This window comes from Vanessa atalanta, chromosome 14 (assembly GCF_905147765.1).
Source record: "Vanessa atalanta chromosome 14, ilVanAtal1.2, whole genome shotgun sequence".
NCBI lineage: Eukaryota > Metazoa > Arthropoda > Insecta > Lepidoptera > Nymphalidae > Vanessa > Vanessa atalanta.
In genome coordinates, this window is record NC_061884.1 from 12394794 (window position 1) to 12538972 (window position 144179).

The window sequence follows — 144179 nt, forward strand, 5'->3', positions numbered from 1 at the left end:
CTGCAAGTTTTAAAGATTCTCACATGTGTATCCACCAACTAGATTTTTTTAAATATCGGGCAGGTATTACGACAGAAGGATAAAATATTTTATAAATGTACGCTTCTCGACTTCACCGACCACGTTCTGAGGCGAGGTGCGATCTCATAGGAGACACTCTCAGGACGAACGTCACTCTCGTGCTCGAAAGGGCTTAAATTTCAAGGTTGAGTCTAGTACTCGCCCCTACGTCCGGAGACGCTGTAAAGGTCAATAGGGTCAACAGCACTGCTACATACACGATACAAAGAAAAACGCTTCTCGCGGCTTGCCTCGCTAATTTTATGTTTGTAGTAATGCGTGCTGAAGTGCTCCGAGCACCCACGGAGTCGCCTCCCCCGGTATAGATGTGCGCCCAGGTGACCCCCAGGGTGTCATTGACGGTCAACGTTTGCGAAGCCGCAGGGTAGTAAAACTCAGGTATAATTTTACACAGTTTGTTTATTCATCGAAATAATCTTATGTATAACGATGTTTCACATTACTTAATATCATTCGTTTCAATTTAATAAATATATTACAATACTATAGATACTGTAAGTACAAGTGAATACGTTGGTCTTATATCGGAAGCTACGTAATAAACAATAATATGGAGGAATTTATAACGTTAAGCACGTTTATTTCAAAATTAATATAAGAGTATCAACGATGCTGACGTCACGAGTCAATAACATTAATGTGGATGCGCGAGATTGAAATTAAATTCCGACGTGACCTCTAGGGTCATATGTTATCATCAATTTTGTTTAACAACGATTTATGAGACTTTACTTTTAATAGATAAAATAACGCAGTTTAAAATTTAGCAGTAATTCTATTGACGTCAATACTGCTTTCCTGTGTCGTTGCTATAACATTTTGTCAGGAGCAACCATTTGTTTAAAATAATACAAGAAATAATATATTTTTCATAATTTAAGTATGAATATTCATTTGAACTTTACTATTTAAAATAAGTAAGTATCTACTCAGTTAAATCTACAACAAAACAACGTCGTTTAAGTACTACGAATCCCGCAGATTATCTGTAATTTAAGATTTTTGGCGCATATAAGTTAATAAGTTTAATTTTGAACCGAAATATTTCGAATTAAACTACCGAAAATATTATATATATATATATATAATTTAAACCACACTAAGGCAAGAAACTCGTCGAATGTTGTTATAATTTCGTTGAATAAATTCGTTACTTTATATAATTCAATTAAATACAATTGAGAATCTACTTAAAATCTATATGTCACAAACATAATTATCATACGTAGCATTTACATATTTAGGTCAATTTATAATCGTTCGTTGAAAGGTCCAATGAGGCAAACAGTCAGACACAAATAATCAAAAGTCTAGTACATTCGTCCATTGTATTTTCTACAAAGCATTGATGCGCTTCGGTTTGTCGATTTATCGATAGTAATTTGCATCTCACTCACACTTACAGACATTCAAAATGCGAGTGGGACGCGGACGCCAGCTATTTAGAAACAGCGACAAAAAAAAAATAAACTTGTTTAATAATAAAAAAAAAAACTATTCGGAATGATTTAATCTGATAATTCAATTTAATATAAAAATATGATAAACAAATTTTAAATTATACAGTAAATAATAGCTAAAATATACAATAGATATTTTTTTAACTTGTTTGAAAATAAGTACATTTTTTCCCTTAAAAGTAATAGGCAAAGACTTAAAGTTTTGTTATATTATACATTACAATAATTCGTATTTTGTCGATTGTTAAGTAAACAGTTATTATAAGTGAATTTTGATTCGCTCCTCGAACCGTTAAGACACAATTAATTTTACAGATATTCAACATTTACAATATATTATTTAGTACCAATTCGATATTTATCTACTTCGATTTAAAAGTCTTCGCTTAACTCCTCAAGATTACTAACTAACAGGCTCTCATTAGTATTTCAGACGATTCACAGCTAGTGCCGGCCGAACTTTATACAACGCTAACACAACGGCTAATCGGATAAATACTTAACTAGGGGTATTGCACGAAAAACGGGGGATTTAGTTAAATACTTCTAGATCTACAATGTACATAATTACACTTAAGTACGAACAGTTCCGCGCAAGACGATCAATCGGCCACCGATCACGACGCCGTGTCGCGAGACGCGCATCCAACGAGAGACCTTCCAGGCACTCCCTCGACTCTCGTTGCGTTCACCGAAATCACCGATAAATTCATTGTCCCCATTTAGTTGTTTGGAATGGTCGCGACCACCGGGGGCGAGGCGGGATGGCGAGCTCACAGGGGCCGGTCGGGCGGCGGCGGCGCGGGCGGTCAGTAGAGCCGCGCGGCGTCGAGCGGCGGCGGCTCGGTGCCCACGTCGATGTCGGCGGGGCCGTCGTCCTCCGTCACGCTCGGCGCGCCGCTCGCTCGCTGCAAGCCGCGCACCTGCAGACACAGTCGCCGCTGTTTACATGTTGGGACAGAGACTCATAACGATAGCATATTCATTTAGTGTAAAGTCGAAAATCGTAGGCTAAGATTTAGACGAGCCGTACTGGGAGGTCACTTTTAAATTGAGAAAATTGGAGTATGCCGGAATTGATCAAGCCATTCGTATATTTTACCATCGAGCTCGCAGTGACCATCGTGTCGGTATAACTTTCGAGCTTCTCTGATTAATAAACCCTTTGCTAAGAAATGGGACGATCTTAGTTCAATGTTTGCTACAAACGACGATTTCCCATTTTTCATTTTCATCGTAATTTCTCATATACCTCTGTTGTTAAGTATTTCGTTTATACCTGAAGGAGAAGATTGTTGGAGAGTAGTCGCGCTTGGTGCTCCTGCGCCTTAGCTCGGAGACAAGCGATGCTGTTGTTGCGGAAAGCTTCAGGGTCCTCGTAGAGTTCGCGGCCGTCGGGTGACGCGCGCCCCTTCGCTGATGAGGAAGCTGTCGTGCTGCTGCCGGGTGAACTTTGTGCCTGGAAAAGATTGATATATATTTATAATACCTATTGAATACAAAAACATGTCAACTAGATTTCGAAGGGTGAGTGAGCTAGTGCAATTTCGAACCCAAGGGTGATAATATCTAGGATCCCACGGTCAGCCAGGTGTAGGGAGTGGTTTATATTCCTTGCATTGCTACAGTCTATGGGCGAAGTGGTCTATTTGTTAATCTGCCTTCATTAGGAATGAAAAACTATCTGAGTAACATTTAAGTGGATGATACTTAAACTGTTATCACTAATGAGTGACGCAGTATTATAATGTATTGCATTCTAACGAGACACATTTATCATTGCATATTAATTGCACGCATGCTCCGCGCGGGAATGTATGCGTGGACACGCGTCACATCTCTCCTTCAGGTTTTATTACAAATCTATTACCATAATATGACTATCGGAGCGATAAGTGTTTTGCATTCAAATAAATCTTTATTATAATAAACGATCGCTAATATTTGGAAGTTACTAAGAATCTGTTTAATAATTTTAGTATTGTAAATGTTACCTGGAGGTATACCTATATTTATTCATCTTAAAATCTTTGCTTTTGAATGCTTATAATATAACTATCATTTTATGTACACTGTTAAAAACTTAAAACACGCGATAGTTAGTTTTATGTTTGGGTGTTGTCAAAATCGAATAACTATTTGAAATTGAAGATACACCTTGAGATATTTATCATAATAGCTCGACGGCAGTAAATCATTGCATTGTATTCCGAATCACTTCTCGCAGAGTTCCCAATCGATACGACAATTAGAAGTAGCTTACAATCGGCTTCCTCGCATACTGACTTTGTTAGATACATACGAGTGAACTTAATACAAAGTGCAATAAATTACTTGAAGACGTGCTTACATTAGCAGGTTACGGAGTTACGAGTATATTAACACAAGTCAACAGAACTGATCATTCAGGAATCTGTGTAAAAATATTGTGATTTTGGTCTCGATTTTGTATCTTTATATGTAATTTTTAGATATCATTTGATATGTTACACGCTTTTAAAGTTTCATGATAGTGGTGGCTCGTTACCTGGGTGTCGTGCACGTCGTGTCGGTGTGGCGAGGCGGAGGGCGCGCGCTCCGCCTCCGCCTCGGAGCCTTCGCGCTCCGACCCCGACTCCTTGAGGTGCTGCGCCGCCTCCAACGACTTGCGGTGCATGCCTTAAACAATCATATGAATGACCTTTATTACAAGTTTCTACATGAAAACTATGAATGTATTGATCGACAAAAACTTGAAGAGGTATTCGCGAAAAATAATATTTTCAATGAATATTAAATCTGCCAAGACAAGGAAAAAAAAGAATAGGTACATGTTACATGACATGTAAAAATTAGGTATGTCACTTGATCGAATGCAAGGAAACTTGGATTGATCAAAAATAAAAATAAAATTTAAAGTACTCTGTATAAAAGCATATTTAAATCATTTTACAGGTTTTTTTTTTTAAAATTGAGCTATAACTGTTTAGTGATCACCGAGGGATTAAAGTTTAAGACTCACACTGTAGAATTAGCCTCTTAGAATTTTGAGCAGTATATGAATTAATGGTAGGATTGATATAATTGCTTTTAGAATGTATCAAAGTATCTCGGGACCCAGTCTCTTGTAGGAGCACCTATTATCAAAAAAGATCCTTTTGTGGCAACAACGTTTCAATTTCAAACCTAACGATCTAAAGTTACCTAGGAATAAAGTCTAGCTCAAGGTCAAAAAGTAATAAAATCGAAATTGCTGTGAAAGCATCAAGGAGCAAACAATAGAGAATATAATAATTAGGCACTGGGTAGTTCATTTTAGGTATGATAAAAAAATGAAAAGGAACATTTCGTTCCTAAAAATTCGATTGTGAATGAAGTCCACAGAGACAAGTGACAGTCGCCGCACCGTAATGAATGGCACACAGGTCGTCTCCATTGTATCGGTAATGAGAATAGATGAAAACAATAACGTCTATATTTTATAAACACATATTTTTTCGATCCCTTTGCTTTGAACGATAGAAATTTCATTTTAATAAAACAAATATTTCCATCAACGTCCTCTGATAATGCGATCGAGTAGAATTATTGATTTATTTTGTATAATATTGTTTAAAATTTGGTCAACTTGTATCTTAAAAGTTTTGCAAGCATATTATTCTTAGGTAATAAACACGAGAGAACTTTAAGCTTTGAATACTATGTAAGGTTATTATAATACGATAACGTAACAATGCTCTTCTAAAATAGAACATTAATGGGTTCTAATGTTAATTCTGGTGTTTAGAAAATTATTAAATGGACACCAATATTAGAAAGCATCCCCACTTAATGATACTGCTGAATTACATTCTATCACCATAGGTGCTAAGCTATTAAGGGCTCGTGTACTTTGGGTTAATGCATCCGATACAGTAGTGATATGCTTGTGTATATTCTTGGAAATTAAACGATCAAAGACAGACCGTTCAAAAAATAGATATAGGTACTAATAACTCTAAGCAACAAATTTATGGAATAAATCAGGACATTCTCAGGCTTGAGGTATTTCTTTGCAAAGTTAAAAACATCAACAATGAGCAGCAATGTACTAACAGTACACTGTTCCTTCAATGTAAGTAAGCATATCCCGTTGGCTATATATTTGTAATCAGTCTTGTTGAAGTTCAAATATGCAATGAACCCTTTGCCCCGAAGAACGCAGAGAAATAAAGTTTTATCAGCGAGCTCGTCACTTGCCTTGCCTTAATATCGTTTGACGGGATTTTACGAGATTTTTATAGCGTTGTCGCGCTCCTAGCTGAATGCCTAATCAGGATACGTGTTTATAGCTCAGGGATTAGACGGCGCCTTGGCTGCTTTGCATACAGCGACCTATTACGTGTTTTTGTTTATTAAATTATGCTCTTGAAGATATAACGATATTCCGTATACTGTCTTGTGTAATGAAAGATGGACCGAGCAGCTTAGTCGACATGGATACGGGAACGGCAGACACCTAGAGAGGGTCGAAGCCACGGAGGTGACAAGTACGATGACAACATATTATTTACAAAAAAAAGTATCGAATATAGAATTTTTACCGAAACATAGCAGCTATATTTTTTTTATTTATTTAGGTACGATCTTATGCGTAATCTTTATTAATCTTTTGACATATAAACTGCCATAAGTCAGTTTAAATGCCAGAGAATATTTATTTATTTATTTATTTATTTATGTACCAACAGAGTATACAGAAAATTATATAAATGAAAATTGTGTACAAAGGGATAACTTATCTCTAACAAGAGATCTCTTCCAGAAACCCTGAATTTAGTGGAGATTATTTGTAATACATATTTATGGTGTAGGTACAATATCAATTAGTTTTATATTATAGAATTCAAGTAGACTTAGCGATAAATGAATATATTACACACTAAATACAAATATATACATTAATATATACCATTATCTATAATATATATATACATTCAACTTACATAGATACAAAAAAATATATATACATACATATAAAATAAATTAAACTTAAGTGGCAAGAAAGTGTTGCTTAACTCTGATTTTAAAAGATTTTATCGTAACATTATTATGGAAAATATTATCTGGAAGAGAGTTCCATAGGCGAGCGGCAACAACGGAAAACGAGTTACCATAGGAAGTAGTATTAAAAAATGGTACCTCAAGAGTTTTCGACGCCACACATGCGCGTACTGGTCTTTCACGAGCAGGACAAAACAGAAAACGCTCATGTAGGTAATCAGGGCTACCATGGTTTAATATATTAAAAAGAAGCGATAATATGTGCAAGCTCCGGCGAAGTCGGATAGGAAGCCACTTTAACTGACGTCGAAATTGAGAAATGTGATCAAATTTGCGCAGACCGTAAATGAAACGAATGCACAAATTTTGAAGTCTATCTAGTTTGTCAAGTAGCTCTTCATTCGCATCAAGATAGCAGATATCAGCGTAGTCCAGAATGGGAAGAAGAAGGGATTGTGCAAGTAATATTTTTGTTTTAAAAGGAAGGAAATTCTGCAAACGTTTTAGAGAATGCAGAGAGAAATGGACACGTTTACTGACTTCGTTAACCTGAGCTCTCCATGATAAATTGCAATCTATGACTAACCCCAGATTAGTAGCTTGGTCGCTATATGCAATTTGAGTTCCATCATAGACAATTGATGGTACAATGTCCCAATTAATTTTGCTACATAACTGTCTGGTACCTATTACCATTGCCTTCGACTTCAAGGGATTAACAAGAAGCCCAAAGGATGTAGCCCAGTTCTTAATTTCAACAAGATCATGATTGATATCATGTATGGTCGAACACAGATTTGATAAGGTGGCGTGTCTATAAAGCTGTAAATCGTCTGCATAGAGATGGTAGTGAGAAGAAATAACTTTGGTAATTTCATTAATGAAGATTGAAAACAGAAGAGGAGAAAGTACGCCGCCTTGCGGAACGCCAGCAGAGAGATCAGCCCAGTCCGAGGAAGCCTCATCAGACTTTACCATCTGCCGACGACCACGAAGATAAGATTGGAACCAATCAATCACAGGCTGAGCAAAGTTAAGTGAGCGAAGGATACCAAGCAATACATCAAAGTCGACTGAATTAAAGGCATTGCTAAAATCGAGCAAAATGAGAATAGTAAACTCTCTTTTGTCCATAGCGAAGCGAATGTCTTCAGTGACTTTAAGCAGTGCGGTGGAAGTACTGTGACCGGAACGGAAACCGGATTGAAAAGGACTAAGGAGATGATTATGTGTTAGGAATTCTGACAGTTGCTTATGTACAACGTCTTCAAGGATTTTTGATAGGATAGGCAAAATAGAGATGGGACGAAATTGTGAAAATGAAGAGGGATTTGATAATTTGGGTAAAGGAATCACATGTGCTAACTTCCAAGCTGTTGGAAAGGTATTGGATTCAAAGGAAAAGTTTATAATGTGGGTAATAACAGGGTTTAAAGAGTCAAGAACAGGTAATAACATATCCCGACTAATGTTGTCATTACCAACCGCCTTGGAAGTGATAGATAGGATGCTTCTCTTGACTTCGCTCTCTGTGACTGTATGAAAATTAAAAGGAATACAATCAGGCGTGATGGCGTTCGCCATCTTTAACAATGTTTCAGCCTTCGTAGAGGCTGAAATTGTTAAAGGGGGAGTACAAAAATGTTTATTTAGAGAATTCAGATCAAATGAATGTTGAGAAGATTTTGAGGGATTACCCACGCCTAAAGATTTAAAAAATCTCCACATTTGTATAATATATAATATATAATCGTAGCGAGGTTCAGTTGTGTTTGGCAGACTTTACAAGATTAGTTGGACCGTTTTTAAAATAATTTAATGTTATGAAATAAGTATTCAATGGTATTAGTATACATATATTGAGTAATGTTTATAGTGTTAGTAATATTATTAAAACTATTATTGAAAGTAAATCAATCACGACAACACCAATTTTTCCTGTAAGTAGCCACGCAGTTGGCTATTAACCTTCCGGCTCTCATACGAGTGGAGCGCGGCAGGCGGTCATCAAGGTCCTAATCACCGGGAGGTGGGCATTACACTCCAACTTTCACCATTACGCGCCGCTGATAATAAATCTCCATGATTTACTTGCGGTTAGCGCGCACTCATCAGGCGAAATGTTTCACAACAATTTGTTTAGAAAAACCTATTTCAGACATTGGTAACTCGAATTTTATGAAAATATAATGTAACATGAAAATATTGCGTCGTATTGTTATGTAATTTAATTTAATTATTGTATAATAAAGTTGCCTTTGGGTGCAGTTTTTGTTCAAAGAAGTTGACTGTCCTGTATACAGGTCGAATCGTATAAATTGCATTACCCTCCTTTGATTATAATCTAGCCGACCCGGGGGACTTCGTACCGCCTAACAGGTAATTACATTGTAACTTCATCATTTGTATTAAATCTGCGTTCGTGTGTTCGACTTGGTCATTTATCCGCTCTGATAACAAATTTTTAGTCATCATTTGGCGTACGCTCCAAACCAGTCTGCCCAATGCAGGATGTTCTTGAAATAGCTGCTGCAAATTTTGATGCTTATGCCTTGACGCTGATCAATTTCTTTCTTCGTATTGCCCATGAAGTATATTAATTAGTAAGAATTTATTCGTTGTATCTTCAGGGGTTGAAGTGATCCAATTCATTCATGTGTTGGAGAGGCAGTAGTCGGGTACTAACGCGGAACCCTTTTCGTCCGATGTCTCGTAATTCTTCAGTGTATTGATTCGCAATGTTTCGAAGCCTAATTGCGTTACGGCTTTGTTGGGAAATATTAGATTTTCTGGATCACGGCATTGTTAATATAATACTCCCACAATAAGATCTATTAATAATACTCAGACACAGAAAACAAAGCACACTGAGCCCATTCAATTAAACAGGTTTTTGTAATTTGTTTTCGGTATTATTTTTGTTTACATTTCGATAAAATAAAATCTATATCCTTATTATGAAGTATGTTATTTTCCCACAACTTTTCGTTGAATTTCTTTTCTACCCTGTCTTGTAAGACACTGATATGCAGTGGGAATCAGTTATTACAAATAAGCTGTAATAGTGCGTGACGTGAGCGGTTAATTGACAAAGATGGCGTAGATCCAAACCTTATTTGTTTAAATATTAATTTTCCGTATATATGTATACTTTTTCCAATTTTTTAATAATTTTTCGAATATTCGGGGTAAAGACGAATCTAACAAATTAGATATCATTTAAATCGGTCCAGCCGTGTGCTGTGACTAATCCGTCTTTGTTTTTTTTTAATATAGATATAAAAATATTAAAGTATATGTATTATTGTAGAACGAAAACTGAATGACGTGGTCAAGGAAGTGACGTCACCTTTGAGACGAAGTCAAAGAAAGGGGCCTCCATCTTGGGTTGTCATGGTGCTAACGAGTTTGTAACTGTCAATTGCGGTCTTGATGAATTTCATAATATATTATTGATATATAACTGAAACTTAGATAATCAGTGTCCGTCGATATTTATTTTAAACGTTATAGTCTGTATTATTTCGATATTTATGCGCTGTAATAAAACACTTTTGCACGGATTGCCCTGTAACTGTACCGTGTTTAATTTATTTCCCCTGGTGTGTCAATCAAAACGGCTTCGGATTACAGCGCTCTTATTTCCCTGTCTACAACTTTGTTTTATTGTTGGTTGTTGTTGTTGGTACATAAACTGTCTCGTTAGTCTGGTCGTTGCTTGTAAAGCTGCAGATCCCGTGTTTTTGAATAATGTTCAAATCCTGAGTTATGATATAAAACAGTTTTGATTTTGTGTCAATAAATTAACAGCAACGTCTCGGAGCTACTGGTGATCCTGATGAACGCTCTCCGGTCGTATCGGATAGCCGGACTATAAGAGTGCACTGCAACTATGTCTGTATAGATACGAGTATATATTTGGTATAATATGTGCGCAGTCTTCATAGCGATTGGTCGTAGCAAAATTTGATCGTATTATCCTCAAAACTTTATTACACCGATTTATTTTCTCGACATCGTTTATCACCGATAGTATAAATCTTTTGTTAAATATTTCATTGTTTAATTGGGACTAAATTATTTATCAATCAAAATGATTGAATACCATTAAATCATTTAACAAAAATTAAATAAACGTCACATATGTTGGCTATTTTTAATTGCATTTTTAGAGATAAAGCCGACTACAGTAGCTTTTACCGAGACAAGACTTGAGTTTGTAAATACATTACTATATGATACTCCGTCCAAAATTACTTTAGATTCTATAGTACGTGTTATTAGAAGAAATTCTAATGTCGCTGTTTTTGTAAGTGATATTTGTTTATACTACGCATAGCATAAATATTGTTATATTAACTGCATTATTTGCACGAGCTACGAGCGTAGCAAATTTCGTAGCATGAATGTTATTTTAATAAAATGGTTGAACGTAACTCTAATATTTTCTTATGTTTCTGATAATTTTACCGCTTTAAAGAATAGTTTTTCGAGTTGAGATTTTAGTGCAATGTATACGCTTCTACAACAGGATCCCAGAAAGCGTTCAAAATGCTTCTGTTGCGAAATTAAAAAAAATTGTTAAGGAACGCTTGTGTGCGAAAGGTTACTATACAATTAGTGAGTTTATGTTTGATAGCACACCTTGGGAATGAAACGATCGCCTCTTGGCTGTTTCTACTCATATACAATTATGTATATAATTAATTTGACGTAAAAAAAAAAAAAAAATCCCGCTGAGTTTCTTTCGCCGGTTCTTCTCAGGTCAGGGTGTTTTCTTTTTCCGAACCGGTGGTAGTGTTTAACTTGACAATCAATAAGAAAGTGTAATACTTCTATATTGAATAAAGGAATTTGAGTTTGAGTTTGAGTGATCTCAAAAAATATTTTATGATTAGAATCAAACGGGTTCCATTGTTTCATATGCACATTCGTTTCGCTACTCAAATATTAGGTAATGGACAATTTATTAACGGTATATATTTTTTCAAATGTTAAGATGAAATAGTTTTTTTAGTCGATATTGTATGAATTTTTGTTAAAATTGATATTTTTAATTTTTTATCTGGACAAAGTGAAAATATTTTATTTTTTCTGTAGTTTTGCATCTTTGTCACCCCGGCTCTTCCTGTCGTCACTTCGCGAAACTAAAGCACTAAGACAATTTACCTACTCGAAGTCAAAGCAAGACAGTAATTTTATGCGGTGCCTTCAAACGCCTATCCTTTTAGAGAGAGTGGTGTTTGGAGAAATCTTGAGGACACGATTCGATTGAGTTTCCACTACTGAGAGCACTCCATAGAACTTTTCATTCCAGTAATGGTTATGCTGCATCCATACCCGCTGACTTATACAATTTTTATTTATTAAATTATATTTTTGACAGCGAGTGTATTATAAGTAAGATATTATTTTTGAGAGTACTGATTTAAGAAAGTCTAAAAAAAAATCCGCTCAAAATTAATTCGAAATATTTTTGTATCAACAAATGGTCTTATATATTAATATCGATTTTTTCATAAGCTTTAGAAACTATTAAATAAATATAAATAAGTAAGTAATAACTTTTAACTCAACTAATAAAGAATCTGCGTAAATAAGTTTTAAGATAAAATGTCTCGCGGCCAATAACCTCAGAGCGTACCGTGTCGTTCTAAAACAAATGATTAGCTGCAATTTATATTTTACAAAATTAAATTTAAATTTGTAAGATACAATCAAATTCGTGAAGAACAATCGACATGGAGTGTTTTATTCGCGCTAGCTCGCCTCGTGTGCCTCTAGCCTAAGAGTGGTGGTGTCATTTAGTAAGATAAAAGAGTGATGTACAAAGCAAGTGTATAATAGGCAGATAATTCAGTAAGGCGCACTTCGCGTGCATTACAATCCATTTGCCGGCTCTAGCACTTTGATGTCTGCGCGAACAGCCACTCTTGCTATACTAAGTCACAAAGTGAATACGATGATAGAATTTCATCAGTATTGTTTTCTGATATATTTTTTAATTTCACTTTTTTTAATTGTTCAATAGTTGTCGCGCGCACGACTCGTCGGTGTATGTTATTGTTGAGACGCGGTGTGCATTTAGCTTTAGGGTGACGTGTATAGCTGACTTTTATTAAAAAAGTAAATTTATTCCAATTTTTATGGATGGTCTCTATTGAGGCAGCTTTGTTATTAATCTACGTATTATTTTAGCATTAATTTCAGTTTCCTATAACAAAAACTTATAGGTATGTTGATTGGTTATATGAGTTACTTATTAAAAAATCTAAAATCAAACGAGTATTTATTTTTTTATATTGCTTACTTAAATTCTATATTCTCTAGTAGTAGGAATTTGTCCAAGCCTGAGTGGTACCCCCACTTATCTATTATTCCACCGCCCAACATTAATTCTTATTACAGTGTTCCGACTTGAAGGTTGAGCAAGTGTAATTATGATCGGTGGCGCATAGTTCGGTGAGGAATTAATATTTCTTACAGACCCGGAGTCTTTGAGCAAAAGAGACCACTTACCATCAGTTAGCCGATTTGCGCGTCTGCCATTCAGTTCTAAATACAAAAAATAAATAAGTAATTAACTAACTATCTTAAGTAAATATTTTGTCGCTGACATTACAATTACAAGTGATTAAATTAAAACTGTTTTAGCTTCCTTTTTCTATTATTAATTTAAATCCTATAATGAATATTAAACGAATAAACTACAGCTTATAAAAACTAAACAAGATACTTTCGTTAGGTTAATGTATGGGACTTTTGAAAACAAACCAAATAAGCCTTAACCGAGCGATTTACTTGCTCGTAGCCCTTGAAGAGTCCACTATCCCTCTCGAATCCATCATCAGATCAGCTCGATAATTCCAAAGTTTATATGACGAGTATATTTGAAATATTTTTTTGAATATAATACGAATAGGTATAATTCGAAGTATGTTAAATTTACAGTTGGGTTGGTTGAATACTGACATTGTTATTTAATAAACACGTGAAGCTGATACAATATATATGTATGTATGTGTGTGTGTGTAACTAAGTGTGAAAGTAAATAGAAAATAAACAAAAATTATATTTTTATAAGATAAACTTATTTTTAATTTTTCTTTTTATTGTCTCGACCGATAATAATAATCGAATTCATCGTAATGATGCGATCACTGAGGTTCAAGTAAAACTTTAATATATTATATGCAAACAATATTAACTCGGAACATACTTCAACGGTTCCATTACAAACTGACCGCTAGAATCAAAGTCGAATTGATAAAGATAACCTGTTCTACTTTTAAAAGTTTCACCTTTACTTATAGAAAAACTATAACGTGATAAAACTCAGTAGATAAAAATACTTACTACGTAATGACTAATTCGATCAATCAAGTATATCTTTATAATACTAATTCGGACAAGCACCTTATATCTAACTATTTATGTATAATGAATTGCTTAATTAATATAAACAAAATATAAGTTCATTAGTCTTTGGTCTCATGAATTATTAAGACATATAAGTGTATATACGATACACGTTACTCATATAGTAGACTTTTTTGAATTGAAGTTATTAAAGTTAATACTTTATCTATTTGAACAATAAATGTTAAAAATTATACATTATTATGAAAGTATTATATTTAAAAAAATAATGATTTTAAGAGACCAAGGCATGAGAGCCAAGACTGCAACTAGAGTCAACGTGTACAATCTTAAAGTACATCGATAAGTATGCATTAAGAATAATTTGCGTTTTTGTTTTACATTGAACGCCTATGATGGTAAAGAAATATTCCAGTTTTATTCACGCATTTATCAAGGAATTCCAGACATATTTAAGGAAGACTATAGTTATCTATATTAGTGAAATCACACCATAATAAGGCCATTCCGAAACAAGTAGATAAATAACATTTATAAATTGAATTATTTAATAATAATAACGCTGTGTAACACTCATGGCTCATTTAAATGTTAATATTGATTTTTATTGACGTATAGATTATTAATAGCTCGGTAAGTATTTATTAACAGCATAGCTCTGGTCAAATGGGTTTGATGTGTGAAAAAGCACTTGAAAATGAATTGGAGAAAGGAGATATAATTAGGTTTCGAGTAAAATCTAAAAACATTTTATAATTATAAAAAAACTCTAAGTCTGATACCACGGTTATTTATCATTGGGTAATTTTAATTTGAGCAGATAATATATTTGAGTATTTTAGGAAATTGTTAAATTGTACCTAATGGCAGACTAAGTACACAGAAACGCGGACGGAAAACTTACGATTAAAATATTGTATTTTCATAGAAATCAACAGTATTATTAGCAATAATTGTAATAGTAACAGCGAGAGATTGGTGTTATTTAATAAGAAATTCAATAACACCAATCTCTCGCTATTATAATCAAAAGCTTAATTACTCATTAAAATATTTAATCCGCTGATTCTACCTCTAGTCCTAAGCTCAAAGGTTATCTGGAAGAGATCGTAGTTCGCATTATTAGCGGTAAAACTGTACATCTTTTAATTTGTTTTTGAGTTTAAGCTTGATTTTACATGTGCTGTACAATAAAGAGTATTTGGTTGGATTTGTTTCGAACTCTGGTTCGAACACCTTATAAGTATTTGCTTGTTTCTGACGTATTCTTCATGTTTGCGTATCTTTTATCATTGAATTGATACTCTTAACAGTTGTTGTTGTGAAGGCTTCTGATATAGTGCCACCAATGTATAATACGAGAGGCGAGAGATCGAGTAACTTTTTACAAACAATTGAAAGAGGCATTGCAAAGTATAACCAGGAGCTAGCTAATAATTCACAAATGTCCAAATTGTTTTTAATAATGATAGCTTTTATCCATTTAAAGAAGATTTCTGTCCAATACAGCTACGATGGTAAACCCTGAAGTTTTTCTGGATAAAATAATCTTTAATAGGCACTCACAAACTAATAGCCACGTAATTTAATTTAACATTCAGTGATGTAGCAGCGACGACAAGAAAACGTTTGTCGTTTTTATTTAGGGCTCAGTCTAATATTCGACAACATCAGTTCGTAAGTGAAGATATGTTACACGAGCACTTCTCACACTGTCCCACGATCCACCGATTACCTAATTCGACAGCCGAGTACATAATGTAATAACGTTACATGAAAAAACACACTCGAAATCAAAATAAACAAACGTCTAGCTCACACTCAGGTTGAAAACGAGTATCGTTAAGTACATAATTAATATGTAAGCGAGGCAGCCGCCGACCCCCGTAATCAGGGCTTAGACAAAACGACGGCCATCTTGCCCCGCCTCGCCCCCCTCCTCCCCCGCGCGCCCCGCAACCCCCCGGGCGGTGAAGGCTGTATGCAGCCATGATATGATTGCGTTCTGATTTGCTAGATTCGTTTATGTATAGTCTCGGGACCGGCGGAGTTTTTGGAACGCAGGTGGTTTTATTTTCCATTTAATTACGTTATGTGCTTGTGGATTGGCCTTTGTTTTCGCTCGTGAATGTAATCTTTGTATGTAAAGGAAATGTTCCTGGTAGTTGTTTTTAAACTGTGCTCGACGTTTGTTCTGTGAACGTTTACTATTGTTATTTTACAAGCTTCGAATTATGTTTTAAGCGAAAAAATAATAATATCTTCGTACATACGAGCATCAATAAAATAAACTTGCGTTTATGATGTGATTACTTTCCTACTTCTAAAATTCAGCATAAAATGTTATGCCAAATATTTAAACGAATTTCGAATATTACACCTTAGTGTTACAACGATTTCATGACTAGTACCGTTTGATTGTACAAAAAGCCAAGTCTCCTCGAAGTGAACTTGTTTACATCAACACGTAGCGAGGCCGCACGTAGCCACTGGTACGAACACAACGCCACTCAACAGCCCTTCTCAAATTCTTACCCGCCGCAGAAAACAAATTCTAAATACCGTCGACATCACCCCTATCTCAATTGAATAAGGCTTACATTGCTTTTATAAAACTAGGCACGTCGTTGAGCGGAAAGCTGTGAAAAATGAACATCTCTTGTAGCCGAGATTAAAAATTACACATTGCTTTGTCTCGGCGATGTCTGACGCGAGTGTAGTTTTAAGCAAGATCTCTTTATAAGAGGATACTCTGTTTCGTGTCTGTTTAACTCTAAAAGGATTAATGAGATAATCGTATAATTAAAACAAATTAAGTTATCTTAATCTAAATGTTATAAGTATTATACATTTGCGCTCCTAAATTACTTACATAATGTCGTTTGAAGAATATGACCTCGATTTACTTAGTGTACGTATAATTAGTTGAAAAGTTACTAAACATTGGATTACCAAAAAATCAAATTCACAAAATAAAATTACAAATAAACAAATGACATTGAGAGTTAACAGAACCTTAGATTACGAAAATAAAAAAAAAAACAGATATGTAAAAGGGGAAACCTTATTAATATTAAATTAAATCGTTTGGTTTGATATGAGTACGTAGGTCTATTCCATTGTTGTACATAGTTATTTGACTCACTGTTAAAGGAATTTAAATAGTTATATTGCTGATGAGATCTTTGCCCTCGCTTTTTATTATATTATCAATTGCGTCTCAGTAAAATGTTTTAGTAAATAAGCGCTAAGCAGTTGAAATATATTAAAAGGTATGCGGTATTCATTCAAACGATGTGTGTAATTAGCAAAACGATAAAACTCAATCAATACCTAATTGGCAGTTAAATGGATTAATTAATATTTTCTGTTGTTAAAGTGTTGATTTTGTTCAAGCTAATTAATGCATAGTCGAGTGTCGTAGTAAGTATGTAAGGACTCACCGGTCGGCGGCGGTCCGGGCCGGCGCTACGGGCGCGCAGCCGATCTCCCACTCGACTCTTGAACAAAATCGACACTTTTAGTAGGAGAATACGATTGTCTACAGGCAGGCTGCGTAACGAGCGCTGTCTGCAGACGTTATTAAGGCACTGTATGTGCCGTCATTAGTAAGAATAATCTTTAGAAGAATTAAAACGCGGTCACAGAAGCAAGTTATAAGATAACTATGAGCTAGTTGACTTTGGCGTACACAGAGTATTGGAAGTGATTATTACCAAATCGCGATGACCAAAATTGAAATAAGGTTTCGAAAATCATACCTATTGTTTTTATAGGCGCTTGAATTCTTTCGCGTTCTCTAATTCGATATTTGTTGATTTATAACTTAAGAATTAAATTCACTACACATATATATTTTACTAAATACACACAGACATGCACATAGATATATTAAATTGTTCGTATTCATCCGTCTGAGTTGAAACATTGTAATTACTGATGTAAGAAGCACTCACAGTGTCAAATTTATCTACAGAGTTATATTTTTGAGTGACAGGTTTATTACGCAGTGTTTCAAATCTGTATTCAAACAATATTATGTGTACTGTTTGCAGATATAATTCTATTATTGATTTATTATTATTACAAGAAAAATTACTATTGTTCAATATAACTTTTTGTTTAGTCCAATTGTTATCATTATCAAAATATATTATTTTATAATTTAATCAAAAAGATTGGCCCTCGTAGCAAACACCTAACCTAACACTTAAATCTATTTTTTTATATATATTATTAAATAATTTTAGTAATTTGTTTAAGTAATAAAGTTAGTAAATTAAAACGAATTAATCGAAGTATTGCTTCGATATTGAATAAAAATATTTAATTTTGTCAACTGATAACTAAATTACAATTATTTAAGATATCCTTGTGTTATGTGTCCAAAGAGCTTGGGTTACTTTTTTCAAACGGAGAATCTAAATCACTATTTAATTTAGATTTTCGATCAAATTTTCATATTTGTAGAGTGCTAACGGAAAATGCTATCACATTTTTTATTTATATTTTATCACATTTTTATTTTATCACATTTTTTATATTTTTTATTTTTTTTTTATTTATGCTATCACATTTTTTATTTATACTTTATTGCAGAACAAAGCCATACGAAAGGTGGCTTTAACGCTACTGCATTTCTACCAGCCAACTTCCTGTTGATTTAAAAGCAGAGTAACTCATTTAAGTATTTAATAACATGCAAACGATCTGAAACACCGAAAAATAATTCTACCTTTGTTATTTGTATGTAGCCCAACATGAAGAGTACCTACTAATCAATCTATTTATTTGAAGAACATCAATAATAATAAATACGAAGAAAGTAGATGTGACATTATAACTAATCAGACGATTTAGCACATAGATGGTTTTCTTCTCAATGCAATCCGTGAATCTTTCGCGGATGAAGACTTCAAGTTAAATCATTCTCATTATCTTTATCGTACAGCAGATTTTAGAACAATTATAAACACAAGAACAAGATGTACAACGATGTCTAATTGCCAAGTAAGTTATCTATTCCAGACGATCTTTGGCCAAAGGTCTTCTGAATACGATTGAAGATGAACATTAATTTATTAACTGTGACAAATTAATTTGATAATGACTTATTTTAATGAAGCTATTAATTGGAAATGTATTACAAAGTTCCGCTCAAACCAATCAACGCTAAGCGTGAGTTCTAAATTTGCCACATAATCCGATTTAATTTCACATTAAAATACGAAGCAAATAAATAAACATTAAATATCGAAAAGCGTGCAGTGAAGGTGTGTCTGTGTCTGCATGTATGTGTGTGTGCTTGTTAATTATTATTTTTTTACGACTACATAATCTTTTATTAATTATATAGTAAACCTACGTCATGAGTTCAATATAAACAAATTATATCGTGAAGTATCATTTATATGTTTTGTTAAAGATGTACTACTAGTATTTAAAAACAAGTTCAAATATAACAACTATATTAAACAGTTTAAGGCGAAATATGAATAATAAATAAATCAAGGCAAAGAGTTGATTGAAGCTTATTTAAGGCGAAGGTAAAAACAGTAAAAAAACAACTTAAATTGCAATGTAACTAGAGTTTGACTTGACGCGCGCTGTAATGCTTTGAAATATATAAGAGATCAGCTACTAGACGTGATCGAACTACATAATTCAAAGTAATCTTACCGAGTAGCCAGGGCGCCACGTTGTCGTTTTCCTTGGCGCTCTTCAAGATGGTTTCTGGTAGTGGAAGCGAGTGGCGCACCATCGCTCCGTAGAGGCCGTACTCGGCCATGATAGTGGACCGACCCCAGCACTTCTCAGTCTTGCGCCACTTGGCTCGTCGGTTTTGGAACCACACCTGGAACAAAATAAAACTATTATTATAAAAGTCTGTGATTGTCCCATTTCCGAGCTAAATTCTCCTTTTGAGGAGAAAGTTTTGAGCTTATTTCATGATGCTCAAATGCGGGATGGACATACATCTAGCAGAGAGGTGTGATGGATCTAAATGGCACTCCCTCGGGTATGAACCTGCAATTTCCGGTTAAGATTCAAGTGTTCTGGACACTGGTCACCTCTCTATTTGCGTGCATATTAAACATTGTACCTATACATATTTTAAATGTGATGGAGAGTGAACGGGCAGAAATCTTATCTTATGGAAAGTGACTGCCTTCGCAACGGCGACTTGCAGGCGTGTTGCCGATTTTTATGTCCTGTACGCTTACGTTAATACATTTTATTGAAATTGGTCATCTTCCACCAGTGAATATCAACAGTGGTAGGGTTGTGTGTCCTTCCGTCTGGGTACTAGCCACTATTAGGATCAGTATTATTCTCCTACCAAACACTTTGATTTTCCAGATTTCTGAATTAAATAGTTAATGAGTCAGTAACGGTGACGGTCATCTCTAGAGATCATTGCCACTGGAGAAAATATTAACTATAGGAACTAAAAGTTTATGTCCCTTGTGTCTGCGGTGACACAAATAAAAAAAACACTACATGGTATGTCTTTTCGTTTAGGCCAATTCTTATCAAGTTGGTATTTAATGGATACAGAAAGTAGATTACAGTCACAGTTGACGCCGTTGGCGAAATGAAATGCGCCCTTTTTGATGATCATTTGTTTTAACGGTGTTACGTAGAAAACCTTGCGCGGGAATTGTACGTCTCGGAGGAAATTTTGTTGTATTTCCTAGCAGCCGCAGCCAGGCGGGTTAAAATCCAAATTCATTCTTTATACTTAGTATTCTTTGAGCGAAGTATTATAATTAGTACTCGTGAAAAAAAAGTATTAACATTTTTTTAATAACATTTTCTGAATAAACTTTACATATCTTTTGTTAGCCGTCTATTTCAATGTATAAATAAATAATCTGTTTAGGCGTGTGCGCAACGAATTAAAACACACAATTATTCATCATTATGTTATCAGTAAGATAGACGTATACATTATGTGTATGTCTGTAATAATGTTTTAAATTCGTAAGTAACTCTGTCATCTGTGTGTTGTCTGTTACGCTTTCACGGCTAAACTATTAAATCGATTTTAATGAGATTAAGTACAAAGCCAGCTTGAAATCCATGGACGAACTTCGGCTAGATTTTTTCATCCTATCGTTGGGAATGAAAGGTTGTAAGCAAGCTCTAGAATCATTTTATTACAAACTCAATTCCAAGCAGACGAAGCCGCGGGTACCTCTTGTTTAATTATAAATCGCTTTAAAATGTCCACTGTGCTTTACTTATAATAACATTATACCTTTCAGTTGACGCCATGTTAATGTTTTAATGGACAAAATAGAATTCACAAAATGCAGTGATTGGTCGTAATTGAAAACGAGCCAGCGCCGGTACGGCAGCAGTGCTCAGTCCGCAGTAACTAAGCATATAAAACAAACCAATTAGCGGCACACAGTGAGGCTAGATTAAATTTTCAAATATAGAACCGTACTGTGTGCTTACTTAGGGCTGGCACTAATAAATCATTTTTAAAATGAAAATATTCAATGTTTTAAAATATAAATATACAAATCTAGATTTTTCAATAGTTTAATTCTGTTATGATATTAATGTGTGAATAAAGTATTTTACTAAAATATATTTTTATTTAATTTAAATTAAAGACAAATTTATCGTCATAATTATTTCTTAAGATCAGCAATTCAGGTATCAAATTCATTACAAACAATAATAATAATGAATATTAATTTGTGGATTGTTGTACACATACAATAAAAAAGGAATCAGTCGCTAATACTTTTGTTTTATTCTCAGTGGGTAATAAAATTTTAAAACAATGACCGGTGTGTCTAACAAGACTAAATTTTGTGTTTTTGTAAATTCAACCCTAAAGGGGAAGGAAGGTTTTATATGGGGATGAAAATGAGTATGAAAGTTCTTCGTATTGAACTTGGAAATCGGAACACGTTTTTGATAATTCAACATGAAAAAAGTAAACAAACAATGATGACCTTAGGTCATTATAGGTCATATTAAGGTATATTGAGGAATTAAAGTTTGTATGAACGTTCATCGTTACACTATATAGAAAAACTTTAATACTTATGAAATTTTGAACAATGTTTCCACTGGGATATCAAGACGGGCACACGCCGAGTATATAAAAAAATAAAAGTTAGTAAATACTGCATTAAACTTAATAAATAAAATTGGATCGTTTTAAATAACGCGGTCTCTAAGGTTCTAATATATCAAATAATTCATTTCGTATATTACATAATTATGATACGACTTTAAATTCCCACGAGTGTGACAACCCTAACGTCGGGCGCTCGTCTCTGCGAAACAGTTAATTTCTAATTAAATTTGTTAATTAAACTCGATCCACGTTCTCGGCGCAAATTAATACTCCACTCTATTATATTCAGACTACCCGCTACCTACTGGCTCTGTTCTACCTCACTACCTGTGCCCGGGCTACTGCGTAGATAATGAAGGCATTTATTCGCATGCCGTGTTTTGGAGGACATTCGTGCTGTCTCAACTGCTGTCTAGTCTAGAAGATTTAAAATTGTTTTGCACGACATACAGACGTACATAAGTTAGCTTCCTGTGATCGAACTTCTCTATAACTTCTATGATATAAATCTAAATAGTTAGTTTGGTTAAAGTCACTAATCTTAGAATATATTGGCTAGCTACGTCCCAACCTAGATGGACTGCGTCATGGATGTGGTGGCTGAGTTAGGAGGTCCAAGTAGCCCCAGGTCGGGATAGTAAAACATTATTGGGGTTTTTTGTTGACAATTGTTGCAGTTGGAAGATTGGCAGTGATTGCACACTATTGTCTTGGAAAGCACTTGAAGTCGTCATGTGCCTGAACTCATTCGGTTCGTGGCGGAATGTTTATTTATATTCATACAAACTGAATCCGCAGTTTTAATTTTTATTTCACTGAAAGAAAGCTCACATTATTCCTGAGTACCATATAGTACTCAGGAATAATGTGAGCTTTCTTGTATATGATATGTTTAAATTATATTTATATCTTATCTTTTATTTATTAATAAATAGAACCCGTGAGAAGCCGGGGCGGGTCGCTAGTTTATTATCTTCGACTTGTTATATAAAAATTAAATGGATCACTCTTAATAAAATACAGGACGTCAAGTTTACAAAAATAGGAAAACTTATCATTTTTATCAATATCAATTGTTAATGCTTTACTGTATTCGCATCTTTACCATCCACTCTTGAGCAATACTTGCGCCAAAAAGCAATCATTTATAATTCTATATTGTGTTTAATGGTTGAGAATAAAAAAACATGTGTAATTAAAGTCAAAGGGGACCTATGTTTGGCGGTACAACATAATTGTCATTTTGTCTTCCTAAAACTCCACAAAAATATCTAACATTGAAATGTATTTTTTTTTCAAATCGCAGTGTGTCTGCACGTCTGTGCTTTAAAAATCTTCCTCTCAGACCATCAAATGTAAATTCTAACAAAATTTTTGTTCATAAATGTATATTTATTTTTCTAACCCTACCTGGTTTTATAAACAGCAGCGACGTCATAAAATGGCGAAAGAGAGTCCGTATTTTAGTCTTATTTAGTATAGTTCATATTATATCTAAGAAGAATGTAAGAGTTGCTTAATCGACCAATCTAATCCGATAATCGAATAGAAAAATTACCTTTGTTTGACCAAAAATAATAGCATTATATAATAGTAGGCGTTGAAACAAATGTAGGTATTACTGTTGTATGGTTTTTTTTCTACAGTTCTTCTGTAATCGAACGTAATTACACTGTTTACATTTTTTGCAGCCATTTTTTGTATTCAGTTGTAGGATACGAGACAATATTTTAGACACAGATCTATCGTAACTAAACCTGAATAGCTTCTTGGACAGTGTTACCTTATTTATTAATTCTCAACAGAATACGTAAAATACAAGTCGAGCAGAAATGAGGAATGACAATATATGAATGTGACACATACACACGATGAGTTGTACTCGTGAGTGTACACTGTACACGCACTCGTTCGTGTAAGCCGGGACGCCGGCGGGCGGGCCGCGATATTGATTGGACCGCGGTAGCCGGTGACAGTCTAATCGTGGCTCGAGATTAGGCCCGCGCCTAATTGTTCGTCGGCGTTACACTTGCTCCGGGCGCTCCACACTCGGGAAATCAAATTTCCCGGAACGCTGAACGTTACTTGATATGGGAACTGGAAATGCGATTAGGTGTCCGTTGCGTTCGATACATCCATATTTTCATGGGTTTTCTGTTTTTAAAATTCGCCGATAGCCTTGTCGAACATTGCGTTGTTTAATTTTGTGGTTGTAATTTGTAACACACGATTATGAGTTCTCATTTAAGACTCATAACGATACATATTTAATTGGTTAAGTACGCAAATGTATCACGTGATTATATTATTTCTATCTTGTAGACATCATAATACTTATCACGTTCGTAGATACATATTACAATGTACAAAACCACTAGAGCCCTACATCATGTCATCTTGGAAAGGTATCGTCGTAAAAACGCAATTTACTTCTACTTGTCATTCAATTGATGACTTTAAATGCTCTAAAAGAATTGAAATAATACAATAATGTTGTGATGAATAATGCAGTGCACTCATAGATTCGTCTAATTCGATGTTGGCTTCCCAAACAATGGTTGGTTCAGAAATAAACTAAAACTGCATTCGACACGTTACACTTACATACATACATACGTTACACATACACTTCTTGAGATCGTTTCAATATTCTTTGTTCTTTTATTGTTCAGAGATAAACGATTATCGATAATAATATTATAAATCTTCAATACCGTTACGTATACCGGTGTACCGTACAGCGGATACAGTACAGTATTGTTTATCTTCGGCGCGAGTATCGCTTTGAAAGCAATTAACCTTAGTATGATTTACCCCGTGTGCCAGTGTCAATCTGATTGTGGTGCGGAGCTGACTTGCACACGCTCGTGATTGTTTGCGGATCAGACCAGCCCCGGCACTCATACACGGAAATGCGATTATACGACTGATTACATCAGAAGCGATCGCACGCTAACGTCGATTGTAAAGATTTACTTCGGTAGCAATATTTGTAATCATTTTAAATCGTATTGATAATAAAAATAATTTCAATTATCACATTTTTTAAGTTTCAATATTTTTTAAATAAACAATGGACTAAATTATACAACTATAATATAAGGATATATATCTCAACTTTTTTTTTCGTTCGAGGTTCGAGCACATTTATAAGAAGTTCCAAATAACCAGCCATTCAGAAAACACATACCGAAACTAACATTAGACGCGGACAAGATTTTTTTTTTTCAAAATAGAGAGATACTTTTGTATATGTGTGCATGTGTGTGTGAGACTTGAACATTATGTCTTCATTAGCAATATGGATTCATAATAGTAAAAACAATAAAAATATGAACCCTCTAACCATACTTATAAACTCATTAAAATAAATATGCGATCTAGAATAAAACTTACCAAACTTAATAAATTTATAAAGTATAATTTTTTTTCTGAATTATTACGCGTTATTTTTGATTAGTGCAGTTGGGTATCGTCACTTAAAGTAATCCAATAAATATGTGAGTAATATCAATTAAAAGTATTTAGTATTTTCGATACATCACATAACAGACAATCCTTCACTGTGATGTTACATTCACACAAGCGTGTAATTGGGGCTTGTATATTCTGTGCGGCGCAGCTCGACTCGGCGGCGCTCTGAATTTCCTAATTAACATAGAGGCACAAAGGTTCGTGTAATTGTTAATTTGGCAGCACATTCGGGCCCGTTAATGATGCGTAGCGCCGTGCGAGGGAATTACTCCAACCCGACAATTTATTACTTGTATGTGACAGAGCCCAGCTCCGGAAGGCCCCCGACACGAGCGAAACAATGGTCGAATGGAGACCATCGCAACTGGACACATTAGTTTAAGGGTCGTATTTGTAATGCTTGCAAAACAATTTGTTGGGTACCCGTGCGATTCTATAGCTGTTGGATTTAAAGTTAGAAAGCTAACTCCAATAACAGAGGGTAATTTTAAAGCGAACCAAACAAGCTGCGAAATGTCTCTAACTTTGAAATGGTGATAGTTGCTCAAATGGACTATCTGTTTAAATTGTACGCTAAGGGCTTAATGACTAAACATTTAATAAAATCATAGGTAGCACTTTTGATATAGAGCATTTTTTACAAAATTTTGCGATATACATATGTTCCCAGGCACACAGGCAGTTTTGCCAATTATCTGGGCGGAAACCGGGCAACCAGCACTAGCGTACCATATTTTTACCACAAAAAAGGTTTCGGGTGTTAAGAATAGTCAAAAATTACTTCTACTAAATGATGACTAGGAACTTAAAAGTAGTTCCAGTCCGGTTCCCGTGCCTCGTGTAACCCTATTTCCCAGCTGTGCTGCCACTACACAATGCTTTATGTATTCCGATATTAAGGGTTGATTGATACAATAGATTGCAGACGTAGGAATATTTACGACTTATCTCCGCAGCGAGGTGTCACACACAAAGTTTCGTTCATCTATTACCACGTGACAAGTGCTGATAGACAGAACCGAGAATCTTTATTAAATATATGGAACGATAATAAATCAGCAGTGGCTTAGTTTTTATTAGTGTAGGAGTATGAACCGATACGTTTATTATAATGTTTTAGTCAACAACAACGCATTAGACAGTATGAACCCCCCTGTACTAATGTTATTGAGCGTGAATCGCAGCATTCAGCAAACAGGAACGAAAGTGTAGCACTCGGCTACAATATCTAATCTGTGGCACAAAAGGGATAAGCGTACAATCAAGGCGGCAAGTGTCCCTCAGGGCCGGCTCCCTCGGGGCCGCGTTCTGGGCCCGCTACTCTATTATTAGTATCTGTTAAACGTTACCGCTTTGTACGCTGTTAGTATTTTACTCATCGATAAGTCGAAATGGGTTAGTGTAATGGATTTCATATGATTTCATACAAATTGGTTTAATTTGGGTTTACATCATGATCTATAATGAAATGAAAAAAAAAATGGTCAATTTTTTTGGTCAAATGTTAAAACTTTTTCGTTTATATGCAGACATCGTCAATTCATATTATATCGATTGTAATGAATTTCGATGTTGGAGAAGAATCTTGATGGAATTAAAGAAAAAGATAATTTTTAAAAGTGGTTTAGAAATACCGAGCACCTGGTGCCTTTGGCCATAGGGTCAAAAATAGTACGTTCTCTGTGCCTGTAACTACCTTGGCTAATTCATCATGCAGAATTGAACTTGTACTTCTTGGTATTGCTGTTTGACTAAGTGGTTTGTGAGTGGTAGATTTGAGACCACTGAGACAGGTTTGCGCAAAGTCCTCTAGCACTGGTAGATGGAAGTATCATGAGTAATCGAAACATTAGCCACATAATTAGCATTCCTAGTGTTCTCTTGATTACTCATGAAACTTCTGATAATAACAAATACCTAATAAAATACAAGCAATGTTTCGGTGGAATAAAGTGCAAGTAAAACAATTAATAGATTAACCCGTTACAAATGAAACGAGCTCGGGGGCACAGCCTTAATTTATCAGCGCTGGAGCTCGCAATGACGCCGTCAGCCGTCACTCCGAGCGGACACTCAGCAATTTCATTAAGCCAAGGAGCCGTTCTGAAACCGGTGACAGTTTAAATAAGGCGAGTGAGTTCACAAAGGCGTTCTTATTTACGGAGTGCATAATTTCATTTCTTCGGTCGGCTTTGAATGGAGTTTTCGAACGGGGAGCGGGGCGTGTCGACCAATCAGGTGCAGGCGCGGGCTAAATGGAGTTGCGATTGCGTCTGTTCTCAATTTGGCGGCAATTTGCGGCACAATGACGCTGCGGACGGTTCCCGCGCCGCCCGCGTCGCCCGCGCCGCCCGCGCCGCCCGCGCTCGCCTTAACAGGTTATTATTCAATTTGGGGTGCGTCGGACACACTTTGATTAGTCAATAAGTTAATATGCGGTTAACGGTGACAGTTTAACAGCTTTCACTTTGAACTGTAATTGGGAGGTGTGTTGATAATCTAACCACTTATTTAAAGGCGCAGGTCTAGTGGTGGACTTTAATGGGAATTAAACTTATCAAGTTTTATGGAATGAGGTAATAACATAAGAAGGTGCACAACATCAGTTTGCAGCTCGGCGTTGAATTATATACTAAGTTTGTGTGGATACCGTCAAGACATGGGAAATAAATAAAGCGATGAGTAAACATATCAGTGTGCATTCATTTAAAATAACAACTGATATTTATATATTTCAATAGTCGAGTGTAATGCGCAGGAGTCATTATAGTGCGCGTACATGTGTAATCAGAGATTAACTCTTAATTTTCAATAAAACGCCGATCAACGTCTGACGCGCTAAAACATTACATGTTAAAAAGATTGTTTTATTTTTAGAAAAAAAAAATCATATTGTATAAATGAAGTATTACTTTATTGACAACTAAACCGTGAGTTAAGTTATAAAAGCAAGATAAAATAAACTACTTATACGCAATAACAGACAACCGATAATTACGCGTGATTGGCGGAAGCGGATATGTTAAAAAGGCTCCAATTTATATAGTTGATTGCGCAAGTCACACGGTAACAATGACGCGTACTATGTAATGAAAATATGGAGCTAACGAGACCGTGAGCTGACTTCCGACAGCGGCCGTAAAATAAACAAGACGAGGCATGTCGCGGGCAAATTATATGCTGGTGTGCTGTCGGGAGCGAGGCCGAAGCGACGAGCGTGAGCGTCGACACGTAAAACAATAAATGTAGATGTTAGAACAGATACCGAAACATGAATAGATTTAGAACTATTGCATCTTTTCGTCTGCATTCAGGTCTATGAAACGCGAACGAAAAAGAAAGTTTTAACTGAAATTAAGTATTATTATTTGGAAAAAATTGTAAATTTTGGGCCAAATAGCAAAATTTCACTTTTGCAATAGGTAATTGTAAGTAAAATCTTTCAAATAAATTATATATGTATAATTTAGTGTACAGCGTATCAGCTCTTGATAAACAATTAAAAAAATTAAATCGCTACCGCTTGTAGCGTACGCCTGTAGGGCAGCTGCGCTAACTAGGCAACTAGCGGCCGTGAATAAGCGATTTCGGGCAATCGCTCTGTCCAGTTTGCTCGATCAATCCGTAATTGCTACAATATCGATAATAATATCGATAATTTGCCACCGTCGTCCGCCTGACGTCTAATCAATGTATATTTGACGAATCAAAACGAGAGCGTGCCATTGGACTGTCTATTGAAATTAGTGTAGTGTTATTTCTTTCAGTAAAGAGGCGTTTAGGCGTTTACAAAAAAAAAAAAAAGATTAATGTAATTACGTTTACTAAGTTTTTTTAGAATTTTATAGTATTTGTACTAATAAAAACAAAGAGCTGACTCCTAAGTTCAACCTCTTAAATTTTGTAAAAATGAAAATTTCTCATAAAATATTCGTGACATTTATTTAGAATATCCAATTATTTGAATGACAAAAGATAAAGTATTTAGGTATAAATTATTTGCGAGTAAGTACTCACTTTTTTTTTATTGTAACAGCGTAAGCAATGGGATCGGAAACCTCTAAGACGGTTTAATTGTATTAAGATATTCACAAATATCCTAACAATATCCTTACTGGTCGATGAGTTCATATAGATATTACTTATCAATTACATAATATAAGCAAATGATAATAAAGTCATCGCTTAGATTCCGTTAACAAAACTTATTAATATTAACGTTCAAATTCTAGTACTTACTGGTAAATTTAGTAAAAATAAATTCATCATTGTAATAACATCATATGAGTACTCTATTGAAAACCGAAATCTGTTTCTTTCAAATTCTAAATACACATAATACATACGTCTATGTTTCTCGATTAATTTCTGCCGAGACAAATACATAGATTATTACATTTAAAAATGAAAATGTAATCTATGTATTTACGATTAAATTTAATTACATAAATCTAATGGATAATAACCGTTAAATTATTCAACCTTATTATAATCTACTTCTGCACGAGTCTTGTAACTCCAATCGATTTACGATTAAACACAATCCGCTTACACACTGAGGAGGGACTCGGGTCCTTGACAGTCCCAATATTTTTAATTGAAACAAGATTAGATCTTCCACATGCAGCATTCATACGTTCAATCATATTCGGAGGACGTATAACGAGTATCTACGTTCCGATTTAATACCGGTATTACAGATTATGTCGGTCGCTTTGTGATGCAAAATTGAAAATTTATTTGCCCATTTTAAATATTGAGTTCTGAGGAAAATTAATGCGTGAAGGCTCGTCGACGTGAAATTTCAGTTTTGTGTCATTATAATAATATGGACGGTAATTCGGTGTAATTAATAAAGTGTTAATTGAGTTTTAACGATTTAATGCGTCCTTTTGTATTAAGGTAAGGGTTTTCAGCTCGCGTAATTGTATGTTTAATTAAACATTAACTAAAATTACTTGTAGTATTATACTTATGATTTATTTTTAAATAATTTAATTATGAATGGCTGCCAGTTATACTTTTCTTCCGGACATTTTTCCACTGAAAAGAAGCTTATTACTGTCTGACCCGTAAACCTGCTCTGTGCAAAAAATCAACGTCACTGGAATGCTGCGTTGCTGCCTGTGAGTAAATTGAGAACATAAATTTTTGCAATTTTCTGCGGAATTTCTCGCATGGAATTTTTTCCTTGATAAAAAAGGCCGTGTTATTCTACGGCCTATAAACTATATTCTCTATGTAAATATCTCGTCCGACGCGTTGTTCTGTCGCTGCTTGAGCAAAGTAGTAACTAATGAGATTGAGTCTTTGAATTTTATCATAGTAGTAGGGACTTTAATTGTCATAATGAAGATGCCGGCGATGCTAGATTAGCCAACTGCGTAGACCATGTTATAGTGTACACTCGTCAACTTGTATAACCTCCAAACGCAACCAAATAATAGTGAATCATAATAAAAACGACAAAAACTAACGATAAGTAAACATGTAATTTGACAATAAGGCGGAGGCGGGCGCGGAGGGAATGCGGCGACCGCGGGAACACTTGCGCAAACATAATCAGCTTAGTTATTGTTCATATTAGACCAATTCCGTTGTTTGCTTAACTGTTTCTTAATGGTAATCTTTTTAGAGGAATTTCGTTTACGAAATTTTGTGGCGTTGTCAATTTTATTGCTATTATTTCATTTATTTAATACACGCAGGTCGAAGGGTTAATGGACCATTTCAATTGTAACTGCTGTAAACCGGAGCACAGCATAACCGGCCACAAGAATTATTGATCAGTGGATGGTCAGGTGGGATTGCACGGAGCGATACAATCAAGTTTTACATGTTATATTAAATTAAACTTAGTCTAGATATTAATTGTAGAGTTATGGGATACCCTGTTGAGCCGTCAAATTTCGCAGGTTAGATATGCTTACTAACGCGCAAATACGTTACAGGAAAATCGAATTAATTCATGGTAAAATATTAGTTTGTGTTACTCATGCAGAGTAACACCACAATCGATCTGGTGATTTCAAGATACGAAACTAATGGAGACTTATACTTAGTCTAAGTCTCGAAGTAGCCACATTTACCTACAACTAACGACCTGGTCGAAGATTTATTTTTGAAAGACGCTTATGTCATACACAACTTACATATATATACAAATAAAGTCTTCATTTTCAATCGATTTAAAAAAAGAAGGAGGTTATCGATACGTTTGTATTTCTTTTGTTCTTATCTCAAAACTGCGTCATATAAACAGATTTGGTAAATTGATTTTTGTGGGAGGGTATACTTTTTGTTTAGTCCCATTTAAATTTGAAGAATCATTTATAAGTCGTTTATTTTTTTGTTAAAATTTGTTATTATATGTCTCACCAGTAAGAACGAGATGGAAGTATTTTTATCATTTAGAGATCGTGGCAGCAGTGTCGTGATAATTTACTACATACATATAAGTATTGATTGTCTGTCAAGCAGTTAGTGTGCTGATATTAAATTCATAAATGGATAAAGAGTTGAGATCGTCGAGTCATGTCGATTAGTGGGCACGCAGCGAGTCCGTGCCGCCATCTTATTGTGTCCGCCATTTTATTGTCACACATGTCAAATGGTAAAATGCAGCGGAAACGGTGCATTAGTGCGTAATAGTTGTTATTTCTACCTGCATTTGTTATTAAAATAATATCGTAGACATGCTGGCCACATCCTTCGACCACATGGTGCGATGAAATTACTATTTTTTTTTAATTATCTCAGGTAATTATGCCTATACAAACAAAGGCCCAGACTGAAGATTTATTATGAATATTAAACTGAGAACTCAGAAGTTAAAATTGTTTTTTAGGAAAATTCATGAGTCATCTCGTTTTGGCTCGTTACGATTTGTGTCATACAGAATCAGGGCCTGAAAAGTCACATACTTTACTACTATAGTTTGGTGTTTTTAGTATGTCTATGTAGATATTTATATTCAATAATTGTTAGTCAGTTTCTCATCTTACGAGGATAATTAATTAGGTTGACTCAAAGTCATATGTAAGTATGAATAATTATTTTTGTTACATGCTCTAAAAACGTAAACTTGTACTAAGTTCGTATAGTGAAGTATTTAAAAATAAAGTCGCCCCATACATCGCTTCAAACAAATATATATTAGCAGGAATTCAATTGACAAAACTCTCGTTATAAAACAAACACATCCGTGCGAGTATATTCATCGCAGTCTATTCAAACATTCGTAATACCTGTACCTGTCCGTAGCACTCACATGAGTACATAATCGAACATCAATAAGCGCCTAATAAAACAACAAGCCCCCCCGCACTCTTCCCCGAACCTCTCTCCGCCGCACCACTAATAATTACGCATTTATTTTCTCTCCAAACCCCTCTTGACAGCCCGAGATGCATCCCGTGTCAATCCTTTGTATACTCTACAAACTTTTGAGACAACCAATAATCACACCATTAAGTCTTATTCATGAAGGGGTAAGGTTCAATTTTGAATTGAATATGATTTCGGAAATCTAAATGTATGTATGTTGTTGTATAAGGTGCCTACACGCTCATTAGTGTCTTATAAATAATATGGGGTCGCTTATTGTTGGAGTGTTGCAACAATATTAAAATAATAAGGCGATAATAAGGTTCTTTGTGTCGTTTGTGTTGAGAATATAATAATATGGAAAGCTGTCGTTTACGAATGTAAAGATGAGTTTAACACTAAAGTGGTGACGGGCGAGGTTTCAAGAATCCGCGACTGCTCCTTTGATATCGTTTAATCTGTGATTCGTGTCATTGGAATAAGTTTGCATTTCGTTTCTATGAGGGCATTCTCTTTACAAATATATTGTTAGAACCGAAAAGTTATTAAAAAAAATTGTTGCTTGAATATGTAGGGTTACATTTGCTTAGTCATTATTTTGTAGCAAAAGATATTTTTCCTTAACCGGCGAGTTCAAACACTATGATAATGGGATAGTGCTTTTACGATTAAAACATATTATATACTTAGTAGGAATACTATAATTTCTCAACAGACTTGACACGCATTCGAAAATATGACACATTTTTAATTAAACCCAAAAAATCATTACATCTTGCAATTAAGAACACACTGATTAATAACACCTTTTATATAACAATATAACTATTATCATTTATACAATAATATATATTTTTATGTATATTATGATACGAATGTATAAAATAAAAACAGAATATTATGTCTGAATACTTGAACTAACAATTTTCTCACCGACAACCAATCCCGAAACTCTTTTCGTAATTAACATTTTATTAATTACAAATATACTTAATGTCGTGTTAAACTTGAAAGTATAAACTATATTCAAATCGGGCTAGTATCTCGATTACAGTAGTGTTTGTGTGATAAAAACAAAATACTTTATGTTTGTAAACAAGGGTCAGCTTAAAATTTATTCTTAGAAATATGTATTTTTTTTATTTAAATGGCATACGAGTGGATCTAAACTTAACTATACTCTTCATGCCTTTAGTTAATTGTTTCTTTAGTAATTTAATATTTAATTTTGAACTCTATAAGTCTGGTCTTTACTGACTTGAAATATTTTTCGAATTTTAAAATATAAAATGTTTACAGATCTTCCTTAATTGATGCAGCAAACGTTGAATGCGGTATGGTGTTGCATCTCAGGTAAAGGCGACAGATTACACGCATTAAAAAAAATAACATAAGTGCAATGTTTCATTAATTCTTCGCTTCGAGTGCTTTCTCAACGAGTGGCTATACAAATAGTTTAGACGCGCTTGTAATTGGCCGAGAGCTCGAGTCGGGAGATGAACCTAAACAAACATTTGGTATCTCCTTGCTAACCGACTACACTTCAATGTGTTACTCTTTTAATGTTTTATTAATCATTTGAATAATTTAACACAATATATTTTTAGTTATAAAGTATATATTTCTAAAGTTCTAGATAGTTCTAAATAGTTCTAGAATCTGACGTTCTTTGAGGATTTTTATACTTAACCAGGACCAAGAAAACTGCAGACTGAAGGAGCAGTTGGTTTCCAAGATATGAGAAACATTTGATTCGTCTTTACACAAATGAAATTAAATATAAAGCTGTCAACAGTTCGGAAAGTAGACTCTACCGAGAACAGGCGAAAAAATTGGACCTATTTTACTTTGAAATGTTATTCACGAAAACTAGAAGAGCAAAAATAAAACTTGTAAGATATTGAGAAATTCCGGTGTATTCATTATTATAATTATTCTATGTAATGTCACAACGGCAGCACCTAATTCTTGTTGTTCGTTAAGTTTTTTAAATGTATATAAAATTTTACCTATTTTGTCTTTATACGTCCTCAGATGTATGAAATACAACGTCAGTCAATACTGTTATTACGAACGTACCGACGTTAATATTGAAAAGCATTAATTGTATTCACTTAAGGTCGTATATACCTACAATAGATTTTCAGAATTTACGGTACACATTTTATAAGATGTTGATACTGCGATAAACTTTTTATTACATGAGTCGACTGAATATCGCCACAAATCCTCCAACGCTTCCATAAATATGAAATTAGATGCGACCGAAGACGCCAGCCATTTTATCCTAGAATTCACTCGAAACGAATGTCCTTAGTTTGAAAGTAAGTTGTTTTCAAGAAAATGCAGACATTAGACGCCAGCGGTTGTACGGAATAAACAAAACGAGGCAAGATACAAATCTCCCAGCGGGAGATTATCGTGTAGAACTAACTCGGTTACCGGCGGCCTCGTTATTTACCGGAGCCGAGCGCAGCGCCCGGCGCTCTGCGGCTGAGCGCCTGAGCGCTTGTTTGCGGCCGAGTCGATATTTGCACGGTCTATTTGCGCGATATTATCCCGGATATTTATTGAGTGCCGATTTCCGCCAATGCGATTAAATGGCTGACCGTGGCTGTATTTCTTAGGACGTTTACGAATGTGTTAGTAGAAACGGAATAAATCGGACCGATTGAATGCATATTGTAGAGGGTCGTAAAGTTACTTGCATTGGAAATGAATTAGGAATATGTGTCCGCATTCGAATGATCTTTAATAAGCAGTTCAATAAAGCATGAACTAGTTTCATACAGAATTCAGATTTATTACAAGTTCTTTATTATTGAAAGCGTTGTTATTTTATAATCGAGCGTAACTACGAATCACTATCGCACGTAGCAAGTCTTGATGCATTGACACCAATTCTAACTAACTTTTGAGTCTGCCTGTGCCAGCCAAAGCAATTCCTAAGATTTCATGAGAAAGCTAATATGCTTCCACGAGTAAGTTATTTTTTATTATTATAAATGCTAAATTACGAAATTTCACCAGCTTACTCCCCAGGTGCCAATATGTTTAAATAATGCGAGACCGTTGGTTTAAGGTAACAAATCTAAGTTATTTACTTTAATTTGAAAATGCGTGTAATTTAATATCATTTAGAAATTCATGTTTTATGTTTTAAATATTACAGAAACAACCGATTTAAAACATGTGGAGCAATTATATACAAATGCAATGACTATTAATTTCTAAGAAACGTAAAATAGAGTTGATTTGTTGATACGATGAAGTTTGCTGCTATGCCAAATTCAAAAAAAAAAAAAGGAAAAATTCTTCGTTCATGGATGGAATGAAATGTATGCCCTGTAAATAATATGTATGTATGTAAACAATCATAATATGACAAATAAGGCTGATTATTTTTTCGCCGGTTTCCGAGCCCGGTGTAGTGTTTAATTTGAATCAATCAATAAGTAAAAGCAATACTTCTATATTTAATAAAGGAATTTGGTTTGATATTGATTGGATTGATATCGTCTCATTTAGGACAAAATTAATCCACCGCATTTATTTTTAATTGTTTCTTGATACAGTTGGATACCTATAAATTGTATTTTTCCATATTCATTGTCATTTCACACATTTTCCAAAGCAATGATTATTTTTAATATAAACCTCAACTAGCACGAATTATAACTTAAGTAGAACAGGTCCACGGCTCCACGTGTGCTAGTGAGTTACTACTACGACCTATTAAGTGTATGGTGTTACTTTCTAGTATGAAGTAAATGTATTGCAAGAAATAAAGCCACCGTCCCATCTTAAATAAACACAACCACAGTCACTCGTTCCTATACAAACAGCGAACGCGTAATAATAATTAATTAATATTGTGGTTACGTTTGTTGGCGCAGGTGTGGGCAGTGACATCAATTACATTGTTTTGGAGCTGACACGGAACAGCGGCTGGTCGTATTTGTCTGGAGTCTAGGTTCCTGTTTGCCAACGGTTCATTTCAACACGTTGTGCCCGCTACTCAGTATGTAGTAGGAATGTATCAGGTAGGTGCCAGTATTGTTATACGGGCGATATTGAGACGGATATATGAGCGAAGTTTTTGAATGAAATGTTGATTTTGAGGCACGTTATCCGCTTCTATAACAATATTCCACAGTTATATTTAACTTTGCCTATTAAATCATTTAAAGCTCATGTCAAAAATATTATCATAAATAAGGCATTTTACTCAATACAAGATTATATTAAGTATAAAAAAGCGTGGAATTAGTAACTTTTGATTTCTATGTATGATATTATTGTACTTTATTGTCATACCCTGTAATTAAAATATTGGAAAAGAGTAAAAACTGAGTATCTTCTCGGTTTGAGCTACTTTCCGAACCGGGGGCAGCTTTAAATTTAAGTCAACATGAACATGACTATTCAAATGTGAATAATTTGATATTGATATTATAATTAGCGCAGACCAAAAGTTTGAAAGATTAAGTTGCTTCCGTCAGGGCGATGACCTTAAATATAAACATTAAACACTGTTAGACAAAAATATTTTCGGTCCTCGTATCGAAAATAAATTTCAACATTATATTTAATTGATTTTTTTAAATAAAGGTCGCTTACAATTTGAAATTAGAGTTTATCGGAGCGCTTTATGCAGCCGCCAGTTTTGTGATTTCTGACTTAAAATAATTATGTTATAGTTCTCTAAAACTTAATTATTTTGCATGATGCATTACAGACAGAAAAAAATAACACAGATAGTAATCGTCTGTTTGTCTACCACCTATCAGACTGGCTTCGCCACGCGGCTCTACATCTGTAGACTTGCTTTAGACGTTTAACTTGTTAGATATAACCTTCTCGAGTCGTATCTATCTTATTCGTGTGATACAAAACGAATAGCGAGACTTTAATCATACTATAGACAAACTCGGTCACTATATCCAAAACTAAAGTGCTTTACATGTATGAGTATAATATGATAGCTTCTAGTGAACGAAATGTACAAACAAACAATGGAATCGCGGCATTATGAGAGTTACGCGATGTTTTTTAATAAAAACAATCGCGGGTCATTTAAGTCACAAACAACGAAGTGGTGTGACTATACATTGTAGCGGATCATTAATTCCGAACGATTGGACGACAATGGCGAGGCGACAGCCGAGGGCACGCTGTTGTGACGAATCAATTTGTTCCGTTCTCCGACGGTCCCACGATCGATACTGTTGTAAACATTACGAGATTATATGTCTAATTCACGCAAAACTAACACCGCCTTTACAAAATATTATCTATTTGCGTATTTATTGCGATTAATGCTACTTAAAAACGTATGTCACCGTATTTGTTGATCTCGGTTGGTGTCCATTGGATCATTGATACGTGAATTGATTGATGAAAAAGAGTAACTATTCGGTTTTTTAATGACTGACTTCTATTGCTGTATGTCCTATTTACCATGGAAAATTACAAGTTATTGGAAGAAAAAAAGATAAAAAAAATCTAGAATTGTTAGTAATGTGATCAAAATCTATGTAGTTTTAAAAAAATCATATACCTAAATATATATATCTAATATGATAAAAATACTATTGAAACAGACAAATGGAAGTCTTTATTTTGAATTCAGACTATATAACACAATTAACTAAAACTCTGAAACTAATGGAAATATGCACCAACCTGTATTATTTTAGCGTAGTGGAATAAGCTCCAAGCCTTATCTTTAAGAGAAAAGAAGAGAAGGAGGTCTCCTCTATGGCCAAATGGGGCATTAACAGGCTATGCTGTTAAATAATATACTCTATTACCATGGTGGGCAAACATTGCTTTAAAATATAAAAAGAAGCGTTTTATGTACGCATATATTATGTTCCTACAAGCTATTGACAGTTCTTATAATTAATTATCTTTGTATTGAATTAACTATAGCTAAGTTACATATAATTTCGCGCAAAATATAAAAGCTTATTTACCTAACACTTATTTACAACTGAAAGGTAAATAGAATATCTTTATTAAAAAGTTTACTCTAAAACGAATGATCATTGTATTAGTTTAAATGTTATTTCTGAGAGTTAGGTGTAAATATAATTTGTTAAAGACGATTATTACTATTTTATCAAAATTAATATGAATTAATATGTATCTCCTGGCATGAGTGACTTCTATACCAGGTTTAATTGGAATCAGTCGCTCGAACTGGATTGAGTAACAAACGTCCGAGCGCAGCACACAATAACACTATTTCTATAATCACCATAATTGATATAATAATTTAGCGCGAACTCGCGTGACAAATCGATTATCCGTCACCGCGGCCGTGTTTGTTTAGCTTCGATGTATCGATTTGTAATTAATTTGTTAATGCGTCCATTGTACTCGATGCTACTAATTTAATAGACCCGTTATTGAGTTGATGTTTGCCGTGATTTATTATCCTAATGTCCGTGGGGAGGTTTTTTGAATGATTTACGAATTAGAATATTTTTGTTGTTAACATTCATTTGTTCAATACGATATTTTTATTTAAATCTGTACATTTGTTTTGTACTCTTATAGAGAAACAGTTTATAAAATAGTTTTAGTGGTAAAGCTCGTCTGGGACACGACAATTTTTGTATATTGTATTTTTCTGTTCCAGTTTAAAATGTTTTAAAATGTGTAATCACAGACATAGCAGACAAAACATCTTAACTCCGTGATTGGCAAGGCATGTGGCATGGCAAGTGGTACTGTAAGTGACTATTGTCTATGAGCGATGATGACTTACCATACAGAAGACCTACAAATCAAAAGATTTACGACCGCAAAATAAATACCTACTGAAAGATCAATTTTCGGTACGAAGTTTTAAAATAAAACGCTTGACGCAAGATTTTATTTATCTGAAAGTTGCTCATGTCTTCGCAGGAAGTAAAGTTAATATAAGTATTCCCGTTACAGCAATGTTGTGAAATGCTTACCGTTATAGCCTATCTACAGTATATTCACATCGACACTCCACGACATTTGTCTAAGACGTGTCGCCAACTGTCGCGGTGCCAAATGCCACTCCCTCTCGGGCAGAACCATTGCATTATTCTCTTTTATATCTACGCTATAATATATTGAGATAATCCTATTATGCTGAGATTGCTTCTTGGATAGACAAGGACCAAAGATATCGAGTTCAAATACGGTCAAAAATTCAAGTGTTGTACTCTGATTAAGAATAAAAAAAAATCTCAATCTACTAAATCTTCATTCGAAGTAGTCTTTTACGAGCACTTTTAAATCGACTTTTTATAATATTGCAGTTGAAATTGATATTTTATTTTATTGAATAATGTCTTAGTAATTGTTGAAATTCAATTACACAGCTGTCTTCCATACTAAATACAAAATTCATAGTAATTTTGTTTAATAATATTATTAAATGAATTCACAGAATAGGTATAAAACCTGTTTTAGTGCAATATTTTTTCGTTGGTCTATTCGTTTGTTTGTTTATTGGCTTGGTATCTAGTTCAATTTAATTTTAAAAAGTTATCCCAGGAGAGTCGGGTATCTGCAGCGCCGAGTACTTAATCGCAAGAGAGAATTCGAGAGCACTCAATCTATTCTCAAATGAACGGAAAGTGCAGAAATATAGCTCGTTTTTTAAATCATTTCTTAAATAAAAATGTTAACTAATTCCACAAATAGGTCCCGAAAACTAGCGAACTTCAGAAAAGTCGTTCCGATTTAACTAAGTGAACGGAAAATAGACGTAAAGAAAGCGAGCCTGTTAAAAGTTCGACTCGGCTGCCCACTCGGCGCTGAACGCTATCCAAACTGGGAATTCTTGAATTCTTTAAATTGACGACTTCCAAAGACTTTTAACGTCTCCTCGATTTATCGCTCAGTTGAAATGTTTTGTCGACGCGGGCGCGGGATTTATGTTCTCGGTGACGTTATTTTTATTTTCCAATATTTCTATCTTATAGATTTCGAATTGTATAAATATTATATCTGTATCCTGTTTAATCTTCAATTTCGAAATTCACTTCATTCAATCACTTACAAGCGCTATTGGATCAATGTAGAAGTCATTTACAAGAATATATTAAATGAGAAGACACCATCAGTTCGCGAGCACATTCTACTTCACAAGAACCATCTAGAACCTCAGTGGTTATTATTTAGTTTACGTAAGGTTTGCGGAATCTTAATTTTGCTTTGTTTCATTTATTGAATTTAAGTTTTATGGGCGGTATAAAAGTATAATTTCAGGATCAAATTTGTATGCAATGTTACTATATGTTTTTTTTTTTAATGTTATAGATGGCAAATGAGCAGGAGGGCTTGCAGGTGGATTGCCGGCCTTTAAGAAACCTGTAGGCTCTTTTCTTGATGGTTCCCTAGTCGTTACGTATGTGACGTTACCATCGCGAAGTTCCACTTCTCTCAGGTGTTGTAAGCGATCTTTCGTTAATATAATATGATGTCAATTATGTAACCATAAACCTTAATAAAAATTATGATTATGTAATATGATAAATGTAATGAACAAATTCCAAATTTGATATTTATGAGGTCAAAATAAGTAACTCCCATGAATCTGAATGAAATAACAGCTTTATAATTAACTCAATTGTTTTAGTCACAGACACGAGAGAGTCTCACTAGTTGTGTTTTTAATTGTATTCTTGATAATTAGAAGACTCTCGAGACACAATAAGGCAATTATTACATAAGACCATCACGACACAACAACACTTCGTACTGGCTTTGCAACGAGCAATAAGCTTGTCGTTTGACGAAGTTCTACAATTGCATATCATGCACCAAAAAACATGCATTTGTCAGATTAAGTCAGAAATAAATAAATAATTAGACAATTACAAACAAGGCTTACATTATATATTGTATGTTTTAATCAATTCTGTAATAATAATATTTTAATTTAAGTTATTTTTGAATTGTATTGATAGCATTGATATTAAATAAGAGTGTACTTGGACTTTTCTGTTCAATATTGTGATTCGTAGTGAGGCTTATATAAGTGATGGAAACTCTGTACAGAATACACTTCGACTTTTACTTTTCACATTGATCCTGGACCACCAAGTTGCTGCTAACATTTAAGGTACGATATAATTTTGTGATATAGTATTATTGTGATTGCTTGTTAAATTATTGATGAATATATGAATTGTGTTTTTGCAATTATCAATATACAAAGTTAACTAACATGACTGTATTTTTGGATATTGAAAAAGAGTAACTACTGAGTTTCTTGCCGGTTCTTCTCGGTAGAATCTACATTCCGAACCGGTGGTAGCTTTACTTTAAATAGTTTAATGACGATTCAAAAGTGCTTGTAAAAGCCTACTCGAATAAAGTATATTTTGATTAAGGTTATTGTTTTATTGTAATTATTAATTTATAAAAAAATCTAACACATCCATAGTAATATTCTAAAACGTATAATTTGCATTTATTAAATTATGCATTTTAGAATATTTTGTCATTGACCATCAAAATTCATTCAATTTATTTATTAGCAAAGTTAATATAAATGTAGAAAGTTATTATTGATAAGTAGTTGTAGGGGGTTTAAAAAAGCGGAGTTCAAGTTACTATCATCGTTCCCTGTAATTTTTACTCCATCGGTGAACTATTATTTTATATTCAGTGATATATTTGGAGTACTCGACAGGAACGGAGGCGCCATTTAACCTGGTCAATTTAACCAGCACTTAAAATACATAGTACATACATAAATCGGTCTGTATGTGTCACAAAGATATATGATTATTTTTTGTGACACACAAATATAAATCATTCCAAAAGCACGTCTTATAAATTTCGATGTATAAATTATGTTATTGGATAAAGTATAAGTATGTACATAAGGTCACACTCAACGTAACACACACAAGTCAAAAGTAGTTATACTTGTGTCCAGAAAAAGAATTCTATGAGTTCCTATTCCATCAATATACTTTTATATCAATTGTACAAAATCAAATTCATCCTCGGACGTCTAAATCGTATTTACTCCATTCATTGCGACAATCTTATTAATTTAAGTGATAGCTGCCATTACTGAGCCTCAATCAACGGTAATGCTGTGGGCGGTCAGCGGCGTTAGTGGAGCAATAAATTCCCTAGCGAGTTCTCAATCGTTTCCAGCGAATTCGAACGAATGCTCTTTCCTATCACATTAGCGAACAATTGTAGATATTTAACTAAGCCGCAGGGCGTGGCGCGAGTTACGAGGTTACGTTGCTAGAAGATACATTTAATTATATTTAACTCGATGGAATAGCTTACACTAATATAGAAGTAAATTGTGTTTTATACTTACTTAATAAAAAATTTTAATAACAATTATGGCATAACCGATTTCAGCCACTACAACCAACAGAAATTATCAAAACGCGTAGCAGAAATCATACTGTTTATAAAAAAATGTTTAGGCAGTCAAATGTGCATTATATTTCTCCTAACTTGAAAGTTGGAAATCAGATACGTACAGCCAAAAATCAGACGCTAAACCAACGGACTTCATGCATTACGAGGCATCGGAGTGAAACACTGCCAACTTTTAGCTGTTACTACGAGTCCTACTTTTAAGTTACAAGTTAGCAAACTAATGTACCGATATAATACATATTTATTATTACAACGAGCTTTAAAATTAAGGTACGACATCTTTGCTCATATTCTCAGATAAACGAAGAACACAATCGCAATACCAATGTTGGCCACACATTGTTAAAGTAAGTAGCAAGTCTTTAATACTGCCGACATTACTATTATTAACAAATAACGCTTACCGTTGATCTATTTGTTTTTGTGCCTTTTTTCAATCTCATTATTTTATTAAATACACTAATTTATTATAAGGAATGATACTTAATTAATATTTTATAACTGTCATCTATCCATATTAGACGGTAGTAGGTTCTAAATATTAGTAGCGAATTGAGTCCTTTAAACGCTTTCAACTCAACAGTTGCGCCAAAAACACAGTCCATCGAAGCGAAGTGTATTTCTGTATCGCCACCAATACGGTTCCATTACGTCCGCTTCGAGTCGTTTAAAATCCGTGTTCTTGTGTGCAGGTCGTTGCTAAGAAAAATAATGTATAACTACATAAGACGAACAAATTAAATGTATTAATGTAGCTATGAAATCGACTCTACCTTTTATCCTTCAAAAAATTAATATATACGTAAGATTACCTAATACAATATATTTCATGATATTATAATCAATATTTGTAAACAATTTAATAAAAGAGAATAACTAAATAAGTAGGTAAATTAATCTACATTCTGATTCCGATTAAAATGCCACACATATCAACATTTTATAATATAACAGTTCAAAGAGAATTAATTGGCAAACTAAAACTTGACTTACGCCATGATTAATGTGTTTGTTAGTTTCTACGCTACACAATAATTGATTAAATTAGGCGTTTACAACAGACTACTTAGCTATTCTAATAATTTTATTTAACTATCTTTGAGCTCATGAAAGCAAAACGTTTCAATATTGATGAGTTTGCATCTTTCTCTCGTATAAGTACTTATTTCTTATTGTAAAGTTGGAGAATTTGTTTCGATGAACGCCATAATCTCAGTAAGAACAAAATGCTTATCTGAAGAATTAGCGTTAGATGGTCTAATTATAATAGACGTATTAGATAACACTACAAACTATCGAATAATAAACTAAGTATAAACTTTCGTAATTATTGTATTACTAAGATTTTTTTATTTCTATAGAGATAAGGCTCTAATTGGGTATTCATACATTATATTAAGCTTATATTCTAGCGCAGACACTTCAGTTTCTATTATAGTTATCATTCACACAACCCGAGAACACACATTAACACACTCACAAAACGTAATATTATTACAAATGACACACTTATCAATTCTCTGTTTTTATATAGATTGTAACAAAGAGCAATAACAGGCTTGATTCCATACAACAGTCGCCTCGCAGCGGGGGCCGGGAACATCACTCGTTACCGACTCACCGCTCGCCGCTCGCCGTTCGGCACGCGCGCGCAACAATTATTGCAAATGAGAGTTTTTTTATCTAAACTACTTAAAGCTATAAAACTTGTTGCCTTGGTTTAACTATTAGGAATTGATATATAACATACTAAGAATCGCTTAGTATGCTTAAGCCAAATTCACAATACAGAATTCACCTATGCTGGGTAATCTCAAAGATGCTCAGAGGCGCTTATACAGGTATTTACGTTATACTTATCTGCTATATAGATTTACGAGCTTTGCAAGGCAAAACCATGCCTCATGCCTCATCGTGATTTTTTCACCCAAAAAGTCTAAGACTCGGGTTCTGCAAATAGATTTAATTTTGTGGTAACTTTAACATCTAGTTAAACTGTCAATGATTGTGGGTTCAAGATTAACAAACTAGAATTTTGACCTTGTAATTATAAGGTATAATGGTTCATTACAATAACATTCGAAACTAAAAAATGGAGATGCCTACTACACAACAACGGTCATTATTCTACAAGCAAATTTTATTGTTACAATATTTTCCCGTAATTACACTGGCGCGGTCGTGTAAGTCACTGCGGGGTGCGCACGCGCACGGTAATCCCCCACTAATGATCACACTGTAATTATGTTACACCCATCATTATTATTGTTGTATTTTAAAATAATATGCAGGAACTATTGACACAAGTAGTTGAATAAATTATTTTAACGATGTTTTTGTAATTTTATTTTAATTTAATACTAAAATATCTTGATTTTTAATATAAATTTAACAGGATTATATTCGTGGGGACTTCTAAATTATAACTTTACGGTTATAACAGTATAATTCGTTGTTGTAGTTGTTTACATATTAATTATTATAAAAAAAATAATTAACTATTATGATATGAAAAATGTATATTTCTGTTTTACCTGCAAGTACCTGTCTACCCTCACTGCTTATTTATTCTACCACCAAACAGCAATACTTAGTATTGGTTTCCGGTTTGAACGATAAGGGTACCATCTTAGTTCAAAAGGGTAAGGAAGGTAACGCATTGGCTAAGTAGAGGATGGTTAATATTTCTTACAGTGTCTATGTCTAAGAGCAGTGGTGACCACTTTACAGCAGGTGGCCCATTTTTCACTTATTTGAAGCAATAAGCAAAGTGCTAACAATAGGCCACTGGTTCAGAATTGAATTTAAAGAATCTGCAACTCGTAGATGTTAAGTTATTGAGTCTTAAAAATACAAATCATCGGAGAAGATATGCATTATGTAAATAAATTACATTCGATGTAAAGAGATATCAGCCTCTCTCTTATTAGGTCCTCTGATTGTATTTACAGTTGTAGAGCAAACGACAAAACAATGATGATGCACCTTTAATCGAAATAGTCTTGGCGGCCATTTACAACGAAGAATAACAAAGTGCGCTGAAGAATTATTATAGTGTACTGGTGTATGTGCAAACGCTATCTCACCCTCATAAGCGAATGACATTTCCGTGCTTTCCGAGAGCGTTAACACTACCGACTTTTAAACTACTGTTTAAGTGCTAGTCAGAATGGCTTAACAGAAAACTCAATATTTTTATATTGGATCAGCTTTGTCAGCCACGGAACCAATCGATCACAAGACAAAAATAAACAGAAGAGTAATGTTATTCCATAATCTTATTATAATATAACTTCACAACATAAATCTAAATATTTTTAATGCGACGTCAACTTTTAAATCTAATTTAAGTATCAAAGTGTTTATAATTTAATTTGCCCGAGCTCTAGTTAGTAGTCCATAAGTGTTGCAAGCGAATATACTTCTTATGTTTTTAGCATAAGGTATGTTTTATTATAAATTCGTATTTTCGACGCACACATTCAATTTTGAGTATTGTGCGTTTTAAAAATGACACGATTTGTGAGTATGCGGACAGGGGACAGTTGTAGGGGAATGTTTTTGGTTGCGTTTATTAGATAATAGATAGTTTTATATTTGTTTTGTTGCCAAACGATTTGTTTTTTGATAAAGTTAGTTAATGTTTTATTTGATAAGTTCGTATTCTGTGTAAACTTTGTTGATACCATCACTTACGATAGATGGCGCGCAAGTCGCGTAGGTCAATTGTTTATTAAAGCAAATAAAACTAGAAATGCAATGTTTGCCTGCAAAGCGAGTACCTGGTGTCTAATAATATTCACATAAAAGATTCGTAATAATTTGAAAAATATGACATAGATTTAAAGGAAATATGACATAGATATATATTTCCTATTAATATAATATTAAAACTTTGTAGTAATTTATTCCTAAAATAGATAGATAAACTATTTGCATGTCCCGAGTTCGTGCGGCTACAATTCACAAAACGTTACCCCTCACAATTCTCCCTTTTGAAGTAAAAATTTCCAAAAATCCTTTAATGAGCTTCTTTACTGCGAGAGGAGTAATTATTCTCATTTTGTAAATGCCGTGTAACATATTTAAATGTTACTATTTATCTGAAAATAAAGCGATGCAATAAACAAACATACGATTTATTAATTCAACAAAACTATATTAAAAGAACAACAGCACAAAACCACCCGCACACGCTACCGCGCCCGCGCCCGCTCCCGCTTCACACGTGAATAATTAATCGAGACGTGTATCATCTCCCATTATAGCGTTTAATATAATTATATTTATTGTTGAGTGCTTATAAATGATGTCGAATAACTTATGCGAAGGGCCGGAGAGATCGGGGGGCGAGAGCGGGACGGGATGCGTTTCGCCCCTGTTTAACTGTTTTCAATTCCGAAAAAAAATGTCAAAAAGCTATATTTATCCTTGGAAAGAAAATGTATTAGATTGGTTTTATTTTTAGTAATAAACATTGAAGGCTAACATATTTCATATAAGTTTTAAAATGGGTTTAAAATATAATCCAAAAAGATTATTTCTTTATTAAAAACTATATTATCAAGGTAATATCTCAAATATTTTATCATAATAAATTTGTAATAATCGTTTTAAAAGTATTTATTGTATATAAGACTGACTGATGAACTGAAAAAAACAAGAAACATCGATATGACGCGAGTGTAGTCCCTGACCATCCACAATTTGCAACAAACAGTTTTTAAGTCACAAGACCTGTTCATTATGAGACACGAGGGTCCGAGTATTTGCTATAAAACGCATCCCTTTCGAGTCACCCTGCGACCCTCATTATTAACCTAAGTCCCTTGTAATAAGGGTGGAGGCTCGTAATATTTTATAGTTTATCTCATAAATTGATTATTACACATGGAGTGAGGGATAAATCACTCGAAATCGGATTAGAGGGCCGACACAAGACCGACACAACGTCGACATGCCGACATTGCCGACACGCGTTGCGGTGCTTATTAAATTGTTTTTGTAAATTCGGTTTAATGTGGCGATTATGACAGTAGGATAATATATCTTCATAATATTACCATCTCTATGTAAACTGTTCTGTTTTATTGTTCGCGTGATGGATGACGGCCGTCTGGCGCGGAGACTGTCAACCGGCTCTTAACGCACACACGGTTCGGTTCTTATTTGAATCTGCTTGAAGGAATGTTCCTTGAGATATACTTGTCGAAAGCATACTCCAATCGAAGAAGGAATGATAATCAATCCTTATATTAACTTATTCCATACGATTTGAGCTTCGTTATATTATGCAGTTCAACAGTTCTTATTTATTTTTCTTCATTAATGTATCTTTATTTATAACACAACCCTCTGTCAGTTCGCAACTTACCTATCTTATATGAAATTTAGTTTGACCTGCAAAGTCCTGATGACATTAAAATCGTCATTTATTCAAAATCTCGACCTAAATTTGATTGATTAATTCTTAAGTTGTTAATTGGTTCTTCTGCCTCTTGAGATTGAAACCGTTAATATATTTTAAATAGTTAGGCAGACCAGCAAATGGACCGTGTGATGGTAAGTGGTCACCATCGCCCATAGACATTGAGACTTTAAGAAATAAGTCATATCATCAGCATATATTAGAGTCTACTAAAGTACCTATAGATAAGTAGCCTCACTACTTATCTATACTTTAGATGTACTTTAGATGTATTAGGTATACGTTCTTTACTTTACTGTAGTCATACGCGACAAAGACCCAATAAGTGACTGGCTAAAGACAATAATAAATGTCTAATCACACTCGTTGCTTGGAGATTACAAATAATTTCAACAAGACGATATTAAGCTTAAAGTAAAAATCAAGTATGATTACATTTCAAATCAACATATAAATGAATAATATTTATTTAGAAGGTATTTGATTTTAGATTTCTACTTTGCCAATTTGAAAAAGCTAGCCTCAACCTAATCTAAACACGAATCACGAATAGTAGTCGTTGATGCATAGACAAGCACAATGGTGCCTGTTCAAGTATGAAGGATAGGTCAATGATCTCCCAACAAATGGATTCCGAATCCTAAGACAACTAAAACGAGAGAAGAGGAACAATCGAAATCAAAATCGTCGAATCGTCTTTATTTTGGCGATACTCGACTGACAATTGAATCACATCTGCCATCTGAAAATGCCCCGGATGCGACGGAGTATCATTTCCAGTGACTAGTATTTGTTTTATATCAAAGTGTTACTGTTAGAATGCAGTTTCAATCAATTATAAAAAACCTTACTAATAAATCTTAAAATGTTTCGTAATCATCGCTAGAAGCCGCGTACGGTGAATATAGTTCGACTGCTTGTCGAAGCTACGTAAGATGATATACATTGCAAGCTAGTGATTTAGCTGTACATGGGTCTATCCATTATAGTAATTTTAGTGAATTGTATTGGTACATCTTTTATGTCAGTGGGCAGAGGTAATTTGACTTCGCAACGTATAAATAATAAAAATAAACATGTGACTTAACAAAAGCACATATTTTCAGAGGAGAAGCGCCATACGGCATTTTAATCGAGTCACCCACTTGAGGACGGCCGACTGTTGTGCGCGGCTAAGAGGGGATTATGGCTTATAAACTATTTGTACTACGCTAACAGTTTTGAAAGTATTCGGTTCAAATGAATACAGGATTATATTAGCACCGTGTTTTTAATTAATTTCGCTGATTCGACGGTCATACATCTGAGTTCTTAACCTGTAAATTCTAGAGAATTCAATACATTTACAACTAAACCATCTGTCAGTGTTTAATTTAAATATTGTTATTATGAATATGATATATCATTTGAAATACTAATCTATAGCTATATATATCTACTCATACTATGTATAAATCTATTACCGTAGACTACAGTTCCATATTTTCCATGTTCCAGTTTTTATATCAGCTTAATAAATTACGATTATAAAATTATACATAATATTTGCAATATTTTTGTATGCTATAAAAGTGTTTTCTGAACGAAAATTTAAACCTTTAAAGTCAAAAATTAATTTAGAAATAACTCCCATGGTTCATCGAATAATCCGAGACACCAAGAGTTCGGAATTCTACCAGAAAGAACACTAAAAAAGTACATACTTAGGTAGTACCTATATTTACAACTCTTTTACTATTTGTTAAATATATACATACTTATATTAATTAATATTTAGTTTTATATTCAATTACCGGTGCCCTGGCACACCCTGTGTTTACTGAATAATTTTAAAGACCTTCCGTCTGATTTGAAATGTCATCTCTGTTAACCATACGTTATGAAATCATTAAAGGTTTGCTAAAAGTATAGGTTTGCTAAGGGATTGACTAAGTCTTTAACTACAGCTCTCTTTTGGAACCAATCAGAGATGACACAAATCATTCATAACCAAATCCTTGTTTAATTCAACTGATAAAGTTGTAAATACTTTACGCCACGAGACCGGGAGGCGATGCTATGCAGATGGAATCCACGCACGCTAATTGCTAAATTCGCCTTACTCTCCCCCTAAGCTCCCCCCTCCCCGCTTCTCCCCCCACACCGTCTGCTGTATTGTCACCGTTCGCTAATGAAATCGTAAGACCAATAGATAAATAGGGATCTAATTATTTGTTTGACTATTTAGCAGCGGTTAAACTGCTTATCTAATAGGAAGGTATCTGAAATTTAAAAAGCTAACTGATAAAGATAAAAACACTTCGATTTATATTTTTTGATTTCTTACAGCCATGGTTGCAATTTCAAAAACTAAAAAGAAACATTCGTCTTCTTAATTTAAAAATATTTCAACGAATTAATTTTGATATTCAAAATTAATATTAATAATAGGTAAGCTTGAGATTTTAATTCGTTTTTTTTTTATATCTTTGACTTTATTATTCCTATACGATGTTCTTATAATTCTTTTGATATATTTTGTTGAAGTTAAATGAAAGAACGTACCTATATTTTAATATTATCATCTATTCGTTGTCCCTTAGTAATGAAAGTTTAATATCAAGGCTACTTTAACGGTAGATACTCGAAGTTACGGGAAACAGTCTTATTGATTGTTCAATCAATCCTAAGAGTCTTAATTGGCATTCTCTGTTTATCTAAAAATAGTATACATTCAGTAAAAGAAGCACTAATTTCGACATAACATTTTACGAATGCTAACAAATTTTGTTCCTTATAAGTATTAAAATTTTCTGATGAATTATCTGAAATTTCAATAGATATTTGACATACCAGAAATAATATTATAATATCAACGAAAAAAACGTGTCCGTGAGAAAACCGCACTTCACGAACGCTGGCAAAACAGATACTTACATTTTGTACAAAGAGATCTCAGAAAAATCGACAAAAAGGTATCAAAGTATACAGTTGTAAAAAAATATATGAAACCCTTGGTTTAATATATTTTTTTACATATATAGATTATTATTTACATAATTACATCATGATATTTGAAAGTAACTTATTTTCAAAACAAAAATGACTTAAGAAATATTAAAAAATGTTTGGATAAAAGTCGCAATAAAAAGGCGCGATCGCTTAAACATAAACATACTACAGTACGGTACGATGACTGCGAACTGCACGTTTTTTTTTGGTATTCGGTGCGGATTGTAATCTGATATTACTTATATAGTAATTGACAAATAAATTAATTGCACTGTCACAGAAATTGGACTTGTGATGCTACAGAATTTAGCATAGGTACCTATATCAAATTATAACTTTAACACTTTAATTAATTGAGTAGGTATTCGTGTGACAATCGATTTCATTATTTTATGGACGTTCCCATTAATATTGATAACCTGATATTAACCTTAATTATAAATAATGTGTAGGTACGTGTTTTTAGAGTATATAACATTAAATGAAGGCTGTGTAACGCTGTGTTATATCCGGTATCATGTAGGATGCAATACGGAACGGTATCCGGGAGTAATTGGCGAGATATTCGATCACCTCTCAGCGTTCGTTACCGGAGTGAGAGTACAGTAACTATGAGGTCTCATCCAATTATGAGATGCTGTTTTAACATACACACATGTTTTTGTTTATTTATTAAAATATACTTAATTGTTGTATTAATTAAATAAGTATGAATACAAAGTTGCAACAGCAACACAAATATTACCGTTACCCAGTAACAGCTACTAGAATGCCAAAATTAAAATACCTCTCTCATGTTTTCTAATCTGAACGTTAAAAATACCATTTTCAGTTTAGTACCTACCTAATTTTACAAGAGAGAAAAAATACTAGTGAATAGTCTATTGACAGTATAGGTACAAGTATATACTTATAAGTAAAAATCTACCTACATACCTACCCATAGTAATCATCAAGTGACGTATGACCACGGAGTCATTTTCTTAATAGTGTTTTTAAAACGCCTGTACGGCACTAGAATTTTAGAAGTGATGTTTTTTTCTTTTTGACATTATGTCACAATTAAATAGAATAAAAATAAAAACACTCCTAATAAATCAAATACCTAAAACCGTTCAACAAGTAATCCTAAATAAAAGTACATAAAAAAATATGCTGTCGGTCTGTGTAACATCGTAATAAGTATATTGGTATCGAGTGTGGATAGAAGCGTATCCGGCGTGTAATTGGCGAGTAATATGATCACGTCGGTCTCGACTCTCGAGCTCGGCCTTGATGTCGGCGCTGCAGAGCCCGGCACAGGCCGGCAGAGTCAATTGATTTCATAAATATAAAATCACCGTCGGTAAAGTAAAATGTAGCACATCATATTCAATAAAACGAGACCCGCAATTGTTTTAATGCCTAGTCGACCTTGAGGATATCAAGGAAAACAATATAGGTATCTACTTATATAGGTGAGTTAATTATTTTAAAGGTTAATGGATAATTGACATAATACTGTAATACATTAATGTAGCTGATTTAATAATTTTATTATAAAAATGTATACGTACAACAATTATTGTACCTAAGTAGTTACCCACCTAATAGTAGATATGCTATGAAAGAAAGATAAAAAATATAAACAGATCAAATCATCAAAACGCAGGCTCTATTCATTAAATGCTTAAGTCCGCCTTTAGAGCATAATACAAACGGAGTTTGCAATACGTACATATCATAAATTGTACAGTTCGCAAATAAAAGCGACGCAAAAAGACAAGCCAAGCTAAGACAAAACCAGTCCGCCATGCCACTAAGAAGGGCGGAGCTAATCATACAAACCAGTTAAACAAAAACTTCAAAACTGATTAAAAACTATTAATCAAAAAGGACTTTAAAAGCATCTAGCAAGATTTAAATTTGAGTGGCCTTTTAAGGCGGTTATATCGTTTTGGAGGGAGCTACGAGTGTCGAAGTGGCCAATCAGCGCTCGGTTGCCATAGCTACGTGTAGTGTCCACGAGCGGCCGATAGATGGCGATACTAGTGGATGTTTGGTTACGTAAAAACATTATTGACTGGCCGCGTATTTTTCTTGTTTCGAATTCCTTTATTGTTTTATTGACTTGTCAGTTTTATATGTTTCATATTGTTTTTTTTTTAACTAATGCAGTTTCGTTTTTGTTGGAATTTTTATATTTAGCTATACTTAATTTGAGTGCTTATGATGCAATTAAAGAACAAAGCATGAACGCCGAGGGTTTCGTCTAAATGTAGGTAGACAAGGAAATTTGTTGAAAACTTATACTATTCTCAGTATTTTGTATCTTATAAAATAATTAAATATTTATATCATAAGAAGTATTGCACATTACGTGTGCTTAAATATGTAATGGTCATAGTACCTACTCATCTTTAGACAATCTTACTAAAGTGCCACAATTACGTCAACCGCAAGATAATAAACTAAGTATCTAATCCGAGCCCGTACCTACACTTTGATTGCACGATAATCCATTTATTGCAACGTCTCAAACTGCGCCCCGGTATTGGGGAAACGTAATATCCAGAAAGCCATTATACCAAAATTTCACGAGCATCACTCATAACCGCCTTGCCATAACATCCAACGCACTTTAAACCGTCAGCTATAGATTTCATTTTGCAATGCTATCAAACCATTTTCCTTGTTCGTGTAATTGAGTGGCTGTGAGCTCTGTGTGGTTATATTAGGGTTTATTTTGCATTGTCGAGCGACTCGACAGTTTGGAAATGAAATTTTCATAAATGTGGCTGCGGGGTGAGTCAGCGGTGCCGCGGGGAGGGCGCGGGGCGCGCGAGGGGCACGGGGGGAGGGTAGTATTTGTGTTTTCCCCGCAGTTTCCGAGGGTAGGCGGCCGCTACTTGAGCTCCCGTTGTGTGTAACCGGCAAACGGAAAAATTATTAATAATAATTACGCCTCTAGTGCTGAGTAATTATAACGTATGTACCTTCCTGAATGGTAAAAACATAAATACAAATATACAAAGCTCCTTTATTTGTTAATGTAGACTTAAATACTCCATCTCAAAATAATTTCTCTCGAGTCAAAACTAATACTCGTTGGAAAGTTTAATTGTTAACGATTACGCCATCTAATTCACTTGTCTGAATGTTTGCCATACTTATTTAAACACAGTCCAATAAATATTTAATCAAGATTAGATACCTAAGTTATATCAAACAATCAAGAACAGAATATACAAACGTAATATTCGATCGAAGTTGAATTGTTTTTTATCAAAGTTTTATTGTTATTTACAATAAGATTAATTTGTTGATTATATCACATAATATCATTTTTACCTTCATATTAAATATGCCGGCACAAAACTATCCATTAGTAAGTAGGTACCTATACCGAAATTCTAATAGTTATACCTACTTTTTTCTGGTAGTGTCCTATAAGACTTTACTTGGTGGCAGAACTTTGTGCAAGCCCTGGATAGATACCAACCATTCATCAGATATTCTACAGCCAAACAGCAGCACTAGTATTGTTGTGTAAGCCAGTGTATCTACAGTCACAAGGGACATAACATCTGGTGGCTCATTGTCGATGTAAGGAATGGCTAATATTTCTTAACTTTTTTCTTAACAGCGCCATTATTTATAGGCGGTAGTGACCACCTACTATTAGGTAAGTCACCATTTGATCGTCCCCCTATTCATATCATAAAAAAATAAAGCGTCATGTTAGAGGACGTGAGGTTAAGTTACCGACATTTGATTTCAATATCTTTAAATTATTCAGTATCTTTATGTCTTCAAGTTTGTTATAAGCTTACGGCTTTGCTCATATACCTAAGCCTTTTAACGCTGGCAGATTAGAGTAGATAGTATAATAGGCATAGGTAGGTATAGATCAACAATTCTTGTATGTTTTTTTAAGTTAAAGTAAATTCATTTAAAGAATTTAGATAAACAAATGGGCATCTTTCCATCATCAGTGGCAACTGTACGTCTTCGTGGCAGATACTGGCATTATAACACGTATAAAAAAAAATCTTACATTGTTAATGTACGGCCAATCATGGGAATTAAAATTGATATCTTGTATCAAAACGGTAAGTTAAGTGAAAAAGGTAGAAATATAAGAATAGGAATACCCCCAAACGGATCTTCACATGTTCCTAAGTAAGTAAAAATCTTCTTGCGGAAGATAAAGACCTGCTGTCGTCAAAATGTTACACATATTAGTAATGCTAAAATAAAGATTGTGATGCTGTGGAAATAAGACCATGATTTGAAAATAAAGTAATTCAAAACATTATAAAATATACCGACATTAATGGTACCGAGATTTAATTATTTTAGAAAAGGAAAAGAAATGTTGAAATACAACACGATATGGTGATTTTTTGATGTTGTTGTTGTGTATAGAATGCCTTTTTGTTCCAAAATAAACATGAGAATGACAATCACAAATGTCGTTCTCTCGATGAAAATACTGATGTTGATAAAACGTACGTAAGGAGGTACTTTGAACTAATGTCAGCTATGCCCTTTATAATTGAAATAGATATCCGATCCAATTAATGCGTCAACATTTGATATAGCGTCGAGCCAGCACCGTAAGACATTCCCTTTCACTAATTATAAAAAAATCGCATTCTTTTTAATCCCGGGACTGTTGTGATGTGAACAATCGGTCCTAAGAAAAGCTTCCTTCCGCGAAATCTGGCAATTCTTTGCGTAAAATATCACATTGCCGCGATCGGGTGTCGAGTTCACTTCAACGACCGACGATATAAAACTAGTGCGACTACGGTTTGTTTTTTTTTTAACAAATATAATTTGGGATTAATAATTATGCTTAGGATGTGTTGTTAGTGAGTGTATAAATATTAGTTAGTTCAACATTTTAAATATGGAGAACTAAATGTTTGCTGTCCATTAGCTTTCATTACCAAAAGTAAGATACCATTACCACATTATGAAAAGATTAAATCAGGCTTTATGTTTCAATTTCCTTGTACCAAGTATTCACTTCCTTAACCAAAAAAATATTGAGTGGGCTGGATTTGAAATACAAAATATTTATACAAACTTATCTTAATTTTCTATAATCGAAAATAATAATAATAACAGGGCAATAAATTTGCAGCAAACGTGACAGAAGTAATAAATAAATAATTAAAGTAATTAAGACCGAAAAATATAAATATATTAGTCTCGAAAAGTAATTACTAATCATAGACTTCCTATCGATGTTGTACGCTCACGAAATATCGAGTCTCATGTTACTCGGCAATCGATGGCAATTGACGTCGTAATGGGATAATGGGCGTTTTTGTTGGGCCCCGAATTCGAGACGAGACGTTTTTTTCATCTTAATCGAATTATACGATTTGTTGTCGATGTTAATTGTGCGCTCACAATGAATGCCACGTATACTGCTCCGTTTTATCGTTCGATATTAACGTTTAATTTATTGAATATAGCTTGCGAAAGAACGTTAGGATTACGCCTTTGTTGGAAGCTTGTAAGATAGCATTTGTTTGTTAAAAATATCCTTCGGGACGGCCATTGAGTGAAAATAAGTGTCTAATTGTTTTTTAAATAATAAAACGGGTGGGTCGACTTCTGACATGACGATATGGTCACCACCACCCTGGGATATAAGTGCCGTATGAAATTTTAACCATTTCTAATTTCGCCAATGCACCAACTTTGGGAACTGAGATGCTATGTCCCCTGTGCCTGTAGTACACTGGCTCACTCATCATTCAAACCGGAACACAATAATACTAGGTATTCCTACTTGGCGGTAAAATATGTGATGAGTGATGCCTACCAGACGAGCTGCACAAAGTCATCACCAAGTAATTTGTCGGACATCGTTAGAGTTTTGTAAGTCATTTAATGTCCTTTGTCGTAAAATCCTGTATTTTGTTTAAATAACTTATAATTTATTTGAATAAGAGATGAAAATTGAAATAATTAATTATTAACGCAAGGCAATTGGAAGCAATTCAAAGTGTTGATGAATCTAATACGAGTCAATAATGACTGACGGAAACAAATGGGTTAAAATGCAAAATCACTGTCGAGGTAACATTACTATAACTAAAAGTAATTTGTTTCATACAACTATAAATATACGGCCTTAATACTATCATGCTCAAACAAACTATTTCTAATTTAATATCTATGCGTAGGTACATCGGTCTTCACTGGTGTATTATATTGTAAATGGTTTTGCTAAAGCTATAATAATTACATTGGAGCCGAAGCCGACAACAGAGAAATTTATAAAGAACATAATTAATATAAGCTGCTTGTTAAATATTCCAGACACTATCAGAGGCTTGCAATTCCTTTAATTAGCATCACGATCGTAATAAATAAAAATTAAAAAATCGGTTGTCACAAAAAACAACAGCTACGATGTTACAAAGAAAGATATGATCACAATCGCGTATAGATTTTTTTAGATAATGTTTAATAATTATTATATAAGACATTTTTTTGATGATAGCAGAAGAGATTCATTATATTTGCAGCTAAAATATTGAACCATATATAATATGTCAGAATATATACAATATACTCAGACAACAGATACACACAAGTTGTATAAGCATAACTTAGTATTTCAGTCCGTCCGATTTTAAAGTAGAATCGGTCGATGACGTCAGAGTAGGTACAACGAGAATTGTTCTCGTTTCCTAAAACTGATCTATTTTCAAAATATTTGAATACAGAATAAAAATTAAATAAATAAAGTGTCTAACATAGGATATGTTTGACTCGTATAGTAAATCTGAAAATGTTGCATGCTGAACTAACCTGTATCCTGTCCTCCGGAAGGTCGGTCTTCAACGAGAGCATCTCTCTTGCGTACACGTCAGGGTAGTGCGCGTCCTTAAATGCCTTTTCCAGCTCATCCAGCTGGTACGAGGTGAAGATGGTCCTGCCACAGAAACCGAACGCAGATGGGTAGACTTGGATAGCATTAAGGATATTGTTAGCTCACTACTTTTTATTACTCTGTTCTAAAATGTAGTCGTGAGATTTCATAATATAAAAATTATGTCATGGATGTGACAAATTACTTAAAAAAAAGGAAAAATCAAACGTCATAATTCAGAACACGAACAACAAATAAACATTATAATTTTCAGTATTTTTGTGAGATTTTCTGATTTACTCGTTATTCAAGTAGGTACACATGTGTATATTACCATAAATTTCAATCACCGTTTACAATCGACGGGTTTCAAATGGCTTTTACAACTTTACGGTGATATAGCTAAATTTAACTTGTTATGTTATAAGATAAAACGTATCAGACTATGTTCTCATGTTTTGGTTTGGATGCTCTAACACCGCTCCACATTATATTTCTGCGTTTGCCTTTGGCAAATTAAGATTGTATTTCATGGAAAATATTTACCTATGTCTGCGTTTTTTCTTCTTTTTCTTGCCGTTGTACCCGGTGAGGCCGTCGACGGTGAAGTCTTTCGCTGCTTCTAGTGAAGATACGCCTGTCGACAAACAAAATTAATTGATTAGCTTTCTCTTCTTGGACTTCAAATTTTCTCTTTACCATCTCTTATGTAGTTATCTAGCATACTCAAACATTTTAACATAACTCCTCCAAAAACACTTACGTATGTAAGACTATCACGTTTAGCTCATTGGTTTCTACGGGATACTAATCACTGGAGTTTACACTAAATTAACTATTAGTGTACCAAAAACCTCTAGAACTTTTATTATTTATGATAGAGGTAGGTGGACGAGCAAATGAGCCACCTGATGATAGGTAGTCACCACTGCCTTTAGACATTCGCGCTGAAAGAAATATTAACCATTAATATTGTCACCAAGGCGCTACCAACCTTGGCTGCTAAGATTTTATATCCTTTTGGCCTGTAGTACCTACTGACTCACTATCCCTTAAAACATGAACACAACAATAATAATTACATATTACTGATTGGTTCTAGAGTATCTGATGAGTGGGCAGATGGACTTGCACGAAGCACTACCACCAAGTGGACTTAAAGATGACTTCGTTTTCCAGAAACCTACCTACCTACTTTCTTCTTATTCATAACTTTATCAGTATAGAAATCGTCTCTTCGTTTTTGAAATAATTGGAAATCAAATTATTTTCTCGTAATGCTCTAGATACTCTTACACAAATTATTAATATTCTTTAAATTTCACATATATTAATGCTACACTAAGAAATATGTGATAGGTAATAATAATCTACGCGATGATACCTAAACAAGCAAATAGTTTAATGCGAACCCGTAATTCAGATAGTTTATCGGCAAACGTGCGGATTGTCACATAATTACCGAATGTGATTGCCAAATGAATTAGTAAACAGGCGAGTAGGTAGCAGAATAGATCAGAGAAGGGGCGAAGCTCCCTCCGGGACGCCGGGTAATTGAATTTGGCGCCAATGAATACGACAATGAATTATTAAATTTAGAGCGGTTGCCTTACGGACAAAATAAGCGCAGTGAAACACTTGCGCACAGTACATTGCTCAGTATCTATGAGTTCCTAATACTCGATGAATCTTACTGAGTAATGTATGTTGGGTTAGTTGGTATCGGCGTGTGGTATGTTTGTCGGTCCGGTTGTGTGACGAATCGCGAATAGTATTGTTTGCGAGGGTGCAAGTGTTAACTGGTTAGTTGCGGGTCAAGTCACGTGGTCGTGTAATTTTATTTGTTTCATTGAGGGAGATTATCGGATAATAGTAACTGTTGATCGTATCATCTTGAATATAAAGCACAAAAAATAGGCTTTTTTAAATAATTCAATTACAAACACGCATCTTGTGATGATGTAAACAGCTGGGTGTATCGTAATGAAGCTCGTAATCAGTGTTCTCAGTGTAATCAGGTTCGTATTTTTGTTGAACTATTAAGGGAACAAGAATATTTATTCTCGTTTACAAGATAATTAATAGTTATTTAGCTATTTGAATCATAGTCTGTCGACATCAGCTTCAGCCCTTCAAGTGATCGATAGTCTGCAGCTCCTGATTAGCTAGTACAGTATTGGCGGCGAACGCGCGTCTTGCGCCAATCAAGACCACCCAGCCAATCGATTGGAGGCCGCGCCCGTCACTTGACCACGCTTTCTTACCCGTACTATAGGTACTTATATTCTAACTCTATTAGGTAGAGAAAGAACACAAAACAGTTTCGTATTAGGTTAATTTATATATTTGCATGAACCTTGACGACGTCATATACGTCAAGGACTGAAATTTTGATTTAAAGAACGGGAAGTAACAAGTCATCATCGATTTCGATGCTTACTTTAAAAAATATATATTATAACAAATTCATACATCTATCGTCTGTAGTTTTAAATTTAATTTCAAGTCTAATTTATTGCAGAATATCGATACAATACAAACAAAACAAATACAGTCACAGCAACTAGATCCTAACATAGGTACAAGTAGTCATATCAGCGGGTGCCCCTAAACATCGTCCGATGTATTTAAGCCGGTGTTCAATAGGAACTGGTCACTGCAAACAATTAACGCTGTCCGGGCAATCGATTCGTTACGCTACGCCGCGCCACGCTGCACTGCCTTGACCGATTGTTATTGTTTAGACTAGCTTTACGTCCAGTAGCGTCGCCAGAACATGTAGGTATACCAAAGATTTTTAATTTATTTCGGATGATATATTTCAATAGGAATTTATAAATCTTTATAAATATGTTTCAACAGTAGCTAACGCACATCCAAAGGCATCAATTCAATAACAAAAAAATATATTTAAAAAAAATATAGAATATGTTACTTAACTTTTAAAAGTTACATTTAAAAAGTAGAACCAAATGTGTGTGTACAAGCTTAGCACAATTGGTTGTACGGAGTGTACCGGGCACAGACTAACAGAAAAAGTTCAATAAAAGCTTGTAGAGAAAAGGATTCAATATCGTCGACGACATCATCATCATCATCAGTTCCTAAGCTGAATTACATTAAAATATGTCCGTCCTGTCGTTCGGGCGTGATCCCAACAACATAAAGCAGGCACAAAGTATTCTGTAGATTACTTAAACCTTTTCAAAATGTATTAATTTCAAAGATGTTGAAGTGAGAAGCAATTTCTTAGTAAGACTGTAATATACTGCGCGTCCTCGGGGAGCGAGCGGGTAGGGGCGCGCTCGCATGTTGGGTAGAACTTTAAAGTACAACAAGATAAATGTAAGCGACTAAGACGTAGTATGCTTATAACATTTTATTATTAAAACATGGATGAAAAGTATTTTTTGACTATTAAAAAACAAAACTATTTTCAGCATTTATTAAAAACGTTGTTTTTAATGCTTTAAAATCTAAAGATGATACATTGTCTTAAGTTCTTAAAACATTACGAGTCTTATATATTCATTATAATATTAATAAGGATCTTCTTTACAAATTTCTTCAGTGAAAAACTTTTCAGTCTGCACTGGATGGATTACAGAGAAAAAGTGTACAAGCAAGCACACGTAGATCCTATGTCAATAAGACGGCAATTCCAAAATGTTCGGGCACAAGACTAAGACAAGGCTGAGTAAAGATACCTACAAACAATAAGAAGAAGACTAACAACTCATAGTTCAAGTATCCGTAAAAATATCTCAACGATAGAGTTATCTTATACTGAAAATATTTACAATTCAACAAAAGGATCGCGGTACTCAGGCCGAGTGCTTGAAAACTTTTCAGTAGTTTTAGTTGAGACTAAACCGCTTGGATTTTTTAGTCGAACCGGTAAAGTTGCAGACTAATGCATTGCTTGAAGTATTTTGATGGCTAGGCTGTGACCATATAGCATTTAACAGAGATGATTGTGGAACAACGGGCAGACCATTACGTAAAACGTAGCACGAAACTGATGGGTAATGTATGCGCTGCCACGTCCCTCACGCGCAACCTGAAATGCACCGTAGACACGCGAGTTAGCGTTCAAATTCCCGCGGTGGTTATTTAAATACAAGGACCCTCCCTCGGGCCGAGAGAAAATATGACTCTCGGCGAAGGAAAGCTACTCGTGCTGGAGAGTACACTGCCACTTTACCGACATTGTTACAACACATAATAACAAACATGGCTTACGACTAACGAGAGGCTTCAGCCATTGTACGCCTAATTCTGAGATCAACTTCTATGATTCCACAATGAAAGGGTAAACTCGAGTGTCACTTTGCTTGTTTTGAGTTTTTCGATGCGAGTCGAGTTTGAAATCACATGGAGTGTCGCTAATGGAGAGGCAAAAGGTAGCGACATAATGGTAGTCGTCTTTTTAATTTATAAACTACTCGCCCATGTTTATCAGGTCAACAAATGTTATGCCAAAGAAGAATTAAATAGTTTTCAGCTTATCTATGAAGTTCTTATAAGAATCGATAAGTGTTGAATAGCGAAAAATAAGACAAATTGTCTGAAACACTATAAAAAAGACAAAGACAGCTTTAAGAAATCTGATCATCTCGTAACGTCAATAATAGTTTAGAAATTTCAACTTCGTGAAATCTTAACCACCATTGCGGATTATCGCATTTGTTGGGTTCAAATGATCGCCTATCGTGTTGCAAGCCACCCACAATATAATATAAAAGCCCAAAATTGCCACACAAGCAACGTGTAGTGAGCGACAAATATAATAAATATATCGGATAGGCGCACCGAGGCTTCGCTTATCTCATATATTGAGCCAATTCGCAGCCGCCAGCGCCGGCAATTGCCAATTTTCGTGAGATCAGCACGAGATTGCATTTATACGCCCCGACGAAAATCGCGACCACTTCACGAGATTCACTCGCTACTGGATGTACTGGAATGGCATGAAAAATTGGCTACATGCAGACATGTCTGCGAATTTATTGGAATCTTCGTCTCCATCCTTACATTTCCTCGACGCGGTGCCGCGCTGCCTACATCTGATGTACCTACATGTGTAGTCAATATATACCAAACACGCGACTAGTTACTAAAGAGTCAATGCGAGTTCAATTTCAGCTCGATGATGTATTTGGATATTAATTTTCAACAATTTTCAACAAGAAAAACTTATACCTTTGTTTCCGGTTTGAAGGGTAAGTGAGCCAGTGTAACTACAGGCACAAGAGATTAACATCTTAGTTGCCAAGGTGTGTGGCGTATAGACGGTGTAGAAATTATGGTTAAAAATTCTTGCAGGGCCAATATCTAGTGGCGGTACCACTTTTTAATTTTAGTTAAATTTACCATTCAGCCATTATACATACTTCAAAAAAAAATATTTTAAAAACACGAACAGATATTGTTACATAAACAATTTCACAACGGCATATCTACGAGATGTTGGAGTGTGACTACTCTATGGCGAGCGTGTGCGGCGACAGGTAAACAGTGTGATTTAAAATCAATCTTAAGGCGTGGAGAGCCGCGGGGCGCGCAATTAGCAGAGACATTTCACCCGCGACAATTTCTTCGCAAGAAGCCAATTTCAACATCGCGACCGAGGATATTTGATTTTCGTTGTCATTTGAGACTCGTATTTGAGTCCTATACATGTATTTATGTCGTGTGCAGGGCACGCCAGGGTCAGGGACGTTTACTGTACTTGTGCTTTGACCCAACTGCCTTGTTAGTTAGCTCATAAGAATGCAGATCCCGAGGTTACGGCTTCAAATTGACATGCTTATGAGTATATGGGCTAATATATCGCTTCTTGTTCAGCGTATACGTTTTAAGCCCAACGGAAAACCGGATGTAGGTAGATACAGTTTTTTGCCATCCACGACTTTATTTACTTTCCTGGTAAAACGTTTTCTTTATCAAGATAAGTGATTGACGATGCCGAGTTTTAGTACAACTCGTGCAGTAGTTTTACTTTGGTACGTAAAGAGGACGCTAATTGAAACTGTGTTTTACCTCTTAAGAAAGTAACTTCGTCCCTTACATATTATAAAAAATAAAAACAATTAGTACGCAGGAGATGTATTAGTTTTACTCCTGAAGATGATTATTATTTCAATGTCGCTGCGTTAAGCCATGTAATTTATTTTTAATCTTTAAATATATTTGTTCAACATTGTACCCAAGCGCTCGGGAAATGCTAATATTAGAACCTCCAAGTTGCCCGCGACAACGAATATCAGCGAATGTTGCTCGCCATGTACCTAAGGAGGATAAAAACGTATTGCATTACCTGAATAAAATTGTCGAACAGCTACCGTTACATGAAACAAACAAAATAAATCGAATTAAAATCAACATAAATTATAAAACGACATTATATTTACACGAAATAATGTGAATATACTACATATACAAGATACATTTACAATTAAATATATAGTACAATGTTTAGTGAGTATCAAGTACTCGCCAATAATTCTGCCGCCAAACATTTTAATACTTTTCATTGATGAGTTCAGGATTGAAGGGCGAGTCGGAAACATGTCAGATCACGTCAGCAAAGTATAGACGTTATAATAAGTGATCAATGCTTCTCACTGTGCCAGTGTCTATGTGGCGAGTTGACCACTCACCTTCAGTTTGCCCATTAGCTTATATTGCTGTCCTAAAAAAATGATAATAATAAATATAAATAACGTTTTCTTCTAAAACAGTTAATATACCCACTCATATGATACGGTATCATGAAAAATATATATATGAAAGTGTTTCATCAAGTGAAATAGTACAGATCAACTAAATTGATAAGTATTGTACACTAAGTTAGCGCTAGTTTCGTCAAATGGCTAAGACTGTCCATTCAATTTAGATAATATGATACTTATATTGAAGATGTTCTTGTGGCTGCTCGGTCCGACTACCCCAATGTAACTTTTAATAGAAAAAACTATATTATTTTCTATATGACTACTATTTTCTTACACAGCTTTGCATAAAGCAAAATTTATTTCGCAACGTTAACAACTTAATTAATTTTAATTTCTTTAAAGTTTTATGAAGCATCATACGAATATTGATATGGCGTCTTGTAGGTATGGATATATATAAATTCTAAGCAATCGTAATAAAACTCTTCATATTAATAGTCTAAATCGAGGCGTCAAAGTTAAAAAAAGCATCGCAGGGAACATTGATGCTTGCGTCGGATCACATTTCGTTCACACGGCGCAGGCGCGGGCGCAGAGTGTGAGGAAAACAGACCAAAACCACTTCGCACAAAACAATATGGTCTCCTCTCATATTATGATCTCCCGGGCTGCGGTTGTGACGTGTTTAGCCTTGGCCCGTTTGAAACGTCCCTCTCAGATCGGAAGACGCTTTTTCATTCTGATAAATTACAAGTCAGCTTCAATAAATATTCTGAACTATTTATTATTAAAAATAAACACTTTTTAATAGTTTCTATATTAATATTATTAATCATACATTTTTAATTTATTTTAACACATTTACATAGAATCAAAAAATGTATTAATTCAAACTTAATAAAGCTTTGTTAATTATAATAAAATAAATTACATTAATTGTGTAATATTCAGTATGGGAAACAACAAATGAAAAACGAAGTTGTACGAATCTGTATTACTGTCGTTGTTTGTTATCGTAACCTACGTCATTCCTTTAATGTTAATTTCGAAATAATACACAACCGATTTACGTAGGTTGGCCACAAACAATAAATTGTTAATAGGATGATTACTGTTGTTAACATATTATGTATTTGTGTAATCAACTGTTATACTTAACAAGATAAATACGTACTCATTTAGACTTATAAGAGTTTGTTAATAAGACAATATATCTCAATTAAGCCTACCCGTGCGTTTACGAGAGGCGCTTGCGCAATATATCCGTTTGATTGAGGCTATTGTCTCATTAGTAATATTAGTTTATGTGGTTTATTTAATCATACGTGAAATTAATTTTCAATAATACGTTTGCAAAGCAAATTATTTGTACTAGTTCCATTGAATATCTTATACTCATAAGAATATCCCTGCAAAATGAATATTATTTAATTATTAATATTTTTTTGTTTCTATATAATAATATCCATGTACCATTTATTTAAAAAAATATAATTTCGAAATAAATGTATTGTACGCCGTACACAACACAAATTACATAATAAAAAAGATTATTTACAATTAATTAAATATGATGTCTAATGTCGCCATATCAATATATATTTTTTCAAAGTTTCTAAACACAATTACATTATTTTTCGGTATATTAGAAGATTACAATAATACGGTGTACTTACCTAAAGAGCGTGAGGGTTAGTTTGGGGGTGAGGTCGCTGGGGCCTCGTTACGGGCGGAGGGCGACGGGTTTTTTGAAAATGATATTGTTGTGAGACGTAATGATGTAAAAACTTGTATCTCTACTTAGTTTTAATGATATTTTGGCGAATGATATACTCTTCGAGAAATATTTGGGGAAAAGGAGACGAGACATGAAGATTTTGGTTAGTTGATTTATTACAAGCGTCGCAGGTGTTATTTTTGGACCCTTTACGTGACCATTGTCTAGAGCACGCCTTATTAGTTGAGCGGTATGCGAGCCGCGGGTAATACGAGTAATGCACCCGACACAGAAATATATACCTATTTGCAAACGTTGTGAGTTTTAATTCAAAATAATCGCCTCACGGAATATACACACTAGTAATGTGTCTGTGATATAAGTTTCGATAAAAGCAGTCAGTTCTTAAATATCATAGTTTTATATTATCTTATAAAAAAGGCTTAAATTCACAATTGATTACGAAGAATCAGAACGGAGAAATTGTGGACAAAAACTGACATAATGTTCTCATAGAAGAATTACAATTGAATGTTATGTCGTTCTATTAACTTAACACAATCAAAATTTAAATATAAAATTGTAAAAGTTCATGTGACGTATCTTTTGTGTGTCCGACGTGTCTTTACCTAAGTATATAAAATTTTAATTTTGTTTCTTTATTTTGGTTTTACGTCCAATACTTGGAATAAAAAGTTATTTAATTGAATTGAATATATATTGTAAGAAATATGAACATACTATGCTGCTCTTTGACTATCCCTTGTGTAAAAATGTTTTGTATGGACATGACGTCTCTTCCAGCGGGAGAAAGAGAATAAATAAATTTTTAAACAATGTACCATATTTCGTGTTTTAGCATCGACCTAGGATACCCTACATAATCAATCTTTAGGGTATCTTTTATTTGAAAATAATCCTGAGTGTAGTAGCTCATGCTTGCAATAAAAATGCGTTATCAACACTGGAACAACATGCTTACTTTCAAGTCCGTAGGAAAAGTGGAAGTGGCTTAATTTAGTTTGAACTTTTTACCTAAACAAATTAACTAAAAACATTGCAAGTTAAAAAGGTTTTAAGCATTCCGTCCATTTTATTGATTTCTCCGCAGCTTTGGCGCTACAAACTATTTCTGAATATTCTTACTTTCATTTACACTTTTTACTCCCAGAAATTACGATGACATTTTGTGCTATTTTTAATCTTGGGATACAATTTTAATATTATTAGCTCCCTGAATAATTTATTAATCATTTTTCAAGAAATCTTGATACTACATACATATATATAAGTACCTATATATTAAAATGCCGATAAGAAAATTAGTAAAATAATATCCGTTACAACATTGATTAAATAAATAGATTAAATTACATGTGAAGGTGTCGGGATAAAAGGATAACTGTCGAATTGATAATATCCTATTTAAAATCGACTAAAAATCATATTGTATTATGTAATCTACAAACAGAATGGTTTGCCAATCAAAATGCTAAGACGCCAATTAAATGCGGATTGCGCTCTTGAATTCACATGAATTTTGGCACCTATTACTAATTGAAGGCCCTCGACTTGTCCCCCCACGTGACCTACAAGGAAGCACTAGCTCCCCCTGTCGGAGTCGATACAATTACTGCGACCGCTCGTCGGGAATAATTTAAAAAGAACAACATATTTCGTTGGATGAGAAAGAAATGTTGGAATTTTCTCGAACTCACCTTTAAAGGACTTTCGATTGCTAATTTTTAAGTTTGTAGGCTAATGTGAATTTACAGGTTTAATTTGAAATTTATATTTTAGCTTTTTAAAATCGACAAAATATCTAAATTATACAAAAGTATCCATATGTATGTATAAGAATATTAATGAGAATAATTCAAAACTGAAATTAAATGATGAATAAAAAATAATGCTATAGAGAGTCTGGCAAATATTTTTGCGTCAGATGGCCGTTACCGCAAATTTTATACCCACTTTGATACCCAAACCAAATACCAATTTTTTGGTTGAACCAAACTCACAAACTTTTCATAATTTATGAGACTACAGCTATAGTGATTGATCTCGTCTGTATGTACACTTAAATGAAAAATAGCTATCAGTGACGTCGTTGTTGATATCATAAATTCAATAAGGATTTAATGAATTAGTAAACTGAAGATTAGTAGATGAATCTATCTATAATTTCATTCTGTTATCTCGCATATTTGTAGCGCCAATGAAAAAAAACTGTAAAGGATAATGTAGTTCGTATAAAACTTTGATTGATTAGTGTTTATTGATAAAAGGAGCTTTAATAATAAAATCGACAATTGGGTTTTATAAGAAATTGTCAATAGACATTTGACATTATCCAATTTTGTCAAGTCACCGATTTATAATGTAGGCCAGTTAGAAGCAGTGCAGTTATTATTTTCGTGTTACAAAGCCTAAAGTCTTAGATGTTCTGTAGTATGCTTCCATTTTTTTACATTTACGAAGTGACAAATGTAATGTTATGAGCTATCATCATAACAATTGTATTTATACTTACTTCCTGTTATTTTTTATTACATTTTCTTTAAAGCAAATCATTTTAAGACAATCTGACAATGAAGTTAGCGCTGGGTGCACAAAAAGCGAGGGTACATAACTGGGCATTGTTGGCAGGCATCGAACTGGAAAAATATAATGGCTGGATAATAACATTATAGCTTTCTTCCAGGGGGGTGTTCAGGGGGAGCGGGCAGAAAGGAGAATTGTGGGCGGAGCTCCGTGGACTTAGGTCTCACGCTTCTAGGTCAATACAGTGGAGTCTAGAGGTGAATGTTTCTACTTCATTTGCGCGAGTTACAATCATTTTCTTTGAACTGTTCATCTTTTATTTTTCTCCTGTGTCTTACACTTTCGGAATTAATCTGTGGAAAACATTAAAATGTATTTTTGTGATATTTTGCTAACCCGTTATAGAGTTAAAGTAATCGCTCCAAACTTGCTTGACAAACCCTTTTTCAATCTAGAATTGTCAAGCTAGATTAGCTACAAGATCTTCGACACAAAACTGTTACTTGAGTAATAAAATAATAGATAATAGTCATCCAATAAAATCTAAGTTAACGAAGACAAAGACGACGCCATCAAAACGATCACACCTCTAAGAAATCTTTGAAGGAAAGTTCTTTTAAGTCTATGTAGTTACTATACAGAGATAATCTGACGAAGGCGCTAGTAATGAGCTGGCACTTAGGGATGGGACACAACCTATTATCAATGCTAATGGCATCGTCGTCTTGGAGGAAGCCTCCGACAGTCCGCCAGCACGCAACTTAAGTCCTATTACCAGGCAATAAGGAGTATTATCTTATGCTCCGATCGTAAAATACGTTGGTTTATCGGCACTTAATTCATTATTCGATCAGTGGCTTGGAGTGGGGGTGGAGGGGGTATAAACAGGGGGTGTTAATCGTAAAATATTATTGTTGGCTCGTTATCGAGGTGCCGAATTTATTTGCGCGTTTAAGCATTGTTCTCAATCAAATTTAATTATTTTCAGTGACGTAGACCACGAAAAATTAATACATAACAATTTAGAAACTTATCCGTAAGCATGTTATGAATTTCGAAAGACGAAAATATATGTGTTATGTTTTTGAAACCGATAAATAATATTAAGTATAAATGAATACGTTAACGTGATTTGGAAACGTAAGAAGTACTTACAATATGATATCTAATTTATATTTGCATGTATACATATGTCAAACCATAGATGTAGTATCTTATAATAAAAATGGAGCGCAAACCAGGTTTCGATATTTTAGCAATGGAAGCCCATTCGATACAGTAGCCGACAAGCCGATCCAGCCACTAGCGCTGTGGTAATAAGGGTTTAAAACGTTCAAACACTAGACTAGATGCGAGAGTAGTCGCTAATTGAATTTTGTAACACAAGCCGCGCCCGCCGAGTGGTCGAGCGATATTTGCACTCCACTCCTCAGTAATTAGTCATTTGATTATCGCCTACGGTTACATCTCTTTGAATTGTCGAAATAATTGCCATAAATTGTATCAAGCTAAATTTGGCGAAATGCTATTGGGGTTTTAATGAGTTACTTTGACTTTTTTTGCTTATGAAGAGACCGCGTGGCGGTAAAAGAGGTAAATTGGGATTTTCGAATAATCCCTGAAATCATTCAATGTCTTGTATATTGCGGTCCATATGCATGTATATATATTACATGTAGTTTAGTTTTTGTACAGGTCTAGAAACCCCCATTTCATGCAGATGGTATCTTAGTTAGAGAAAAAAATATATATTTACAAATAGTAAACCTGAATTGATGGTCTAATATTCAAATTCAAGCACATCTTTTAAGTGTGTAGTTGATATAGTTTCATCTCTCAATCAAATCAATCAATCAATCAATCGACGTCAGGGTTGTGATTCTATCTTCGATGTTCAATTTTTGTAAGACGTTCTTAAATCTCAAGATCTAAGAATTATATGTATCTCAGTTTAACAACTTTTACACCGATATAATTATCCAGTTTTAGTAAATCGGGATTTTAATGCTATTGTTATTTGTAATAGACGAGTGAGGCTGGAATTAATGAGATTTCTACCGACAATTAGACAGTATAGTGACGACGACGAAATTGCTTAAACTAATTTTAGTCAAGGAATGAAAATAAAATGAAATTATCATATATATTTCATAGAAAGTTTGTTAAGAAAACATATAAAAAAATTTGCAATGGCTAAAAATTGTATCGTGTGACGTATTTTTAGGACAAACATTTAAAAATAAAAACAATTTTCGATTCGATTTCGAAAATTTGTGATTTAAAAGTAAAACACTACTTTTAAATCACAAATTCAAAGTACAATTTTACATCTGTAAAACTGTACTGAGCTGTAGGAGAATCGAGCGTAGTGTCCAGATGATTAGAACGACGTCTACTTTGTTTTGTGTAGACGTACGCAGATTCGGAAAGTGTTAGGAGAAAACTTGTTGATGAGTAAGATTTTCGGAGTAGTTTAATCGGCACTTAGATATTCGTTTGTTTGTTTCGAGTCGATTTCACCGGTGTCAAAGGCCGGCGCGGTGAGAGCAACGAGTGCCACTTACGAATTGTTATGCGAAATAAACTGTTTGAGAACATCTGCGATTGTAATGGAATACACGAGCGATTGTCTCTCGATGTTTGCTCGTTTTCCAGCAGGGGAGCTCTGGGGAGTGTTTACACAGTGTTTTGCTTATTACTAGCTTTTTGAGTATTGGCTCTGAGCCCTCAGAAGTCACTCAGATTCCGGCACGACGAGGGTTCAGTTCTGCTCTGCGAGAGAAATGTGCTGATGTTGAATTAGTTATTATGGTATTCTGATTAGCATTCGAGAATATATTAAAACTTTCAAGAGCTTTCGAGTACCCAATCTGTAGTCTGTACGAGATCGAAGTTTCTAGACTTGTCGCACATTATACATTTTCTGATAACTCGTCCATGATGCAGCGTTACATAACATAAGTTAAGAAATTATTATTTTAGCATTTTTATAGATTTTTTTTGTCAGGTTTGTTTAACGAATTGTTGCTTAAAAAAATATCGTTCGTTGATTTTAGGTGATTTTTTTTCTAAGTGGTTTTAGAGATTGCTCCTAATTATTTTTATGAAGTTTATTTTAGTACCGAAGCATACTTACATAAAGAAAGCGGAGTTAATCAAACAGTCGTACAAAAACAAATGGAGAAGAATCCGATACTTCGAAGTGTCGCGCCGCAAACACTAATACATTGCTTGTTTTTGTAACTTGTCGCCACTTAGTAAAGGAAAACAGCGGCTTCTCTGACACCTGACACCGTCTTGTAACAGCTCATCAACCAAGCTAATAGCCACCTTATTATCTCATCTCTAAGATGCATAATCCATTATTTGAAATGTTTACAGTGACAGTCGTTACATATCGCGCCGTGACAGGAAAAAAATCATTTCCTTACGAATGTTGTGTAAAAGATAACCTTGTGTTGCGCCACGGCAGATAATAATTCTGTTAGTGTTCAATAGTTCGTCATCTGTCACGTGTCTTTCGACACATTTCGTGCTGTTTTTTAAAAAACGCTACTTTTGAAGGAATTCTTGCTTACTTGTATAGCGTTACTGGATTAAGAAATCTAATTTATTTATTTAAGAATAAATTCCTAATTCAATAAAAACGATTGTTATATTTTAAATAATAAGAACAGAAAGGAAAAACAATTCAACGAATAAATTCGCTTTGTAGTTATTTAAATACCATTGAATATGAAGCAATTATTAGAAATTACAACTCGGTGCTAGTGAAATTTATTGTTTCGCAGGAGGCAATGAGGTTTTTTAATAGATCGAGTGAAATCATCAAAGACGTCAAGATGAATTAGGAATTTCAGAAGCAGAGTTACCTGATCCATATTCATGCGCGATGTAACTGACTATATTGACGTAACACGTCGCGAACTTTCGAGCGAAGTGCAAAGTCGGATGTGACGCATGAATATGTAACGGTCGGCAGCGCAGCCTCACACGCCGCGCTGCCGAGATCGGCTTTGATTGTGAACGTTGCCAGTTACTTGATTCATCTGAAGACATTTTCATTCGTGATACGGAAATGGCGAGTTCCGCAAACGACGCCGAGTTTTCGTGGTTCATACTATTTACTTGTTGGTTTATATACAATGGAAATTGGCCGATTTGATTGGCTTCCTATTTATTCAGCTCTACTGTAAATGTAATTTGCAACTCTCTTTCTGCTAATGCGGGATCATCTCGCTCTGTTCCCGTTTTGCTAACACATAATATACGCGGGCGCTGTTCACCAATGAGCCTTGCATGCAAAGTGATTTTTCGATTTTGACTGCAACGATTCTATATAGGTACCCATTGTCTCGTGTACATAGAACAACGACCCTTGCCCCTAATTTTCATATTAAAAATGGCGGCTTTCTAAACAATGGCACGCAAAACGACCATCGGGTTCTTTGTTTTAAAAACAATAAAACAAGCGCGGCCATGATGGTAAAAATGTCAAATCTACTCGTGAATTCCTCCCTGCGGCGTTCCAAATATGAAATTCCCGCGCAGAAATGGCGGCGAAGGCAATTTTTACAAATGGCTGCCAGGCCCCCGCCGGGCAGGTGGTTTGTTTTCTGTTAGGCGCTTTTCAGACTCAACTAGGGTTGCAGAGCCAGAACCAAAATACACACGACGTGCTACACACCGCTCGAGCGGTGGCGCTCCAAACGTATAGGATGAGTGCGGGTCGGGCGTAATCGAAGCGCGGCAACAAGCCGAAGCCGCGTAATTGAGTAATTCGAGATCAACAATCGTGCCTCTATCTCAACCTCTCTAATTTGCATTTAACAGGATATTTTCTAAAACCTCACGTCCTACCTAAGCAAATTCTTTTTTGAATTACACAAAACGTTACATATATCTAAAACGTTGTTGAGAAAAGTGCTTTAATGCGAAAAGTTCAAAGTTGATTTTCCTTTGGGGCATAGATTGGCATATGATTTATGATATTGGGTAGTCGGAGCCTGCGCGGTGACGTTTGACGTTTGGCGGATTCATTACTGAGACAAAGGCGGGGGGCGAGGGTACAGCGGGGAGGGGTGGTGCGGTGCGGGGCGAGGGGGGTGCACACGAGGGACCCCCCACCCCTCACGTAGTCCCCCCGTAACCACCTCCAGCCACTTTCCTAAATCAGCAGCGTGTATTGTTTAGCATTAGTTTCAAAATATAGAAATTGCAGCCGGAGGCCTGACGGAATCACAAATACCGATAGCTTCAGGGAACTTTGTGTCCTCGTATAAAATAATTGATGTTTCTAATTAGCGAAGTAACCATTCGTAAACTTTCAAAGCACATCAGGTTACACAATGAAACGAACTTTTAATCATCCAATCTGTAAAAGTTACCAGAACTACAACAGAATAAATGTAGAAAGTTGCCAATCTCTATGTCATCGTAAGGACGAGAAATTAATCGGAAATATTTACAAGGTGGAGTTTCTAATTGAAAAGTTATCGATTAATTAATTTTATTAAAGTTGCTCGGTGGCTACGAGTAGTCGAAATAATTAAAACACGAATTAATGATTACGATCTGCGTTCGTATTATATAAACACATTACTATAATTTTATTGAGTGTTTCCACGTCGTCGTCTAATTAAAATATTTTAGGAATATAAATATATCGTGACACTGACCTGTGAGGTGAGGCTGCGCAGAGGGACTGTAGGGCGACTTTATTTGCGGGAAACCTGCGAACAAGCGATACATTAATTAAGCTACAAAACAATTAACTGCACTTCCTACAGGAATTTCAATTTAAAACTCCTTGCCGTGATTTACCTGAGCCAGCGGGCCCACGGGCAGCGGGGGAGCGTCGTTAGGTCGTTTCGGAGACTTTACTGCAGATAAAACGAATTGTTTTTCGCTGAGGGCGACACAGACATTAGAACTTACGATCATTACGTCGGCGAGAACCAGGCCATTCATGGTGAAATATTCGTAAATATTTCCTAAGCAATTCATTCATCCGGCTACAATCTGCCTCGAAAATAAGCGATTGACGTGTGTTAGCGCGATCGTTATTTGTCTACCAGAGAAATTAAGTAGAGCGTAATAATTTGACATAATATTTATACTATACGATATTTTTCTCTGGTAAATTTTCATCAACAGTTAAAAAAACATTGTCAACAAAGCAAGTAACTGTCCGATCTTGATGAACACTTATTAAAACAAAGTTCTAAATAGTTGTTTTAATCAAAAAGCGGAATTTACAACCGACAAAAATATGGTTTGAAATAAAAATATCCGATAATAATTAAATCAGTTACAATAATGCCGCGACTCAAGCTTTAATTGTACTTTGTCTTGATTTATTAAAAATATTTGTAGTATTGCGTCTAAAAATATTTGTGGATTTTGATGAGAGAAGAACTGAATTGCAAAACACATACGATTAATCACGGATACAATTTTATTAATTAATGTTATTAGTTCGAAACTAGAGGTAAGTGTTAATAAATGCAAATGTATAATTGTAACTTTTATAACGAACAAAAATGGTAAATACGAGCTTCATTATTTTATAACATAGAGTTAAAAATGTAACTTATTATTTCTGCGGTCTGAATGTTTGCGTTCGTCTGGTGTCTGGGACCTCGTCTTTTTAGTGCACGTAAATATTTTTGTCTTACGGCAAAATTTATTAAGTCTATTCTATTTCGAAATTGGTTTATTTGTCGGGATTCCAACATCAGCCCTTTAAATTGCTTAATTAATACTATATTTACAATATAATTCATTAAAATGTTCTAAATAAGTTTTCAAAGACAAATCCGAAATATGCGGAGGCAATTATTACGGTTAGTATAGTTCTGATTTGAGTGAGTAATAAAAAATGAATATTTATAAAAAATTGATAAGGAATATAGTTTAGTAAATAATAATTACATGACTCATGAGTTCAGTAACCCAATATTTGATAAGTAGATAATTATGTGTAATATTAGTGTTGATTCGGGGTGCCGGTGTTAACATATGAATAAGAGATAGAAAAATCCTCAAAAAGCACTAAAAATCGGTCTTCATTTGTTTGTATGTCTTCTTGCTATAGTAGAGATATTTAAGCAGTTAACACTAATAATTAATATATTGAGACAAAGATAAAGTATTCTTTAAAAGTCATAAACAAAAAGAAATAAATAAATATAATAAAAAAATACTTAATATAATATACTTGATGCCTCATCTCTGGAATAGAAATCTTAGGGAAAAACTATCATGTATAATAAACCTCCAATAAACATCCCGTAACGTAAAGTAAAGTAAAAATATAGGTTTAAGTGGGGCTGGTACAACAGATTTTGAAATAAACAACAACAAAAAATTGCCGTCAGAAATAGCACAACTACTAAATAAATTTAAAAACTACCGACTCTCTCGTTTCAATGAAATGAAACGCAGGTAATAGGTAGATGAGTTTTACTTCCAACTAAGCTCATATCTAGTTCACTGCCGAACCAACAAAGGCGATTGCAAAATCCTATTCTCCCGAGCCACTATCGTGTTCCAAACACCGGACAAAAAACCTGACAATGCGAACTGTAATGTAATCGCGTATTCAGAAAATCGAAGACGTTTCGCCACGACTATTATTTTTCCCTACATTTAAAGTTATAAGTACGAAGGGGCATAAAGACTTCCTCAATTACGTGGCGGTGAGTGGGCGTAATGGTGGTATTGTGCTGGCGGCCGGATGCGGAGGTGTTGACCGGACGGTAACGGTCGCGTGGTGTGGTGCCTGTGTCACGTGGTTATTAGTTATGTGTACACGACACTATTTACCGTTTCGTTTCGTTTCGCGATTGATATTTTTCTAAATTTTTATACATTTAGATTGGCCTCGCTATTACCTAATAGCTTATATATGTACCGCTTACATTGTACATGTATTAAACTGTAATAGAGCCGTTCGAGTCCGTTAGAGACAAATTAAAAACGTTGCTCGGGGCTATGTAACTATAATGTCATCAAATATTATAAAGCATTTACTGTGTTTCTGAAGAAGAGTCGCGATTAAATTATTGATTACATTCTAATGTACTTTATTGAAAGACCACAGTGGCGTGCGTTTGGAGAGGCCTATGTTCAGCAGTGGACGATGCGGGCTGATAGTGATGATGATGATGAACTTTATTGAAATGACACCTGATTATTGGTTTATTTAAAATACTTTTACTTGGAAGTTGGAATCTTCCTGGGGATCATAATTAATGAAAATGAAATGGTAAGCTGTAATTCGACAATTTCCTAATCTGCATTGGATCAGCGTGGTAAATTAGAGATCTTTATAAGGAGAGGATGCCAGTAGCGCTAAATGCTGTTAAACTCAGAGGCAAGCACACCAATTCTTTGAGAATTTTGTGTTAATATTGTAATAGAAAATGTCGATGACTTACTTACGACCCTGTACTAAAAACTAGAATTTATCTCGTTTTCTCTGGCGAAAGAAAACATACATTTCCTGTATGAAACTCTGCAACATCTGGATCAAATAACCCACACAGGAGCAGCGTGATGGAATGAGCTCAATGATTTCTCATCATGATGAGAAAAGGGCTTTGCTCAGCAGTGGACTGTTAACGAGCTGTTAACGATCTGAACGAAAAAATACTGGATGTTGCAAAAAGTTCTTGTAGGAGAATATTTTTTTATAAATCCGATATAATCCATCTGTTTAATAATCAGTTATGTAATGTATGTAAATTAATACATGTTGTAAACATACGTATAAAATAAATAAGTGTAAAACACGCCATCTTAATAGCCTCGCACTAGTGGCAAGCTTTTTTTTATGTAATAGGTAGTCGGACGGGCAAATGAGCCATCTGATGGCAAGTGGTCACCACTGCCATAGACATTGTAAGAAGACGCTGTAAGAAATAATAATTATTCCCTACTTTACTAATAGCTTAAAAAGGGACATAAAACATTTTACAAAACATAAATAGTTCCATAGATTATTTTATTGGTACTAATCTGTCTGACTGCGATAGTTTAACCTCGAAACACATAACAATTATTCATACATCATTCACAATAAGATCTTCTTTTTCTTAAAAAACATTCTGAGTTACCGTATGAGCTTATAAAATCAAAAAAATAGTACGCTCAAGTATACTCTTAGAAAGTCCTTTAAGTAACAATTTTACATGTTTAAATTAAATTTAATTACAACTACGATCGTTTCGGAAAGTACACTATAGAGACGGATCGGCTAATACGATATTTTACTTGGATTATTAGAGACCAATAAAAAATTGTCGCAATAGTATGACTGAGTCCCCAGCGACTCCTATCCAGTTTAATGAATGAATAACAAACGGTACATATCTTGCCTATTTATTTAGCCTAGTTACTCGCTTGACAGGTTGATCAATAAATCGATCGTTTAATAAACAGTTAATTAAAAACATTCGTCGTTCAATCAACCCGTCAAGACAATGCGATGTCTCAACAACCGAACGTCGCTGTATCGGCCCTCATCAAAAGAATTCTTTAATTAACAGAAATATAAGGGCAATGGCGCCATTGTGATTTTTATTACACATAGATTTTTTAAATAAAATAGGCTGTATATGTTCTTTGTTAATGAGTTACGAAAATCTATTGTATGGAAAACGCTGATAAAGATCTTCACAAGACTTCAATTAATTAATCGTCATCATTAATTCGTCAAACATCAAATTACATAAATGTAGAGTTCAACCCTTCAATACTGAATCTGTAGAACTTAACGTAGTTACATATATATGATGTTTAGTCAAATGTTTGCGCATCTTAAATTCATCAAGAAATCTTTTTATTTAAAATTGTTATTTTATAATGTGTTTATACATATTTTATAACGAAACTGGTGTTATGAAAAATGTTGTTCTATTTCAAATGTGCCTTCCCCCCCACTCTCGAGTAATTTGGGTGTCGAACGGCAAGTGTAGGAGCAACTTTACAATCCCCCACCGAATTACTGGCACCCTCTTTAACCGACTTGAGAGAGGGTCAGTGCTAATGAATGCGATGCGTTGCTGCTTGTCAATCATTCCTATATCCCTGTATTAATTATCATTAAATCGTTACTGGCTTCTTTGTAGATATCGCTTCATTCGAAATAATCACAAATATAGTCTTTTTTAATTGATTGTATTTTATTATTCCGAGTATTTTTCTTTCAGTTTAAAGGAATAAAGTATATATTCTTTCCCAATAAGATTACATACTATAAAATAAAAAAGTTTCTGTGAGTATTTTAATACACCTCTGCTTAAAACAATATGTGTTTAAGTTAAATATTAAATTGTATATAATATAGTAATTATACGTAGGTATAGTTATCGCTCCCATAATCATCTGTCTACTTATCAAATTTGCACAACATTGTAATTATTCAAATTGGTCGCTTAATAAGCGCGGTAGAGGGCGCTCGTGGTAGGCTATCAAAGCGTAATAGCATACTCGCGTGAACCGCGTACGGCGCGGGCACGGAGCGGGCACGAAGCGGGCACGGCGAGGGCACGGCCGCCATCTTACGGACCACATTGACATTCAGCTCACGTCGCGAGGCTTGTACGCACTGCTTGTAAAATGCATACGATAAACACTCATTTTACGTGCATTTTAAACTTGAGATAGTTATTTTAAAAGACTGGGAAACAATAGAGTTTCGATTGCGTGGATTGAGTTATGTGTTGAAGTCAGTTTGTTGTCATTTGTTTTAAAATATACAAAAAGGATTTTAATATCCAGTTAGAAATACATTTGAATCTATTGCATACTTAGTGATTTAACATTTTCTAATTAGAATATCATAACTTACACACATATCTCATTACATTATTACGTTCGATATTTAGAAACGATCTCAAGTTGTGAAACTTTTAAAAGACTAGTAAGTGTTCTGAGTCACGGCCGACAGTTACACCATTACCTAATATGTATTATTAGTGAAATTGCAAAAGTGATATTTCAAAGAGTAATCCTCGCCGCAATGCGCCTCCGAACCGATCCGAAAGCAATAAATTAATATCTAATCGACTTTAGGGTCGGTTAATTGAAAATGGCTCTGTCACACTAAACTTGTAATCCTACAAGAATGCGTTACAATGGTGTCGCTCGTCCAGAGCGGGTGACCTCTGGCAAACTTGCCAATTAACCCTTGTAGTGCCGGGCCAGGGGCGGTCTGGGGAGGGCCGGGGGTCAGGGCCGGCTGGCGGTGGTGAGCCGTCTAATGCTCGCAGCTATTTCAATTACCGCGGCCCGCTCGCCGGCTAATCCGCGAACAAAAGACCTTTTATAATTCGAGATGCACGCTAAGTCGGCGGTTGGAGGTAATTGAAATTTTATTGCCAACGTTTCGGATGCTCTAATAAATTCCACAAAAGTCTTATCGAATAAACTGAACGCAGTCACCTTGACCAGGCAACCTCATCTCACCAGTGTCGGGCCGGTTGAAAGCAACTACCGGGGCTTGCGAATGATACACCTATGGTAAGATGATGTTCATTCAATTAAGCTGATGAATATTCTGACAATTATAGTCTATTGTGAGGATGAAATTATTGTAAGATTTAGATAAAAAAGTAAAATTAAATTAAAGAAAATAATAACTGACGAGCGGTGAGAAATGAACTCCACTTTCATTAAAAATAACAACAATTTAGTGCGAACCTTGTAAAATTCTGCGAATACACTCGTCACACTCGAGGAGGCGCGTAACGCCAGTGGCCTGAACAAACAGAATTAATATTTCTGCGTAGTTATTACACAAAAACTTGTCAAAATAACGGATGGCGCCTCGGCTCAGCGCGCTACTCTGTAATTATGATCCCGTCTAAACTTTTGTGGGTAAACACGCATCATATCTAAAAATATAAAAAATTAAAACAAGTTAAAATATATATATCATCATTGATTTCCTTATATAGAAATATAGTTAAGTAGAGCTGAATAAATATGTAGGTACCAAATGTAACTGTATATGTTGTCACTTGCATTAGATGTAGCCAGTGCAGAATAATTGCATAATATAACTACTTATATTATTTTCATAGAGTGGCGTTTATTTTAAGAGACAACTAGAATAAAATACTGCACATCAGTTGTTATTTATCGCGCTGTACAAATATGATATTATTCTACAGCTTAAAGTATTATCATGACCATTGACAGGCACTGCGGCTAGATAGCAACGATTTACGTTTTTCACCGGCAATCGAGTTGTCAAATAGAACGTTTGTAATTAACACACTTTAAAAAAATCATGAGGCACCTCTTCATACGCATAGTTCAACCAAGTGCTTTTTTATGATAATCATATGTAATTTACAATAAAAATTCAATGTATTTATACTTTCAATTACATATTTGTTTTTTAGTTCGCACAGTATCATCATTATCACCACCAGACTCCGTGCGTTCACAGCCGCTCCCAAAGCACGTAACTTGTATGTAACCATAAATATTTAAGTAAGGTGGTGAATACAGATAATTTTATGGTAACTGAACTGCAGCAGGTAACTGTTTAATCGTCAGAAGTTTAAAGGACATAGTTATCGACATTTATTTCTATATCTCGTATAAGGAAGTCATAAATGCTAATAACATTGTTCATTAGATAAGAATCAACGTTCAACTGTAATTTTATATTCGGTAAGTAAGTACAGAGGTGATCGAATGAATAAGTCAAACGTCTCATCTCAAACGCCGCGTCCGGATGATCGAGCAGTCGAATCTATTCAGCGAATAAAATGTGTAACAAAAACCACAATTGTTAACACTCGAGCTAGGAGCCGGCCTTTTGTGCCCGAGGAAGTAACACTTTCCCTAACACCGGATTACTGCACAATACAATACCGGGCGACTGCGGCGCTGTCAAAATATTTACGAATAAAATTAACAAATTGAATCACTACAATGGCGGAGTAAGGGTTAACAGTAATCATGTTGCGGCCCGCCTCCTTCCCTTGTGCTATTCTCATAAATTAATATGTTATTACAATCATTTATGAGAGAATATATATTATATTACAGAGCTTTTCTATTCGGCTTCGCTCTCAGCGGGAGAAGCCTAAGCTATTCCATTCTACATATTGTTGATATGTATAATCGTTACATAAATATGTTTAAAACACATAGGTACACATATTGAGGAAGCTATTAAGTAGACAAAAATTGTTCTATTTGCTTACCTACATTAATAACACATAAATTGTTATTGCAACACTTGAAAACTACAAAAAACAGTCAATATTAAATGTTTAAAAATTGAACTCAGTATAATATATATTTTTAACATGTCATTAGTAGGCGACTCTTGATGATAAATGCTCATTGCTGCTCAGAAACATGAGCACATTTTGACAATTTCAACCATTCCTTACATCGCCAATGCGTCACTAAACTTTGGAACTAAAATGTTGTGCCTGTAGTTACACTGACTCACTTAGATCGAAATGAGGTGGTATACGTACACAGTATTTAGCCTGTAATAAGATTTGATTAACGTAAAAAATTACATTATTATTAGGTTAAGAACTGTCATGATTTATCGACCGATACTTAAGATCGTATACACGTGTCGACTGTTTCACCAGGTTTCACTCATTAGATTGTGGGCAGTAGAGTATCTTTGGAATTGAATGTCGGTGATAGCAAATTTAAAGTTAGAACACTAAGTACGATATTAATGTTATATGTAAGTGTAAACAAAGCCGCAGCTTCAAGCTAAACTAAAACCACACTTAAAAATCTGTGTGGTTACTATTATCCAAGATAAGCTGTTTTGTTATTAGGTCAAGTATTTATATAGAAGACTTTATTTCAGATTATTATCATCTTAATTATATTGTGTGATTGAGTTATTTATATAAACATAAAACTTTCGATCATCTACGCGATCAGCAGATGTCAGATGCTTTAAAAGATCTAATTTTGATACAATACATTAGTTTTGTATTGCATAGAATTAAAAGTCAATGTCAATAAATTTGTCATACTTTTTTTTATAAGGTAATATTAAATTTAACCAATTCCTTCGATATATTATAAAAGATGCACATTATGTAGATGCATATCATATTGTGTTTTTATTAAACATATATAGTGGTGAGAACGGGGAGGGCCCAGAGGGTGCATCCTCCTCCTTGTTTAAGAATCAAATCAGGCACCAATAAGTTTTTACGTGTTTGTGTTTTTAAGCCCCCCATTGGAACAGCTTGGTAGATTACAATCGAATTATATTCAAATCCCCTAATTGAGAGAATAGGAGACATGAGTATTAAAGTCAGAACTACAAATTATTCTATACGTGCTATTAGAATTCTCGTGAATTTTCATAGATTTTTATGTACATAACTCAAATTTTTGTAAAGTGGAATGTGAAAACTTTTGCAAATAAGTATTCGACTAAGCGTTTCTACATCATGTTACCTCAGCCAAAGATTTACTTGACCAATAAATCTGACTTAATCCACATTAAACTCAAATTGCATAAATTCGTTTAAATATATATAAAACTATTCTGAATAGTTCAATAGCGACCAAGTTCGTTTTGTCTAGACTTCAGAAAAACTTTATGTAATGAATAGATGCCTAGATAGACAGACTTACTTTATCATTAAAACAAACTTAGCTGGCGTTATAATCCAACCTATGTAGTTTATTATATAGACATATTGGGTATTGGTAGTATATCATCTGCATGAAACTTATATTTCGCTAACACACACGCCATTGAACTGCTTTTGAATTAAGTTTAAGTGAAAGCTAATAACTATACCTCGCACGCTGTTATTTACTTACTTAATCTGAATAGAGGAGAGCTAAGCTACTAAACTCAAAGAAGCGGGAGAAATAAGCGCCATACTATAATTACTTTGAAATTAAACTGCTATATACATGCAGAAATACACACACGTACGAACTCTAAGCAGGCCGTGGCATGATCTGAAATATCCTGTATATAGCTCAATCGAAGACGAAAATATTATCGAAACATAGAGACTAGGTACACTATATAGAAAAATATTTGTACATTACAAAAACCAACAAATTACTTTACAAATATCATACGTACATGTTCGGTATACGATTAGTGTCAAGAAATAAATAGAGCACATGGGGTAATGAGAAGCTGAATCTAGGTACAATTCGGCGCTCGGGCGGAGGAAGTGGAAACTATACAGGCAGACCCTTCCTCGGCGCTGCCATATTGTTGTTAATATCTGATTACTATCTGATGCTTCTGAACAAATAAACTGTCATTTTATATCGTCATATTGCGACTGCTTTGAGTTCTTCTCGGCTTGTTCTATCGAAATCATTGTCAAATATATTATCAAACTAATTTACGTCTTAAGCTTGTCGGACTAGGATGAAATTTCTGTAAACGGTTTCACAGAATGGTAAATTGAAGGCTTAAGCAATTTTAAATCTTATCATGAATGTTTTTGGGTTTTAATTCAAATAATTAGCACTGTTAAAGGGCCGCAGGCAGCGGGCGTCTAGTGATGGAGAGACGCAATTATTAAAATATTTATATTTTTCGTATTTTTTGCATTCGTTACACTGACGGACAGAAAACTATATTCACTGCTTAAAGTTACCATGTTGCCATTTAATTCAATTTTGTACATTGCGTAACCTCTGACTGGCTGTCTAATAACTAGCTTAATGCATCAATCAATACTCTATAACAATTATTATCAAATTCTTTCCTGGTATGTTCCTGTACTTGTTAAGAAATAGATAATTATTATAACTAATTAAAACATTACATCACGTTTATTTCCAAAATACAGACGGACTAGCGTATATTCATTAGGTGTTTACATCACTAACCCAACACGGGGGGGTGAGCAGTGTTAATAGCAGGCAGTTAGGGCCCTTTGTCGAACGTGTGAAGTGAGCACTGGGGATACGAGCCCTGTACTCCAGACCAACCAAACTTGACGTACTCCCCTCCCCCCGACTCGTGAAAATCCCGGCCCGAAAACAGAAAGTGATGTGATAGCGAGGGATCAAGATATTTTGGGTTGATGAAGTATGAAACCTGTTTATTGCGACCTACCACGCTTCCTGCCCCGGTGAACGGATAACGCGCTACCTGTCGTTAATTCTGCACGCGAATTCAATCTCTTTATGTAATGGTATAATGACGTTAATTGCGTGAAAAATTTTTTGTCAAATATTCGACTTATGGTCACCGCCGTGCAGTTATTGCATATCTGCGGCGAGGCCGTGCCCTGTACCAGTGCCGGCAGCGTTGTTGCCGGTATGTATTGTTGAACCGATTTCTTGGGTTTTATGTTATTCCACCGAAGGCTCGGTCTACTTCGAGTGGAAGACTAACACTCTCATGTTTACCAAAGCACGTATTTTGTTTAAAATTAGTGAAGATTAAACATAAAGAGAATTTATCGTACGTGTAAATTAAAAGTTATAAGAACATAAATAAATAAAAATGTAATTACTTAACTTTTGAGTTTTTTCGGAGGGACGGTGTTTTAAACGTAATGACGCGGTCAGCGCGAAAATTAAATTCAGAACTTGTTCGTTTTTCTGTGTGAACGTTACATTACTCGTTGATTAAAAACCGAAAATTCTATTAAAAAAATCGGTAAAACGTAATCAAATATAGTTTGTTCATTACACACGACGGAGGGCGCGGACGAGAGCTCGTCTAGAGAAAACGATAAAAACAACCGATTGGCATTCCGCCTTTGATGTGTCTCGACGATATCTACTGCACGGGGGCGACGTTTGAACTTGAGCTTTATTCTGTGCTCATTAGGGTCGGCATTAGATGGTTTTCGAAGACAAAAGATAAACAATTAACATGTCTTTGCTTTGTATTGCTTGACACAGCGAGCACGCTCAGGGCGGGGGACAGCCTCGTTCGTATGGAATCAATATTTGAATTTTCGCTAAGGCTTCTGATCTGGAAAAGTGGTAATAATTTCTAAGTAAACTATTAACATATGAAACAATCCATATTGTACTAAACGAGACTAAAGGAAGCTATTTATACTTAAATGGATTATGGGGTCTGCCATACCCCACACTGAGCACTCAGAGATATACATAACAGTATTTCAAGTGTCAAATTATACATAGTAAATGTAAACCAATGTTATTTATTAAATACATGCAAATAAGATAGTTATTACGACTATATTCAATATATAAACAACTTTTTTTTAAAATAAATCTTTTATTCTTCTAACGTAAAACACACTTACCCAAGACTAAGTATGAAATAAGATAATACAAAAACAGAGTTCTGAAATAGTAATAATATTGAACAGCAAAAAAGTGTTATGGAAGCGAGGTCTCAAACAAACTCCTAAGACCTTGACCGGGTCGCTGAGCTAATGCATTAGTGCTTAATTACTGAGAGCTGTGACTGAACGCTAAACACTGAACAATCCACCTCCCTCCGCCGCATCCGAAAATGATGCTTAGGATGACGAGCCAGTGACATGACCGAGCTATGCTATAAATACTTCGATTAATACCTAGGAACTAACAATGTACCAATTTATTTTTTTATTATATTTTTTTATATACATATTAGTTTTAGATACCTCGGTAAGGTGAATTCTGAATCTCAGAATTGATATATGGTGTCTAGTAAAAGTGCAGTAATACCAATTATAAACAGAACAGCCTACAACAGGAAATCAGTACAATCCATAGACAACAAGAAGTATATGACTCCGTGTCAAATACTGACAGTAAAAATTTCAAAACGACTGTCAAAAATAAGAAACAGTCTATTAGGTTTAAATATATTTTGGTTAAGATATTCTACAATAATTACTAATACATAAATATATTTAGACTATAACCTGACTAATTTACTCCTAGCTCGTACGCCACTAGATGGCAGCTCACACGACAAACACGTTTACAGCACAATGCCACGCGATTATCGCCCGTATTGCAGCGAAATGATTCTATCAGTGGATGAGCAAGGCACGGGCGTAGCTTTGTATCTCGGGAAGCGCTCATTAAGTCCGGGATTGCCTCGGTTTCGCGCTTAATAAGAAAATAGCGACTCCATACGGAGACGGAACGCCACGAATGATTTTATAAAGGCTCGGGGCACACGTAGAGATAAATATTCATATTGACGGATTATGTAATTGTGTTCGTCATCATATGCAAATAAAGTGCGACTCTTGTAATATATTAACCTTTATCAATAAAACGAAGAAGTAGTATTTAAATAAGGTGCATCGACAAACTAAACCTCTCTTCAGGAGCAGAGTAGTAAGTTAATTCTATCTCGCTGTTCCAGTATGAAATACATATTTGACCGCTATTTACTTGACTTCCTCCTGTTTTATTCACAGCTTCAAGCTGGAGTTTCCTTTCAAACAAAAACTAAGTACATCAAATTCGGTGTTTGCTTGGACTTTTTAATAAATCTTTCAATAAGAAAAAATAATGGTTTCACAAGCTACTCCGCGAAAGGTACAAATGGATTTGTACTCCTATATTAATTAAATTAATAAGCATTTTTTTTAAATAATGGTTCATATAAACATTTTGGGGTGAGTGTTTGTAAATGTCGTTTTGCTGAATAAACGCCTCCTTTCAAGGTTTAGAGGTTTAGAACCCATTCCGGCGCGGTATTCCAGTACTTATAACAAGATAGAGAAAGGGACAAATAGGCATGTCATTAGTATTTGTTGACTTTTGAAATCAGTTCGAGTTTTAATTCATTTCAAAGATATCTTTGTAACAGAGTACTTAGTAAGTTTTTCGAATTTTCCTCTCGATACAATTTACATTCCAGGGGTATATGTATTTTTATTGCGAAATGTCCATTTCAAAGTGCCTGTCAAAGCATACTAGAATGAAGTTCGTTTTGGATTTCGATTTTGTTCTATTGAAAATGGTGATCTGTTTTCAGAGATAATCCATTAGCAGAATCCGTACCACAGTCAATGCGTACCATAGCCAACTTTTAGATACCGTTGCTATTTCTTACATTAATCACTCTGTTCACCATAGACACTGATTTAATTTTTTCCATTATTATTTTTTAAAGTAATATTTTAATGCAATTTTTACACGAGACACGGTCCCTTCGTTTCTACCATCTGAAGACTATACTGTACTCCATCAACGTTACTTAACATCTTCATTTTCATTGCATGAAAGTTAAAGATCAACTATCTATCTATAACCGACGGCTTAACGTGCCTTTGTCAGCACGATAAAACCAATTTCTAACAATTCTTAGCATTTCCATTAATGGTGTTTAAAAGACGAATCATATATGAGAACTAAATATATATTAGCTTTACACCGCCGGGCGGTCCGTGGTATATTTAACTTGTAATTGTCAGCGCAGTTTCGAGGCAGGTTAATTGACAATGACGACGCCAGCGGCCGTTCCGCGCCCACGAACTAACCCAATTGAAGTTTTACACTAAGCTTTAAAAATCTCTGTCCTTTTGAAAATACTTGCAATTCACGAAATAAATGACGCAAACAAAAGATAAGCAGTAGATATGTATGTCTCAAGCGTTGTTTACTTTTACAATTTATGTAAAAAAAATATGTTTTTCACGCAACTTGTGCAAATCGTACAACTATTTTTAAAACATACGTATTAAAATACATATATACGTACATTGATAAAATTTAACCGCAATCATACGTTTTTATTGTCAGTGAGCTCATGACCGCGGCAGCTCTGTCGAAATGTCGAAATAAATAAAAAATAACTTGAAATATAAAACGAAAATAAAATACGAGGTACCTACTAGAATTTATTTTGAAAACGTATAAAAACGAAATAAAAATTTCAAGCCTCCGGTTTCGCTAGCTAGAGGTATACATAGGTATGTATGTATAGGTACTTAAGCACGTACATTATTAACTTTACTTGAACACAATCCAGTAACGAATCCAGACACTGAATTCGCAAACATTAAACGAGTCGTTAGAAATTAAAATCGCAATAAAACATGGAAGCAATTAAGAACTTGAAATTCGGCACGTAATTAAGTACTTGCAACAGTGAGCACTCTAAACAAACCTCTAAAGAATTCCCCTCCGCGTAAAAATAAAAAATACGCGTATAGAAATCGGCCATCTCAAATGCTAATCCAGCGTAAACCGGCCCCGGTAGCGACCCGGACGCGATACTAATGGAGTTTTTAAGAAATAACGCCGTCTGAAGAAAATTAAGCCATCTTGGCTTAAAAAGTCCAAAACGGGCGAGGGAGGGCGAGGGTGGCGGGCGGCGTATGGATTTTTCGGGGTGCGTTCCGCTGTGGAAATAAGTGCTTAGAGTGATACTGTTCTGGTAACAAACAAACATGGCAGGGGCGAGGTGGTCATACAACTGGTACCCGGCACCGACCGCAAACGGGTTAACAATATGTGTGTCAATATTCTTTCGAGACGGGTAGAGACTGTAGCGCGTACATTCTGTATAAAATCGATGTACGTTTAATATTTTATATAACGTTTAATATATTTAGTGCACGCCAGTCATCGCGGGTAATTGAACAGAAAGGGTACGTACCTCGATGGAATAAAATGAAATGGTAGAAATTAATATAAAAGGAAAAATTTAATTCCGGGTCCTGTTAAAATAGTCATAAAATAGTGATTGCATTACGAGTGAGTCATTAAGTGCTCAAATGATCGCGAAACGTTGAAATAACTACATAATAATCCATAAACGTTAATAAAATTTCCATAATAAGATCATACAGCGCTCGAATTAAATAACTCATTGTAAATAAGCGCCCAATTTATATTCAGCCCGGGGGAGCATTATCATAATCGTCGCTTCCGACTTTTCCGAGAACGAACGAGAGGCAGGATACGAGAGTTACGCGGGTCGGACAGGGATAGAGCACCTTTGTATGCTGACTCTCCAAAATGCTTGCCAAAAGTTGAGTTTTATTGGAACCCTCGTTATATAATAAGGCTGCTATGATTCGGGAAATATAGAATCGATAGATTTTTTTGTGAAATATTTTTTTATAAAAAGTAACGACACGAGTCACGCAAGGATCTTTGTCTCATCGAATGTTCCACTGTTGGTGAGCTCTGGCTTAGTAGGATTCGGGCCTATTCCGCCACGCTGCTCCAATACTGGTCGGCGTTTGCAGATATTAAAAATAAATACAAATAATGAATGTTATTTTAAAATGTATCTTGTATGGATTGAAATGTTTTAATATACGTGGGGAACTTCAAATATTGAAGTTTTGAACCATCAATGGTTCTACTACTCTATCTACTTTGCTACCGCGGTCTACCTGACGACTTCTGAAACGATCATACTAGCCACGTTGAGATGAAAGCATTTATGCTATATAGTAACCTAGTTTAGCTGGCACTTACTTATACAAAGATAAATAAAAATGCGTTAGATTAGAGGTACAGGTCGTATTTAATAACAAATAATGGTACTGGTCTGGTAAAAATTATTACAATTCTTGTTTATTTATATAAACAAGCATTTTGAGTTCGGTATTGTAAGGTAGATATATTCCATAGTGACATACAAACATGTAATTCAACTGAACACGGAACAGCCTTAAAATTGAGTTACATTTTGGCCTGCATTCTACCCACCGATACTTGAAGTTAAAGTGTTAGACACTTCACTGGAGGAAGTATAGTTTGGGCGCCTTTTAAGTCTTGGTGAGTATACAAACAGATCCCATAGTAGCACTTCGAGGAAAAAAGTAAAATCCGCGGGAAATCTCGCGACGCCGAGAGGTCGAGTGTCCTCTATTATTGTTAGTTAAACGACGTTCGAAACTAAATCTAAACACTAACAAAATAAAGTGTAATTTCAAGTGTAGGTGAGATAGTTTCGTTTTCAGGCTAATTAGAGACGAGGGAGGCGTTCGGTTTTTGTAAATGAATTTCAGCTCTATATCCGTGGTGATAGAACTTAATTTGAATGAATACGCTGTCAAGTGTCAGTTTGTTGACATCTAAAGACTTCGAATTGGTTTGTTTGTACTTATTTTTAATTTAAAAAATATTTGTAACCAGTATTATAACTTTTATTCGTAGTCGTGTCCAAATTCAATTAGAGCAGACGGCTTGTATTCAAACTTCCAACAAAATCCTTCTTCACAGATCGCGCTTTTTGTTAGTACGAAATTTTAAAACCATATGCAACATATAATCATTTGTAACCTTATACAAATTATCTTATAAATTTTAGTCGTGTCATAAAACCGCAAGTGAAATGAAACCCATTCCTTCACATTAATGAAAAGAAAAGTAAGCAGTCGCCTCCGCGTGCCGAGCTTGTAGTGTGAAACTAGCTATTAGCGGGCGGCGGCTTTGTGCGGAGGTGTCGAGGCGCGCTCGGGCCCTCGTATTATTACTCCTACCACCTACCACCTGCCACCTAACACCTCAGTCCTCACGCACCACATCGCATGAGCAACTGAGAAATCGCACAACAAATATTAACGTTTGCACCCGAAATAACTGTGACATAAACGTAAGTGCGCGCGTACTGCGGGCTCAAGTGATGATTTTTCTGCCGAGTTTTTAATTAAAATTTGTGGTTTTGAAATATAAAGGTTGATTGACATCGGTGTAGAAGGAATAAAACGGTTCGAGACGCGTTTCTCGACTGGTGTTGATCCATATTGTTGATTAGTTATCGGTTGAGAAATAGCGACGTAACTATAAAATAGTTACTATAAGTTCATTATATAGGCACTTGCATATATTGATAGAATATAGAATTAAGTATCCTCCAGTGTGAGTTTTGTGTTTTTCGATATAGATAATAATAATAGTACTGAGTATGTTCGGTATTATTCAATAAATTAATGATAATTCATTTTAAAAACTATTTGACAGAGATACATATACATATATGTATATATATTTTACGATGGAGTGAATATATAATAATAATGGAGGTCCACGGATGCTTTTGTGTATCGTATATCGTACATTTCCCAGTGAGTTTGAAATACAAGAGCCATTTCAAAATATATTAGAATATTAAGATTCTGAAAACAGCTAAATAGGAATTAATTTACGGTCGAGTGCCGCAGCGTCCGATATTCAGATGGCGGTTACTCGATATTCAAGATTGAGTCGAGAGAGAGTCATTACAGACTCCAACATTGTCTAATAGACGTGTCATATACTCGAAATTCATTTAGGAACTTTATTGGAAACGTTGACTTTTTTGCTCTGTATGTATCGTATGGAAATATCATCAAACACAAAACCAAAAAAAAAGGATAACTATATGATATTTGTAAAATATTATAAATAATATTTATACATGAAAAAGTTTTTATGTTAAAATTATTAATATTTGATTGAACTATTTCCACGTGACGATGGTCATTAATCATGTGAAAATACTTCTATATAAAGAAACGCATATAATTATGAACACTAGGACGTCATCATCGACGCGACACAAGTGTGCGGTCGCGTTGCTGTGACGCTCGGTACATAGCACGAGGGAACAATGATTAGTAGAATGTGACGTTACATACAACGATTTGCATAATTATGAGGTACGAGGGCACATATGGCTTAATAAGTTCCACGCTTTTAGCGATGGGCCCCATAACTGGTCCGACAATGCCTAAACTGTATATTCATACGCCTAGAAAAACTTCTGTTGGTAGGAAGAGATGCCTCCTTCCCTTCGTCGTACCGTCAGCAGCTACGCGTTGTGAATAATAATTTCCTTTCGAATATTTTTGCAAAACAAATTTAAATCGGCCTCATTACCTTTTATCTCCTTATTATATAACGCCAGTAAATGTTTGAAATCACTAAAGAAATACTTATAAGTGATGAACACCTTATTTTTTTAGCAATTTGGAATGTAGGTAATTAATAGGTAATTAAACTGGCTCACTCACCCATCAAACTGGAACATCACGATCAGGTAAAAAATAAATAATAATAAACAATTTTAATGTTTACGTTATTTTAAAATATAAATACAGTAATATAATACACTATCCCAGTAATAAGCCAAGGTTGGTGGTGTTTGGCGATGGGCGATTTACGAAGGAATGGGCAATATTTCTTACAGCGCCAATGTCTATGGGCGTTGGTGACCAAACTATCTATTTCTTTCAGGTGATGCTTTTACGCGTTTGCCTAACTTTATCTTAAAAATCAAATCTACTAAACTTTTGCTTAAGTGAAGTAAATAAAATACTTATTGCATTTGGACAAAGTCTGATTTGACAAAAGATAAACATGTTAACTTTCATAAAAATCAAAGTCGAGTGGTGATATTATTTTGTTTTGTTGTCGTCAAATAGAGCATTCCGAGTTATTGTTTTTGATTTTAAAAAAATGGTTATAGTTTTTTAAATGTTACCAACTTAGACGAACTGGCAAGTAAAACAACTTTTCCGTCTCATGTAAGTATAAGAATCAATGTTATAAAAACGCAGAGGGTGGTGCAATTTTTTTTTCCTTTTTTTACTTTATATTAGAAATATCCATAACTTGTATTCAACTGTATTCAACGAAAATTATATAACTATAATTTTGCGTTTTATGCTCCTTCAATAGAAATATTTAGACTTGAATACACAACTTACCTTAATATATGACTACTACAAAATATACAATTGAAGTACTGACAAAAAGGTCAGTAAATAAATAATCGGTAAATTTGTACCATAAAGTGTACAGTACAGTACAGTAAAGTGTGATTTAAAATTCCAGCTACAATTAATGAATTAATTCGATGAAAGAACGAAAACTTGGAGACCATTTCGGTACGAGTACAATTGGTAGGCACTCGTTATATATTTCACCACCAAACAGCAATTGTTGTGATCCAATTTGAAGGATATTACAACATACCTTAGTTCTCGGGGTTGGTAGAGCAGACGTTCATTCGTGAAATGAGGAATAATTAATATATTTCACAGCATCAATGTCCAAGGGCAGTGGCCACTTACCATCAAGTGGTCCATTTGTCTCTATGCCTGTCGTAAAGAAATATCTGCGAAATTTGTTTTTAGGGTTTTAAGTGACTTCATTATATTTATTTTTATAGACCAGTACCTACAACATATATCTATATACTTGTATTTGAAACATGCATAACGTGTCCAAGGCTAACCACTCCCAATAAAATATTAGTAGTTGTAGTAGTAATCTAAAAATATATTTTATAAGCCGGAATGATATATTCAGTAAGTGCCGTGCTGTCGGTACAGAGCGCGGGCGCGCGGCTAATATCCGCGAATAGCTCTCGTTTCACACCTCCGCGCGAATCTCTCCCGCGAGTACTTCGCCTGGTACGCGGCATGAGCGGACGCGATCCAACAACACTCGTGTCAATACAAAATAGTTTTTAATGTTGGCCTTTTATTTTGACCTAACAAGTATTTCAAATTATCCTTACCTCTGATTTATTTATGTATAATAAATACTCACTAACCATAATATGATTATATATGATATTTAACACATGTGTCTTATTTGCTATGTTCTACTACAATTACTTATTAAAATACGTATACAGTATGTCATTAATAATAAGACCTAAAAAATCTTTTATTCACTTATGATTGTATGATTTTCGTAACTGTAAACATATAGCGAAGAACGTTATGAATTGGACCATAACCAAACAAACTGGTTGTACAACGAAGGGTTAACTGCACACACGAGCTCATTACACGTGCACACGTGCACACGGGCTCTCGTATTTACGCGAGCGTGTCTGTGTGCAAAGCCAACCCTTGTGAGCAAAGTCGCGCGTCGACTCAAGATGTTTGCACTGTTATTCTAATATTTGTAATTATCAATGACGCTGGAATGCCGGATTCCTCTGATCTTTCTACTTCATAATGAATAAGCAATTTTTATATTTAGACCTGCCTGTTTCCCGCAGATTCGTTCGCATTTAGTCCGTTTGTTTATAGTGAGGTTAAATACTTTTATCCGATTGAATAATTCACTTTACTATTGGATACTACAACGATAATACTAAGCCGCTATCCTACTATAAGTTATGTTGTAATTTAAGATGCTACCGATTCCAACTACATCTAAATGTTGTTTAGGGGTGGTTACTGAAACAATGCAGTCTTACTCTGGCCAATGCAAAAATTAATGATGATAGACGGAGAAAAACAGTATTTGTATAGTATGTAAGCTTATAGATATTATAGCCATAAAAAAAATATATTCCTTACATCACCAATGCACCCCAACCAACTGAACAAGGATTTTTTTATATAGTTACACTGGCCCACTCACTCTTCAAATCGGAATACAACAATACTAAATATATCTGCACGGAGATAGAAAATAAAATAAAAATATTAGGAATGGGACATACCCAAACGGGTTTCCACAAAGTTCTGCCACCAAATATTTACCATCAAGTGTTCAACTATAGATCTGATAAAAAACGTATACAAGTGAGGCTGTAATTAAATTACATTCTAGATAAAGATCTGCTATGCTATGTTCTTATAATAAAAAACGAAGACTCAGACAAGTGTCAACATCCGTGTGTGTATGAAACGTATCGTATAGAAACATTATGTTCAAATTCGATCTTGAAATCTAACTCCATGCATAACAGTAACATTCGAATAACAAAGACTACATAACTTTGTTACCAGGATATAGTACATCGGCATTATGCTGATGACCGTCAATAGGCAAACATTACGACATAGTATATCTTGAGATAGTTAGAGGTGAATTCTTTATGTTTTTATATCGGTACAAATATTTCCTTTGATTACAATTTCATTCAAAATATTATATGCAGTCGAATAACAAAAGGTTACATAAAATGCTTTGTTATGTTCTGTGTGCTGAAACTAAGTATACTAGATTCTACAGTCATCAGCATAAACAATGTGCAAAGCTAAACGCTTGTATGGAACTGTGGTTTACAATTTAGATGCAAGATTTGATCTATACTAACAGGTAAAATTAAATATACGCTTGTAAAATAACTATTAGTAACGACGCTTCCACTCTCAAACGACAGTTCCCTGTGTTACAGTGTTGAGTTGTTACCACTGCGAAGTATGAGTGAGCCAGTGCTAATAAACAGGAACGCAGTGTCGCAGTATAGTGCTTGTTATAAATATCAACAAAATCAAAACACCACGATCTGAATTCTCGTTTCATTCTTTAATTTAAGAAAACTATTCATACAGTTTACTGGTGAAATTTTTAATTATAAATGATTGTCATGTTGTTCTAAGTAGTTAAATTATTTTGATTACGAAGTATTCGATGAGACTTTTAATAAAAAGGAATGAAGGATAAAGGAAAAGATAAATAAACATTTTTTTTTATTAACAATTTTACCAATGTTTATTTATCTTTTGCTCCGCATCGACGGCAGCTTGCAAGTGTCGAATAAAATTGTGTAAAATGCGAGCAAGTGAACAACTACAAACCAAATATGCAAGAGAAGAGAGTCTTTGTTCAAAAATGGGACATTTATCAAAGAGCCGTGATAGCTCATTGATTGGAGGATGTGGATTAACGGTTGATTTTTAGTTCAAACCCAGCTCAGTACTCTTGAATTTGACGTGCCTAATTTATGTTAATATATATTTCATCTCGTGCTGGGCGTTCAAGGAAGATATCCCGAGGAAACCTCCATGTGTCGGATGAAAATCTGCCAAGTGTATCCAACCCGCATTGAACCGACCTTTTTCTCATTATTTACAGGGTAATTTACAGACTTACTGTTTTACAATACTATAAGTACGTAAAAATAAATATCAGTCAGTTCTTATCAATTTTACTCATTACGTTACTATGAAAACTTACAATACCTACAATACATTTAAAAGGTTATTAAATGACAACTACCAGAGCTATAAAATATTCTAATTTAAACACTACAGAATATAGTATATCTTTATATGTCACTTCAAAGTGTGCACGCACCCGTTAAACCGATATTATCTTGCTCATCATTATTTTAATCGCCTTTACACTACTTTATTAATTCAATCAACGTCTAAAGCCCGCTCCACACAATACCTAATTGACGAAATAAACTAAGCACACATAAACAGATGCGTGGGTTACGGCAAGATATGTGCGTGTGTGTCAGAACAGGGTTCCGTATGTTAATAAACTGCTAATGTGTTTGTCTAATTCGTTCTGTGTCGGGACCGCGCCGATCGATACGGAACCAGATATTTGGTGCCTGCCGACGTTCCGACCATCCAGCCGAATTTGAATTAGCAAGTTTGTACATTCATATATTTATCACGAGCTATTTATTTGTCTGTGTTTCTAATAACTAGTATTTTTTTTAATTTATAAAAGCTCGATGCCTGAACTATTATGTTATCTCTCTTTCATGACCCCCTCAAAACGAAATAAACATGTTTTGAAATGTAGCTTTAGTGATAGAATTACTAAGCTAATCCAGCAGATGTGTGTAAAGATAAGAATTGGAGAATAGACAAAAAAAAAGTAAGTAAATGAATAATTAAGCAAACATTAATTACTGCAGGTGGTACCCAGCGCAGTGGATGACCTCGTCTAAGCTTGCTCGTAAGTTACTACAAATATAATTTGTTTATTACCTCATTATGTTAACTTAAATAACTTTGAATTATATTCCAATTGTAATTTTTACATACTTATTGTTAGTGAATCCATACGTTCTATTCCGGTACATTTGTCATGATGTATCTAATTATAACATCAAATAGATATAAAGTTATTAATTATTATAATAATTTAAATAAAAACTATATATTTATTAACAGATAGAAACTCTACAAATTATCTTAATACTACGGCTATAGTACATTACTTCTGCTGGAATTCCGTTGATATTCTTAGTATATATTATTTTCTGGATTAGTAATAATGATTTGAGTCATCCCGTTATATAAGTTACCTTTGTATTTGTCAACAGTGCATTTAGATTGCAGTCATCTCTTTACAACAACAAAATTACTGAGACAATGTCCACGTTCAAATATAAAGTTAGATTTAGTTTTATTACAAGTACTTTGAGCTTATTATGTCATTCAACTTTTAGATACTTTCTACAATCATAATATAAATATCTATCTGTTACCGTGCCTCGAGTTAAGGAAAAGGCTTGGAGCTTATCCCGACACGCTGTTTGTTGGTGGGTAGGTGCTACACTTGGAAGTATTTAATTCAGCGCATAATTAAGTAATATAGAGTTTCCAATTTCAACACGTTAAACACAAATCTCAGATTTGAATTTGTTGTCTTCGGTTAAGATCTATTGGATCGGTTTTTTTCCATTTTCTGAACTAGCGCAGCTCATGTCATACTACTAACATCTCATCATACTGACCGTGTAATATGTCCCATTTTTTAATGACATCGTCCATTTAAGTCTTAAGCTATGATATAATAGTACCACAATACTATTGCTCCTAATATGCTTAATATTCGTCAACCTGAAGCCAGAGCAGACAATAATCTATTAATAACCCATCGAGCGGGACGAGAAGCCTCCAAGTAATAATACCGTAGATGTACTTAGTCAACACAAACCGCATCACCTCTTAAAGTGGGGCAAAAACTCGCTTTGAACTGGAATAAAGACAAGACATGGAGGGCTCACACCTCCGAGGACAGTCTTTGTGCTCCACAATAGGTTCTGTATAAAGGATTCAACAGATTTGTCAGTTTGATAAAGGGTTAGTTGATATCCTACAACACGCCTCAATAAATTAGTGGTCAGCCGTTTAGAGGCTTTGTGAGTTCGGTGCGCTGTTGATTTGTGTTCCTTTATAATATTTTTTATTGATGGAGGATATTTTTAATAGGTCTTGTTGTTGGACTAGACGGCGGAGTGCACGAACCATTCTTAGATCGTTATGCGTTGGAAGATGTTCGAGCAGCCGAGATGACACCGTGCATGGAATCTTATTCAAATATGGATGAGCACGATTGAGTTTCACTTGCTTTATCTATTTATTATTCAGGTTTTGCTCAGTAATAAAAATAATCTGACTGTATATCAGCATATCTGATGGTATTTTGCCACGCATGTGTCGTGGTACCCACAGTCATGCAGCGTGCGGATGTTACTCCGAACCTTAAGACGGTAGATGCCCTTGATTCAGCTGTGGGATATATTTAAAAAATATATTTTTTGTTTCTGAAGTCTTTGCATTAGTCGGTTATGTCTTTATGATTATTAAATAATCTTATTAAGATTATACACTATCATGTACTAGCATTGTAAATGACCTTTTAATAATGTCGATATTAGAATTCATAAAAGTAAACTTTTTGTAAATCAAAGCAATCAAACCCCTAAGCGGAGTAAGATATATTTTAATAAGTTTTTAATTTTGCAAGTTTTTTAAAGTTGATTTTTAACATGTGTTGGAATTAAATATTTTTAAACACGTTACTCAACGCGCTTTCAATTGAAACAACTTCTTGATTATCTAACATACGATGAAGTAACAAAAATAAAAAATATCCTTATTTTTCAAATTTCATTCCTTTTGAAGTTTAAGTAACAAATATTGGTCAAGCGAAATCGACTCGTGTGAACTCGCTATTGCATCCGCAAACGCTCGCATTCAGTTCGATTAAGGCTTACAGGCGATGTAATTAAATATAACATTATTAGTAGACTTACTCAGATAAGCTGTAAGATTAGAGTATTACGACATACGGCTAAATATACACAATATAATGCCAATATAACTGTCGAAGTGATGGTTTTATGATGATTTTATCATGGTTATGATTAAGATTTGTGTCTAAAACTATGCAGGTATATAAACAAGCCTGTTCGAGTACCAACCACTGATCACGTATTATAGTAAAAATCAAACACTGTTACTAGTTTTAAGAGTAATTACAGGCAGGAAATGTTATGTTAACATTTATATTCCCAAGGACAGGAGCGCACCAACGTGTAACGGAAACCTGTCCACTTACTTTCAGGTCGCCCATATATCAGTATGAATATAAAAAATCAATAAATCCTAAAAGGAGTATGATGAATAGTGTAATTATCCTTAGTGCGCTTTATAAATTATCGGGCGTTACAATACATCAAGAGCAACCCTCTCAACATAATGATGTAGCAACACTACCAGCACGTTGTCGTGGTAGGTATTCCTACGCATATTTGTATGTACTCAGCACACAGTCCACAACGAGGGACTGGAAAATTAAAGCAACAGCTCCTTCGTCAGTGCAAAGACTTCCTTGTATCTTAGTGTGACGGTTTGTAGTTTGTTTCACCACACTGTTCCGTCGTGAATTGGTCTGTCTACTATCAGTACGAGAGTATAAAAAGAAGTGAAGCACATTAAAGGTCACTCTTGCTTGCCCGGCTTGAGGTTTGGTCTTTCGTTTAGGAGCGTATTCTTATCACTGGACCACATTGACTTCTCAATTAATCTTCATTCTCATGTGTCATTTATTTTATCAATTTATTATATTATGATTATTCGATACAAGATTATATTGATGATAAAAAAGCGTAGAGTTAATGCTTGTTGACTTTCATGCAGGAGACATAACATACATATATAATTGTATTTAACTAACATGACTGTATTTTTAGATGTTGAAAAAGAGTAACTACTGAGTTTCTTCTCGGTAGAATCTACATTCCGAACCGGTGGTAGCTTTACTTTAAATAGTCTGCTAAATGACGATTCAAAAGTGCTTGTAAAAGCCTACTTGAATAAAGTATATTTTGATTTTTGATTTTGAACCATTGCAAGCATCTTAACATTTCGCTTAGCTTATACCTATTTATAACGCGAGCTCTTCCTTACGTATAACCTACGATATTATTTTTAAATCTGTCTAATTAGATAAATTAATCCGTTAATACAATTTTAATATCAGTAAAAAAAATTTTTTTCACCTCGAAATATATTGACATAAGTAACAGATTGACAGCTGACTTTGAAACAATCTTCTCATGAAACAAGTTTGTTTTAACAACGTCCACATAACAAACGTTACAAACTGTGCGTGAGGTGAAATTTAAAACTTTTTGAAATGTTGAACACTAGACAAAAATATTTTTATATAATTGTACACCCGATATGTTAAGATAAATACATTATTCAAACATTCTCTTACAAGAGGTGTTGTAACTTAATAGTTACTCTTTCATACGAATGGTGTATTTATTAATTATTGATGATATATAAAATATATATGTGTGTGTGTATTCATTCAAATTAAATAGAAACAGTTGACTCGTTTATTGTTAGCCAAAAATGTACCACCGGTTCGGAAGACCTGAGAACGACCAGAAACTCACCGAGATATTATTGATGTTTACAATAATTACTAATTTTTGAAACGATCTAAAGGTGGTCGTTTCATTCCCGAGATGAGCTGTCAACTATAAAGTCGTTAGTTTCTTATTAAACTTTAACACACAAACGTCCCTCGACAGTTTGACTTGCAAAGTAAGTCCAGAGTTCACAACGCAAAATAATTTATTTTAGCGCGTACGTTGGAATAATAAAGTTATCGAGGCGCGGGCAGACGTTGCCTGCGCGCACCGCGAGGGTCGCTTTGTGTCGCTCGGCGCTGCATTAGGTACCCGCTACCCGAGCTGGTTAACAAAGCACTTATACATTTCGTGTATTGATTAGCTCGACACAGAATGCCATTTGTTTTTGAGGCTTTACTCGCTATGCGGTCTGTAGCTTAACCGCAGTGCCGTTACTTGAAAATAAAAACTTTTATCAAATTAAGACAATTATTTTCAATGTTAGTAGACGTAATATAGGTAGTCAACATTAATTAATTGTTACGTATAAATAAAGTAGTATTGGTATACTAATATCAATTAACAATATAATTTTTGTACCTACCTGTATTGAATCAGAAAGTAAGGTAAGATGAGAGACAAGATTTCTACAAATGTAAGGTAGTACCTTAGGTAGCCCCGTACCAGTCTCACCATTATCACGCTACCACTTCAAATAAAGACTTAATATGGCTATAGTTTTATGTAACTATTTCTAATGTGTGGATAAATTTCACGATTTAATGTAACATTAATTGAATGACTTATTTTATTAAGTCATTGTGATGCTTATACGTATTGTTTGCGTATATTATATACATTATTTCAAGTTAAAGAGAAAATGTCTCTGCGTTTTCAGCACCTACTTATTAATTATTAATACATAACTAAGGGATATCAAACACGAGTTTGCAAATTAATGTTGATAAAACAATCATAACGCTTAAAAACTTATCCGCGTATTTGCAACTGTTTTTGCAAAAAAAAACATAATTTAAAACTTAAAGAATTTACAACGAAAAATAATTAAACAAATGGGTATATACTAAATTAAATAAAACTATACAGGCATGATATACAAATTAAAGAAAAACCACGGCGTCTCATAGATTATCGCGTGACATTGTAGCAATTTTACATATATTAAGGTGTATGGATGTACCTACATATATATAATATATTTTAACTATGACTGATTTCTTGTGATTTTATTTGTTAGGAATATTATACCTAAATTAGATTATATTATACCTTGGTTATCAATTTATTTACCGCTATGAAATCATCTGTGGGTAAATACTGATATATTTATAGTGAGCTAACTTGAACATTTAAGAAATTTGAAAAAAAAGTAACTCTATCTATCAAATTCGAATAATATAACAAACTAAAATAAAATAATTCGGTCTGAATATATTAAAGCAAAGATAAAAAAACGCTGTTTTTTACCGAAAGAAAACCAGTTATAACCAAAACCTTACATTGAGGTATATCTTTTATTTAATTATGCATGTGTAACCGTGTGTATTACTGTTAATAAGTAAACGACGGGGACTCTTCTTTTTTTTAAATATAGGTATCTTTACAGTGATTAAATTTAGTTCCAAAACCGAATGAATCCTGTTGTCCTGTTGTCGACCACAGAAGTAACTAAATTGCATACATCGAGATGGCACGCTCAGAGAAATAAAGGTATCTTATAATAATAACTTATCGAGATGGTCAAGTTTAGGTTAAAATATAGTCGTCACGATATAGATACGTGTAAATAGGAACCTTTTTATCATTAAACGTATCTCAATATCGAACTTACTTCACTAACATCAATAGTAAAATATTTTGATAAGAAAATTAAATGAATATTGTGATTATTAATAATAAGTTTGAATAAAAGTTGTATTGTATGTACCAATATGTAGTATGTTTTATTTTTAAACGAAATTGTAGAGTTGAGTTCTCTGACAGCGCTGTGTGCAGTTACCGGCGGCGCGCGGGCCCGATCTTAAAATCTTTATAACCTTAAATCTAACGGACAATTCTTATGTAATTTATATAGCTACGACTGATTAAATATTGTTATTAATTTATAATGTATATCAATAACAATAGAATGGTGGTATTTAAGACTTATTCATTAGTAGTTATCTTATCTTTCTTTTTTAATTATGGACATACTTAATATATTGTTATAAGTTATCAAACAGGTTTTTAATTCGTATTATTAATAGATAACATGGCTACTAATGTGTTTTGATTTTTATGCTGAAGAAACTCCCTTTCGTTAAAGATATCTTAACAAATCAATACGGGCGATGCGTTTACCTATTGGTATTTTATTGAGAAACAAATTCAAATACAATTTTTAAGTTGCAGGATTGAGTCAATTTTATTGAATGGTATTTTTTAACGTTTGACTTTTACATTCTCTTTTAATTTATATTATTCGCGGTATAATTTTTCTACAATGCTTTCCAATGCCAATAAACTTTTCTTTCTATTAATGGCAATATATATTTTTAAGCTTCATACGGCCGTTGTCGTACTAATTACAAGATAACGCTCTGCAGTAATAACACCGAACTGAGATTCAATTTAAAGTGTAGAAAAATAGTTTTAATGTAATATAGATATCCATAAATCACATACTTATTCTGTGTTAAAAATAGTTTTCAGGATATGTAGATCGAAGCACTACTTGATACTCATAAGCAATTATTAGTTTAATTCGCTGAGATTTCGTTTTCATGCATCAAATATCAATCAACGTCAGAAATTTTCGCAATTGAATGTCTTTGTTATAGTAATCAATAATGAAGGCTAAGTGTACACTCCCGCCACTCCCGCGCCGTAACCCGATCCGCGGCCGCCGACACACGCACAAAGCGCATTGTCTCGAACTAAAGAGCTAATTATAATAAAGAAAAAACGCTAATTAAACACGCCAGCCGCCGCGCCCGCGACCGCTTCAGTGTTCAGCCTTTGTTTAAATAACGAGATACGTGTGATTTAATACGCATTGAACACGGAGAAAGAGGTTGCGAGAACAGAAATTTCATTATAAAATAGTACCTAATAGTATTTCACTAACGGTTACATCTCTATTGGAAGGCTCCTTGAATTTATGAGAGAAGTCATTGACTTACCAGGAGGTGGGTGGAGGAGCGGCGGACCCGGGAGGAAGGCGGCTGCAACGGCCGCTTGTGCGTTAAAGGCAGCAGCGTATGCTACTCGACTCGCCACCGAGGCCGGCAACGGGAACTGAGGCGTATACGCAGACCTGGGCTCTCTGCTCTCTGACAGGTTCAGCACCCGGTCTCCATCGCGACTCTCAAAGTAGCGGTCTCGGCTGTCGCGGTTGTCTGATAAGCCGAGCAGCTCTTGTATCGCAAACGGCGACCGTTGCGGCGCTCTCGGCGCACTTGCGTTTGCGCTCATCGCTTGCATCTTTGAAGTTTAGTGAACTCTTAATTCAAAGATTTCGCATTATCTATGTTTCTTTGCTTCTTTTCATGTTCATTATTTATTTTTCTTACAATATATCACAATTTCGATTTTATGCCTTGAATTTTCTAATTTATTAATTCTCCAAAACACACTTTGTTTAAAAGTTCCAAACTACACTAATCGGACAAGTCTACTTTTGAACGCTCGTAATGTTTAGGGTTCGCAATTTTTTTGTAATTAAATCGAATTCAAAACAAGTAATTTTTCCGAAATGGCGGAAAATCGCGAAAATAATATAGTTCGCGTATTTTCCACGAAGCACGACACGAGCGCTCACCGCGGCGTCCGGAGCGCTTCTGCCCGCGGCGCCGCCCGTCGCTTTGTAAAAACGAGAAAACCCCCCTTGAAACACCGGCTCCGACCGCTCGCTATCGAAAAATCTTAATTCACAACCCTCGCGATACAGCGCACAGCCTTTTGGAACTGAGAAGTGAACCGCAACGCTATGCTAAAAACGGCGCAAAAACTTGCGACGAGTGAGAACTATACGCCGTTTCGGAATCGGCATTGTAACCCCCCAGTGCGGGCGGGCGGAGCCTACTAATAGCCAATACGGATATTTTGTTACCGCACTCTATTGGCCAGATTTCTTCGTGGGAGACACGCCTACTCAACGTTTTGCCATGCAAATCTGAACTCAGTCTCACTGCGATAGACTTCAATATCGACCATCAGAGATGGGTTTGATTTAATTTTGATTAATTGTAGAAATGAATAGAGCGAGTGTGGGTAGAGCGGGGCGGGCGGGGGGAGAGGCGAGTTCGGCTCGTCGCGGCGCGTATTATCAGCGGCAGGTGGATAGGCGCGTAATTTCCCAGCCGGTGTGTCCTCCGCCTTATTTCGTTAGTCTCAATGGCCTAGAGGGAGTATTAATTTACGCTCGTCCGTCGTTTCACACGAGTGTATAATGTCCCATTATCGAGCATTACCTACCGGCCGGTGGCAGCCCTCGAAGCCGAAACAAAGCGTATGTAGGTGTACTCACACGCCCGCAATGGACCGGCTCCGACCCAGATCGTCCTTTGACGAGGTCTGGTCGGTGAGGTTGTGTGTGTCTTGTTGCACAAAAAGAGTCGGGACTGATGAGGTGGAATCACACATAATACAAACTACATTATTCTGAGCTACATTACATATTTTTTAAATGTTACTTAGTTATAGTAAATTTAATTAAAATGCTTCATACAATTATAAAAAAAAATTCAACGATAATCTAATAAAAAAAAATTAAAGACACATTAAATATTATTAAGTTATTAATATAGTAAGGACCTAAATAATAGTAATATCTCATGTACCATTCATGCTAGCTCCATATGTATGTACCTATAACAAAATGAATATGACAAAAATTTAGGAAATCAGTTTAAACTAACTTCAGTAAAAAGAAGTTCGATAATATTTGAAACTTTGCGAGTTACCTTACTTAAATAATTCGAGTTAGGGTTCAACAGCTCGGTAGATAACATCCAGCCGGAGCTAAGAAGTGAAGTAGACTCTACATTGGCCTCGTAAACCTTCAAATATTGCTCATTTAGTTTGTTTTTAATTATTACAATGACAATTTTATTTTTGAATTAGATACCTATGACATTTTTGTCGTTACTACTTTAATTATTTAAATACAATTTCATGCCTACCTACAGCTCTAAGTTCGATATGAGTATATTTGATGTATATTAAAAGTATAACTTGTAAAACTATATACCTAATACCATTTCCATTTATAAGGAGCAACTAGTAATTCTAAAATAAATCCAGAGATAAATAGCCTGTAAGACCCTTCTAATTGACACTATGAATTAGTGTCAATTAGAAGGGAAATAAGCCGCACCTTGTTGTCCCGGCGGGTATTATAACATTATTTTGTTTCGTTTTAACATTATTGTATAATATCACGAAGAATTTGTCTAATGACAGTGATCGTGACTATTATTACCTATTAATATTTATATTGGGTACCCATTATTAATATAGCTGACAGCTGACTTATATTGGAAAAAATATACATAAGAATTGCGTTTTTTATATACCTATGTAGATACATTTGGTATAGCCTAAATACATTAATGAAATTAGATAAGATACCATTTTTATTATAAAAAATAGATAATAAATATTATTTAAAATTAAATTAATATCAAACACGGAAAATATGAATGATATTGTTTTACTGTTAAATAATTATTATTAATATTAATTGTTTTTATTACGTTAGAATTATTTTAAAAAAGTATGTAGAATAAAATATTACTTTCGTAACGGTTTTAAAACTAGATGGCGCTGTCCAAATGTAGTGCCACTATACGTCACCTATTAAGTACTTAGATGACGCGAAGTGGACTTTTTTTTAATTTATTTCATGTAAAACGTTTTAAATTTCTGGCTCTACAATTACGAAATTTCTTTAAAAAGTTTTACTATTTAAGTAAAAATCTAAATATGTAGGTAAGCTTATAACTCAAATAAGCATTTACAGGCTGGTCAATTAAATATTAATTTTAGACCCGCTTAGCTAGCTATTTAGTTAATTCAGTAAGCTAGCTTAGCTTACTGAATTCAATCGAGGACAACGTATATTAATAAGTTACATAAATATTAGATACATAAAATATTACACGAGGAGTTATGACAGAAACACTCCTCGTGTATAAAATATAGAAACGGTTAAAAATTAATTAGTAGAGACGCAAGCTCCGGGGAGCGTCGCCCGTCTGCCAGTCCGCCAGGCCGCCAGTCCGCACCTTTGATCGTAACGACGGCCGCGGCACGCCAATCAATCTTCGAGTGGACACTTCAGGCTCCGAGATAATGAAGATAATATGCGATTATGTAAATCTATAGATGCAACGAGTCCGGAAGAGTTGGAATCGACATGATATTTTATGTGCAAGGGGAACTATAGAAAGTTATTCAGATATGGAAAATCATTCGCAATATTATATAGTTACGTATGAACGACTTGTGAAGATGCGGACTCATTTCGGAAAGACGGCAGACGAGTAATAGTGCTATCTGATGGTAAGTGGTCACCATTTTCTTACAGTGCAGATCCTGAGGTCCTGCGTCCAAACCTTAAGTCGGTCCGAATCATTTAAATAAAGCACCGACCCAATCAAAAATATTTAATTTAAAACACAGTAATGTGAAAAAATAATTCGTAATAATATTATTTTTTTCTCTCTCTCTTTCTTTCTAATCGAATAATAGTCTATGTATGACAGGGACAAAGCTTAAAAAATTGAAGTTCATGTTTGATGTTTTTACTAAATTAGATATTGTGTGTTTTTTTGGATATTTCAAAAGAATGGTTGCTGCATTAAATATAAACTGCAATGCTGCATTAAAGACAAAAAATATGTTACTACCAAAAAATATATGGTAGCCGTAGCCTTCCAAAACATATCGAATCTCTTCGCAAACAGCGTATGTGAAATAATAATATTTTTAGTAAATTAAATATAATTAAATAATTATTATTATATAATATTCCGATTATTATTTATTATCTGTGTTGATGTTTAATACAGAGGAGTATACATTTAGCGGTACAGGTACGAGCAGCACGACCGATCACGAGTCCGCAAAAAAAGCATCGTGTGAATTCAGTCGGTCCAATATTCATGCCACAATGGTGAAGCGGCCATTGTGGTGGTAACCCGAGCCGCTCTGTTTGTGTGCAGCTACCATCGTGGACCGTCAATATTATGATAACCATACAATCTTGTGATTTTTTTATTGCAAAAACTGCTAAAATAGATCTCATACTGTTGTTTTTTTAAATAGAAATACCTATATATTTTGATATCTAAAGTTTTATAATATTAGATAGAACAAGAGAATATAATGTCTGAATTTCTATGGTTAGAGGTCCATTTGCTCATCCGCTTTCCTGATATAAATAAATTAAATCGTATGTTCCATTCGACACCCGGCAAGTACTTAGTGCACCTACTTACGTTACTGTGATGTAACCGAAGCAAAATATTTTTTTTTGCACTGTCATTATTTATTCCCACTATTCGATCGTAAACAAAATAGTGTCCGTCTGAACTTTTGATGACGATGTCAGTATTTCCTTTTTTTTGAGTAATTCTTATTTCTGAATTAATGTTGAGAAATTGTTTGATTTTATTTATCAAAATATATCATTCGTAAGTCTGTCTAAGCTGTTGACTCACTGAACTTTATAAAAGTAAGTACTTTCTGCTTTAAAAATGTCATTTTAATTAACATACAAACTCGTATATAACACCGCAATGAGAGGTAGTCGTAAGTGTTACACGTTGTGTGCGCGCCGTGTCAGCCGTATGAGACAATGTTTTGTTAAGCGTCGGCCAGACTCCAGCAGACAAGATTCAAGACGAAAAATGGAACAAAACACGGTGATGAGAGAGGTGGCTTTTCAGTGAGAGCGCTTTTTAGTGGCGCTTATTGTCTCACGCGGGAGACAACCTCTGAGAACTACTTTGTTGTGAATTCAAGCTTCACCTAACTGTTATATGGCGCCCGCGACGCGAGACGGCGGCGCTTCGGATTTTAACCTCTAGTCATTGTTATGCATGTTGTTTCTAATAATATAATAAGGTTATAAGTATTTATCTGTTTTTACTTTTTAAGGCTTTAACTATAAACAGTCAACTGATTATCCATTCATAACTTTATCATCCGTGGCATATAAAGTATCGTATCAATCAAATTAGTTTTCATTCTTCTTACAAACTACTTATTTTGAATTGTAATTTTTCAAGATAAATGAAATACAAAGCTACGACCGGGCCGGAATGTAGAGCCTACCGAGAAGTAACGACAAGAATCACAGTAGTTACAATTGTCATTCAATATAAGTCAAATTATGCGAACATCTGGGTGATTTCTATTGAAGACACGACAGAGTTAATTAAGAAAGCTTATTTATTATGACTTATATATCCGAATACTAGCTGACTACTGTCAAACGTGCGTTTATCCACGTCACGCAAAACTTTGGACGGATGTAAACCTTCACAGATGTTCCAACAATAAGTGTGAAGTTTCAACTTATCGGATAAACGATAGGAACACAAAAAATACATTAAAGGGAGGAAGTAATTAAAATAGAAAGTAAATTCTTGTCTTGGGCTACATATTGAACTGTAATTTTAGAAATGTAAATCAACTTTAAATTGTATAAGATTATATTAGAGGGAACAAATAACGCAAACTCTAATAGAATTTAAAAAATATTAATAATCTTTTAAAAAAAAAAAATTAATTGGAAATAAATATAAATCACAAATTAAATTAAGATTATATGTATACATATATAACCATTTCATAAATCAACTTTGTTTAATATTAGGGATAATTATGAGGCAGTATGGATAAAAATGATTCCATATAATTACTAAATCAAATTAAGTACCCTAATAAAATATAATTTATTTAAGTACGCTCTTAAGCACCTATAACTTATCATTATAAATAAAATCAAATGAAAATTATTAATTCAATATAAAAATATTACACTTACTTATTGATAGTCAAATTAAACACTAACACCGGCTCAGAAAATAATATATCCTGACCTGAGAAGAAGCGGGCAAATAAACACAGCGCTATTGCTATATATATAAATTATTTTTCTTAAATATACTTTTCCCCATAAAAAAGCATACCTTCCGATACACTCAATATGAATATCATGTTCATATGTTTTGGTTTGACACAGATCACGACCTTTGATGCCTGACATATTTCTTGTGTTTACCAAGTTGCAATTTATAATGACGGCTCTCATTATATAATATAGTATCTCAATAAATCAATAATATTTCAAGTGTGATATTTTTTGAAGTTTTAAAATATTAATTATTGAACCTATTATATAATCTCACCGTTCAATATTTTATAATCCAGTGGGCAGCACCCGAGTATCTAAACTGAAGATCGTAAATTCAAATATGCACCAAATCTACTCACTTGAAAAGTAGTGTACCTACTTGTGTAGGATTATTAATCTGGTCACCGAGTATATGAGAAATGTATGTATCTCGTAAGTAAACCTGCATGATATCACATGTCAGATCTAGTCTAATGTTACGGAGCATCTCACAGCAGTCAAACATTTGAAGGCGGATACTATTATTTCAATCGGTCATTATTATACTTCTTGTTAATACAATAACGTATCATAAACCAAAACTAAATAAAGTTTTAACCGAAGCCACAGAACAAAGAAAGTCAAGAACTTACAATAATGTATGTAATGACTGGGTAATAATTATTTATTACGCCAGTAATAATCGTTTACAATTAACTAAAACACATCGACGTGTTGTCGAGTTGTTTGTTTGTTAGATTTGATCAGCGCTCTTATTATAATGATGCGTCCAGCCATTGTTCGCCTGACGGACGGACGACGGACGGACGGACGGACGGACTGCGCGTCAAATTAATCATTTCCCTCACCTAACAATACGTTGAATTAAATACAATAGACATCTGCTATATTAGTAATCGTTGACGTCAAAATTGACAATTAACGAAGAAGACCCAATAGCGCAGTGTCACTATTTCTGATTTGTGTAACATTGGTCCCAAGTTTGGACCCAAATGTTTGTATAAGTCATACACTTTTTTGTCTCGGTAGGAGTGTATTTTTAAACCTCTAAGACGATGTTTTTGTTGGGTTTTATTATATTGCTAGTTGGAGGGGTATGTTTTATAAGTCGTGAATCGGTATAAAAATTAATTATAATTAGATAGTTATTATGGCTAAAGGTTGCGATGCAAACACGTTAACGTATCATTGAGTGTTCATGTGCAAACGACCCGCAACGGGGTGGTAGAATAAGATCGAGCTGTTACTTTTTTAATTCACTCTTGGCGTTATTATTATTAAATATTATCTTAAACATTTTATCAACATTTTAGACGGTACACAGTTAGAGTTCTTAATACGTATTATAAAGCTGGGAAGTAGGCTTAAACGCGCTATCAGAGGAACTATCTGTTGAATTCGAAAACACTTTTTAGCATTACATACCCGGGAATTGAAAAGATTGCAAGGGAAACTAAAAGCAAGTATTCTTTACAGGTTATGTTTAAACTAAATCGAGACACGGGTGATGTGCGTAGCATAAATAAAATAAATAGAAAAACATACGTCAAAAGGGAGTTCCCTTATGGCGTATCAAAGATATTTATTATATAGGATAAGAAATAATATATTTTGCATTCTGACTCGAGTATTCACGTGGACATGTACCTACAGTATACGGTAGTAGTCAAAGAGAATCGCATAGTAGCATCGAGCATCGAACTTATGAGTCTACGAGTACCTACTCTACTGCAACATTCAACTCCTATACAACTATTCTAATCTTGAGAAATATAAATACATATATCTGATATATTTTAAAAATGTATAAAAATATTATATTTAATTTTTTTTTCATATTAGCGAAGTTTTTAATGTTGATCAGAAATTTTACTCGGTGGTGAGTTTGTGTCTCGGATTAGTTATCCCATCGTTGATGAAAGTATGAATTTGTGAGTGAGCCAGTGCTACTATCCTTGTACAAAATATCATTTTAATATAAGTAATGCTTAGTATTTATTTTTGTGTCAATGTCTGATGGGCGAAGGTGATCAACAGATTATCAGATATAAGTATTAATAAATAATAAAAGAAACACAGACAGTTATCAATTTATGCTCTTACAATTAAATAACACTGCAGCAGTACGTACTGGAAGAAGAAAAAGCGCTAGTTGACATTAAGGCAAAATAAATAAAATAAATTATATGCAATGTATGATTATTATCCGACAATTTTTAAAATTCATTCGTCAGTACCTATTATTATGTTGAAAATAATTAATTAGTTGAAAGACGTCATTAATCCGTAAATTAATTCGGTTCCCCTTATTTCTAAAATAAATATAACAATTGCAATAAAATACGACGCAAATACATTTGATAGGTTTCACTTTATATTTGTTGAAATGTAACAAAAGTACGGCTGAGTGTTATTCACTTGACCTTTTAGTATCGCTATACTAAAGCATTTTTGGGTTCATTTTCATTCTTTGTTACCGACAAAGATATCTATTACAGTGGTCGGCGTCCTCAAATCCGTGGGTCGCCGTAATGTTATGTAATTAAAGAAATAGTTAAAAATAATTTCATTAAAAAAATTAGATTTGCAAAACGTGTTTTACTGAAGTGTTGTCACTTCCTTGCCATATCCCACGAGTTCAGCTATAGGTATGTTTGATTTTTTTGTTCTAACTAATTGTAGTATGTATGTTCTCCTACTTTAACCACTTCGGTATTGAGATAATATCTATATAGCATCAATATATTTAGTATACGTTAAGATAATTTCAGTATATGTATATATCGTATTACAAAAGCCTCATGTTAAATATCTTATAGAACTAACGATGTTACTGACGCTGAGGCTATTGATGTCATTTAGTGATTATATGTTTCAGATTTCCGAGAAACCTTAAACAATCGTAGATTTAGGAAATTACAGATGTTTCCTTCTATTTAAACAATTTTTTTTTGTATGGTACCGGTACGTCCTGTGTGCTGTAATATAAGTGATTTTTGAATGTTTCAGTTTGTTATGCCACAATAGCCCGACCTCAAAAATATTATAATGTTTTTTATTTTAAAATGAATACTGTCGTTAGATTTATTGAAAACTAACTTTACATACTCACAGTTATCTATTATAGTTAGTTATTAAATGTTAGGCTAATCTCAGCTCCATATTATATTCATCCAAGAGGCGTATTATTAACCGTATTAAACCGGATTATTTAAACGATAAACGATAAAGAAGTATAGAGTTAGTATTCCTTGATATTAATGCACGATAATGTAAATTTAAATACTTAGTGTAAACTATTAATGGAAAAGATTAACTACTGAGTTTCTTATCAGAGCTGGTTGTAGCTTTACATTAAATTTAATCTTGTAAATAATGCTTGTAAAGGAAGATGGTCGGTTAGTATAAAGTTAATATGAGAGAGGTCGCATGACTCTCCCTGTCGCTCCGCAGTCGAGTAGCGTCCGGTTAATCAAATAGCGAGTTCGTATCTTCCGATATTCGTAACATTAATCTCAGTTAGTCGTCTTACTTACGGCTCGGCTTTTATCCACAAATCGAGTTAGTGACCGGCGATACAGAAGTAATCCTCTTAGCCGCCGATTGTGAGAAGTTACGACTGTATGAATCAACTTGATGTATCTTTATTGATGCCTGTAATTGAGATGGACTCATTGTTCAGCTTTTAGTGAATTCAGTTTCGCATTATATAAATATATACAGTCAGAACTGAAAATGTACTTTTATTTTTTCTTTTTAATTAATTTTAAAATAAAAAAATATACAATCCTCTTTAACTTAGCATTTAATTAAATGAATCTATATCTCAATGTACACATATTAGTTGTTTTATTGATTTCTATGGCCATGCATCATATGAACTATTTTTATAAATGTAAAAATATATTATGAGCTATAACTCTCTTAAACTTTGTTTCCTATTTTAACACGCTGTCATTAGCTTGACCGATATAGATCTAACAGAATCTTTTAACAGGATTTTCAAAACTTCAAAACGTCGGATGAACTTGAAGTGTCCTACTATCCAATGTCAAAACAATAATTTAATAACTTGTTCTAGTAGGAACTCTGGCTTACCTACGCACTCCCTCCTAGTGTCGGTAAATATTATTCTTTCGCGTGTATAAGCTATATAAATATTATAAAACAATTACCTTTTCTAGGCTGGACTTTGAATCACTTTTATTCACTTTTTAATATGTAAAAACAACAAGATGTGGGTACGTAATATATGTATAAAAATATCTGCTTAAATAATATAGTGACTTCACTAGACGCGAGTTAATTGAGACCGTTCGATGTGATGGCACAACCCTAGCGAGTCATGGCCACAACACATTTTTACGAGGCCCCTCCCCCGAGGGTGCATAATTGCGATCCCCGTTCTAGGCATTTTGCCTTTTGCCTCCGACCAGCGTGACTGTTAGCTAGTTTTTTTAAAAGACTAGTATACTCTGTAACGGCACGGATTGCGTGGCGATAGGTTTATGGTAACAAGTTTGTCTATGACTCGCGTGTTAGTTTGTTATGAAAAGAATCTATGTTTTCCATGATGAGCTAAAATAGACGTTATTTATAATCTAATAAAGCTTATTATGTCTTGAATGAGTATATAGTATAATACACTTTTAATTCAAACGTTATATTCTCTATATTTATAATGCTGCTGCATACTGTTACTGCTGCTAATTATAATGAATTTATAGAACGTCTCAATCTCAATTTATGGCTTGAACCTTGATTCGAAGTCGAGGACATACTTGACACATACTTATCTACATACTAGCTACTGAGTTAGGGAGGCTGCTATAACCAACTTAAGGAAAAATAACTAATAATAATTAATAAATCGAAATAACTAAATAATAATAATGTTATCACAATCAAACAAACTGGTGTAATATATTTTAATAAAAGCTTTTTAAATTTTTATTTTACAACATTACATCAAATTACAAGTTTAGCGATAAGAATTATTGAAAACGCAAAAGGTAATCTTATCCACTAATCAATTCAAATAGATATTATGTTAATAATAAATAGTTATATTTATATTTCTGCCTGTATATCAACGAACACTATATCGCTTATTTAACGCATGTGTAGTCACGGTTTTATTTATTTATGATTGTTTAAATGCATATCTAAAGTGTAGTACTCAAATATATATAAATGTATCTGCAGAATTTTACCATTAAAAATTTCTTAAGCTTAGTGATTAACCTCTGATATTAAAAAAAAAAAACACTAGTAACAAAAGTTTCGGTATTTTGGCAAACCCGGCATGCGTATTAACGTCAGGTTTTTACAAACACAATATACTTTGATCAATGGTCCAATAATGCTTACTAAATAAATATTTTATATATAACTTAGGTAGATGAACTAGCAAATGGGCCAGCTGATGATAACTGCCGCTGCTCATAGTCAGTAGCGACGTAAGAAATATTAAACTTTCAATACATCGCATTGGAAACTAAGGTATTATGCTTTGTGCATGTAGTCAGACTGGCTCATTCATCCTTCAAACCGGAACACAAAAATACGATAAGTAAGATAAGTATTACTGCTTGGTGGTAGAAAGGTATCTACCCAGAAGGGTTTGTGCAAAGCTATCATGTAAAATTTTATAGCAATAATTCTATATTGTTAATACCTTGCATATCGCTTATGACTTTAATAGTTAGTTTAATACAATCAATACTCACCCGCTTGTGCTATTTATCTTTTAATATTACAAAGTGGTAAGTTCTAGCTTACTTAAGTAATATTGTTTCACAGCAACCCGCTCTACAATTACACTCACATTGTTACAAAACAGCTTTACATGGAGCTGGCGAGCAACTTAAAATAATTTGCTCTCTTATAAGAAACATTTGAGAAGCAGGACTAAACTTGTCTCTACAGTAGCGGTAGGAACGTTGTCACTTGACAGCCCTTCAAATTTGTTAAAAAGGTTTATAAACTGATCAGGATTGACTCTAGGTATATGATCAGAGTATTTTGTTACGAAGAACATCGAAGAGGAAGACATCCAGAGCTCTGACTTTAGTAGTAATTAAATTTTCAATATTTCTTTTAAGATTAACAAAAAAAGTGAAGATATGTCAGTATTATACAAGGCTTATTTTGCATTTCTTCTGCGTTTTCAATTGTCAGCGAAGCGAATATTAGTGTGTTACTTGTTCATATCTAATTCGATAATAAATAAGAAAAAAAATCATGAGCAGATATCTAAGAGTGATACTCCGGCTGTAGGTTTTTGACAAATATCCATAAAATGTTCATAAATACAATGATAATGATATTTAAGCAATGATATTGTTACTCCATGAATTTTAATTAAAACATTAGCTACCTAAATATCTGCCAGGGATTGAAGGTAATATGAATCAAATGAACTTAGCATAATAATGATCAAATGACACAGTAGAGCGGTTATTTTTACACTTTCACAATTACATCCATAAAGGTACCTTTTGGATACCTGTGTTTTGGAATTTCTACTTGTTGAGGATAATTATCAATGAAAGACAGACTCGAGCAAATTTAGTTGTAGCATATGAGTAATAAATTGAAGTACTCTAACGCTAAATAGCAGTGACGTAGAGATTTAAATGACTGAACCGAGGATAACTCATAGCGAAATGCTTGCAGCTTCATAATAAAATACTTTCTACAGCTTTTACATACAATTAGACTTTGAGGTATGCAAATATATGAATTAATAATATATTTTATTTCTGATCATTGTATTATATTAAAATATTCCTTTAGAAAATAATTCTGCAGTATATTTTTACTTCCTTACACATGGATATCAAAGGTAAATTGTAATGTTGTGGATAATCGTACACTGAGAGTTAGTAGAATTTCATTCGAGGCATTTATTAATTTATGTACACATACAGACTTCCTCGCTATAATTTGCTATATATACCGCCGCTTTTTGTCTATTGGCGAGACGATTTATCTGTTTGTCATCACTGGGTTTAAAATTACTGAGTCGATATTATGAAATATAATGCTTATATTGACTCAAAAATACTTAATGTTTGTGCGCCACTGTTGACAACAGATTATGATATGAAACAAATAAAACATTATTATGAAATCATGCAATAAATAAATTTGAATATGATTTTAATTATTTTTGATGGGACTTAAACCCACGATCTTCCATTGAAGAATACACTATCTATTGGACCATCACTACGTTGATATGATATTTAAAATGCTACAAGTGAGTTCAATATTTACCTACAGGTATAGGATATAATTATTTATAATAAAATATTACACAAATAGTAATAGCGTTTTTAATCATTATTGATAACGAATCCGTAAAAATATAATAAAAACGCATATTTTATATTTCTACGACACGTACATACACATAATATTCACAAAGAAATGTAACGCACAAGAGACGCTCAAACGCTAATACGACAAAATGCTAGTGTATTGTAGAGTATTGTAGAGTAGCGGCAAGTAAGCGCATTACGCCTAGTGAGTACTGAGCACTGAGTAGAGCCGGCGTGGCCGCGCTGCGCCTGTGTGTGTACTCCATTATACCGCATACTAATGACAGGCGTTGATTAAAAAACCTTAGTCGGTGGTTGGCGGTGGGCGTGCCGGCGCAGGGTTCACACCTTTTATTATGCATTTACAGATATCGTATCGATGCCATTAATGACTTCATCACAAATAGACCTCTCACAGTAATGATTCCCTTTTTTATATATGGATTTTAATTACAGCTCACGTTTTGGTTTACTTTTATTACATTCGATACAGAACTTTTACACGATACGTGTTATGTACAGTCGTTATTTTAATAACTGTTTTTTTATTTATATTGTAGTCTATTGCTTACAATATATTATTCTCGTTTGAGTTGGAGTTTGAGTACCTACTGCATTATTAAAACAAAAATATAAGTAATAGTGTTTTGTTTTTTTTTCCTTGTTATAACATATATTTATATATAATTTAATTAATATTAAGCGAGTTCATACACATTTATAAATATGTATAATTCATTATAATACGTTCGCTTAGGCTGCCTTTTATCTTCCACTCAACGTTTACAAGCAATACTTATACGATGTAATGTTTTCAATTCACTATACATATTTTCCTAGACGATTTTTATAACTTGCTTCGTTTAATTTGTATTCAGATTAAAAAGTCGATTATACTTCCTCATCTGAATTTCGTTGGCAAACTTATAACCGTTGGAATGACAAACATTCAGACATACATATTTCACATCTATAATGAATAATATAGAATAGAACTGACTGACTTCTTAAATGTTAACACGCCATTTCAAATTGAAATATCAACAATTACTTAAAGTCGAAAAATAAAATTCCCGCTCAGTTTCATACACCGGCTCTTTCTCAAGTCTTAGTTGTGCTTTAGGTGAAACGTTAGTATGTAGCAATGCATTAATTAATAACAGAACATATAAAGACAGATGATTACCTAACAATTTTCAATTTTACTAACAGTATTTAAAACGGGATATTTACCATGTTTTTTTATTTTTATTTGTTGGAGCTCGATATTCTCGATATTCTAGAGTCTCGTGAACAAGACATTCGTAGATAATGTCGAAATATCGAGCTCCAACAAATAAAAATAAAAAACATGGTAAATATCCCGTTTTAAATACTGTTAGTAATAAAAATAACCATGTTAATTAAAAAAAAAAATTTCAATGTATTTAGACATCAAAATTAACCACATGTAATAAATTAAAGAATGTGCCATGTGTTTATGTCTGTATGTAAATAAAGACGTGAAGATTAATGAACAGAATATTTTTATTAATTATATTATTGACATTTCGTATCGTAACGAATTGTTTTTTTTATTTAACGTTTACTAAATATACATAAATATATGTAAATTATTGATTTCTTTATTACATTTTCGACTTAAAATGTATGCTATATGTTATATGAATTACGTAATTATATGAAGTTATAATGAATTTATTTTAATATAAAATCCTACTAATCTTATTAAAACAAGCTAACTTAGGTATTACAGTACATAACTAGGGTATGTGCACGGAGTGCAAATTTATAATGCCGGGTTCTAGTAGTCTGATAATGGCGAAGACTTTACACCCTTTCCAGGGTATGGGATTGTAAATTCCAACTTTCCTATAAATATTATTACCTATAATATTGAATACATACAAAACAAATACTTTATTCAACTAGGCGTTTTCAAACACTTTTCAATTGTAATTTAAAAATATTACAGCTTTGTAAAGTATCGGAGTGTAAATTTAACATAAAATAAAAAACAAGACACAATAAGTATGTTTATTCATTTTTTATTTATAAATCTTTAATCCGATAAATTTAGAATACCTTAACATGTACCTTAGAATATATGATTTCAATATAGGTACGTAATATACCTACCTATAACATAAAATATATAAAAATATATGCTTTTAAACAGATCTATTGTGAAATAGAACGAGCTTCCAGTAAAGTGTACAAACTTGATAAAATAAGCTCTTAGTTCGTAAGTAAGTTAGTATGAAAGTGCTGTAAGACAAATCAATTAGCGTGTAGTGCGGGGGGAGTGGGAGTACAGCCGATGGAATCCTTGACTTAAGCGCATTGAGTGGGTAACTTTGTGCTCGTGCGGATTAGAGGGGAAGCGGCTCATTGTTTTCTCGCTGATAAACTGGATTCAGGGGACAAAATACTTTGATAAACTTATAACACCTTACTTTCCCGCTGTAATATTAAAATTTAGTTTATAAAAATATAAATGGAACCATGGTCTATTTTCTATTGTCCTGCTAAAAAATCTGTTGCATCGCCCTGTTCAGCGAATTGTTACTTCTATAAGGTAACTGTGTTTAGTATTCTAACAAGTTGCAGTTTCTACTCGGTCGGATCTGTAATACGAACCAGTGGTAGTTTTATAATTATTTTAATTCTGTGACATGACGATTTAAAAGTGCTCATAAGATCCGACTTCTATAAAGTATATTTTGATTTTCATTAACTCGTTGCGATCATCTGAATCTAAATCAAGGATATAAAACAATTCTATATAGTATACAAATAAACGAGGATAGTTTGTATAACAGTACTAAGCTATAGGGTGTATTCAAATATAAAACAGTTTGTTTAATATAGTACAAAATATGTACATGACACATTTCTTTACTAGGAATTAATAGGGTTAAGGAGATAAAAATATCTACCATGGAAAGATTTCATTCCGTACATGGAAATAACACATTGGAGTGTCGTGGAAATGGGGACGACGTGTTGATACCGATACATAGGAGTCAGGAATACGTGAAATTACATCTCCCGGGAACGCGCGCCGCGTCACTCTCTACGTACGAGATATTATGCGATTACTCATTGGTTCCTGCTAACAAATAGGTAATGGCAGAGATGTGCGAACCGTATGTACTTAGGAGAATGAAATGATCGCCATTGATACTAAGACGTTTATTACAATCGTCTTCTCAAATACCTGTTTAAGTGCGTATGTTACCCGAAATCGATAGATGGCGTTAATAAAATGTTTCACTGTTCTTAAACTCAGACTAGATGTCTCTGTATGCTCAGAGCAACATTTGCAAGGTCATCTCGCCCGGGGACACTATCGCTAGGCAAAAAAATGATAAAGCCGGTTAAATTAAAGCTACATGAACGGCGAAAAGTTAATTAGATTTATTCTGTATTTCATCTCCTCAAAAGTTCTTCACGCGGTAACAATAAAATAGATAGTGACGTTTTTCCAAAATGCGGCGCTTATTGATATTACAGTTTGATTTTTTTTTTCAAATTAATGTTCAACGTTGTATTTTTGGTGTACTACCTACTTATTTTTAGTTGGAAAAATTATGTACTCGATAGTAAATATATGTAACCAATTGTTGCAATTGCAATGTAGGTAACTTTTAGGCACTTGTGTACCAACATCGGTGTAATATTTGTCTTATACATAATACATTGAAGTTGGTAAGAATGTATATCCTTATGAGATTAAGAAACTCTGACACTGTTGATCGATTGCCAGGAAAGCTGGTCCGTACATATGTAGTTATATGTATTTTTAAATGGAGAATATTTTAATACTGTACATCACAGCAGCAGTCACTAGGTGGCGCTTCAGCACATCAACTGTACCGTTTAAACAATGAGCACGGCTATTAATAGGTATATACACAGGCAAAATAGTCTTCTGTGTTTTGCTAGTAATGTATATTATCAAATAATATTAATGGCATTAGGGTATAATTTTTATTGTATTTTCGACGTAAGTACACATCGTAATTAACATAAAATTGGAAATCAAATAATATTCATAATCAAAGCAGGTAATGAACTAACTTACCGAAGTTTTCTTTTCGTCTTTTGAAATACTTACTTATAAACACGTTTGCTAACGTATAATTAAAAAAAAAAATAATCTTGGAAGTTTTCACATATCACTTTTAATACACCCTTACATTATTCAACACTTTATTTTGCAACACTTCTACAAATATAGATAATATTAGTTATTTTGTCACAAATATAAATATTTTTCACTATCTAAAATATATCACTAGAACGAACAGCGATATAATAAACATTTTTACAATAATCAAAAAAATCTAGCGCGTACGATCACGCCGCCATTACAACTGATCATCGATTCGATCCGATTCTTCAATAGATTTAAAACAATAAATTGCATCCGCCATATTAGTTGAATCGAATGCACGCGGCGTTATTGTTTTATTTTAACCAATAATTAGGCGTGCAGCCGCCGCCGGCCAATCAGAACTGCGGTGTATTAGCCAGCTGCGACCGATACGACCGCCATTCTGAAGTTCTTTATTAATTTAATTAATACAAATTAAACTTATATCGTGATTAAAAATTAAAATAATATAAAATAAAATATTTTAACATAAGATTTTTTTTTTATGGCATTGGTTGGCGGACGAGCATATGGGCCACCTGATGGTAAGTGGTCACCACCGCCCATAGACAAAGGCGCTGTAAGAAATATTAACCATTCCATACATCACCTATGCGCCACCAACCTCGGGAACTAAGATGTTATGTCCCTTGTGCCTCTGATTACACTGGCTCACTCACCCTTCTAGCCGGAACACAACAATACAGAGTACTGTTATTTGGCGGTAGAATATCTGATGAGTGGGTGGTACCTACCCAGACGGGCTTGCACAAAGCCCTACCACCAAGTAACTTAACATTAAGTCCTTAAATTTATATAAAATATGAATTAAAAATAGTTACCTACTGTATAAATCTTGACAGCGTGGAACGGTGGCAAGAATGCTAGCACCATTTCCGCGTTGAATCGTAGTTCCGATCCTCTGGGCAAATAAAAGATATGTAACCCGACCATAATAATAGGTAGATGTACCTACTTATATCAGATGCTTACTTGACATTTTGAAGGCATTTTTAATGAGCATCATAGTTAGCTGGTGTGATGATATGTTGGTATTCAAACCATGTCGCATATATTGGAAATTTGTTACGTCAAAAATTTTGCAACCAAAAAAATTATAACAAACGGTCTTTCGTCATTAAATTATATGAATAAAAATAAGCTTCACCTTTATTTGTATATATCTATTCGTGTAATGTAATTGTTTTTAATATATTGGAAAATAAGTAGGTATCTAACCACCCACAACTTCTGATTTATGCTTAACCATTCCAGAAGTAACGCTTATTTATTGAGGTCTTGGGTTTATATTTTGTGTCCTTAATATTAAGTAGTAACAAAAGAAACTGGTACAATATTTTACTTTAATATTTGAGATTTTTTATGTATGTATATTCGACCGTAGGTACCTAATGCTTATTGAAATTTTTAGGGAAGCATGTATGCTTTTGCATACCCAATTTTTTTTTATTGATAACACTAATTAGGTAAATTCATTGCTGTTTTCTTCAATATCATTTTCTAAACATTAAAACGAAAGAGAAATAAAATATTCTTACATTATTATTATTTAGTTTTTACTCTACGTTGTAAACATAACATTCACAAGAGTTAACCATCATATATTTAAGTAATTTAAGTATATGAGGTACTATAATAATAGTAATATAATCTTACTTAAATTACTTAAATATATATAAACTTAGATGCCATTAACACTTTATAGTAGGTACAGCAAAATATACATTTTACAAAAAGTGCAATGAAAAAAGCATTCTGTTACCGTTCTTTAAGTCCTCCTAATGGCCTGATAATCTATTTTGGTAGGTATATCTAAATGTTTAGGAGACTAATTTAAAAATTCTAATAATATATACATTTCAAAGTTTCTTTGTAGAGTTGGTATAGTTTGGTGTAGATCAGATCATCTCTCACTTATTATTTTGGCGAATTGCAATATTTGGAAAGCCATATATTAGTTCATGATTAGATCTGGTATTCGACGGTGGAAGAAACGTTTTATATATACACAGGGCGAATGTGACCACTTATCTGGTTATCGGATAGGCCTGATTTTATGAAAAGAATAAACATAAATTTATTGTAAAGTACAACCGAAGTAACACTGGTCGAGTACCTACCTAACCTAACCTACCTTTAGCTTATTCCAATCAAAGAAGGAATAAAGATAAATAAAACTTAGATTTACGCATTCATTTAGCTAAGCTATACTAAGCTACTAACAGTCCTTGGTTAATATATCTTTATTTATTATTATTCGGCATTATTCCACTTAACTATTGATATCTACTTTAGTATTACTTCTATAGTTAAAAGCTTCGTTGGCGTTCTATATATCGTTTTTTGCAGATCAATAATAACATATAATTGTAGTCGTCGACCAATGATATCGCATCACTTCGATGTCAAATGTTCCGGCCTCTTCTAGTTGGAATATAGTATAGAAATGAGTTCTTTATGAAGTGTCTACATTTAAAAAGGTCGTCGTAAGCAGCAGAGGAAAATGTCGTGTATTATCTTGCGTCTTTCAAATATTCATTGAATAACTTAATTAGCTATAGAGTGGTGTGACAGATTAAAGTATACCTTTTCCTAAGAACACGTAAGAGAAAAAACAGTTTGGGTGTATCGTATCTTACCTATATACATACGTGCAAATAAAAATACAGACGAAATGATAACCTCCTCCCTTTTGAAGTCGGCTAAAAATAAATAAGATTCATGAAATAAACAAACTCCTTCGAACAAACTAAAAGAAGAGTTTATATACTTTGACCGGGTTTTATAAATACAACATATACCGATATATACAACTTAGTATATTATGCATATCTACCTACTAGATGTTTCTAGCTATGAACTTGAGACAAAAAACGTGTTAGTTAATTCGGACATTTTCCAGCGATCTTTCTACATGCACATGTGATTTATTTGTAAGATATAATAATACTTGGCATTGTCTAATAGTGAGATAAGTGAAAATATAATATTTAGTTACCCAATTTTATTGTGGCATGTTAGTTTTAAAAGGCCTCGAACCGACGGCTCGCACGTCGGAGAAAATCAGGATAACCTTTAACCGAATATATTCTTCAAAAACCGGTAAGAGTAAGAAAACTAAACCTAGAATATGGAAATAATATTGAAGTTTTATATCCACTTTAACATATTTTAATAACTAGCTGTTGCCCGCGGCTTCGCTCGCGTGGAACTTCAATATATTTACAGATTAACTTAAAATATTACGTTAATTTAAGAGCGCTCTAGTAGACTATCAGAAACGCGTAAATACCTATCTACTAATTATTAATTAGTAGATAGGTTATCAAATGACGGACTTTCATACAAACTTTCAGTTCCCATTTCACCCTCTAAGGGGCAAAATTTACAAAATTCCTGCCTTAGTGGGTGTCTACTCAATAAAACGGTCCTACTCACCGAATAGTTTGCGCTCGGAGATGTTGAATCAGTCAGTCAGGTTATTTTATAAGATTAGATTACCTACATAGCTTTAATAATAACCATAAACCGTAATATAATCTGAACACGACACTATCAAATCAGGCAGCAACAGGTAAAAAAATCTATCGTTATTTACTAGTTTATAACGAGTTTTTACACATTAGCAATATAAATAATTTTTACTAAACACCTATTATTAGTAGATTGCCTATTAGTAGATTTAAATATGGTTAAATCTACTAATAGGCAAAGGAAGCAGGGAAATGAACGTTGTGATATCATCGGTATGTGTGTGTGTGGAATAAAATCTTTGACGTGTAAACTAGCCCACACTACAGCTGTGAGGTAGAATAAGCTCCAAGCAAACTCCTTAAGAGCAGCAGCAGAGACATTTTCAGATTGTTAATTATTAAAACATTTGTCTTATATAAACTTATTATACAATTTTTAGTTTAATAACTTAAAATAATGAAAATTGTATATCTGTGGATGTTTCAATATCAGCATTTTTGAACGCCATTGGCTGACAGCATCTCTCAGTATTACACTTTGATCGTGAACAACCTGGCATCGTCACAATAAAATAACCTCAAACAAGATACCTCTGAGGACTGACTGCGGAAAATCGACAACACTTTCTTAAGAAATTACGAGAGTCTACAATTTTTATTAACGAAATGTATGAAATACAATATCTTTGTTCGCAAAGGTCCCTTATTGTGAATTAACCTTTATGCCGCAAATATTAATGAATATATTTTTATTTTGTATTTCATAAAAGAGTCACGGATTTCATGAAGTCGTATCAAAGAAACATTGTAATATACCTGTTATGGTTACGGAAGTAAATTATTTAACGCTAGATTATGATCGTCATTTATGTTTATCGAAATTCCTCTCCAAATTCCAGATATTTTGAACTTATAAGAGGTATATATTTACATGTGTGTAATTTGTGTTTATACTTAAAGGCGAGCGGTGAAAAATCATCGTGATGAATCTGTATATGTAGGATGCAAATTTGCCAATGATCTCCGCTTTGGAGCAATGTGAACTTAGATCCGAACCTTTTCCTATAGGAGGTCTAGCATTAATATTTATGGGCTGTGGCTTATGTGGTTTATGCATTGATAAATAAAAGAGAAAAACCACACAAATATATAATATAACATTTATAATCAAAAAAGATAATATTATGCTAACATTTTCATACAACAATACTCGGTATTTTTACAAAGATATACATTTTAAGATATTGATAAATGGTGTACTTTTCGCTACGATTCAATCATAAGCCACATATAGTACCTATAACATGCGTGTGTGGTAGTTTCATGTACATGCAATGATCATAGATGACGTTCGAATACATTTATTTCAATTAAAATATTTTATTCATTCTGTGTTTCAAAAATAAATTAAAAAATATAAAAATTTATATATATTATTTAGACGTATTATTAAATAAATAGTTTACAAAATGAACATCAACACAACTCATCAGTGAAAGATTACAATTATTATTATACCCATTTAAGCAACCTAACTTACAACCAATCATCATTTTACATTAATAGAAACCTTAAAGATAATGTTCTTATAACTAATGTACAATATACAAAGTTATATTTATTTTTAAGGCAACAATAGGCGTGATAATATTCTCATAATAAATAAGCAATAATCGCCAAAGTTTCAACAAATACTTAAAACATTTGGTCATTATAATTTTAAACCACGAAGCAATGATTAAGGAACTACGATAAATACAAACGGAATTTCATATTCATTTGTATTAACCTAAGGAATATTAGAAGAACCACACACAGGAAAAACCAAAACAAACCATTTTGTATACAATATTAGGATTCTACATATCTACATATGTTACTAGCTGAACCTGCGCCTTTACCCGCGTGAAATATATAAAACTTTACCTATTAGCACACAAACTAGACTAGACAGACTAGAGTAGACTCAAACTATCTCTATACCAAATTTCATCTAAATCGGTTCAGCGGTTCAAGCGTGAAGAGGTTACAGAAAGAGTTACTTTTTTATTTATAATATTAGTTTAGATTAAAAAAGTAACAATTACTTATACCATTGACAAGTTTTCGTTCGGGTTCGTCGTGAAATGTACAAACACGTGTCGTCAAAGAGCACCCGCTAACCACTTAGACACGGCTGGACAGCAGTGTGTTGGCAACAGATTGCTTGTCAAAAAGTCCCTAACAACATGTCGAAACATTTTACTCGTTTGCCTTATTACTTCAATTTGTGTTACGCCTAATAAACAGATAATAGAATAGTGTCAGTGCCTAATGAACGAGTGCGTTGTATTACATCTGATTTAATACAACGTACTTACTTACTACGATTAAAGCAAAACAGTAGGTACATTATGAGTACATCAAAGTTTTGAAAATGACGAGTTTGCCATTGTATGGCTTAGATTTAAAACAGTCATAAGCTTTTGTTTTCAGTTTAAATAATAATCATCCGTAATCATCGGTTTCGTATTAGAGGCGTGTGTTATAAGTAGGTACATACATTTCTAAGAGCGTGTTTTGATGTGTTCATATCTGAACTGTCTACTTATTCCAATCGAGTAACGATAAACAAACCATAGATTTAAAAATTCCATGCGATTTGCTTGTAGACGTAGATGATTCTTGTTTAATATATATTTTAGATATAACAAAACAATTCCACTTCAATATTCATGTACTTTAATTTCACTACTAAATTTCCGATAACTACTCCACTTAAATATCTTAGATTATTCAAGATCTCGACCGATGGTATTGTTGCTTTCGCTTTACGCATCTTGTAGTTGGAAAAACTATAGAATTATAATTCTTTGGAAAAAATACGCGATGGCTGCGTTACTGTTATACATACATACGTATAACGTGTAGGTAGAAGAATTTGAAATATAATACAAAAATACCCTCGACGCGACCGAAGTCTAAAGTGAGTGCTAAAGTAAATTCCGGTAAATGCTGGTTACGTGGCTGGTGGTGCGGGACGCGGGTTCTCGTTAACAATGGGTACACATTATTCAGGTGAGAGGCGAGTCGTTTTAGCCCATCGAGGGTTCGTATTCATGAGCTCATTACTCCATGCAGGGAAGAAGCTTTTCATGAGAAAATACATTTGTTAATGACGAGATTTTATCGTCTTCATTATAAGGGTGACATTATATGAGTCTGTGTTTACATCTTACACACACATAGAACGCATACAGGTATATAAACAGATAAGCTTAAAAATTTAACTATGTATCACTACGTTACAAGAGACATTCACGGGCCTCTAGTAAGTTTAAATCTTTATTATAAGCATAGTAAGCATGTAAGTAAGCTACGAATTACGTATGAAGGTATGAAACGGTTTTGTGTATACTTAAAATCGGAAGATAGAAGCACTTGGCTTACTTTAAATAGTTTATTCTAATCATTTGAGTTCAAGGAATTCTCCACCTTCAATTATGGTATGAAAACAAAAAAATAATTATCAAAACTTACTCACACTTAGACGTAAATATGTAAATGGTATGTAGGTATTTAATAAATAACGATATTGCTGGAAATATAAGTTAAGGTCATTATTGTGTGTGGTATTCTTGTCTAGCTCGCTCACGCTTTAAACTACAACAGTCTATTTCACGTACAATTATAGTTCTTTGGTAAATCTTACAAATATAAACTTACTAGGATAGCTACAGATTTAATTTCCACCCAATAAGAACATTCATTTGGATTTGTGACATTACTTAACCAATCAAAAAACCGTTGTGTACAACTACATACCAATGAACACTCGTTAATTTTTTTTTTATAATTAATATAAATAATGTTTTTTTTTTTTTTTTGCAAATGAACGTTAATTGTTAATGTTACCGAAATAATAGTAACATTTTATACTAACTTACATAGAAAACTTTGTTTAACGAGGATATGAAATTTCCGGCGTCACGCGAGCGAACAGAGCGGCGCTTGATTGGGCATTGAGCGCCGCTAATTGTTTCGATCACAATGCAATCCGATTCGCTATTACTCTTACAATTGCCACGGTTTATTTGCTTCGACGTAAATTTAACGAATTGTATCCAATTCATTGTATAAATTAATTATACAGACAAAATGAATAGTATATTGCTTATGTAAGAAATTTTTATCGTTTATAACGATTTTTAATTCAATTTAAGTTTATATTCACATGTTGGTCTGAGTCAGGCTCAATACGTTCGTGTAATACAGTAATAATAATTAATTAATTGCAACGACGCATTCATGTTTGCATCTCTAGCCTGAAGTACCTACTGCCCACTCTGGCCGTTTTATCTACTCAATACATCTGCGCAACCATTCCTAACTCATTTCTGACAGATTAACATTAACAACGCGTATTGTGTCTACTGACCAATGCGAATTACTATTGCTTGGTGATAAAATAGCGACTGTGATTGAACACGACTGAACTACTACTGAAACTTAATAATATATCTATTAGTAACTGCTGGTCTAAGTCCTCTACCTCTAAGGTTTGAGAAGAAGGTTTAGACCTTTTTCCACTACACTGCTCCAAAGCTTTTTGGATACAAATGTCACATACAAGTTTTCTCACGATGTAAATTCAGTAGTACCTACTTGCCTGGGTTTGAACCTTCAATCATGGTTTAAAATACCTGCGTTCCGATAACAGAACCATCTTGGCTCTTTTATCTTTTAGTGTTAAAATTAAAATAAAGAAAACCATACATATCAAAATCTGAACACAGTTTAGGAGCGCGTCCCCGTCACGTGGCCCGCTGTACACTCCGCCCCGAGCGTCGCCCGAGGACAGACACGTTGTGACATTATAATTATCATAGAACTCGTTATAAATAAGTTTAATCATTGCGTTCAGCGCTAATGCTCATTATCGCGTCACGGCGTCACGGTGTCACGGCGTCGCGGCGCGAGCGTCCCGACGTCAGGCGGTAATGAACGATCATTTTGTAACAATCGCATCCAATATCGCCAATAACAGATAAAGGATGTTCTCAGTTCACAGCGTCACGTAACTTCTTAATTGATAAAAGTGCAACATAATATACCGTACATTCATTTCAGGACCCGATGGTCCACACACCAAACATAATGGTTTATCATTAATGGTTTATTTTGCGGTAGAATCTACATTACGGACCGATGGTAGTTTTTCTTTTAATATAGTTCTGTCAAATGATAAATTCCTTTGAGAAAGTATTTTGATTTTAATCGCTGAAAAGCGAGATAACAAAACCTCCAGACTATAGATGTGACGACACCATGCATTGATTTTTGAAATTTAGGGAGTGCCTGGATCAATCTTATTTATTCAAATAAGATTGATCAAAATCGCTTGTGGTCACAATTCACCTTTTTTTATAATTGTAAAAAATGTCGACAATTCTCGATTACCACGTAGGTACTTACAGAAAAACATATTAAATGTAAGATAAGTATTTCAATAACTCTAATGTCATCATGCACATTTGTAAAGACTGAATTATGTTGTATCGTTAATTTGATACATTTTTTACTGATACAAATTAACTTTATTTCATATACATTCATTGTATACCTATAAATTATAATTACACAAGTTTTTACAAGCACCATAAGAAGGTACAGGTATATTTTATAGATACAAAATATAGTTAGTTGTACGTAATAACAATCTTGCCACTGTGAGAGCAGCCTGTATACCAACTCCAGCGAGTGGGTGATCGTCAATACATTACGATATAGATTAATCGAGTCGGGTCGGGGCGCACCGGGCGCAGCGAGCGCGGTCGAATGTCACGATCTCACGTACCGCTGCCCGCGGCGCTCGTACGTGCAGCCTAGGGTTGCGCTCGCCCGATTGTTCTAGTTGAAATATTCGTGTAACATTAGTATTACTGCAAATCTATTATTTATTAAATGTAATTCAACCTTGTTCGTTGCCTATCCGACAAATATCACCTACTAATATATAGGCAAAGTATTAAGTTTTGTATTTTTTGTTAGCGGTCAGTAAATCATAAATAAGTGCTATAATGATTTTAGTCACGTCTCCCTATAAGAACTGTGCAATTAAAATAATATTGACCAATCCGCTCACCCATTTATTTATCAATAAGTGCAATTCTATCGATTCACAGACTCAAGGGAGATCAAATAGAAGCACTTTATGTTAGCTCATACTGTAATTAAAAAAAGTAACGTTACAGTTCACGACCATCTCACTGCTATGCTGCTAATATCTTCTATTATAATTCTAGATTGTTGATAATAATGAAACACACTCACACAGTTTATTTGTATTTAATATTGAATATGTTATGTTTAATACAGAAATCCTATCGATGTTTGTAAGTAAGGAATACACTTGAACTCCTGCGAACTTTGCTTGAATAATTATTCTTAATTGGCAATGTTGGTTATGTTTCACTATGTATTTTATGTCCTTTATTAAGTTAAAGTTACTAGATAAATTTTAAGTGATTTGGTAGAGTGAGTACAACAGTAATAAAATTATTTCAATAATAATACTGTAGTATTTGTTTACCCTTAGGAGTCAACATTAAAATATGATTTACTGAAGTAGGCTCATAAAAGCACAACCGTCATGCACAGTACAGTATACCGCCGCTTCGGAAGGTTGTACCGAAAACAACCGACAAGAAACTCAGTAGTTACTTTTCTACCATTCTTATTAAAGAGTTTATGTAAATAAATTACAATTTGCTTTTACACATCCTGTCTAGGTGTCAACAAATACGTTCACGTTTTTTTATCATTAACATAATCTTTTAATATATTTATTTATGATTTTTGACATGAGATTTAAACTTATTAATAAACCAAGTTAAAAATAACCGTGGATTTTTTTATAGATAGGAATATTGTGCCCCAGGAAGTATGTGATATTTTTTATTTAAATTCAAGCCAAATGGGAAGTGTATCTACCTCCCAAAGCAGATATTGTCCAATAGGTTCATAAATGAGTGAGGTCTGAGGTAATAAACATTAAAAAAATACAACCGAATTGGATATTCCTTTTTTTTTGGAGTCTGTTAATAAAAAGCTAGCTCGTATAATTTCACACAGAACTTTATAAAATAAAACAGAATCAATACTTATATTTGATATGGAAGAAGTCAACTCGAACAAAACAAAGTAACATTTGACATTTTCAGGTCTGTCAGCCCTATTTGAAGGAATTAGTCGGTACACGGTCTGAGCGAGTCAATCGCGCGGATGGCGGGCGGTGTCAACTTATAACGAGTTTGGACAACTCGCTAATGAGTGTAGCGAGACGTCACGCGCGGCGGCCACTTTGCGCGCTCGGTGTGACGGCGGCTTTAATATTGGCTCTACGTATCGCTTTGATATCGCTTTGATTTATATGATATCGAAAATATACTTCTTTTGTTGCATTCATATAACATTTCATTAGCAATTAAATGCTTAGTTGAATGGCGCGAGAGTAGCAAATACCTGGGGAAATGAGACGATTCCTCTTAAAAAATGTAAGAAGCGATAGCGAGAGTAAAAATAAGCTAAAAAACACCTCTAATATAAAAAAATACCACAGAAGACATTTAAAAAAGTAATCCTTGTCTTTGGATTGTGATGCTGCCTGAAAATTAAAATATGCCGGCAGATCTTTATTAATCGATTTTATAACTTTTGTCACGAGTTCAAAGGCTTTTCTTTCACTATAGTTTACTTAGAGCGTCCATTATCGATCGCCACTCTCTTCACTGATCGTTCTTTATACAAACTACTTGGAATTTATTTTTTATTTAGATTTTTATACATAAATAAACGAATAACATCATATTTAACATAAAACATAATGCTTAGGTGAGGTGATTACAAAACGTGAGTGAGAACCGGAGATTGCAGGTGCAAGTCCGGGCAAGCATCACTGAGATTTTATTTTGATCTAAGTGGCGAAGAAAAACATCCAGGAAAATCAATACCTGCTAAAGCGGGAGGAAAAATAGTACTTTCTGCGGCGGTTACTTTTATATTATTATTACTAAAGTTAAAGAAAATTATGTGAAAAGCAAAAATTGACAGCTTACCCTTTGACACAAACACAGGATACATCGTACACGAAATCCCCACAAGGGCTGAAAGTACAAAATATATTTTAAATGGCATCTTCATGAAACTAGATATCAAGATTGATATATGTTTTTCTATTTTTAGGCTTACGAAAACAGGAAAAGTCCCCGTAGCCCATTTAATAATAACGAGTTATTCGCATATCGACCGTAGATACTCGAACATGGCTTCCTGACGTCACCCACTAGCACATCAGTTATTTTGTCGAACAAAAATATTTTCTAATGTCGTGTTCCAGTTTTATGGATAAGTGACCTAGTAGATACATATAGATGTAAATGACCAGAAACTGACAAAAAAAAAACCCACTGAGTTTCTTCTCTTGAGTTTTGAGTTGCTGAAAAGAACCGGGTATTTTATATGTGTTGTGTTTAATTTGACAAACAATAAGCCATAAATACAAGTGTAATGCTATATTGAATAAAGGAATTTATTTGATTGTCGATGTAAGGATGGCTTGGCATATTTGCAGTGCCTGTGTCTATGGCTGAAGATGACCTCTTACTCGTACCATCGGACGGCCCATTTGCTCGCCGTTCTACTAAAAAAAAAATAAAGAAAGAAATATGCTTGAAACATTTTCTTGGCCAGAGATATGACTATTGTTTAACTGATGTGTCTGCTGCATGGACTCGCAAGTAACGTAAAGTATAATGATGCGTGACAATTGTACGTTTACATCTTGAGATATAATTTATAAATAAGGCATATCTCTCTGAACAAGACTAATTATACTAAATAAGTATTCGTTGATATTCAATTCCTTCACACTCAGGATATGTAAATTTAATTGTTCCATCGGAGAGTTCTATGTCCAGCAGTTGCCAAGTATAGGATGATGATTATTATGATGAAATTTAATTTTATACTATAACTATTATAAAAACGCGCGCGTTTCTCGCCTCTTTTTTGAGTAGACTCTAAATTCCGAACCAATGCTTGTGTTAAATTTTATATCAAGTAAAATTTGTAAAATTAGTATTTATATAACATAATGCCTCTATGAATTTATGTGAAGTTATAGTTTCAATTTTTTTTATGTTTCAAATAATTAAATAGTGTTATTAGGTTTGTCCACAATTTCAAATACATACATAAGTACATACTTATATTATACTGAGCTACAAAACATAGTTTAGTTGGAGACACATCTTTTAGAAATTACTATGCACAGTTGTTAACTATTCACTTAACATTTATAGTTAGTGTAATTCAGATATATAATAATATTCATTTTATAAATCGATTGTATTCAATATTTTTTTAATGAAAATGATACATATACAAAGCACACCGGCGTCGCAAACTCCATACAAGATCACATATAGTATGATAAAAAAGCGTGAATAGCATTCATTGGTTTTCACGCAAGAGACATACAAATCTAAACATTTTCAACGTCATAACGATTACTTAGTTGTGTTACTACTGTTGTCTGCTGTACTGTTCCCGAAATTATTATTTTTATACACAATAATTAACATTTCTTTGTAATTAAATGGATGGAATAGACTAGAGGTTTTTTTTTTGTTAAAATATATATTAAAAATAGATCGCAGCTTTACATTTAATTTTTTTTGTAAGATGACGATTTCTGAGCACCATATATATCGTTCGGGCTTCTTGAATGATATTGCATTTTTTTAAACAATAACTTATTTTTTCTTAATCTTATTAAGTATATTTATTACAACGATGTTAAGGCCCGTAAAGATTATCTACTTAATATTATAACCCTCGATGTTTGTCCGGTTTATACGGAGCTAGTAGCTGCGGATTAACAGATTAAGGTAATTTACGGCATAGACATTTTTCATCCCTGGAAAATGCATGGACGTGGAGCTGCAGGTAAATACTAGTATTCCAACAAACGTGTACAAAGTAATGAACAAACAACATACCACGAGGCAGAATATGTTACATACTTACCTTAAAACATTTACAAAGGACTCTTTATAAAATTAAAATACAGTTTCAAAAAGCTGTTCCGAGTTACCGCTTCGTACCTCAAACGCGAGGGTCCTCTACCACCAGTAGCTCTCACTGAGCGCCCCTCGCCCTCGGGGCTGGAGCCGAAACACTTAGCAAACTATAATCTCCTTTGCTGACGGTACAACCAACACAAAATGGCGGATGTATTTACCCGTTTTCATATTTCGCCCCCGGCTCAAAGACCCTCTATATAAACATTCCAAATAAAAATGCGCCATTACTATTTGCATTCATATCTAAAGAAAACATATATGCTAAATATTGCGCAAGCAAAACTACGTTCTCATATCCATTGCAATAACGACTTTACTGCACAAAACATAAAATATAAATCTCCTTACCTGCATCGACTTGATGCGTGCAGTTGAAGGCTCGGAGCGACTGAATGCGTATCTTCCATCTCGCTCTATCAAGTGATGTCTTGTGTTTTGTCTCGCTCTGTCAGTAAGTAAAAGGTGGGATGATTGAGACGTAACTGCCAACTGCCACTGGTCCCATTATACACCTCGAGAATAGTAAACACGTCTAGTAATGTACCTTCAATGTGCGTTCTATCGATGTTTTTAAACATCTAATGATATTTAATATATCTTTATACAAAGTGACTTTCAGAATATGTTGATAATACCAAACTATATTAATGATATCCTGTTGTTTCTTTTAATAAATGGTTTCAGATTAAAATGCTTAATATATATATAAACATATTTAAAGTGTCATTCTTCTGTGTAGTAAATCATAGTTCTAGACTAGAAAACAAATTACTATTAAAAAAAATTATCTAGATTTCTAATAATAAGAACACATTGCGTTTAATATTAACAATAAATATAAAATAAAGAAAGAAATTACTTAACTGAAGAACTGAAGAAATTACTTAGTGATGAAGCCTGGTTTCGATATATAGAGACGTATTATTAAATTGCACAGTTTAATAAACTGTATCGACTAACAAGGAGGTCACATCACTAAGAAAACGGCTCGTTCATCCAACCATAACTAATAGTCGTGAATAAATCGCCCGAGTCCGCACAAAGCCACATTTTTTTCCTCGCACCGCTTCCACCAATCAGAGAGCTCCGTCAACGACCGCCTGGACCAATCAGAGCCCTGCTTTTCAGAAAAAGATTCTCAAAATTATGCTCGGTTCAATTCATCGCATGTTTTCACTTCAGCCCCGGGCTCTGGTCGCGGTTTATTTCGTATGTTGATTGCAGTTATTGTAAACTAATTTGAACTCTCAACAGACGCGATAAGGGTCAAACTCACTCTTGGCACTATTCATTTTCCTGAAGGGTGGCGATGATTGTAATTGCGATTGCAAATGGCGTCGAAATACGCACGGTTAATCAAATAATAGGATTGCTCGAGAGAATTTTATTGTATAACGTGTGGAAAAATTTAAACGATTTGCTTGTTTAGTTTTTTTTTTTTAAATATTGAATGTCCATCTTAATTGTTAAACGAAGTGAAGAAGTTAGGAGTTAATTTTGTGTTATGTCAAAAATCAAAAAATCTTCAAAATACTAGACTAACCAATGAGACGGACCAGCAGAATATAAAACATACATGAAAGTATCAATACAACACTAAGTTCTCTAATAGCTCTCTTGTAAGAGTTCTGGGCAGTTCGACTGAAAGTTAAAAACCTCGACTCAGTTGACTGCTCAGATGTTTGGATTCAGTTGCGATATTTGCACGGCCACTCTGTAAAAACTCATACACCTTTCATAATTCGTTGGTGAGTTTCGATTTTCATGTTATTACTGTATACTAACAAGTGAATTTTAACAACAGCTTGTTTAAGGAGCGCTTCCAAATCAATATATACGATAAAGCTTAATCTTAATGCTTCAGAAACGTATTAATTTGTATAACTTTTATTAATTTGAAACATTACACTCACACTTATAATTAAAGTATTCAAATCTAAGCTCCACAGCTTCGATTATGAGTTCAATTTTTTTGCTAATCTCTAACTTTTATATCAAATAACGAGCTACAAAAGACGAGCGCATTGTCGACGTCTCAACAGATCCATTCAAAGTTATAATCCTATTATTATCTTTTGTCCGCTTGTGACGATGACCACACTTAAATGTGACAACACTTTCTATAGGTATATTCTATACAATGGGCGCTGGTTTTTTTTGTAAATATTTCAATGAAATTGATAGATTTAAATTTATTTGTCACAACAATTTGATCAATCACAATTTATGGTTTAGACTATTCGTGTCTGGGATGTATTCAGAAGATGTTCTTAAAAAGGTCAACACACAATTGAAAAGTAAAACTTATTCTGATTTAAGTTCTGATCCATAAATACATTTAGACATTGCAGACAATAATAGAAGTACCTACTGATTGTAATTATCTATATTCTTTTGATTTATATCGTCATATCGGCCAGTCTCAACGAAGACTAGCCAACTGTGCATTAGATATTATAGCGCACAACTGTGTGCGCAAATACAGATCCGCTCATTGTTCCTTCAATCCCATAAACCCAACTCCAAGTGTATATAAGTCCAGGTGCAGGGTCACAAAATGCTTTCACTTGCTTTCCAAGTAAGAATTTGGCAGAAAAAAAGAAAGATTTTTTTTTTCAATTTTGCCAGAGATTTGAACCCAGAACCTCGAGATCCTGTAGCCTTAAAAGCTAACCCCGAGGTCAACAAGGGAGTCATAAAATAAAGCCTCCTTATTTCCAACTTTACAACAAATTTAGTTTCGTTCGCTAAATTTATTGGGATTGAATTACATGAACATCGAACTATGTATAATATTTTAGCTACTTCATTTTTTTTGGACAGACAGCACAATAGTAATATAAATATAATAAAGATTTAAAAAAAAATGTTTCATCAATGATGCGTTTTGACAAGATCTTACATAACTTTACCTCGCGCACAATAACAATGTTGCAATTTCGCACGCCGCCCACTCGTCAGACACTCCTAGCGGACACTGGCCCACAATAGCCCATTGTGGTCAATGACAAACAATGCCCGAGACGGCTGTTACAAAGATGACGATGTCAATGACTCGACAGACAGGCGGGCTGCTTTACTCACCTGCCCGATAACAATTTGATGTTCTTTTGATAAAATTATAGAAATGAAACGTCAATAACTTAGTGTCAATGCTGTTGACAATATTAACGATTTGACGGAACTACTACAGTTCTTGTAATGTTTTTTCTATCACTTCAATATTATTTATCATCTCAAAAATTCATATCATTCAAATGAAAATCAACACCGTTTTGATAATAAGGTTAGCGATTAGTTAAGCGATTTATCGGTCAAAACAAAAAAGGACATAAGTGAAATATTAAAGACTCATCATGATGCTGCTTCAGTTGGACCAAGATCATATGAAGCTGTCACATCTTCGATTGAAAAACAAAGCAAGCTCTTTAGCGCAGTCTCTGAGTTTTTAACTCACAAATATGACTTTTGATAATAAAATTCAATATCTACGTGGCGACGCCTCTCCTTCCATTTGTTTTCTTTAATGATAATGTTGTCCTGACCGATGTCAGGGACGGCAACCGGAGTCAAGGGAGACCAGCCAACTACGCAGGACATATTACAGTGTCCAAGTGTGTGCGCAACTCACTATGTCTATTCCTTCGCTCTTATGATCCGATAGAATTACAAATCCGACACGACCGAAAATTTGAGATCCAGGATGACGTGCTTTCCGAGGCACGGAGGTGTACACACATTCAACTTCCAGACTCCGGGTTGTTAAACTCAATAACTTTTTTATCGGCCCGACTTGGGCTTGCACCCTTTGAGACTTATATTTAGACACATTTTTTCACGCAGTGGAAACCTATAGAAATGTACCCAGAGTAACGGTAAACCCAACTCGATCCGAAAGAGTTCAAGTACCAATATCTTTACGTGTTATTCCTCCCAACTTCAGGACTGCGGTCTGTTACTGAGAATAACTTTTTATGGGTCCGACCTGGGATTTGAATCCAGGACCTCGGGATCTGCGGCCTTATATCTAAACCAACGAGGCAGTCGAATAAATAAGGATCAATAAAACACTAAAATGTTATCTACAAATACGTAAACTTTTCAAAAACAAAAGAATGTCTAATTGAAAAATCTCTTAACTGTTGAAGAAAATGTTTCAATTTATCAGCATACATTTAGTTTATTTTTAATAACCCTTATTACTATTTAATACGAATCGCAAATACATAAAAGGTTATATGTTATATTCTATATTGGAGCCAACGAGAGGAGTTATTTAGAACACAAATAACTTATGCATCAACAGATTGTAATTGTAATTTAAATTAATAAAAAATAATATCTTATCGGACATCCTTTTGACTTGGCTTACTTTTGTAAGTTAAATTGCGAAAATAACAGTTCGTATGCGGCGTATGTGACGTGCTAGTTGACTAGTGAGCGTTCATCTCTCCACTGACGTGTTTTGTCCCCGCCGGCCATTGTCCGACATCGCTGAAAATCCGTCCGCTAATTGACACCTGAAGACTTCAGACCAGAATAAAATCACTTCGTATTTCACTCATAAAATGCTGACAACCGACTTACGGTATTACATATTACATATCAAGCTATTTTTCTGCAGTGAGTTTCGAGATTCTTATTACATTAATAAATTATGAGTGATACGATATTAATATTTAATAAAATATTGAACGTCCACTGTTATTTATTGTGGATGTAGAAGAAAGTGTTTCTTAATAAAGTTTAATGTGCTACCGCTGTAGATAAATAATTCGTAGTTCTCATTGTAGCAAATAGATTAGTTTTAAATTTTTTTTCTAAATATTAATAATATAATTTCATGAATGAGGATGAATATCCTTCTTAGTTCGTAAGATAGTCTTAATTTAAAGTTTCTGGTGTCATGAGTTAAGCGATTTCCTATATCATAAACATTAAAATCTATAAAATCAGTTTATTATAAATCGACACAGAAGTCAAACCCCTCTAAGAACCATCCAGAAAAAACACAAAACAATAAGGTTAAAAAACAAATCCGTATTACAAACCGTAAGTTCAACGGAAGCAACCATCACAACAAACAACCCCTTAATCTATTACCCGTATAAAGTTTCGAAACTTAATCTTAAACAAACAGAGATCTGTCGGTAAATTTGTGCTTTCTAATTTGTTCGATTATTGAATTTAAAAAGGCACAAAAACATCACAAGTTCGATATAAACACGTGTGACGCGCTGTTTCCCGTTGTTGAGCGATCGATTCGCAGTCGATGTCCCGAATATCGGGTTACAGTTCAATACTTCGTGCATTGCCTGTTTTTGTTTGTTTATTTTGTATTGCTTTATATTACTTTTGATCAGTGAATTAATAAAAAATGTTATGAGAGTGAGGTTGCTCAAGGGTTTAAAGTATAGAATATTCTATTGGTTACAGTCTTGTACATTCACTAGCCTTTGGTTGTGAAAGAGAGATTTTTTATTAGAGATGATAAAATGTAACTTTATATTTAAACGAACGTCAGCTTTATTGTAGAGCCAACTAGAGAACTACGTCTTAAATAAATATAACATAATGGTTGGTGTTGGTTGTCGCTGATTTTTGTTGGTGTTGAAGGAGAAACTTTAGATCTAAAGTGACCTTTGACGTTACACATTTTATGTTCCGACAAATAACAATATATATTTTTAATTTATTTACATATATAATTTTTTTTATGGCATTTGTCGGCGGACGAGCTTATGGGGCACCTGATGGTAAGTGGTCACCACCGCCCATAGACAAAGGCGCTGTAAGAAATATTAATCATTCCTTGGGCCACCAACCTTGGGAACTAAGATGTTATGTCCCTTGTGCCTGTGATTACACTGGCTCACTCACCCTTCTAGCCGGAACACAACAATACAGAGTACTGTTATTTGACGGTAGAATATCTGATGAGTGGGTGGTACCTGGGTAGGTGGTACCCGTCTGGGTAGACGGGCTTGCAACCAAAGCCCTACAACCAAGTACCTACTTAAGTATTTTAAATTCGTCATATTAGCTATAAAATCTTGTAGCGCCAAGACGGAAACGGAAAGGCAGTTGGAACTGCGCAAAGTCATTAAATTCTTTTTGGGCAAGGTATTCGTTTCTATAGTAAAATTCCACGGATATTTTGAACTGTGCCGATTCATAAATTTATATCGTTTGTTAAAAAACTTAATAATATGGTATATTATTCAACACAAGATGATAAAAAGTTGATTTTCAGGCAGGATGACTTTGTATTAGAAAAGCGTAACTACTGAGTTTCTTGTCGGTTCTTCTCGGTAGTATATATGTAATATCGGTAATATCTACTTTCCGAACCGGTGCTAGCTTTACGTTTACTTCACTTCTGTAAAATGACGATTCAAAATTTCTCGTGAAATCGTTCGTGAGTAAAGTATATTTTGATTTCAAAAGATAATAATATATACAGTTGTCACTTAACATTTAATATAATTGTAGGATGATTTTTCGAATCCTGTACGAGTGTATGATATTCATGTAATTTTGATTTTATTTTATTTAATATTTGCATAGATGATTAATCTTTGATGTACTCTGTGGCAGGAATCAGTAAGTAGGATGTCATTGATAATGCTTTTTCGATCAAGAAAAGCAAAATTATCAACTAGCTGTCAAATTAATCAATTACCTATATTTTATACTTCTAAAAAATCGGTTGAGGTTTACACGTAAGGTATAATAGTGGAGGATATTTTTTTTAGAATAGTAAATATTACTAAATTAATATAAAGCTGATATTTTAAGTAATAATCGAAAATGTAATTTACGTAAAGTAGATCTAAACGCGTAGACTCGTAGCAATCGTAGCACGGCGTAGAAAGTTAAAATGATATAGTATAATGAGGATCTTTAGAAAACCTTAATTCTAATCAATATATTATATTTTAACTCCTAAATTCGGCAAAATTTTGTTTATGAAATTCAGACATTTTCCAAAAGTGCCGGTAGATTTCTTGTGCGAGTTGTGTAGGTATGTATGTGTGAGCTACATTTACGAGTAAATAAATTATTGACACATAATAAAAGTTCCACAGCTCTATATAAGTAATAAATAAAACCGTAATAATTGTATCAATACAATTGACTCATTAGCGATAAAATCAATTTGTTCCAAATACCTAGAGGACTGTAATTACATAACAAAAGAAAATATATTTTATATACTAACAATGATTATAAAATAAACAAAATCCCATTTCCATACAGCAACGTCCCACACAGCTGCTTATTACCGCGGCGCGCCAACAGCGACACAATGCCGCCCCAACAGTCCGACACATCATTTACAACAATACAATCATATACTTTAACACGACACACGTCAAATAAAAACATTCGTGACGTTCGCATTGTGAACTACCCCATTATGTAAATAGCTAAATATAATAATTCGGTCCGTGAGGGTGTGACCTGAGAACAACATTACTAGAAATGTCACCAAAACTTTTGATTATATAAGTACCTACTACATAAGGATTATGACAAAAAACATTTAACGTTTATTACCTAGTTATTGTTTACGTGTTAATAACACAGAGCGCCTCGTCAGCGTGACTTGAGTAATTAAACGATTGCATATTTGTGGCGTATTATTTGTCGTTGTTGGCCCTAGTACCTTGACGGCGTCACTAGTTAGAGAGCTAAGTATTGAGACACCGGGGCTAAAAGTGGAGACTAGCTAAGCGTTCAGGTAGACGATAGCCCTAAGGGAAGAGTACATTGGCTTAGGATGTTCTCGAAATACGAATTTGAAGGAGCTATGTTGTGAGCTGCGGGTGTCACGTCCGTCGACAAATCGTGGAGAGCTCGAGACCTCATTTCTGTGGTCAGAGACGACTTAGGTAAAGTAAAAAAAAAAACATGTTTAAGGCCATACACCGAAAAGTAAACAAACAATATAATATTAAATTTAGCGTAAAATGAATTTCTGCTGGTCTCTTTCCCGCGATTATTATAAAAAAATCTATTATTTATTATGCAAACAAAAACAGAAAATTTGTATTTTGTTTTTTTCCAAAATTGTACTTGGTGCACATATTTTAAAATCTGAAAAATAAGTCTACTAATTTGTTGTCGATAAATTAATTATATGCCTGTAACATAATATAT

The 144179-nt window shown here is 34.1% G+C and overlaps 1 protein-coding gene across 2 annotated transcripts; it reads right to left on the bottom strand.

The window, feature by feature from the left end:
* Positions 1-1732: 1732 nt before the first annotated feature.
* On the bottom strand, positions 1733-105264 carry LOC125068921 (visual system homeobox 2-like). Of its 2 annotated transcripts, XM_047678299.1 has the most exons (9): positions 104952-105264; positions 75161-75214; positions 64864-64884; positions 59091-59181; positions 58484-58610; positions 19623-19797; positions 4069-4199; positions 2821-3000; positions 1733-2464 (listed from the first exon to the last, which is right to left on the bottom strand). In XM_047678299.1, the coding sequence occupies exons 1-9, from the start codon at positions 105250-105252 to the stop codon at positions 2351-2353; spliced, it is 1194 nt and encodes a 397-aa protein (XP_047534255.1). In that variant the 5' UTR covers positions 105253-105264; the 3' UTR covers positions 1733-2350. The 2 variants fall into 2 exon arrangements, with proteins under 2 accessions (XP_047534255.1, XP_047534256.1); XM_047678300.1 differs by lacking the exon at positions 64864-64884.
* Between the last annotated feature and the right edge of the window lie 38915 nt (positions 105265-144179).

Bases quoted from the DNA above. Each gene is read 5' to 3' on its own strand.
- LOC125068921 (XM_047678299.1), bottom strand. From the start codon at position 105,252: ATGCAAGCGATGAGCGCAAACGCAAGTGCGCCGAGAGCGCCGCAACGG. The intron at 59,182-64,863 runs GTAATGCAATAC...GTTTGTCGACAG, and splicing joins TGTTCGACAATTTTATTCAG to GCGTATCTTCACTAGAAGCA. The intron at 2,465-2,820 runs GTATAAACGAAA...CTGTGTCTGCAG, and splicing joins CCAACAATCTTCTCCTTCAG to GTGCGCGGCTTGCAGCGAGC.